Below are 122,953 nucleotides of genomic sequence, written 5' to 3'. Positions count from 1 at the left end.
TCATGTAAATAGCTTGAACAACATAGAATGCTAAACAATTATAATATTTCTTTATTCTCAAGACTCAATATTTCAAGAAATGGAGAGAACAAATATTTAAAGTTGAATATGACAATTTGTAACCATGGAAATGTGAAAATAATGGAGACAAGATTGAGGGTTAAAGATAGGAACCACCTTCCACACCCCCCCCCCCCCCCCCCCCCCCCCCCGCGGCCCCCGCAAGTAGAAGGAATGTATTTTTGATTAAACCAAGCCCTTATGGAAAGAGATCGGTTCGTAGTTCTCACTCTCACAAGTTCATGTAAAGATGTACATACACACACACATAATTTACTATGCAATAAAAATAACCATTTCCTTTACAAGATAAGAATAAAAGAGGAAAAATTAAGTTTTCTCCATTGATGAATAGCAATAAATTGATATGGCTTGCTTCTTGTTCTTAAAATGGAAGAATAGCTTGAGAAGAAGGGTTGTAATGAATGCATGTCTATTGTTCTATAAAATAGTAGTGAAAGAAGAGAGGATATGGATGTATTCAATGATGAAGTGGAGGATGTAGATGGAGGAGTGGAGGATGATGATGTACATGGATGGGGCCAATTTAAAGCTATCTCCAACTATAGAGAAGATTTTACAACCAAGAATTGTAGAACAAGGAAAAACAAGCTCTCTTTATAGGGAAACAGAAAATCTAATACAAAAAATGGAGTAGCACAAGACAAGGGACACCTTTTTGAGCTAAGTACTATCAAGAATAGAAATAACCAAATTTAGTAAGCACTGCCAAAATATTTAACTTACTATTTTCAGAATATCATCCCTATCTTTTAGCACACACTTTTAGACCACTATAAGTGTCCTAAAATTTATGGATCTCCTAAAATTTAGGGATCCCCCCAATATGAATACCATGTGAAAGCTCATTATTACGAGTACATAAAAAAATAGTGTTGAAATATTTATATGATTTTTTAATGTAAAGATACGTGCATTTAAAGCTTTTAGCCTATACATGCACATTGTACAAAAATTTCTCAATCATGCCCAATTGGATCATATAGATGGAAGTGTATACTACCCTTTTTTTAACCCATGGTGTGGGTCAACCATGACCTCTAATCACTCATTACTAGCCAGCTCTAATGCACTTTTCTTTATATCTAGTAAGTGCAAAGGAAACAAATTTAATAAACATTTAAATATACAAAACAATAGAAAGGATATCAATTCTTTTTTTGTTTTGTTATGAGATACCATGGCTAATGTGTCAAAAACATTGAATCGGGATCGAAAAAATGATTGTACTTTTGATGCTAGATTGGGATTTTAAAATATCCTTACCTAAACCTTTAATTACTTTATCCTACACCTAAATGTAATATTCTAATATAAAATGAATATATCCATGTAAATAGTGTGACGTGAGCATATAGAACGATGAGAATAAATGATCCACTCTTGTAACAAATTCATACTAGGCTACTATTGGTGAATTGTAGTGAAGATTTTGGATTGTTTGGGTTGACCAAAGTAAGAAGCCAAAGAGTCGTTCAGATTGCTACATGCTTCATGATATTTTTTTCTTTATTTCATATCATAATCAATGTGTTTATGTTTCACTCATGTCACATAAACAAGCTATCTTGCTACTCTCTCTCATTGTTACTATTAACCACATGTAAAATTTGGTGCTATTTTGTATCAGTGCCTCAATAGATGCTAGCTTTTCTTTCTCTTTGCTAAAGTGGCCAACTACTTTGAAAATAGATTCTTCCTTAATGGAGCTTGCTCAGGTCTTAAATGCTCTGCCAAGATGAACCTAGACATGATTGTACCATGAAAATCCATCTAAAAAGCTATAAGCTACTTGCCATGCTACCATCTCGATCATATGATCAACATCGTATGCCATAGGGAATAGTGAACTTGCATTGTTGCTACATTCAGTTTTTTTAAAGTTAATGCGTACTCGAATCTTGCCATTTTTCTTGAGCACAACAACAATGGGAGAGACCCATTTAGTATGTTCAATCTCATAAATGAATCTTGCTTTCTGGAGTTTTTCAATTTCCTCCTTCACATGATGTGCATAACAAGGATTCATAAGATATGGCCTCTGTTTCATAGGTTTGGCATTTGATTTGAGTGGAATTGTGTGAGTAAGGACTTGCGGTGGAACTCCTTTTAGGTCTGAGTGTAGTTCCATGCAAACAAATTTACTAATGTATATATTAACACTGAGAAGAGAGAGAGAGAGAGAGAGAGAGAGAGAGAGAGAGAGAGAGAGAGAGAGAGAGAGAGAGAGAGAGAGAGAGAGAGAGGCACAAAGAGAGAGCGATATGTGTATTTTTTTCCACCGAGAAGAGATTGTAGACAGCCCCTTCTTCAGTGAAGAATGATTCCACAAGTTGCCTCTCCCAAATGAAGGAGGTTATATGGAATTATTTTTCACCCAACAAGGAGCTATCAACAGCCTCTTCTCGATTGAAAAAAATCCAATGGTTCCTTCGAGAGCAAAAGTATGGGGCTTCTGAGAGATGAAGAATTGGCATGGCGGATTTCTTTTTGCAAACAAGTGGTTGCTGCTTGATAGTCCCTTCTTGGACAAAGGAAAAGGTCACAAGTCTACTTGTGACCTCTTTTTCGGCCTGAGAAGGGATTGCCAATGACCCCTTCTTAGTGAGAATAATAGTACATATCACATACTCTCTCTCTCCCCCCTCTCTCTCATCATTCTTTAACTCTCGCTTCCCCCCATCTTCTCTATTCTCAGACGTGAAAAAAAGGTCACAAGTCCACTTGTGACCTTTTCTTCGATTCGAGAAGGGGCTATCATGGTGACCCCTTCTTGGTGAGAAAAAATAGTACATATCACATACTCTCTCTCTCTCTCCCCCCCTCTCTCGTCACTCTTTTACTCTCTCTTCCCCCCATCTTCTCTATTCTCAGACTTGTACTTTTTTTTTCACATGAGCATGGCTACTAGTGACCCCATTTCAAGCAATGAACTTGTAGCTTTATTTTTTACTATGCCGGTGACCATTTCTTATCGATAGAAAATAATATATATCTCATGATCTCTCTCTATCTCTCTCTCTCTCTAAGAAGGGGTTGACAATAGTGATGTGATGAGAGAGAGAGAGAGCATGTGAAATATACAATTTACTCTCGCCAAGAAGGGGTCGTCACTCGGAAGCCCCTTATCAGGCTTGGGACTTGTGACTTAATTTTTGCCCAATAAGAGGCTGTTGGCGATCCCTTCTTGGCAAGAAAAAATTACACATATCACATTCTCTCTCTCTCTCTCTCTCTCTCTCTCTCCCTCTGTCTCATCATTCTCTCTCTCTCTTCTCTTCCTATTTTCTCTCTCCTTTGCCTACAAAGGGACCCCTCCCCCCTTATCCACATTGCGAATCGTTTTCATGATTCTCAGTATGTGGCTCTCTCTCTCTCTGCCCCTTTCTCTCTCCTTTGTTTATAACGAATCCCTTCCCTCCCCCCTTGCAATTCAAGTTCATGATTTCTGACTCCTACCCTTGGTATGGTTCTCTCTCTCTCTCTCTCTACACACACACACACACACACACACACACACATCGCCACCTTCTTTTGTGTATGTGTGTGTAGGAGATTTTGTACTTGGATTTGTTCCTACATGGCTGTTGTGTTTATGTATATGACAATTAGTATTTGATAGTAAGAAATCAAGGAAGCAATATACCTGCAAGAAATAAATATAAACCCCTTCATCATGGCCATATCGGATCTCAAAAGGCAAGATCATGTCAACCTTTTCGAGGGTGATGAAAGTATAGGAGAAGTTTTAGTCTGTTCCCCTTGTTGAGCTTTCTCCCTAGATGAGTGGGAGTTCTTCTCACTATTGTGCATGGGAAAGGTGTGAAGGCCCGTGGCATAGGTAATGCCCACAACTCAGCGGATGTCAATGATCGCATTTGTGTTTCTCTCCCCCTCGCTTTTGGAGAGCAGCGTCTCCCTTGCAATTACATATTGTTGGTGACAACGACCTGTCCTAATCTAGGTTGTTGGAAAGGCAAGTTAAAGTCCTCGTGAAAGTCATCAAGTGGTCATTCTCTTTTCTGCAAACAATGATCCAAAATAAGGTAAGAGGGGGAGATAAAGTGACCATAAGAAAAATCAAGAGAGGGGTTTCTTACCGTCAATTCCATTGGACATTGTACAATTGCATTTTCCTCAAAGTCAATCTCTGCCAATAGTGATGAGAGAGAGAGAGAGAGAGAGAGAGAGAGAGAGAGAGAGAGAGAGAGAGAGAGAGAGAGAGAGAGAGAGAGAGAGAGAGCATACGATATATACAATTTACTCTTGTTAAGAAGGGGTCATCACTCGGAAGCCCCTTATCAGGCTTGGGACTTGTGACTTAAATTTTCCCCAATAAGAGACAGTTGGCGATCCCTTCATGGCAAGAAAAAATTGCACATATCACATGCTATCTTCTCTCTCTCTCCCTCTCATCATTCTCTCTCTCTCTTCTCCCCCTATTTTCTCTCTCCTTTGCCTATAAAAGGACCCCTCCCCCCTTATCCACAATGCAAATAGTTTTCATAATTCTCAGTACGTGGCTCTCTCTCTCCCCCTTTCTCTCTCCTTTGTCTATAAAGGATCCCTTCCCTCCCCCCTTGCAATTCAAGTTTGTGATTTCTGACTCCTACCCTTGGTATGGTTCTCTCTCTCTCTCTCTCTCTCTATATATATATATATATATATATATATATATATATATATATCCCCACCTTCCTTTGTGTGTGTGTAGGAGAGTCTGTACTTGGATTTGTTCCTGTGTGGCTATTGTGTTTACATATATGACAATTAGTATTTGATAGTAAGAAATCAAGGAAGAAATATATCTGCAAGAAATAAATATAAACCCCTTCATCATGGCCATATCGGATCTCAGAAGGCTAAATCATGTCAACCTTTTCAAGGGTGATGAAGGTATAGGAGAAGGTTTAGTCTGTCAAAAGTTTCCTTGCTGAGCTTTCTCCCTAGATGAGTGGGTGTTCTTCTCACTATTATGCATGGGAAAGGTGTGAAGGCATGTGGCATAGATAATACTGAGATTGACTTTGAGGAAAATGTAATTGTACAATGTCCAATGGAATTGATGGTAAGAAACCCCTCTCTTGATTTTTCTTATGATCACTTTATCTCCCCCTCTTACCTTATTTTGAATCGTTGTTTGCAGGAAAGAGAGCGACCACCCGATGACTCTCCCGAGGACTCTAACTTGCCTTCCCGACAACCTAGATTAGGATAGGATGTTGGCATCAACAATATGTAATTGCAAGGGAGACGCCGCTCTCCAAAAATGAGGGGGAGAGAAACACAAATGTGATCATTGACATCCACTGAGTTGCGGGCAGCCACTGCACTTGCATGTGGAGAAGGACTGACATTACGAGAAGGTGGACATGGTTTGATGACACAGATGAGGAAGGGCGAGAGAAAGCTCGTAGTATTAGAGAGTGATACCGAGGCGAGGAGAGCGACGACCATCAAAGCATCGAGTCCATTAGTGCACAAGGGCATGGCTGCATTTAAAGTAAGAGGAGCAAAGAATAGAAAAGGAGTGCATGCCAGAGACTGGGGGTACAATTGGTGAGATTGTTCTCATAGTCACTTGTGATAAATGTATTGTGCAAGCTTGTATTGAGAACCAGTATTAACAATGAGTGGTTATAAGAGATGGTGATGTGATATTGGTTATAGTTTTATTTCTTTACATTGATGTGGATATTACTTCATCATTTCATACAAATGCAGACATCCACCCCTTTGCCACCCATCCCATTATGTCGTTTAGTTTTCATGCCTATGATAAGAAAAGTGACATCAAGGTACAAGCAACTCTCAAAGACCTTTTTCAACAATGGGTATGTTGAAGGGACGGGTATATTCATAATATCATTGGAGACTCCAAGGCACCAGTGCTAGGAGATTGATGATACAATTAGAAATGAGTAGGACCCCTATTAGCTAAAGAAGTACGAGGAGTTTGAGGCAGAAAGAAGCGGCACCAATTGGGCTTTTTTGTCAAATTGCATGTTTTATGTTTGGAATGGTAACCATCAGCTCACAGCATGGATGAATGAGATACACATATGTAAGTGGACCTAAAGTATAGGCCCTTAACATTTTCCAATGTATTTGTTGTCTACATCGTCGCTAATATATTTAATTATTTGCAGTAGCCTTTTTTGATAATGGAGTCAATATGCGTGTGTTAAGTGTCATCTTGTAAAAATGACAAGCATGGTAGAGGAGGAGATTTTTTCAGCTATATCATGTACAAATAGGTATGCAATGGACCATTTTCTCATATGTTTGGAATGCCTTTGTGCATTGAACATCACATGGATGAATAAATATGCATGAGATCTTGATGTAGAATGTATATAGGCTGGCACAAAAGGGGATGATGTTGTCCTTAATTACCAAGTGCAAGACGAGTATGATATAGCATTGCAGCCAATCAAATAGAAGCAGACACAGCTCTCTGACTTTGAGTTTAGTACCAAGTGGGGTGAGGCATACTATAGTATCAATGAAAAGCTCGTTAAGAAAACTCGACATTTGCTAAGAGTTGTAGACCCTAGTTGGTCGAGGTTGACAATGAAGAAACCACAAACACAGCATGTGATATCTTGGTGGTTCATCTCCCTAAAGATAGTGTCATGCATGGATATTAGGGAATGGAATTCTATCATGGAACTCCTATACTGAGGCAGAGTTAGTCAATGCCATGCATCTAGCTAATCCTGTGCTCAAGGACACAAGGATGTTATTTTTCCTTGCCACAAGATATACTCCATGATAGGGCTTATCGCGAGTAGGTTATGGAGGATGGATGCTGATGGATGGAGTTAGGGAAAAAGTGTTGGACCTTATGCATGGCAACATATTGTTCATTGCGAGACACCTATCTGTGTCATTAGAAAGAGAGGAGAGAGTTTTAAAGTCATAATATGGTCATGCTGGATACTGTTTATGATATTACATTTGTTGGCTCTATTCAGTGAGTTCAATGGCTAAAATTAGTATTGCATGCTTTAAATGTAGGTACATGTGATATATATTCTAATGTATATGCATTCTAACGTGAATGAGTGGGTGTGAGATACATTGGGATCCCCAGTGAGAGATCAATATGAGATCCAACATTGTTAAGCCACTGCAGAGATGTTTTGTAGGCATTTAGTAGATTCGTAATCCTTTATATAAATACCACATACTATAGGTGGCATGCAACATGGCAGGGCTTTTTGAAGCCCATTTTTGCAAATGTACACAAAAGAAGGGGACACCATTTTAGATTGCAATGCAGGATGTGGTGATCTCGCATAAGTAGTAGTAGCACTAAATTCTAACATATAAATTGCATGTCTGTATCACTTTGTTGAATATGAAAGATTTCTAAGAGCAAAGGTAACATTACATAAACTTGTACAATATTTAATTGTAATGTAGTACTATTTTTTATCATAACAATACATGGGTGATCACCTTTCCACATGCGCATGTATAGCTACCTCCCACAGCTAAAAAATTAATTGTCTTCTATGTGAATGGGGTGGTTCTACATAGGCGGCCAAAGCAGAAGGGATCATTACTAGTGAAGCCCCTAGAAGTGGGCAGGTATTGGGTGATTTTGTGGCCAGGGCTTGCAAAGTTTTTGAAGGAAATATCCATATTGTTTAACATTGCCATTTGGAGCTCAATGAAGGAAAACAACTTAAGCAAGCTACTCCAATTGGCTAGAAGTGAATGTGTGAAGTCGTCAAAGCAAATAACAACCTTTCTATTTTAATATGGACAAGTCAAGTGCAAAGAAACTCCCACAACCACTTCTTTCGGAAGGAGTTACACAAACCCCATTTTCTTGAAATGTTTTGACGACATTGATTGGTCATACTTCAAATAACGATACTATTTATGGATGATAGTATGGAAAAGATGCAGATGAACCCACCGAATGTCTTTATAGGCCCACTCTCATTTGAGGAAAACCCCATGAACACTGTCCTCCTGGAGCACATGCTTCCCTATTTGACTGAGCTAGAATCCTTCCATGGTTCAGTCTTAGACTTTGTTAGGGATCACCCATTCCACCCTCCAACAATGGAACTTGATTGATATTTGATATGCATAATAAATATGTACTTTCATAATTATTTGATTATATTGATTTTGAAGTGTGATGAAATGAGGATGAGAGAGAATAGGAGAAAGAGAGAGAAATGTGCAAGTGAAGAAGATTGTGTACATGCCTTTGCTCAATTGTAGTACTATAAGATGTGTAAATAATGCATGTGTAAAATATCTAAGGAAGGGTGGAGCGTAGATTCATGTATGCATGTGAATGTACATGTGCACGGTGGATTGAGTAGCAATGAGGCAATATTGTTGTCCCGATATTAACTATCTGAACAATTTGAAAAACAATAGATATTGCATGTTATTGTAGTAAATGTAACAAAATATTTGATATCGTATCATGTTGTAGTAAGTTCACACAATAATGCTGAATTGAATGTAGTGAAAACATGTGCGATGTAGTTTCACTTATGTGTGTCCTAGAGTTACAAAACTGAGATTTCAAAGAGGGAAGAAACTTCCAACCAAGAATAACCTCATCCAAAACATGACACGGGAGTGGGTGATCTATATAGAAGAAAAACTCCTTGAAACACTTTTTAGGGAACACTTTTTCAAGTAGGGCATTACAAAATGTAAGATGGATGATAAGCTGATGTAGGGAGTTGGTCGTTATATCCAGCAACCTTAAGTGACCATGTGTTTGAGCTATAGGTACCTGCAATCAATTGAATAATAGTTTTTTAATTAAGGAGATGCAATAATCCAAAAGCACACCTTTTCTTTTTAGATTGTTTGAAGTAGGCTTGCTTGAAGCTTGCACAGAGTAAGTAGTAGAAGGAGAGCAACTGCCAATTTATTTTTGTCTATAATGCCCCTACGATCGTCTACTTCCTCTAGTAGGGCCATTTGAGTTCCTAGTAGAGGGGATAGTAGTATTACTACCACTGTTACTAGATTTTGCTTGATTAAAGATTTTTTCAATCATTCATACTGCATCACCTTTCTTGTTGTTCAAAAGATTTGTTCCATTTTTGGAGATCATGAGATTTTTTGTCGCAGTAATGACCAATTCCTTGTAGTAAGCAAACATAAACGAGGCTTTAATGAATTCATGTGCTTCATTTGCAATCCATTTGAAGAATTGCAACATGAATTCCCTTAATGTTTTGGTTGGAAAGAAAGTATCAATGTTATGCATCATGTACTAGAGTACATGACCGTGGACCAAAGGATTGTACTATTTCTACATTCAGAGTAGTCACTTGCAATGTCACAACAACACTTGACAAAGGGTTTGAGGAAGTTAAATACCCCATAGAGTGACTTCACCTCTGGTTTTCCATCATGAGGCCTAGCAACCTTGGTGGTTACACAAACACCATGAGGTGATGCACATTTACTAGCCTCAAATGAAGCCATCATGATAGGGCTACTTAAGATCATTGTTTTGGAAAGAGAGGATGTAGCACCCAAAGCTAGGGCAAAAAATTCTTTTTCTAAAGAAGCCACATCATCCTTAGCAAGTAAGAGAAGCCAAATATGTATGGGCATAGGTATTGTTAAAGTAAAAACATCATAAGACAAAGCTTGGCGATAAGAGGCTTGGAGGTAAATTTCCAACAATTTGTATGGTATAAAGGCATCAACATTAGACCCTTCGTCTTGTTTTCTGACCCACTTATGAGGTTCCCAAGTGGTATTTAAAACTTCAACTTCATTCTTTGTGAAATCAACAGCCAAGAACCTCCGGGGGGGGGGGGGGGGGGGGAGGGAGGGGGGAGGTCACTCATAAATATATGTATATATAATGTGAGTTTAAAATAAGGAATTTTTAAAACACCATTTTTATATATTTTTTACATGTAGAAGGGTGTCATATAAAGGGATTACTTACACATTAAATAGAAAAGGTTGTGTTTTATTCAAGAAAAATTCGCAGACTAGGATATTTATAAATAGGCCATGAACGCATGTTATATAGAGGATATATATACAGTGAACCCCTCGAGCCAGGAACCAATGACTTTCTTTCCGTCATATCCAAGGGTGTGAGAGTTTCCACTTCTAGTGATTTTTTAGGCCTAGGATTCTTCTCCTAGAGGGCCACCCCTATATGATTAAAGATGTTGCACAACATAGCTTTCTTGATAGCTTTGGAGGAGTCAATCCAGTTGCTTGGATTCCTCTCATCCTCATGGACAAGGTTATCTAAGTTTTCAACCATTGTCACTTAGCTTAGGAATGGCTAGCTTAATATTGTTGAGTGTGAAGTGGTAAAATTTGACCCATCAAGCCATGTCAAGTTGAACTTAGAAGCAGATTTTTAGAATTCGGATTATTGTTAATTGTGGCTTTATCAATATCAATAAGTGTGCGATGGAACTCCATGGATCCAATGTATGTCAGTAGTCCTTGTATAAAAGTGAAGGGTGCAAGGAGTTGCTCTATGCACCCTAAAGCCATAAGATTCGAATGCTAGGAAATATGGTGCTCTGATAGTATCGTGATAGTATTTGCATGTGAGTTTAATGTTGACAAAAATAGCTACTTTCCGTACTACTTTCCCTATCAATGTTACAATTAAGCATAAAGATGCTACCAATTTTCATAAACTTTAGACAATCGCCATGCACAAGCATTGTAGACACTTGGAATATGAAAACAGGTACCTACGAACTGAATGTTAAGGTAGTTAGTAAGGACTAAAATACACAATCTTTGGTCATAGGCGGCATAAGTCAAACCTAGTTACTATCCTTGTTGCTTGACGTAGAACAAGGCTGCCTTGTTTGTTGTCAGGGCTGTCTATAGTAGCTTGAGATGCACCACACATTGCTGAGGAGTTTTAGAGAGTGAGATAATCTAAGGAAAGGAGGATGTGAGAAGGGTGTACCCTTGGCTATAAATATAGTGTTGGTGTGTATGATCTAAAAGAAGATCAAAACACACTTGCACTAGTTGTAAGGCTCCTTTTAGTATGAAATCTGTAGAGTAGAGAAACTTTTTAAAGATATTTTCCAATAACCAGCAACTAAGATTTGTGTAAGACGTGTTGTCAGGAGATCTAAATTAGCTTTGCCTAAGGGCTCCTAATATGCATACTCATCAATGCTCTTGAATATAATTCATTCATAGTTAGCTTTCGCTTTGGGCACGGGAGTAGGCGTAACAATCTGCGTAGCCTATGATATCCCCTACTAGATGGTATTATCTTGTGTGTATGTGCCTGTGGTAGTAAGATGTCGTTTACTAAATGTCAGGAGATGTATGCCGAAGTGCTGCACGTAACCAGACCATTTTGTTAATCATGTTGCAGTAAGCACGTAGATGGAGAAGCCCCAGTAAGATCTGTGTGATGGCAAGGCGCTGTGGCGTGTAGTATACAGCTTATACCTAGGGGTGATACATTCGGCTGTGAGGCAAGTTGTGCGCCCATGTATGCATGTGGCCTATCCCATATTTTATGCAGTGGCTATTGTTAGGCAAGAGTAGAGCTCCTCAGAGCTGATATAGGGACCTGCACTGCCACTTTGATGACTGTTAGCTAGCTAAGCAGTCGAAGGAGAGATAGATCGAGTCAGGGTGACATCAATGGATTGTGATGGGCGCTGAGTAAGGTGGAGGGTGGCACGCAAAGTTCAGGAATTTTCTTTTTGTCAACCGCATTTGCCAAGTTTGAAACATATACTATTGCAACACATCAATTTCTTCCTCTAACATGTCCTTTTGAATTGGTTAGGGTCATATAATTGCCTTGAATTTGCACTTGATGATGTGCCTACCACTTGGAAGCTTTTCTTTCCCATCATCACATATTGAACTTGATTGTAAGGTACCATGAATAACTTGGTTTGTAACTTTTGATGCAACTTGTTTAACATTTTATAATGAATTAGGATAGCTTCCATTATTGTCCCTTGTTGTGCATTGGTCTTGTGCACTTATGAATAGTCATTAAAACGATTTAATAATGAATGCTAACAACCTCATTGTGAAGGATGCACAAGTCCTTGTGTGTGTGTGTTACTAACTTATGTTATAGCAATGTCTTACAAAGAAATGAAAAGAGTGAAAACATAGGATAAACAAACCTAACATGTAAATGGAGCATTTGGTAGTACTGTTTAGTTATTACCCACCCTTAATTTCCACAATATTGAATTCGATTTCAAAAAAGAGCTTTAGTTTTGGTTTCAAGACCGTTTTTGTTGAAAGCATACAAAGCATTTGATGGAGTTGCAATTACCAAGCCAAGGATGAAATATTGAACAAGAAAGGATATTTGTGAAATAAAGAATGGGATGCTAAAATGTTAGCATCTATCTAAAGCTAACAAAGAGCGTGAAGGAACTAAAGCAAGCAAGAAGTTGGTCAGCATCTCAAAACCTATTTTTGGAAGGTAATATAAGAATGGTCCCTTGCAATGTACACTTCAGCTTAGAGTCCTATGCTAGAGTGAATCTCCACAAATCAACAGCAATATCAACCTCTTGCTTCTTGTGGAACTTGTATAATGCAGGTAAATCATATCGAAGCTGCACAACCCAAAAAAAAAAAGAGAGAGTAATTATCGCAGCTGCACAACAAAAAAAAGAGACTAGTTATCATTAGCACGAAAACCATATTGCATACCTTAATTGAATTAGTAGCAATTTTTTCTTTCAAAGAACAGAACATGCATCTTGGACGAAGGCCAAGTATAAAAATCAAAAAGAAGGAATCTTAAGCAACCACCCTTGTAGAAGAAATCACAATCTCACATACATAATACAAGTTTCTAGGCCTATCAATTTCAGGACATTTTCACATGCCATGCACGAAATAGTGAGTAACAAAGCAAGAAACATGACAAGAAGAGAAGGGATACTAGAATTGGAATGCTCTGTCTCCTTATTTGTCCTAAAGATATCGTTACTGACTGAAGGCAAAGCCAATGTCATAGATTGAAACATCATTGGAAGCATGAACAAAGGGTGTGATATAAGCTAATTTACAGTTTTAATAGTGTTCCTTTTCACAATTGAAGCTCATGTGACACCCCATTTTGACCCTGCAATATTTCACCATGCCGGTTATTGATTCTCTCCTATCATGCTTGCTGAGCACACCTTCAAGGCTGGATTCCCATCACTGGCTGCAAAACAGAATATTTGGCTAGATTGTGTGGAGCTATGCGTGACAATGCAGTTACAAGTAGTTTGTGTGGATTTCTGTATGATTATAGGGTTGCAGTAAATCAGTTGCATTATTTTTTTGTAGTTGATAAATTGCCAATACTCCTCACACAATACGTGAAGTTTTATCTTGTCATTATTGAGAAGCCTGATAATTAACCAGAAAGCATGGATGTTTAGGATGAAGAGCTTCTTAATGGGTGAAGGATTATGTGAATTATGCATTGGATGAAAATAAGAAACTTGAGGTCTCTGATGAGACCCTGCATCAAATCAAACAAAGCCATGAAAGGCCTACAATAAAAAGGCCAGCAGAGTCATGTACTGTCTTTTGGTTGGGCCTCTACTTTGAGTCTCCTTTGTTTCCCTTACATGAACCCTCTGACAAAACAGATAGGAACATCATGGAGTCATTTACCAAGTGATGACACTGATATGCCATGCAAACCTTCGCAAGCTTATTAGTCTGGCAACAGGCATAGTAGTAATTTTAATTCCAAAAGCTAAACAAACAAAGTGTTTTTGTGATTGTGAAAGTATACCTCACATACTACTTCTGCACTTTTGGCTCCAAAGTCTCGGAGGGCCGCACGCTTTACATGCTATGCAATGGAAAAACATATCAAATTTGTCATCTTACTGGAAATTGATTCATACATACAAGCAGGCAGTCAAAGACGAGAACTTAAGCCCCTCAGTGCTGATATTTGAAGCCCACTGCTCACATAAACAGCATTGATGTTGATGATTTAAGGAACTGAGAAGGCATCAAACTTACATCTCGAGTGCTAGTTTTATGCAAAGAATAGACGGTTGATTCAGCAATCTGTCAATATAGGAAGCTAGTAAGAAATTCAGACAAACATTGAAAAAGAAGGCAATCATACTAAATCAAGGAGGTACTGGGGCCATTCTGAGTTGAATTGATGGGTTTAAACTGACTTTTTTTCTTTAAACAAAGATTGCTATTGCAAATAACCTGAAAAGACTTCTACCAATCTGGACAGAGACAAGAACAAACACTTCTAGTTCTGTTATGCATATAAAAAAATCCAAGCAAAAGATGGATGAACCAAAACAGGAACTCCTTAAGCCCCAATCCTTATTTGCAGTAGAGTACTCCAACACTTAAAAATAGTCCTACAACTGTCAACTTAGGGAATCCATATGCTCAGATGTTCAGCTTTCATCTTTATTGGTGAGTATCAACCTGGCATGCAGCAGAGAGGAATGCCATGTCAGCACCTTTTTTTCTTGTGCCAAATGGTGGATTCATCACAACAGTGTCAACCCTCCAACCTGAATGAAACATCGACAGACCATGTAAAAATAAAAGCATTATTTTTCCCACTTGATTTTCCACAATTTAGACTTGACAGTGTAGAAACACCGAAATATAATTGGAAGCAAGGATTATCAAGGACCACAGTCATACTTCTGTGGTTATTAGGACAATGTAGAAACACCAGAATATAAATGGAAGCAAGGCTTATCAAGGACTACAGTCATAATTCCATGGTTATTAACACAGGAGCCTCAGCAGTTGGTACTTGGTTTGGTTACAGTGGAGATCCAGTCACTTGTGCTAGATATGGAAAGCCAAAGGAGATAAGAGACTGTATAAGGAACTGCCCTGGGGCTCAAGAGATATGGAGGAGAGCCCTCAGTATGGTGTTTCATGGCACACTAAACTCTATCATTGTGAGATGGGGGACAATTGTGTTGGTCATGGACAGAGGCCTAGCCTATGGATACAACAATGTTCAGGGGAGTCGTGCCAATCTCATTTTGGGTTACCTCTCCACAAGATTCAAACAAAGATTGTCCGCACTCTCTGCAGGAGATGGAAAAAGATACATGGTTATTTGGAGATTAAAAAGGAGGGGGAGAGATGGTAATCTTAGGACATGGGATTCTGGCACTTTCTTTCACCATAAGCCACATGTGATTTGGCACCATAGACCTCCCGATGGGTTATTCACTCAAGCTTGTTAATAGACTTCCTCTTTATTGTAAAGTATTTTTTGGTTTTGGAAGTCTCTTACAGGGCTGCTTTTGTAGTTTGCCTTGGGATACTTTGTCCTGAGGGGGGATGTTAAGAATCATTCTAAAGTGCTACAGTCATAAAGAGAGCCTTCAAGACAGCGAACAGGTCTATAAACAAACTGTCATCATTTGAATCAACTATCCTTTTGTTACAAGCTGTTCAGATGGTCCAAAAAGCTCAAAATGTTATGCTATCCAAGAGAGAGTGTTTTCATTGATCTTGTAGTATGTTTATGCAAGATGTCTCCAGGGTCCCATTAGCTTCTTTAGCCACATCACCAGGCAGTTGCCTGCATTTTCCAGCAGTCCCTGCACAAATTAAGTCAAACAAGCTAGCATGGCTCAAAGAAGTAGGTAGAATTGAGCAGATATATGGAAAGCCATCCCCTCATGTCCAGCTCCTTAGGATCTTCTTGAGATGAGCTGGATACTAGTCTTCAACAGATGAATGATTTTGCTCATACTCTTCTTGCAGTAGGAACACAACAATGCTGATATGATGGGCAGCTTCACAGAAGGACTTTGATATCGAAGTCTCAAAGGGAGAATGAACATTGTTGCAAACCAGAACCATTGGCTTGTAGATCCCAATCTAAGGTCGGTACTGCACAAGAGTCCCCGCAAGTTAAGGCATTTGAGGAGATTGTCTTGTGTACTTCAAGGAGCTCCAGGAAGTGGGGTTTCACAAGCACCTTCCTTCCACTTGATCCATTCTCAAAAGGAGGGTTTAAATAAAAAAGAGAAACAGTCGTCCAGTTATTGAAAAGCATCCAAGAAGAGACAGGACCCCTTCAGGGTCTCTAAAATTTTGAGATGTACTTTGGCATAATTTAGCCTCAAAGAACATGATCATCTCTCTAGCTAAAAAAACATGTGGCTAAAAAACAATATGAGCTGGCTACATGCAAAAACAAGTTGTGCTTTAGTGTAACCATGAAACATTTCAGCCCGAAACACCATGTCTCAAGGCAAAACATTTCAAAAGTGAACATTGGCTAACTTGTTGGGTATGGAGCTCATATGTGACCAGCAAGCTATGGTGGATGGAACTCCTTGGAGAGAGAGAGAGAGAGAGAGAGAGAGAGAGAGAGAGAGAGAGAGCGAGCTTTTTCCAAATATCTCTGCTCCCTGGTTGGCGATTGTTCGCTCTACTCCAGTTGTTCCTTCGGTGTGATCTATTAGTACTGTTCTTGTAATAGGTTCTTCTGGTTGTTCTGAGAGCCTGCAGGCCTCATGTAAATATTAGTTACTTAGAGAGAGAGAGAGAGAGAGTATGCTGACCTGATGGTCTCATGTAATAGAAAGTAAGAGATACAGAGAGAATGTTGACCTGATGGTCTTGACGTAATTATTCACTATCTAATTCAATTATCTTCACGAAAAAAAGAAGAAGAGAAAGAGCTTGCACGTGCACTGATTGAAAGATATATTAATAATGATAGGTGAGATATGTATTATGAAAGTATAAGTGATAGAGCCTCAATATATGGGCTAAGCTATATAGCTAACCCTTTGATCCTTATTTAATGCTAAGTGGTGTAAAAGGTGTTCACACCTAAACATGCACTTTTACACACAATAATGTGTGTTCACACACGAGGATAAATAAATCTAGCGAACCCCCCTTCGGGTCATGGGTGACTGAATCGGTAATATGAAATATATGAAAAAGGAAAAGGGAAGGTCTTACCTCGAAGAGATAGTGTCTAATCCCATATAATGATTCTGGAAAAGAAGATACATAAATGAGAGAGGTGTAACATGAGGATGACATGGTCTACCGAGAAGCTTAAGGACCTGAAGTAAGACATAGTTCAAAGGTGCGTGTGCATAGCTCAAAGGCTGATCAAAAACCAATGTGGCTCAAAGGCACTGGGCACATGACCAAAGGCCAAATATGTGGATATAGCTTTCGAGATCAACTAAGAGGTTCTGCAAGAAGTGGTTACAATCCCCCTTTGAAATATAGTTCCTTTGTGAATTAGAAGGAAAGAAAATAAAAAGAAATACAACTCATTTTGGATTAAAATCTGGGTAGAGGATCCCACACAATTATTTAATAAGTGATGGAAAGGCCTTACCACAGGCATGAGCATGGCTAGTGTGTAATTCCAACCAGACGTTTTTATGTTTTAATACCTTTTAAGTTTTTTATTTTTATTTTTAGTTTTATAAATTTCTATCAAGATAAAAAATCACCCCTAGATGTTAAGGTTGAGAACATCGCGATCAATGTTGATCGCTTGTAATAGCATTGCCAAACATTGGATGATTGGCGAGTCACTTTTTGCCCGATGTTGAAGGCGCAAGCACTCAAACTGTCTTTAACATATTGTCAAAGGCCCCAATTTGATGTAGATAGGCGCCAATGTGAAAAGCCCCAAAGTTCAAAGAAGAAATTTTGAGAATTCACGGTTAAATTGAAAAAGCTTCAAATCTTATTCATGAAATTTCAAGAAATTCCAAGCGAATTGCAAAGTTCCAATTTCGTATGAAATGTCCCTAAAAAAGAAATGAGATCTTTTGAATAAGGCTTAATTAAAGACCTTATTTTAGTGCCAAAACATGTCGAGATAGATCTGATGGTCGGAGTGGATGTGACGTCTGCTAGTCAACGATCAAGGACAAGCAGCGAGTTGAGTGTCGACAGGCAAGACATGAATGCGCATGAGACGGGCTGCAGGTCAAGGCGGCGCTCAACAGATCAGAGTCCAGAGAAGTGGCAGGTTATAGTGCCTTAAAGTGGTGGATACACAGGCAACTAATGCAGCAAAGTCATGACAGTACATTTGAATATCAACCTAAGCAGACTTGGGATGCCACATGCAGTTGCACAGGTGGGTGGGGCAATGTCGACAATCAAGGCAGCTCCTCCTCCTCCTCCTCCTACAGTAGCTGAAGCACCCCGAACAGCAGGTCAGAGATTGTGGCAAGTCTGCTCAGATACCACTGTTGGGTATGGAGCTCGCATGTGACCAGCAGGCTATGGCAAATGAAACTCCTTGGAGAGAGAGAGAGAGAGATATATTAACATCTACAAAAGGCCAATGTGGCCTATGAGACAAAACCAAAGTACATCTTTGTCCAATGTCATCTCATCACGAAAGTAAAAGAATGCATCCTAGTATAAGGCTAACATCTAAAGATCTCTATGTCTAAAAAACAGAATGTATAAAATATCGAGCTATAGTAGCTCCTCTCCGAATGCCAAGATCAACACATGATCCAAACCATGATGTGATCCAGGGCCATCTTGCTAATGTATCGAGGGATGAGTCTCTTGTCTCTCTTAATGATGGCTTTGATCTGACTGTAGTATGGGCTCCTCAATCTCATCGGCCACGCGATCCAGGTCGTCGTGCTTGACAAAGTGCAATGGCCCTCTCTAGTGTGACTCCACAATGTGGAGTAGGGGGTAGTCTAGTGAGATGGATCTGTGTTTGCCAAGCTAGTAGTGCCTATGGGGTCTGATCTATGAAAGAAATCTATCACTGCTCTCTGCATGGGTCCCTTTGGATGAGCTGGTCTCTTGTCTCATAGTAGTGGTGTGCGATGCCTTTGCAGCTCTAGGAGGGAAAGCCCTAGACATCTCTAGTCCTCATACTCCATGACATGATGAAGAGGTCCAAAGCCCTCACGGAAAAGGCAATGATACCTTCCCCGTATGTCATAGTACACTACATTTGCATATATAGTGCTCCTCCGTCTTAGGCTCTCTGTCATCACAGAGCTGGCATATCCTATCATCCACTAGAATATCTGTCCATCTACCTGTCTCTATCCTCAACTAATGGCAGGAGGCGCACATCTATCCAATAACAGTCCACATACTACGAGAGAGGTGCGTATCCATATACTGTGGTCGAACAATAGATCTATCCTCAGAAAGGTATAGGAAGTGGCTCCGCTAAAACTTTATCTTTGGTCTTAGAGGGAGCAGCTGCTAGATCCAAGTCCTCCCTATCTCAACTCTCAGGACATCGGCCCTAATGACTGAATTTAGCTCAGATCAACTGAGGAGGAGTGTAGGACAGTCCAAGCTATAGTTAAAGGGCGATGTCCAGCCCATGTAAGCTCATCCAAGTGGCTATTTGTTAGTACCAACACTCCCTCTCACCTGCCTTTGCTAGTTGTCTGAAGGAACTCAATGCCAATTTGGGATATTTGTGGCATGGGAGCTCCCATATCCTGTGTAAGAAAGTCATTGCTATAAAGAGTGCCTCCACAACCATAGGTACTGTCCCTAACTCTGCTTTGATGATAGGGAGTGGGTTGGAGGGCTTACTCTTGATCATGCATGATACACAAACTGAAAGATAGATTGATACTGATGAGAGAGAGAGAGAGAGAGAGAGAACGTGTCCTGTCCTTTGCCCTCGCCTGAGCCTAGCGGGAGATGGTTTCTGATCTACGCGTCCTGCCCTTTGCCCTCGCCCTCGCCTGCAGGCCTGTCACGCTGCCTGCCTGTGGGTCACACAGCCCACCCTGAAGCTTGCGTTGCAGCCCAGCGGGGCACGTGGCCTGACTGTGCTGCCCTTACCCTGTGCACAGTCTGACGACTGTTCTCCAGATCTACACCTGCCCGTCCCTGCTGCACTACCCCTGCGTTTTCAATATGAGTGCAACCCTCTAGTCGCCTTTCGTCATACGCTATGCTGTCCATGGCGCACAGTATACCTGCGGGCCTGTGAGGCGCCTTTGACATACAGCGCGGAGAGGAGCTGCGCTCTGTCCCATCGCAAGCTCTAGAAGGAGACGGCACAGAGCTGAGAACACTGCTCACTGCGTCTGCTGTCCGTGGGTGTCTGCCCTGTGCATCTTGCTGTGCCAAGTCAGAGAAAGAGAGACATAACCTGGCAGCACGCGACTGCAACCATGCACAGATCAGAGAGCTGATCTGCTCCTGTACACAGAGAGAGAGAGAGAGAGAGAGAGAGAGAGAGAGAGAGAGTGTGTGAGTTACAGAGGTGCAGATTTCTATCACAGCAGTCAGAGATCTGTGACACAGCAGGCATACAGTGAGAGAAACAGAGAGCGAGAGAGGCCTGTGCTGTTTCTGGCTTCTGTGAGCTTTTGGTGCAGCATCCAACCTGCACAAGTGTTGATACAATATGGCTGGTTTGGATATGGCCTTTCTCGACCAAACGGTGGCAGCCCTTGGTCCGGATTCTGATACAGAGGAACCAGAGGATATGGTTCCGTGCACGGAGGAGATGCCCCTTGGTCCTGACTTCCAGCCTGCGGGCAAACGCACCAAGCATACTTCGGAAGAGACAATGGATCATCAGGAATGTTCTTATGCGCAAGTTGCTTCTGATTCTGTGGATTCTCGAGATGTTGATTGGGAGCATTTGTTGGAGTTTACCAACACCCTGCTTGGTGATTATGTTCAACATAATCATGAAGCGTTTTCCGACTCTGGAAGTGAAGATGTTCTGGAAGCTACTGTGGACCCAAAAAATGTCCTGCGCTCCTTGGTGTTTTATGAACGTGCTGTTATACTCTTCTTCACTGGCAGGATTCCAGTGCTGGCTCATATTCGCCAGTGGCTGCACAGTCTACTACAAGGAGAGTGTGTTGAAGAGATTTTTGTAGGGCCCTGTGGCTTTTATGAGGTGCTGTTGAAATCCGAGAAGCACCATGCTGATCTGCTGTCTAAACTGCCACTGTTCTTTGATCGCCGTTTGGTCCATGTTGTGCCATGGCGCCCAATGGCAGACTTTCAGCGCTTGCTTCAACATGAATGCCTGGTGTGGGTTGAGGTGGAAAACTGTCCGGCTGTCTATTGGCCACAGTTAAAGGATGCCATGGCCGTTGTGGGCACTGTTTTGGTCCCCCCGAGCCTGAGGTCTACGAATCGTAATTGTTTGTGTATGTTATGGGACACTGCTCGGAAAAGGCCTGCTTGGTTATGTCTTAACTGCTCTGGTATGCATCCTTTGCACTTTCGACTGAAATGGGGTAACTTTACAGGCCATTGTTTTTTGTGTGGTAAATTGGGGCATTTTATGGCTGAATGTCCAGAAAAGCAACCGACTTCAGATGGGGAGCATGTTTTGCCTCCCAGGGAAGATATGGTGCTTGATGCTCCGTCGCAGGATGCGACCCAGGCCCCTAAAGTTTTGGATAAAGGCAAACAACATGTTTCGGGCTTGGATTCCCGTGATAATGATTGGGTGGATGTACGTGCCAAAAAAGATAAAAGGTTTGATGCTGGCATGGTGGATACTATGCCTAATGCTTCTCAAGATTCCTTGCGTACTAATACATGCAGGAAAGACATGTTGTCGTCAAAGCCCCCTTCTCATGCTAGGGTTTCTTCTGTTCCTCGCAATCCGCCCACGAGGAAAGTATATTCGGATGGTCCGAAGGGCCCACCTGCTAAGTTGGCTTTCGATGCTAGAGGTAATGTGATTACCTCATGGGATCGGCGTTATCCCCGTTCCATCCCCAAGTCAGTGGATATACCGTCTACCTCTAAATCTGCCCGTCGGAACTCTTTTGCTGTGTTGGCTGATTTCTTGGACGAGGGATTCCTTGACATTCTTGTAGAGAAGGTTAAATCGAGGCAAGTGTTGCCTCATTCTTGGTCTTCATTTTGAATATACATGAAGATAGCCATGTGGAATGTGAGAGGCATTTGTTCTCGCAATAAGCAACATGCCATGTGGAGTTTATGGCATGAGAATCAGTGGGATGTCTTGTGTGCTGTTGAGCACAAGAGTCACGGCAAAGCAGGAAAAGTTGTGGATTGCCATGGCTTTCGCTTGTTTTATGCAGGGACTCATGCCATGCATTATTCTGGTGTGCTTGTGATTGTCCATGAGACATATCAACCTGTTCTTATAAAAAATGATGTACATGGTCGTTTTGTGGTGATTGAAGTTTTATTTGAAGGAGAGATCTTATGGTTACTTGAGCTCTATGCTCCAAATGACCCTTTATCCCGCCGGGGTCTTTGGAATACTTTGAAGACCTCCTTGTCACTTGGCAGACGGGTTTCCCTGATGGGGGACTTTAATATGTATCTTGATCCTTCGCAGTCCACATCAGAGCATTCGGTGATGGATACTCCGAAAAGCCGTGTGTGGAATGCATTTGCTCTTGCCGCACTTCAACAAGATCTTTGGTCATGGCTACACCCTTCTTCTACAGGATTTACTTTTCATTCTGCGCAGTATACATCTACATGGTCGCGGTTGGACCGCATGTATATCATGCAAGATGATGCTTTTCTCCCTGAGATTCTGGAAATGAAAGTGTTGCAGCAATACGCCCTATCAGACCATTTTCCTCTATAGCTTGAAATGCTTGCACAACCCATTGCACCTTTTAAGCAATTTTTGGATAGACTCCCTCTGCATTTCAACTCGTTTTATTTGAAGCATTCAATCTTTCAGGGTTATATGCAGCAATTGATTGATAGATTTTATTGGACTTTCCGTCTGAGGGCAATGCTTCTTTTGAACGATTGCTCTCTAATGTGCAGCGGGTTGCACGGCAGTATGGGATCCATCATGCCTCTCTTTGTCGGCGGCGTCGACACACCGCGGAGGAATTACTGGTTTTGGTTCGTTCTCTATTGGTGGAGAATCCAGATGATGTATTTCTGCTGCCATTGGCGATGCGTTTGGCTGATCTTCTTCAAGAGTTTCAGTTGAAATCTTACCAACAGGCTAAATTGCAAAATTTGATAGAGAATTTGCAAAATAGTGCTTGTCAAACTCATAAGTTCTTTCGTGCTCTTCATGCATCTCCCGCTCGAGAGAATATGGCTAGACTCCAGGAGGCAGAGGGTCATATGGTCACTGATCCTCAGACTATCGTGAATATGTGTAGGACTTATTTTCTAGACCTTCTTGGTTCTACTCCTTCACCTTCGGACCAAACTACTCATGCTCGCTCAATCTTCTATGATTTGGTCCGCAATCAGGTTCCACATGACATGCAAACTACTTTGGAGATAGATATTTATGAGGCAGAGGTTATGGATGTTTTGTTACACTTGCCCAAGGATAAAAGTCCCGGCTGGGATGGTCTCACCAATGAATTCTTTGAGGTCTTTGCTACTAGTCTGGTGAAACCGTTGACGGCTATGTTTCAGCAGGTTTGGGAAACGGGATTCATGCCTTCCTCATAGAAAAAAGGACTTATCAAACTGCTTCCAAAACTTCCTTCGTCGTCGATGTTGACACATTGGCGACCAATTTCCTTGATGGGTTCTCTCTATAAAATCTTTTCCAAAGTAATGGCGAATCGGCTCCATAAGCATCTTCCTGCCATTGTGCATCCTCTTCAATATGGTTTTATTAAGGGCTGAAATATTTTGCATAATGTCTTGAATGTGCAACTGGCTATTGACTATGCGAGGCACTCTAATCAGGAGGTGGTATTGATTCAACTGGACCTGGAAAACGCGTTTGGTTATTTAGACTGGTCCTTCATTGCAGACCTTATGTCTACTATGGGCTTTGGTACTTGGATGGCTCGTTTGATTTACACCATTAGTGTTGCAGCTTCTTCGCGAGTTATGCTGAATGGTGGTGTTACCGAGCCTTTTGTCCTTGCATGCTCTGTGATACAGGGTTGCCCTTTGAGTCCTCTCTTTTTTGCCCTTGTGACTCATCCGGTGCTTTCAATGTTATCTCATACGGCAGCTTCTACTCAGTTGGCTGGATTGTCTCTTCCTTTTGGACAGCACTTTATTAGTCAATCCCTAGCTGATGACAGCTTTATGATTTTGCGTGCGGATAAGGATAATATTCGCAAAGCATTAGATGTTTGGACTCTCTTTGGGCATGCTTCTGGTCTTCGTATCAATGCTTTGAAATCAGCCATTCTCAGTTGCACCGAGTCAGATTTGCAGTCACTGGACTGGCAGGGAATGGTTGTTCCCCATGGTTCCATTGTCAGGCATCTTGGGTACCCTTTGGGTGTTGATGTTCGGCCGAAGCAACTACTAGAGTGGATTTCGCAGAAACTGACAGCTAAGTTTCTGTATTGGAAGTCACAGGCTTGGCCTTTCCATGTTCGCCTCAAAGTGGCTCAAACAATTATGTTGCCAATGCTCACATATTTCTTGCCATTGCTGCCTTGGACTACTACTACATTGAACGCTCTTACTCAGTGCATTCGTTTCATGTTATGGAAGGACTTCTTACATGCAGGTATTTCATGGATCTCTTGGTCGCATGCATGTATCCCGAAATGCATGGGTGGTGGGGCTATTTTGGATGCCGAAACTTACATGTTGGCACTCCGTTGGTCTCTTTTTCGTGCCATGTGCTTGGATCATCACCCGTGGGTCTTGATAGCCCGTTATTTTCTTGAGAATCATGGACTTGTGCATGGTAATACTCAAATTCGGAGCTCCTGGTGGCATGTGCTTAATGCAGACTCTCGGTTTTCTAGTCCTTCATCATCCCTGCTTACTCACTTGGTATGTTCCTGGAAATTGGTTCTCTAGAAGGCTCAATGGCATCTAGCCGAGGATCGATTAGCTGCTAACTCTTTTCAACAGGAACTGTTGGTAGCCTCGCGATTACTTTCTTGGGAAGGCAAACATGAGCTCAGACCAAAATTTAATCGTATGGCATGTTTGGGCTTGACTTCAGTTGTAGATGCCACCCTTGCTAGTCGCAATGTCTTGATATCGTTTCGTACAGTCAGAAGGCGTTTCAGGATCCCTCATGGATACCGTGATTTATGGGGACAGCTTCTGATGGTGCTCCAGAGCAGACAACCCTTTCCTGCCCTTGCTTCGGATCATCCCTGGCAAGACTGGAACCTTGCAGGTCGCCTGAATTTGAAAAAGGCCTCAGCTAACCAGGTGTATCATCTGCTGATTACAGATCATCCATGGCTGGTTACTAAAGCCAATATTGTATGGGGATTGCGTAAATCTCGGTCTTGGTGAAAGGCAACTGTGATGGAGGGCTCGATGAACAAGACACCTTTCAAATGCAAGGTCTTTCTTTGGAGGATGAGGGTCGGTGGTCTTCCTCTTGCTTCAGCCCTTTCCAAGCGTCGAATCTCCAATGGCAATTGTTTCTTTTGCACCACCAATGTGGAATCGGCCCGTCATCGATTTATTTCTTGCCCTCTTGCTAAGAAAATCTGGTCACTCTTGTCGGCAGTTTGGAGAGCAGTGGTTGGTTTCTCGCTAAGCCCTTTTGACTGGGCTTTTGTGTGGCCCAAATACCCCACACCGGCTCCGTCACATATGAAGATCTTGTTTCACTTTCTTAGATACTGGGGCTGTTGGCACAATTGGACCATTCGGAATGCTTTTCTTTTTGATCCAGCCTACAATGTTCAGGGACATATTGCTAGGCTTAAAGGCCTCTTGCATTGGCAGATAGATCTCATTCGGCACTCTAACTTACTTCCTCGGGAGGACTTGCTTCCCTGGCATATGGCAATTTCCTCTACGTCGTTGCCATGACTTTTTGTAACTCTTTTGGAGTTTAGGGCTTTAGAGAGCCAGAGAGATTGCATGTGATGGCTTAGAGCCATCGTGTATCTTGTAATCATGTAAACTTGTACCTTTTTTCGTAATTAATACAATTACCTTTTACGAAAAAGAGAGAGAGAGAGAGAGAGAGAGAGAGAGAGAGAGAGCTCTTGCACGTACACAAACTCAAAGATAGATTGATAATGATAGGTGAGATATGCATTATGAAAGTACAAGTGATAGGGCCTGAATATGTATGCTAAGCTGTGTAGCTAACCCTTTGACCCTTATTTAATGCTAAGTGGTGTAGAAGGTGTTCACACCTAAAGACACAGTTTTACACATAATAATGTGTGTTCACACACGAGGATAAATAAATCTAATATAACTGAAGCGCAGACCGAAATGCCTGTTACATAAATCATATAAACATAAATTTATACTACATCTTAATTTCATCTAGTCACAAAAAGTGTAGAAAGTGATTTACTCGAATGTAATGGATGATATATCCTACAACAAGATTTATGAGTAGGACATATAATAAGTAACTTGCATCCTATGTGAAGAACAAAGCCATTGAAATAAATTGATGGGTTGTGACATCTCACATGAGAGCTTACTAGTAGTTGAATAACTTATGGCATATTGTTTGTTAATATTCTATATGTGATCTATGACAAAGAGTTCCTCAAGAATTGGCTATGTCAACCATCTGACAGAGCAAGAAAGCTAAACCAAAACCAAGAAAGCTAACTGAAACTGTGGCAATAGGATATTCTCACAGAGTCGTCATCTAGATTCTTATGTCTATGTGCCTTATTTTTCTCTTGCACATGTTTGTCCAATTTTCATTGGGACTCATTTCAATCGCTCAAGCCCTAGAGTTGGCCCCTATGATCAAACCACAAACGAAGGCACTATAGAATGGAGTAGTTGACCAATTTGATCAATATATCAACATGGTTGTTAGAAGATGACACAAACTCTAGGCAAATCAGCACGTGTCCTTGCAAGCAAGAGATCATCAACATAAAGACAAATGATCAACATGGATCCCCCCTCTTTACATATGTAAAGGGTAGACTCAGATGAGCTGTTTATGAATCCTTGGCTAAGCAAGAAAGCATCTATCTTTGCATACCAAGCTCTAGGAGCTTGTTTCAAACCATATAAGGCTTTTTTCAGCTTGCAAACCAAGTGTTTCAAGCCCTCAACTGCAAAACCAATGGAATGCTATACATATACTTCCTCATGAAGTTCCCCATGTAAAAATGCAGTTCTAATATCCAATTGATGTACAGTCCATCCATAATGAGCAGCCAAAGCAACCATAGACCTGATGGTCATCATGCGGGAAGTAGGAGCAAATGTCTCCTCATAGTCAATGCCTTTCTTCTGTGCATAGCCTTTGGCTACAAGCCTTGCCTTGTATTTGCCAATGGATCCATCTGCATTCCATTTCAGCTTGTAGACCCATTTTGTTCCAATGGCTTTCTTCCCAAATGGCAAAGACACCAAATCCCATGTTTGATACTTAGTGATAAAATCCAATTCAGCTTTCATTGCTGCAATCCAATGCACTCTCTGTTGTGCATCCTCAAAACATTTAGACTCCTCATCATCAAGGGTGCTTGTTGCCATAACGAACTCCATGGTATGTGCAGTATTATGCATACGAGCTTGCCTTCTAGTACGACCAGTCATGGGTGCATCCAAATGACTATCTTTCATAGTCTGTAAATACCATCTAGGCATCTGTCTTGCCTCCTGACTGTGCATAAGCTCTTGCTGAATTTCAGTTTCAGCACTTTGCTGAATATCCAGATCAGCCAATGGTTGATTTTCTGCATTTTCCAAAGGAGCAGCTGGCTGAACATTGAGTTCACTTGCTGAAACTCCAGCTGAATCACCAAATGTAATGGGCAGCAGCCCTTCAAATACATCACGGGCAGCCTGATATGTGTCTAAACCAACCACAGACAATTCTGATTTTTCATCAAATAGTACATTCCTACTAACAAACACCTTTTTAGAAACAAGATCATAGAGTCTGTAGCCTTTGCTCTCACTACTATATCCCACAAAAATGCATTTAACAACCTTGTTATCCAACTTTTTTCTGAGTACCTTGGGAATATGTGCATATGCAAGGCACCCAAATGTACAAAAGTGTCCAATAGAAGGTTTTTGACTGTTCCAAGCCTCAAAAGGTGTAATTTTCTTCAAAGCTTTGCTGGGGCATCTGTTTAGAACATGGCAAGCACACATGACGGTTTCCATCCAAAAACTGTGTGGCAAGCTCTTTGCTTTTAGCATACATCTAGCCATCTCCATGAGTGACCGATTGTTCCTCTCTGCAACCCCATTCTGCTGTGGAGTATAAGTAGTAGTGTACTGATGGACAATGCCCTTCTACTTCAAAAAAGAATTCAGCATAGAGGACATGTATTCCCTCCGTCCATCCGAATGAAGAGTCTTAATTTTACAACCAGATTGGTTTTCAACAGTGCAATAAAAGTCAAGAATGCATCATACACTTCTGACTTTTTGACCAAAGAGTAGACCCAGCAAAATCGAGTAAAGTCATCAATAAAAGTCACAAAATAGTAACATCCTCCCAATGACTTGTCTTCATAGGCCCGCATACATCTGAATGCACTAATTGCAACCTGGCTGTTGCTCTAAAAGCAACATCACGGGGAAACGAAAAGTGATGCATTTTTCCCAAAATACATTCTTCGCATAAGTGCTCAGGAGGTCTCTCCAGTAGAGGTAATCTATCTAGCATCTGCGTATGTTGTAAGAGCATCAAGCTACCAAAGTTCACATGCCCCATCCTAACATACCATAACTCTGCCTATATCATAGCAGGAGTAAAAATGGATGTCAAATACGTTGACTGATCAACTAAAAGAGCATCCAACTCATATAACCCATGACATAAAGTGTCTGTCAAGACCAAAGTCATGTGTTCTTTATCTCTCACCATGCAACTGTCATCATCAAATGTGACCTGCAATCCACAACGTGCCAAAGAAGAAATAGAGAGCAAATTCTTCTTTATGCCTGGCACAAATAAAGCATCTTGTAGACGGAGAATAGAGCCATCAATGGCTGTGAGCACAATCTCCCCAATACCTCGAACAGGGTATGATGCATTGTTGGCACACTGGACAGACTTGCCAACTAGAGCTGCATGAACAGATGCAAATAAATCTCTGCAAGATGTAATATGCCTAGAAGCACCACTGTCAAAAAACCAAGTCCCTGCATTCTCAGTAGAGCTAAATGCTTGATCTGCCCAAGGGGTATCATAACTTCATGTGTAAAAACAAGAGGTGTCATAACTTCATGTGCAAAAACAATAGTCCCTGTCTGCAACAAAAGACGCAGACTTGATAGCAATAGAGAAAGCATCAGAAATAAACATTCCTAACTCCTTTTTCTTCTCCTTGGCGATGCGCTTTCTACACTCAATAATGTAGTGGCCTGGCTACTTGCAATAATGGCATTTGTCCTTTTTTGCTTGCGTGCCCCCTTGTTTTTTGTTTACCCGTGATGTTCCAGAACTCTGCGGAGCATTCTTCACTTGGCTGCCTTTACCCTTTTGTCTTGCCATAAAAGCCTGCTTAGAGACTATAGTATCCACACCACTCTTTCTTCTTGTTTGCTCCTCCTCTAGAAGCAAACTGACTAAGTGAAGAAAAGTGATTGGCTGCGCGGCAATCCTCATGGTGAGGTTTAAGGCCATATGAAAAGCCAAAATGAAGGAGGTATTTGAGTTCAAAGTGATAGATATCATCTATGCATCCGAATAATACTCATCAACATTCATGAGTTGCTCTCGCAAGTCCTATTTTGTTCAAGTGATCCTGAAAAGAATCACATTTTTCCATTTTCAATGTCTCTAGCTCTTTCTTTAAGAAAGAGATGCAAGTCTCATTCTTGCCTACAAACATCTACTCCAAAGTTAGCCAAGCTTCTCGTGAAGAAGCTGCTGAATGAATGTGGGGGATCATTGACCGCTGAACTGCCAATGCAATCAGCGGCAAAGCCTGTGCATCCCGTCTATCCCATGCTTTTTGAGCTGCTCTTCTTTGGGGAAGTGGCCGAAGTGAAGTAGGTTGAGGTGCCCGTTGTGCATGTCCTCCTGGAGGAGGAGTAGTTGGAGCCACAACTCCAGGTCTAGCTTCTTCTCCACTGACATAATCCTAAAGATTTTTTGCCACAAGTACATTCTTCATCACGAAGGACCAAAGTGAATAGTTATTTCCATCCAATCTATCCTCCTTGGATACATAGGTGAAGACATCTCCTCCTTGATTTGCCATGATTATCAATTACCAAGAAAAAGCAAAAGAGCAATATCGAAGCAGGATCACACTGAAAATCTGAAAATTTTCAGAAATTGCAGAAAATAACTTTCTGCAATTAGTATACAGAGGTGCACCCTATCAAAACTGTCTTTAATACATGCAATTCAATGTGCAGTTAGTGTTCAGCAATACTGTACCAGCAAAATCCCCAAAATTTCCTGCCTTAAATTTGTTCAAAATAGTCTTTTTGTGACTATAACTGCAGTGTGTATGCCAATGTCTTCAAAATACATGAAAGTCCCAATATTTTTTATGAATGTGCCAAAAAAATTTGCATCCAATGTGTCCCAATCACGTTTCTGAATGCTGTGCTTGTTGCATAGGAACCTCTTCTTCTAGAAATTTATGTTGGAATTAAAATTTAAGAAAAAAACATTTACTAGAAAAAATTACGGATTGACTACTAATGCAAATTCATCGGCAAGTATCAGGCGGGATCAGTCAGGTACAGGCGGCGCTTTAGACGGGCCGAACTAGCGTAGGACTGATATTAAGAAAATGGACGAGTGGTGGGGCACGATAGGTGACGAACGGCACAAGGGCGCAGTCGACAAGCGAACATGAGGCATCAAGCGGGTACAGGTAAGCTTAGCGACTACAAGCAGGCATCGTTCACTGGTCAGGGGCGTGGCTGCAGGTACAGGCAGGCTATCCGGCGGGCTCCCAGGCTAGCGCACGAGCGCTACAGGCAGCACTTCTGACACTAGTTATTGCTGACAGAGCTAGCAGTCGGTTGACATACAGCAGTCTGGCGGGTTGCTCTCTCAAGAAGAGGCAGCGTGGAGGAACCAGACGAGCTGTCTGACGCAGCCTGACGAAGCTGGCTAGGTGCAGAGCAAGAACTTGAGACCTGAGCAAAAGCTCCCGAAGGTTGAGCAGAGCTCGGTAGAACCTGAGTAGAGCTGGACTAAGCTGAATTCAGCTGATCCGAGCCAAAGTTGCTCTGATACCAAATGTGAGAGAGAACGGCAGGATCGAAGCTCAGCACAGAAAATAGTAGACAGTCTGAGCACAACACCCAATGCAATAGCTAAAATAGTGTAAGATAAAAGTACAAGGTACAATCCTTAAACCTTAGGGTTGTAGGGGGTGTTCACACCCGAACACGATAAGTGCCCGTAAGTGTGTGTCATAAGCACATACAAAATAATACCATAAGTTTGGGGGGAAAAACCTCTCCTACCGAGAGTAAAAAGTGCCCTGGTGTCCTACTGATCACCGATACTCCTACGAGAGCGTAGGCATAAGTGAGGCTTGAGTGAAATACCCAACAAGAATAGTAACTTGTAAGTGCTTGTTGCTGAATTGGTGTGAAAGCATGGAACCTTGGAGGAGAGGAGCACCTTTTGCAGATGAGAGAAGGGTCAAAGTTCAAAGTTCAAACAGTCAAAGAGAGAAGGAATCCAAAGAGAGGACTGCCGCCTGCAAGCTGGAAAGAATCCAAAGAGGAGCACCTTTTGCATGGCTGGAATTTGGAAAAGAGGGTGGGGTGAGCTATCCAAGGCTTCCCACCACCCCAAAAAGCGCAACAGTGCACGAAACGCGGGAAATGTGGGACGCGGGGGCGTAGGGGCACAGGAAATGCGGAATGAGGACGTGCAGGCCAGGTGGCCCAAACAGGTCTATTTTAACATACGAATTCATACCATACGGTACCGTATGGATCGTACCGTACGGACTGTTTTGTATCATGTACGGAGGCAACTACGGTTATTTCCTACGCAAACCTGCCCAGCTACAAGGGCTCGGGTACGGAAGATGTTCTCTATAGGAGTCGTGATGTGTAGCTCCATTGTTGACAATCCAAAGAAGTGCTGATGTCGGAAGGCAACTCACAGAGATGGACAAGACTTGCATCGAATGTCTCTACGAAGACGATGTGGGTCTCTACAAACCAGTCAAACAAGCCCGCTGGAGTTGAGAACGTTGTCAACTGAGATGGTTGACCGTTGTAGTGTGGGTCTGACCTTTCCACCGCCCCTTGCCATTTGGCATCACTCTACCTCCCCTGAGGGGGATTGCCCGACTGAGGAACGGGGGGTTGTGACTTGGTTTTTGGTGTTATGTCTCTTGCATTTGATCAACACTTCTCGTCAAAATGGCCAACCTTTTGACAATGTTGACAATACTTATTCTTCTTAGGTACATTCTGCCATCCGGGTTTGAGTTGAAACTAGGAGTTTCCTTGTGATTCCCCTCCTTTTTTTAATTTTGATTTTGATTTTAAATTGAACTTCAATTTGGTTTATCCTTCTCTTGTTACCCCTTCTGAGAATGAGCAACAAGAGCCTCCTCAGAGGGATTATTCATATGAAACTAATCGAACAGCCATGCATAATGCAATAACTGACATTCAAATTCATAGAATGTCGATAAATTGGGCAGAGAAACCACTTGTTGCACAAAATTAAAGTATTTATACGGCAGCTTGTTAAGAAACAATGTGACCTCATCATCAGAGAACTTAAAGAGCCCCTAGTAGAGAATTCAGCAAGGAGACGCCGACACTCAGCCAGCTTAACTTTCAAGTCATCTTGGTCAGAGATTTGAAGTTCTGAAGCTCATGGTCAAGATTTATTCGACGGGCCCTATCCCGAGCCGCATAGAAGTCAGTCAAGTGTACCCATCGCTCTGACACTAAGTCAAAATGCTAAAGCTGAGAATGAAACTCAGGCAATAAGCCCTGCATCAACTCAACAATAGTGGAGACATTCCTACCCTTCCATGAGTGGATGACCTCGTATGGAACAAGTGCGGAATCGGGTTGGGATTTCAATACCTGCACAAGATCCCATAGGTTCTATGAGTCAAGGACATGTCTCATTAAGTTAGACCAAGTTATAAAGTTTTACCCATTGAAACGAGTCTTGTCATTGAATGCATGCTTGGCGGAAGATGAGGTAGAACCATGAGATGTCACGAATCTGGGGTAAGATGCATGTGGAGGATAAGATAGTGGTGGTGGTGGTAGTGGAGATATCTGATAAGGAGGTGGAGGAAGAGGTGGCTAGGCAGACATAGAATATGAGTATTCAATGAGTGTCAATTGATGCAGAGGCACTGGAACATGAATATTTCCATAAGGTGCCGGTAGAGTGGAGACATTCCTACCCTTCCATGAGTGGACGACCTCGTATGGAACAAGTGCGGAATCGGGTTGGGATTTCAATACCTGCACAAGATCCCATAGGTTCTATGAGTCAAGGACATGTCTCATTAAGTTAGACCAAGTTATAAAGTTTTACCCATTGAAACGAGTCTTGTCATTGAATGCATGCTTGGCGGAAGATGAGGTAGAACCATGAGATGTCACGAATCTGGGGTAAGATGCATGTGGAGGATAAGATAGTGGTGGTGGTGGTAGCGGAGATATCTAATAAGGAGGTGGAGGAAGAGGTGGCTAGGCAGACATAGAATATGAGTATTCAATGAGTGTCAATTGATGCAGAGGCACTGGAACATGAATATTTCCATAAGGTGCCGGTAGAGGTGGAGGCACTGAGACACATAAGCCCTGTCCAAATGTCGGCTGGGACACATCATAATGATCAAAAGGTCCACGAGGTAATGCCATGGAAGCAAACTGTGGCACCAAATTAATCCACACTTGGGAGAGATTGGGAGGAATACCTAGATTGCAATGATCTCGAAAGTGTGTGAGGAAAAGATGAAACACCACCCAGCTGAGGAAGACATGAGGTCTTAACAACTGTGTCTAAGTTTGAAGAACCCCCTGGTGTGGTGAATGAAAAACATGTGATCCTACATGACAGGCAACATGCGGTGCACTTAATGGAGGCTGAAAGAATATGGCAGCGGAATAAGAGAGTGGAATGGGAGGAAGATTAAAGGATTTGTGATAGATGTAGATGTGGGAAATAATATGTCCATTAAATACATTAAATTAAAATAATGATGATGAAGATGCACCTACTTCATTTTAACCTTTGAAAACAAAATTGTTTGAAGGAAAAGAAGGGGAAGGAGTACTCACAGTTTCTTGTTTTAATTGCTTACCTAGGCTTGAGTTCATAAAGAAATATCTGTCTTCCTCATTACTGATAAATCAGAAGTTGTTTTGCATACGTCCTTCATCATGAAAATCATCCATACCAATAGAAAAAGGGAAATCATCATTAACAAAATCTGAAATGGTAGACATACCTGGCACTGGAGAGAATAACTATGAAGGCAATGGAGCGTACTCTTTGCCAGTTTCCACTTGTGGATGGCCAGTCCTAAGTGGAGATTCTGCCCTTCTTGCATGGTCAGTAGATCGGTACACTGAACCCAAAAGGTGAAATTCATGCTTATCTTCTATCTGTTGCTGGGCTCCATGCATCAAAACGAGATCATACTCAGTTGTTGTGATCTCATAAGGTCATGGAACTCCATGGTAATCCAATGTCTGTCCGGCCATGTCAGGAGCTTGTGAAGCAAGCTGTGAGGCTCACTCCGACTCATTCCTCGAAGGATTTAGCTTGGATGTGAGAAGTGGTGAGGAAGTAGTGTTCGAATTCATCTGCCCTTCTATTGTTATTGCTTCTTATGTAGAGATTTTAGATCAAGGCCTAGGTTTCTCTCAAAAAACTCGGCTCTGATACCATGTGAAGAAATACCCTAACATAGAAACACAAATAACACCCTACGACAAAGCGCAGATTGATAGAAAAACACAGTTAGGGTTATGGTAACTTAAAGACAATGAACACAGAGAATAAATGATATGATATGACTATTGAATATACAATGCTTATGCAGCAAAAACACTATATAGTGAATAAATACTGTACCTCGAACTCCTATATCTCAAGGATCAAGGCAGGGGTAATGAGCTAGAGAGTGTGTCGTACTCCGAACAAATCCCGAATCACAACAAGACAGCCTCCGGATGTCGAATATCAACAAATGCAACCAAGGAAGGCTGAATCTGATGCAAACAGTAGTGCAAGAGAGAGAAAGACAAAAAACGTTGGCTACAGGAGAGAGAAAATAGCAAATACATACTGTAGGAGAGAAAGAGACTAAAAATGCAGGAAACACTAGTAGCAATAGTCAACATGCCGAAATCAGCTCCAAACACTGTGTGGTAGGCTGGAAACAAGTGCCAAACTATTCTAGACAACAAAGGCCAGCTTGGACCGCAATGTCCTCCGCATCCGAGGTATGGGCAGCGAGCTAAAATACCAAAAAATACCTGAAATCTACAAAAAAGAGATTAAGATTGAATGGAGGATAGCATACATATTTATAGAAAGTTTAGACCCTCCTAAGTGGGTTTGTGCTTATGGGATACAAACACTCTCTAGGAATGCACTTCTTTTTTAATAAACAAGGTTTCTTCCTTAATTAAGCATGTTTTGGGGCTGTTTAAGTGAACCTAATGCATTTTTAGCTCAACACCCCTAACAATTAGCTTAGCCAAAAAGGCTTTGCTCTAGCAATCTAGGTCTATGATCCCCAATCCTCCTCAAGATCTCGGTTATATGATGACATCCCAAGCCACCTTAGCTCCAACCAGGCTTCCATCTCCTCTTGACCCAATAAAGTTCCTCATAAGATGCTTCACCTAGCCAGCGCATGACCTGAAGAATGCCCAATAGGAAGTGATGTACCATACGGCACAAGAAGAACCTAGTTGGCGACCACCACTCTCCCTACAAGTGAAAGCTTTGCCGGGCTCCAATGAAGGAGCTTCTATCTAATGCTTGCTTATGTGATCCTGCTTTGATTAATAAAACCTGCTTGGGAGTCATAAAATCGTTGTTTGCAACTAATCTAGCCTTGGTGTAAGTACCCCTAGGTCACTCTATCTCTAATTTGGTTTAGCTTTAGAATTCCAACCAAGTTTATATATACTTTTACATATCTGCGTGCACATAACCTGTGAAACGAGTGATAAACACCCTCTGTCTTGTGACTTCAGCAGCTAATGAAATTCCTATTCCAGAAAAACGAACCCTGCTGATTATTGCGCACTCTGAAAAGCTTCAAATAAGTTCTAGAGTCTTTCAATGAATGCACTTGTAAATGCAACAAGCTACAATCAGCAAAAGATTGCAGTTCCATGCCAATCAGTTGCAGATCTGTAATATACTACTCTCAGGTGCAAAAAGTCACAGCAAAAGAAATATGTCACTTAAGAGTCTTAAACGCCCCTACTGGTGAGATTGGAGTAATAAAGACATAGAAAGAACCTTTTAGTCGCACATGTCAAGACAGCTCAATAACAATAACAGCACACTCAAGATTGATCACTGGTTGTCAATAACAACCAGTCAATTGGCATGGCAGACACCAACTTTCAGTTGCAGCAGGTCCAACCTCTCTCACACTCATATGTACACGTCCACAAGACCTCTCACCAAACATCCTTACTCCTCCCAAAAAAAGAGAGGAGGAAATCGGCAAAATCACTGTATCACTTTAATTGCTATTAAGTATGAAGTCATAAAAGTGAGAGACTTGACCGGGTGTAAGTACCTTTATATGAGAACTGTGCAATATTTCCTCGTATCAAATCCATCTCTGCCTACCATGAGCATTGCAGGTTTTATCAGCCTCGTAGATAAAACTTCCAGTACTTCCAGCTTAAATGAAAACATAGACAACAATCACCTCAAATTCTGCTGCATTCTCCCTTGCCAGATCAAGGGCTTCACTATCAACATCCACACCAACAACATGACTGCAAAAGAGCAAACACAACTTGGAAAACAGCCAATTTAACTCTCTTCTGGAAGATAGTAGAAAAGTGACTTCACAAATCAAATAAGTTCTTCACTAGAACCATCAGCATTCTATTCCTTACAAGGATTTTGCAATACAAAGTAGCAGACATTGACACAATTCTGTTTACAAGGCCCGACAATAGTCACACAGATCTGTAAATAGTTACTGCAGAATTGGTAAAAGCAATCACTTCAAAAAAACCCTATGCAAACCCTGTTCTAGAAAGAAGGTTTATCATATGTGGTAAAATCCCTACACATATCGCATTGATATTGATTTCTTCTTGAGTCTGATAATTCACACTCAACTTGTTTCTGCCAAAAGCTGTTGTAAATGCCCCGAACAACATATTATGCTTAACAATTATGATATCCGCTTGTTTTCGAGATTTAATATAAAAGAGAATGAACACTTAAAGCTGAAAATGAAAATTACTCACAAAATTACAGCCATGAAAATGTAAAAGTAATGGAGACAAGATTGAGGGTTGAAGATGGGCAACCCCCCCCCCCCGCCCCCCCCCCCCCTCCAAGGAATGTATTTCTGCTCATCCCAAGTCCCTTAGGGAAGAGCTCGGTTACAATCAACCTGAGAGTGAGGAGAAGTAATTCTCACTCTCACAAGATCATGCAAAGATGTACAAACACACATGCATTATCTATTATGCAATGATAAGAACTGATTTCTTTACAGTATGAGAGAAGAAAGAGGGGAAATCAGCCTTTCTCCATCGTTGATCAGCAGTACATGGATAGGGCTTGCTTCTTGTTGCTAAAATGGAAGAAAGAGCTCGAGAAGGAGGTGCTGTAATGAATTTACAGGCTTGCTGTCCTGTAAAACAGCAGTGATAGAAGAGGGAATATGGAGGAATTTGATAATGGAGAAGTGGGGGATGATGATGGGGATGGATGGGGCAATTTCTGGCTATCTGTGTATATGAGTTTACAACAAAGAAAAATGATGCTCAATGAAGAAAAACGAGCTCTTATTTATAGGAGAGGGAAGAGCTAGTACAAAAGGGGAAAGTGGAGTAGCACAAGACAAGTGTCCAGCCACATGTCATGAGATGTGACAAGTGGTGGGACACTTGGAAACTTGTGTGACAAGTGTCTTGACACTTGTCTTTTCTCTATGGCCTTCTTTTTTGGGCTGAATATTGTTAAGAATAGAAACAACCAAATTTAGTAAGCACAGTCAGAGTACAGAATTTACTATTTTTAGAATGACATTCCTATTTTTTAGGACTAGCATTTTTAGGTTAATTCGAGGCTCCTAAAATTTAGGGACCTCCTAAAATTTAGGGACCCCCCCAATATGGGTGTCATATGAAAGCTTTTTCTATATACATCGCAAAAACGGTATCAGAATCTTCATGTGACTTTCCTATGCAAAGAAATGTGTATTTCAAGCTTTCAGCCCACACATCCACATTGTACAAGCATTTCATGATCATGCCATCTTGTTGATTGTAACTGTCTGTTCTGGCGGATCTAGTCCACACTTCAATGCATCAATCCTTTTTGTGTGCGAGTCTAACACTGATATGCATGAGTTCTGGTCACAGGTGCCCAATCGGGCCATATAGGTGGAAGTGTAAACTATCTTTTCTCTAACGCACCGCGGGGGTCCACCATAACCTGTGACCACTCATCAGTGGCCAGCTCCAATGCACTTTTCTTTATATCTAATTAGTGCAAAGGAAACAAATTTAATAAATCATTATATAGACAAATTAATGAAAAAGGATACAAATTCTGTTTCTATAGAGTTGTGACAGCTGTTGAGACTCAGCACAAAGTGGTGGAAGACATCTATGAAGTACATTGTTACCTGGTATGGCATCTGGGTGTTACAGGAAATCTCTGATTGCAAATGTATCAATCATTACCCTCAAGAAACCAATTCTGAAATAATAAAACTACACAATGCATTGCATGGCACCTGAGTGTTGCAGGAAAACCCTACGTCCACATGCATCAATATCATTACTTGAGAAAAAAAGTAAATAATAGCAAATACATAGGCAAATTCTTTCATATTGGTGTTTCCCTATGAGTATACAAACTGTTGGGACCTCCGGGTCCTATAAAAGGACTTTTGCTGCAGGAACCTCCACAGAATTTTTGTGAATGGTAAAATATAATTCGCCAAGGTAATACAACCTTTTTGACAGCTGTTTGAGTGCCTTGTAGAAACTTCTTCCCAATGGCAAAAATAAGGCTTCTATTAAGTAAAACAAAGCCTTTACAAATGAATACAAACTATAGGAAAAAACATCCAAAAACACGGGAACTGCATGATGTCAACTAATCCGTGGGAGACGAAAAAAAACATGTTGCAGTTCTGAGCCTCAAAATAGAGCTATTGCTTTTACAACGCATTGTATGCAGGTTCATGTGGTATGGGGAAGATGAAAGATTGCCTTCCAAAAATTGGAGATGGTCAGCATGTATGCATTTGGAGTCGCATGGCATACAGATCCATACGACCTGGAGAAATATAATGGTCAGCATTTGATGAACCAGTGTAAAATCAAAGCCTCTTGAAATCTGGCTTTACACATGTTCCAAGTCATCGTAAGGTGCTCTTCTGGCTGCCCATACAAGATACTAGGAATCTGCTGTGAAGCCTAACCCTCATTAAAGCACCAGTAAGAAGTCATAACAAACAGAAACCAACATAGCTACAAAGAGCCTTGCAGGATAGATTGAACTTTTGAGAGCTTTAGAACAGCAGGTTTCCGGGGTATTCTTGAGAGGCATTGGTACTTCACTGCTGAAGCCTCACAAGGCTTTTCTGAACTGGTAGCATCCACAACCTCAGGTCTTTATGACTACTAATGCAAGGACAACCATGAAACGTTGACTCTACTAACAAGGCAGTGATCATAACTCCTACTATGACACATGGATAAGGGCAGCCCTGCCTAACTAAACTTGACAATACACTTGTACAGCTAGAGATCAAATATAAGATCAAATGGAAGCCACAAGTGCCAACTCATGTGCCAACCTTGCAAATCCATAAGCTCTACAAATTTGTAAACAAACTAAACTTATAGAGGAGAAACATTTATACCCCGGATATAAGTTGGACTTAGTTGAGGATATGTGTATGAAACCAGACTTGTTTCAATCCCTACAAATTTATAAACAAACTAAAATTAGAGAGGAGCAACATTTACAACCCTGATATAAGTTGGATGTCAGAAGATATGTATATGAAAGCAGACTTGTTTAAAGGCCTAGGCATAGATGTCAGTTAGAGCTTCAGATATCCATCAAAATGGCAAGAAACACAAGCACATTATCAGCTCAAAGATCAACAACAAAGTCTCCACAAAGCATCTATACCAGAGGAAAAAACATGAACGCATAAGAGAATCCTAGGCTCAAGCTAATGTGATTCAGTATATAACCAATCAAGGATTTGGTTGGTTAGCAACTAACTGTAAGTCCACATCCATGGACCGCCCAAGCCAAGTTTGAAATACCCTAAACCAATGAGCTGGAGACCCACGCCACAAGTTCTGATACCACTGAGGATGTGCCATGTGCTAACCCATGTATTCAATGAGGTTCAAATGATCTACCTTGATTTGGGTGCTAACTATGCATCCATGAGTTGATGCTGTCCTGGTAGAGATATAGCCACTTTGTGACCAACTTAATGGATCCCCTAATTTTTATGGCATTATGGTTGAGAATTCATTAGGTTCTGATTCACACACGATGTTCAGTTTAAGCAATTCACACACGAGTCCAGGACTCCATTGCTATAATTCCATCTAACAATCAAATAGCACCTGGTCCAGTGTTGTCCACATACCCTCTTGTGCTAAAACACTACTAAACCATAACAAGAATTAATCTTTTACTGAACCATATCCTAAGGACTAGAAGATCCATTAACCTAGCCTGCAACAGCTATACTTATATTGACATGGATATTTATGCTTAGCCTCTTTACACTCAAACTTTGCCAATTTGAACCTCATTGAGCTAAAACTTCCTCCAAAATCCTCCTTGCAAGTACTGATATTATGCACAGCCAAACCATCTCTTCCCAAGTTCTATTTAGCAGATACTATTATACTATCATACATTAATTGAGAGAAACGGCAAGATAAAATCTTGTTCGGATCTGTTCAATAGTCCTACAATCAGTTGGTAAGGTCTAGTCTTGAAAATGAGGCATGTAAGTCTGGATTTCTCAAATGGGCAATCAGGTAGTCCATGCTTCAATTTCCGCATAATGTCAGCCATCCAATAGGGTATTAGATCATCTCTAAAATCGCATTTCTTCTTGTGCAATGAATAAGTGAGAGTTAGGAAGGTTGGCATCAATTCCAATGGCCTTTTCTCCACTTGTTCCACAGGACCTGTGAATACCATCATCTGATGTCTACCAAATGCTACTTTGGATTTGGAAACCAGAGCCTTGTGTACTCAGAGCTGGACAAGTTCATGCCTTCGCATCTTTAGAATACTACACTTACAGAAATCTCAATTGCAAATGAGAACCAATGACATAAAGAAGGAATGAACAGCAGCTTTCAAACATTACATTTACAGAAGTTCCAATTATAAATGAGAAATCCATGAAACAAACAAGGAATAAGGAATAAATGAGAAATATGTTAAACAAGCTGTATGAAGCCCTAAGGCCTATGAATGAACAAAAAACAGAAGGAAGGGGGTGGTTGGTTATATTTTGAATTTTGTCTGTGTGTGTGTGTGTGTCTGTGTGTGTGTGTTTTTGTGCATGGGGTTGTGTGTGTGTGTGCTGTGTTTTTTTTAGTTTTGGCAAGGGGCGAGAGAGAGAGAGAGAGAGAGAGAGAGAGAGAGACCATGCTGATAACAATGATGCTGCCACTCCCAAGGTACCACAGCCACAACCAAGATCAGCTACCACTTTGCCACTAATATCATCAAAAGAATTTTCTGCCTGCAACCAGGTAAGCTTTCCTTCCACTAAGGCATTTTTGCCAAGCTCAATACCAGAAGAATGGAAACTATAATGATCTTACCATATACAGCATTCTTGACGCAATGTGGGCACCAGTTGAATACTGTTCAAGTTCAATCTGAAATGAAAAACTAGTCCAACGTAAGAATCAGGTTAAACATTTCAAGTAGACTTTTTTAAATTAAATTGAACGGCAGCTGTTAAATAACGAGCAGTTTCCCAAATTGCTAAAAGACAGCCGAACACTTTATCTTGGGATGGGACATATGTTGGAAAACTTCAAGCTAGTCAATGATGAGATAGCCAGAATGTTGATTTCAGCAACACTGACCAGGGAATGGATTGTTCTTCGTTTGGAGAGATCATCAAGCAAGCAAAACAAACACAGAACCTTGCTGCACAGAATCTTAGCAAAGCAAAATCAATTGAGTTCAAGAAATTAAAATGTTCTGCTATAACTGGAGCTAACTGAAGTGGCATTCTCATCTTTTGTGCAATTTGCCTGGTGCAAAGTTCTCCTAGTAGCATAGTGTAATGAATGCAAGCTCAAAATCAAGCCAGAGCATTAACATCATGCATGTTCTGAATATTTCTTCCATGGAAGGGTTCACCATTCTATTCTGAGGGAAGCTGAGTAGCAAAAATACTACTTGTATCCTTTGCCTAAAACTGGATATTTATAGATTTATTTCATTTTGTTTCCATTGAAATCAGAAAGTTATAGACCAATCACGAGTCACGGTGAACCTGTGCAGTGGAACCAAGATGGTGCCCTTGAAACATTCGCATAGACCCAACTGCATACACAACATGACACAAATCATACTAGCATGGAATGAAAAAGCTGAAACTCAAGGGCATGGACATCAAGCTCACCACCCAGCCATAAAGCCAAACAAGCTCATCTTGGCTCATCTTGAGCCTAGGACCAACAGCATAACAGGCCATGTTCTCATTACAAGTGCTGGCATCCCATACCACCAACACATACTATCCTAGTTTGTAGATAAGCTGGCTAAATGGACCTAGTTCAAAGTGCGAAGGGTTCTTTGCCGGAGCCAGAGCATTCTAGTTATTCACACGCAATTGAATGGGTCCTACCTCTATGGAAATACAATCTCTACAAACAACTAGTGAAGCCAAACAGCCTCCTATGTGATAAAACAAAAGGCTCAATACTATCCCTCTGTAGAAGATAATGCCATGGTAGGCTGCTTCTTATTGATCCATGAGATAGCTCCTGATCCAAGAGAGAAAGCAAAACCTATAGTGGAGCATCTACACTCCAGATCACCTACCCAAATCTGAGTCACTCCATCTAGCAAGAGTGGCCCCCCCATACATGACCCCATAGGATCTAGCCTCTTGTAAATAGCGCAAAATGCGTAAAGCGGCTCTCTAGTGAGCCTAACTAGGAGCCTTCTTGAAAGAAGACAACAAAACCACCACAAAAGAAATGTCTGGCCAAGCATGAATAAGCCAAATCAAGAAGCCAACAAGGCACCGATATGATATGAGGAAAGCCACTATCTAGAAAAAACTAATCATTCTGCTAGTACTAAGTCCTAGAAGCTTGCTTCAAGCCATAAAGGGCCTTCCACAGCCGATACGCACAACGTTGAGCTAAAAACTCGTTACATAGTAATTAGCTCGGTCCTTCCTAGGCTAGAGACATGGGATGTATGCCATTCTTTCATAGTTTCATTTTCCTAAGAGATTTTCTCTTCTACCACCATGGAGGCTTTCCCTGTCAAAGTGGATTGTGCAACATCTCTCTTGATGCAATCATGGCAATGACTTCTATCTTGCTCTTCAAGTTGGGGTGCTTCATTCTCATCTTCATCTATCTTCATGGTTCTTGGCACCACATGACGACCGACATCAAGCTCCTCTTCCTCCTTCGGCCTTGACATCCAAGGTTGAGAGAGGGTTCCTTCTTGGTATTCTACAGGATTTGACATTTATCTTCGACATCATCCTCCCTTCCCAATGGTACCTTTCCTTTGCATTGCATGATTATCATCATCTTTGTACAAGGGCACTTGGGTAAGTGAACAATTTTCCCCACAAGGGACATTGTCCAAGTGACACTTGTTGCATGCATATTCTCATCATGTAGCACACTAAGCATCTCATTATGCAAAGCATCCCTAAGCAGATCTTGAGTTCTCTCCACTAGTGATTCTTCACCACCTTCATTACCCTTTTCCTTGTCCTCAACACCCTGGAGTGGTCAAGTTAGGCTTGTTTGTTTTGTGATATGTTGGATCTAACCATCCCTTTTCATTCTCCCCACAGGGCAATATTACTTGAAAGGTCGCAAACCATATCTCTCTCTCCAAAAAGAAAAACAAAAGGTTCAATATGGTTTCATCCACCTTTGCACGACGTGGTAGGCCACTAAGTAGCCAACAAGCAGCCTTTGTCTGATACATTAGCCATATCTACTTCCTTTACAGGCTCCACGGACTTATTGGTCTTGGTCGCTGTTGAAGAAGCAATCCTTAGTCCCCGTCTTCTTGTCAATATGCTTTTGAATTTCTTGTGGCAACTGGGAGATAGCATTAGTAAATGCCAGAATGTTAGGTTTGGTTTAAAGGTGTCTAGATCTTTGACCAAGTCATAATCTTTGATAGGATCCACAGGCTTCTCCAGCCTGTTGGGGAATGGGGCTACACCCATTTTCATATTTTCTTTTTCTTCTAGTAATTGCAGCATCAACACTTCCTCTGTTTCTGGAAGTGCTTCTGTCTCATCTATCTCCTAGACCTCTGGTCCTGTTTGTGGTACTGTCTCTGTGACTCCTCTCTAGGGTGACTACTTGGACTCCCTTAGTAAGATAACGATTGCCTCTAAAAATGTTGGTAGGCCATTAGGCAGCCAACATGCACCCTTTGTCCAATGCCTTGGCTAATTTGGGGTGCGATGCCTTGGGGTAAACAAAATGGACTTGAGCTTTTCCTCCAGTCTTTTCTTAATTCCAATTTTGGGCCTAAGAGAGGGCGTTGAGATAAAAATTCATTATATACTAATTAGTTCTTTAAAACAGCCTCAAAACAATAAAATACCAAAATTTTCATTAAATGGGGAGCAGTTCTAAAGAGTTTGTGTCCCACATGTAAAACCTTAATTCGCAGGAATTCTTTTGAATCTATAAATAGGCAAGCTGCCCACTATTCAGCCCAATCCTTGTCTTGCAGGTTTCAACTATCAGCCCTCTTTCACCACCTGTCTTGCCCCCCGCAACTGCTGCTACGTGTTCTACAGCTATCGCCAAATCTCCCACTAGTGCCGGTGATCAACTTCCATCATCTACATAGGTTGTTTTTGTATTTTTAGCACTTTTCTTTATTAGCATCTGCTCTGTCGGACTAGTGGTTATTGCACTCGAGATTTGTCTCCAATGGACAACAAACATCAAGACCTCCTTCAACCCACTCCCGTGAGAGTCATCGGTTGTTCGACAACTCTACCCTTTTAAGCATCTTGTACATTCTTTCCTTCATTTACAATGTTGATTCATTCACTTTAGAGTTCTCTTTCTTCTCTCTTTGTGTTTGTGTTTTTGCGCTGTGTAAGATCGAAGTATAGGGATGCAGCAGAAAGAAGTGAACATGACTGATAGAGAGAGAGTAATTGGTCACAGCATGATTGTTTGCATAATAGAATGTGAAGTGCAAAGTACAAAGTACAAAGTACAACCCTTAGACTTTAGGAACTGCAAACTGAATATCTGGCCTTGTGTTGCATAAATAAATGAGGCAGCCAACTACTAGAGCATATGTATGGATGTCAAACATATCACTGTCATCATGCAAAGACAACTTAAGTCCAATCTTCATCGCTGTGCTTATTGGCTTGCAATCTTGGAAGCCAAATCTCTCAAGGAGTTTACCAATATATCTAGACTGTGACAATTCAATGCCTCTAGCATCATGAATAAACCGAATGCCCAAATAGTAATGCAAAGGCCTCAAATCTAACATATCAAAAGTTTTGCTGTAAATTTTTCTAAAATGCTGAAATTTGATCAACATGCGTCCCTGTGAGCAAAAGATCGTCCACATAAAGATAGATGACCAGCAAGGATTCCCCCTCTTTGCATACATAAAGAGGAGACTCTGACGCGTTGTTTATGAACCCTTGGTTGCACACTCTATTGTGCATTCTCAAAAGAATCAGGCTCATCATCATCATGTGTGTTTGCTGCCATAACAAACTCCATAGCATTAGCACAATCATGCAGACGTGTTCGTCTTCGAGTAGGACCAGCAAAAGGAGCATTCAAATGACTGCAAATATCATCTAGGTATGTGCCTAGCTTCCTAATTATATACATGCTCGTGTTGAACCTGTTGTTCAACATCTTGCTAAATATTCTGATTAGCCATAGGCTGAATTTCTGCATTATTTAATGGAGCAGCTGGCTGAACACTTTATTCATTTAATGGAGCTCCAGTTGTATCATCAAAAGAAATGGGCAGCTGTCATGAGGGCATGTATTTTTGAAACCTCACTTAGCATGTGGGTTAATTTTTAATCACATGATTAAGTAAATGTTGCACATGTGAGGTACAACTGGGATTAGAGTAAATTTACAAGCCCGAGACCCGAGAAAATCATGGGATGTCAAAGGCAAAAGTTGCTATAAGTTATGTTGCACAGGTACTTGGCGGTATATGGTGTCAATTGTTGGCCTAGATCATTCATTTGGCCATAAGTGTCAGTTGGTGACACTAGAGATGTGGTGTTTACTGGTACCTAACGCTGATCTAATGATCAAAGATGACACAGAGAGACTCGGGAGTGAAAGATGCCTAGCCAATTTAATTATTGGTCTGTCACATTATTTTTCTAGGCAACGAAATAATTATTAGATTAATTTTCAGTAATTAAAGACTGAAAATTAATATTTAATGATGGATAATGTTGGAAAAACCATTTGGGAAGGCTGCCACTTGACAAACTTACCGATACATGCTGGTAAAAGGCTGAAGAAGAGGGAAAACGAGAGAATTCTTGATGTAGCAAATGTGGGAGAGTTGTGAGCAACCATGACCAGCCTATTTTCAGCTATTGTAGCCAGCCACAAGTGAGTTTTGAGGAGGCGATTGCAGATTTGAACCCTCCATAGCTGGGTAATTGCATCCAGGAATAAGGTGATAGCTGATTTGGATGTCTCAGCTATAGGCAACAACATTTAATGCTATTGTGGCTGGGCAGCAGCTGCATTTGACTAATTTTCAGTCATTCTTCGCGACAAAACTCTGAATTCTCTCTCTCTATAGCTTTCTCTCTCATCTCCCAGCCCTTTCATAGGACCCTTGGAGGTTGAGAAATTGCTAATTTATCTACTATTAACCCTAATTTACAACAAAAATTAGGATTTAGTAGTAGCCTTGGGAAGCATAGTAGAAATTGGAAGCTCCAAATTTTCAAGGCTGAAGGTGAATTTCAGCTAAATTCAGGTGGAGGACTAGCCAACCATTAAATTTGGGGCATTTCCATCATCTATGAAGTGGATGAAGGCCAATTAAGTGCCCAAATCAAGGGGCAAATCAAATTGAAGACTTGTTAGTCACTTTGGACAGCAAGGGGAGTTTGGATTGCGAAGGGGATTGGGAGAATCCCATTGTAAATCAACTTCTTCTTTAAAAAAGCTAAAGAAATACCGAAAGGGGCGCCAATTTTGGGGCCAATCAGGTGTTCATTGTCCAAGATCAGTAGGTAAATTTGAATTTTCAGATTTGCATTTATTGTTTGCTGTTGTAATTAAGTTGTAATCAAGGATTTACCATCCATCCACGGAAGGAAGGCTGGTTTCAGCAGCACCCCTTCAAACACATCTTTTGCAGCCTAATATGTGTCATAACTAACAAGAGATAGTTTTGATTTTTCATCAAAAATGACATCTCTACTGACAAAAGCTTTCTTGGAAATAAGATCGCACAATCTGTACTCTTTGCTTTTACTACCATACCCCACAAATATACATTTGTCAGCCTCTTGTCCAACTTTTTTCTCAACGCTTTGGGAATATGAGCATATGCCAAACACCCAAAGTTACGAAAGTGACCAACTAAAGGTTTGCAGTCGTTCCAAGCCTCAAAAGGTATAATATTTTTTAATGTTTTAGTAGGGCACCTATTCAAAACATGACAAGCACACATAACTACTTCCATCCAAAAAACATGTGGCAATTTCATAGCTTTCAACATATATCTGGCCATCTCCATGAGTGAAGGATTCTTCCTTTTTGCAACCCCATTTTGCTGTGGAGTATATGTAGTAGTAAACTGATATGCAATGCCTTTTTGCTTTAGAAAGGAATTCAGCAATGAAGACATATATTCCCCCCCTTGGTCCGAACAGAGAGTCTTAATCTTACAGCCAGATTAATTTTCCACAAGTGCAGTAAAAGCCAAAAAATGCATCATACACTTCTGACTTTTAATGAAAGAAAAAAGCCAACAAAAATGTGTAAAGCCATCAATGACGGTAACGAAGTAAAAACATCCATCCAATGATTTTTTCTACATGGGTTCACATATATCTGAATGCACAACCTGCAATCTGGCCTTAGCTCTGAAAGCAATATCACAAGGGAAAGAAAACCAATGCATTTCTCCCAAAATGCATCCCTCACAAATGTGCTCAAGAGGTCTCTCCAAGAGAGATAAGCCTTCCAACATCTGAGTACATTGCTTAAGCATCAAACTGTCGTAATTCACATGCCCCATGTGAACATGCCATAACTGTGCATGTGACATAGCAGGAGTAAGAGTAGATGCCAAATAAACTGACTAATTAACAAAGTGAGCATCTAACTCATTAAGTCCATAACATAATGTGTCAGTGAGCACCAAAGTTAAAATTCCTTATCCTTGACTATACATTTGTCATCATCAAAAGTAACCTACATTGCATATTTTGCTAAAGAAAAAATGGACAACAAATTCTTCTTTATCCCTGGCATATATAAAGCATTGTGCAAACGGAGAGTAGAGCCATCAATGGCTTTCAAAACAGTTTCTCCAACACCTCTAACAAGATAAGATACATCGTTGGCATAATGTACTGATTTACCAATAGGAGTTGCAACAACAGAAATGAACAAATCTTTACAGGATGTAATGTACTTAGAAGCACAACTGTCAAAAAACCAAGTACTAGCATCCTCGATAGAGCTGAATGCTCTATCTGCCCAAGAAGAATCATAACTACAAGTATAAAAACAATAGTCACAGTCAAGGACAAAAGACACGGACTCTATGGCAGTAGAAGTAGAAGGTGCATTTGAAACTGATATCCTAGACTCTTTTTTCTCCTCGGCAATGCATTTTCTACATTCTGTGATATAATGACCTAGCTTTTTACAATGATGCCACTTGCCCTTCTTAACTTGTGTGCCCCCTGCTTCTTGTTGTTCTGTGAAGTTCCAAAAATTCCAAAACTCTGCAGAGCATTCTTAGACCGATTGCCCTTATCTTTTTGCTTTGCCACAAAAGCTTGTTCAGAAGCTACTATATCTGCACCACTAATCTTCTTTGTTTACTCTTCTTTCAACAATAAGCTAACCAATTGAAGAGAAGTAAGTGGTTGTGGAGAACTCCCCATTGTAAGGTTCAATGCAGTGTGGAAGGCCAAATAAGACGGTGGCAAAGAGTTCAAAGTAGCAGAAATCATCTAAGCATCAAAATAATACTCATCAACATTGATCAATTGCTCGCACAAGTCCTAAATTTTATTGAGGTGATCTTCCATAGCATCACCTTCTTCCATCTTCACATTTTCAATCTCCTTCTTCAGAAAAGAATACCTCATTCTTGCCAGCAAACATGTGCTCATGTGTAAGCCATGCTACTCATAAAGTAGTAGCAAAATGAATATGCAGGATTATTGATCGTTAAATTGCCAATGAAATAAGTGACAATGCTTGGGCCTCCCTAGTGTCCCAAGCCCTCTGAGCAATTGTTCTTTGGGGTGGTGGCTGTGCGGCAACTTCTTGCCTTTGTCCACATCCTACTAGTTTGCTGATGTCATCCTCTTGTCCATGACCTCCTGCTTGTGGAGGGTTTGCAAGCGCCAAATCATTAGGACGTACTTCTTCCTCATTGACATAATCCCAAAGACCTTTTGCAACAAGCACATCTACCCGTTAGGTGCTGTTTTAATACATAGGTGTTGCGTTTCTCCTCAACAATCAATCAAGTCAATAAAATATTTGAATTTAGCCACATAAAATAGCTCCTCTTCACACAAGCCCCCATCCAAGCACAAAATTTTGGGGATTTCCTTCAAAAATTTTGGGGCTTTTGCTTGAAAACCCCAAATCTCACCAAAGGCATTCTACATTCGGTGCTAAAAAATTGCTCAATTATGCTTCAAATTTACATTGAGGCTAGTTACACCTTCTACATCGATATTTGTGCATATCGGAGCCATTTCAGCTGCTAATTCTTCATCGCCATCATCAATTTTGCAAAAAATTACACATTTCTGGCCTTTTCTTTGCTTTATTTTTGTGCTGCCCCTACATTTATACTTTGAACAGCTGCTGGTCACAAATACCAACAATTTGCAGTGAGGTATGCCCCTGAGCAAAACAATTTGCTCAATATATTTGAGAACTCTGACAAATTGGATGGCACTAATTACCCCATATGGGTATACATGATGAAAAATGTTTTTGTTTCCAAGAAGCTTTGGGGTTGTATGTGGTTCAAAAGTTAGGCCTACAAGCCCGCTATAAAGAATGCTACAGGTTCTTCTAGCTCATCCATTGTCACCAACAGATCTTCCGCTCCAAGCCCTCCTGCACCTCCCCTAGGATGGGCATGATGCCCAATCTCATTCTTTGATTGCACTCTCATGTAAATGATAGGCTATCCTGCATATTTCCTCATGCACAACGGCCAAGGATACTTGGGATAAGCTTGCTTCATTGTATTAGGTGCATAATGAGGCTCGTGTAGACTATTTGCATAAGCAGCTTGAGATGGAGCACATGACAGGGGGTGATTCTATGGATGCATACATTACGATTGTAAAGGATATCACGGAGCAGCTTCCTAATATTGATGAAATAATTTCCAATGCTCCCTTGTATCTATAGTCTTCGCTAGTCCACCTGATACTTATCAAAGTTTGCTACTAGACTTCACTTACTTGCAAAAGAAGATACCAATGCATTACACATTTGATGCATCTCTATCATTGTTATTGCAAGAAGAGCAGTCAAGGGTGAACTGTTGTAACATAAGTATGGATAATCAAGCATTTGCACCAGCCATCGAAACAAAGGGAAGTCATGGCAGTCCTCAAACTCAAAGAATAAAGGCAAAGCAACCTCTTCGATAGACTCTTCAAGCACAAGGATGACGGTGCTAAGAAAAGAGATGCAATTATTGCAAAAAAAAGGCACATTATTGAAGAATGCAGAAAGAGGATGGCAAGTGTAAAGAAAAAACAGTTGGGCATGAGTGTTGCTGAAAATTCAGAAAATACAAATGATGCAACCGCACATTTAGTAAGCTTGGACATTGTTTAGTCTTATGCTTTTATTGTGCATTGCTCGTATAATCCTTCCTCACATAAACATGGTCTTTCAATGGCTGAAAATTGTAGCACATGGTTTTTTGATAGTAAAGCTTCCAAGCACATAGCGTCCTTTCGTGACTTGTTTGTATCATATACAAATGTACAAAAGGGGGGATCCATTCAATATGCAAATAATGCTTCGTATGCAATTCAAGGCATTGGTCAAATTCCCATTATTGCACTAGATGGGAAAACTATCATGCTTGAAAAGGTCTTGTAGGTACCAGGATAAAGAAAAATTTGCTTTCAATTTCAACCATTGTATGTATTGGTTTTGTGGTTAAATACCACATGGATCGATGCAATGTCTATGATTGCAATGATGGGATGCCTTCATTGTCACTAATACATTGTACAATGGACACTTATCAACTTGATTTATACAAGAGGAGAGCATCAGAGGATGCATTTCAAGTTGATCCCACCATTCTGGATAACACAAAGTTATAGCATGCTCAGTTTGGTCATCTTAATACCTACTCACACCATATTTGAAAGTTGTGTACTTGGCAAAATGCATTGTACTTTGTTTTCCAAAGGTGGATCTATGCGTGATTATCAGAAATTACAGCTGGATAGTGATGTTAGTGGACCAATGCGTGTCAAATCTATCCAAGGATACTTGTACTTTGTTACCTTCATTGATGACATGAATCATCATTGTTGGGCATATGCTTTGAGGCAAAAATTAGAAGTATTTCCATGCTTTAAATTTTAAAACCTTCTTAGCCTTGGCTGAAAATGGCAATGGATGCAAGTTGATTACACTATGTACTGATTGAGGGAGGGAATACATATCACAAGAGTTCTGTCAAAAGATGACGTACAAGTGAGATAGTAGGGTTTGCAGGAAGGAACACGGAGTGAACTCGGCAAACATGGAGGACAGAAGAGAAGAGAGAAGAAACTCTAACGAATAGAATGATGAAGTTCTAAATCATGGAGTGAATGTGATACAAGGAAACAAGGGTGCCATAGCACAAGGAAGATGATGAAGATAGCCACGAACCACAATGTCCTCTTGAAGGGGTATGAGGGCAGTGGAGAGGCTAGAGAGAAGAGGTAACGGACTGAATGAATCAGCCGTAAGGAATGAATGAGAGTGGCCTATAAATACACATAGTCAGTCTAGGATGGCGCCCCTTTTTGGGGCTGCAAACCCTAAACGCAAAACACAGAAACGCAAACTGCAAGTGAAGTGTGAAGGGTTTCTCAATACCCCCTCTCACGCCCAAAAAGGGGAACAAGAGAAGAGTGAGGTGGAGATGCAATGCTACATGCTGAAGAATGCTCATGCAGCAAGTGCCACTTGGACAGTGTCCCTCGTGGGAAATTTGTTCACTTGCCCAAGCGCCCTAGTACAAAGATGATGAAAATATGCAATGCATAGGAGGAATGTTGAACTTTGTGTGGTGCCGAGAACCATAAGGATATGCCTATACTCCCATCTCGGAAGATGGCTCCATGCTGACCAAGTGACCAAGCCAAGAAGATCCACCCTATAATTTGAGAATACCACCTGAAAGGAGACCTTTGAAGATAGCCAGGAGACTGGATGAGCTATAGAACCCGAAACTCAACCTCGGAAGAGAAGCCACTAGCTCTGTGACTCCGTGCTGGAAGGAATATGAAGGCCTAGCCACCAAGTCGCTACTAAAGACCCAAGGGCCCCGATCTAGGTAAATCCTCTAGATCCTGGGTATGAGTAGAGGAAATGACTGCTCAAAGGAGAGTCACTCCTCCAAAGTGAAAGGTGGTGGTGTATGAAGAACTTCATGGCACATTGGGTCCCTCTCTGAATCTGAAGGACTAAAAGTAGGATCCCCCTCTTGTCAGAGTGCAGCGGTACGGAAGCGTAGGACTGAGAGAGAGAGAACGCAGAGAGAGAAGAGAGAGAAAGAGACAGTGGAAGATGAAGATCTGCTGTATAAAGTGTGCTGTATACAAAGATATGCACATATGTACACGGGCGCAGTGCGCTGGACTGCATGTCTCCACCTCGACGATGCAACCTGCTGTTCACCTCGAAGTCCGTTGCAGTCTGCACTGTCTCTTGTCAGAAATCTGCGAACAGAGACGGAATCTGCGTGTGCCACCAGTCTATAATCTGCGAGTAGAAAAGTGCGGAAGACTGCTGAAAAACTCGGCTATAAATAGCCAGGAAACAGGCGCCAAAAATAGACCTGTCGGCTATGCAGCCGACTGACAGGACAGGTCGGACTGCCACGTGTGCAGTCCAACTGCACCTGGACAAATCTGTCCGACAAGATCTGATCTGACTGCTAACACCTCTGAGGCCAAAGAAGAACTGAAAGTCCCTCTCTGAGGGCGAAGTAAGAAAATCCCCCTTTGAATCCCAATCTGAGAGAGAAAGGGAATCCAACCACTCACGGCTCACGAACTACGAAGCATTTGATGACAAAGGAAGTGCCATCAATCGTGCCAAAGAAGGTATCTGGGGCTCGGAAGAAAAAGCCGGAAAGCACCCAGAAGTGGCCTCTCGAACGTGAGTGGAAGAGGAAGGGAAAGAAGGACGCTCAGGATGAGCCAAGGGTGGGGAATAGTCACGAGCTCTCAAGAGAGTTGACTCTAGAGGAGATGTGGGCCGTGGAAGCCACTGTACCCGAAAGTGGGTTGAGGAAACCTACACACAGTGGGGTGGTCTCCAGGAGGGCTTATCACCTTGGAAGATCTTAGAGCCTCCGTGTGCTCGAAAGGACTTAGTGCGCGTTGGTTGCGGCTTATTGCCTTGAGCATAATACTCTGACAGCCAATCTAGAACGATCTCTGTGGCCCAAAAAGGAGAGGTGGCACAAGGAGTGCTTGGTGGAAGATGCATATACTTCGGAGGGATGGGGAGCAAAGGTCGAAGTCGACAGTCTTCGGTGGGATGACCATTTGGGCCATAGTAGTAGCACCCAGTAGAAGGACGATCTGTTGGTGGAGATGCCATGGTACTGGTGTGGCAAACTGGAGAAGGAAGGATGGGAGGGAGAAAAAGAATCTCCCAATGCGCAGTAGGAATGACAAAGAAATCAAATGTTGATGCCGAACTCGCCACCGGTCTTTGTCTTCTCTGATGAGGAGGATCTTTGTGGGAAAATGTAGCCAAGGAAGGCTGGATCTGATGTCGACGACAGTGCAAGAGAGAGAAAGACTAAAAACCCAGGAAAAACCAACAGTAGCAATCAATATGCTGAAATCAGCTCCGAACAATGTGTGGTAGGCTAGAAACATGCACCAGACTGTTATAGACAACAATGGCCAGCTTGGACCACGATGTCCTCTGCATCCGGGGTGTGCGCAACAAGCTGAAATACTTAAAATCTGCAAAAACGAGATTACTTTCTAAATGGAGTGTGATTAGCAACAGTCGCTCTATTGTGAGCACCTGCAAACTATGGGTGGAAGGTTGAAAACAGGCGCTAGACTATAGATGACAATAAGGGACAGCTGAGACTGCGATATCCTCCACGAAAAGGGTGTAGGCAGCAAGTTGAAAACACCTGAAACCTACAAAAACGAGATTTTAATGCAATGGAAGAAGAAGAGAAGTGGATGCCAAACCCGCCACCAATCTTTGCCTTCACTGGAGTGGAGGATCTTTACCATTGTTTGAGCAAATCCAGCTTTGATATGATGTCAAAAGATGACGTACCAGCGAGACAGTAGGGTTTGCGGGGAGGAACACGGAGTAAACTCAACAAACATGGAGAAGAGAAGAAAAGAGAAAAGAAACTCTGATGAATGGAATGATGAAGTTCTGAATCATAGAGTGAATGTGATACAAGGAAACAAGGGTGCCATAGCACAAGGAAGATGATGAAGATAGCTATGAACCACGAATCATAATGTCCTCCTGAAGGGGTGTGAGGGCAGTGGAGAGGCTAGAGAGAAGAGGTGACGGACTGAATGAATCAACCGTAAGGAATGAACGAGAGAGTGGCCTATAAATAGGCACATTCAGCCTAGAATGGCGCCCCTTTTTGGGGCTGCAAACCCTAAACGCAAAACACAGAAACGCAAACTACGAGTGAAGGGTGAAGGGTTTTTCAACAAGTTCAACTCCTTTTTGACTGAAAGGGGCATTATACATCAATGTACTATGTCTAGTACACCTCAACAAAAGTGTCTAAAAGAAAAAATCGTACTTTGTTGAAAATGGCGCATTGTATGTTGTCACACAATAAGCTATCCCCAAAGTTTTGGCTTGATGTTATTATGTGTGCAGTGTATATACTGAATTGCAGCCCCACTAAAGCATTGGCTAAATGTATGCCTTATGAGGCTTGGAATGGTCAAAAACCAATGGTGTCACATATTTGTGTCTTTGGTTGTTTAGCATATGCTTTGGTGTCATACCCACAAAAACATGAATTGCAAAACAAGGCTATCAAATGCATTTTTATTGGTTACAATATAGAAAGTAAATAGTATCACTTGTACTAACCCTCCACCAACATTTTTTTTTTTAATGGAGATGTGGTATTCGCTGGGCATGCTAGTCAGCCCTTCATGGACTCCAAAAATCAGCCCAATGTGGGGCCTATGGATATGTTTAATAGTTTGTTGTCATTGTTTCAACAAAGTGCACCTAATTTTGGTCAATTTCAGCAACCTATCAAAGGATTACAACAGCAAAACCTGCAGCAAACACATGTTGAACAGTAGCCTTATTTTCATCCCATTGATTCAAGACATTGCTGATGATGAAGTGGCCAATGAGAGGGCTACTATTCAGGAAGCTAAAACAATCACTAGATGGCTATTAGATACATTGCAAGACAACAAACTGTCTATTCCACTTTCCGGTAGAACTAGAGCAGTCACTCGTTATCCACAAGGTAACTTGGTCGTGCACGCACTCGTAGCTACTACATGCAATGAGGAACTTGTTTCTTTACATTATACTTTACAAAATGAACATTGGATGGAAGCTATGCAATTAAAAATAGACTCTTTTTATAAAAATTTATAAATTAAAATGTAGATCTAATGGTAGCATTGATCACTACAAGGCACATCTTGTTGCCAAAGGGTGTGTCCAATAGCATGGGATTGACTATCATGAGACGTTTGCACCCACTTCACGTATGACCACCATTCCCAATGTCATCTCTTTGGCTGCTCATTTTGATTGGCATGTGCATCAATTGGATGTGAAGACTACTTTTTTGAATGGTGATCTTCATGAGGAGGTTTATGTGACTTTGTTTGGAAAGGGTTAGAAAGCAAGGTGTGCCATTTGCAAAAGGGGCTCTATGGTTTGAAACAAGAACCTAGAGCATGGTATGAAAAGATACATGGATACTTGATTGCTCTTGGCTTCAGTAACTCACACATTGAAAGCAAACTTTATGTCCGCAAAAATGGAGATAACCTTTTTATTCTCATTCTTTATGTGGATGACATACTGTAGTTTGGACGGCATGAGACACACATTTCAACCTTAAAAGCTAAATTGCAACATGCTTTTGAGGTGACTGATCTTTGCCATTTGCACTACTATCTTGGTATACAATTTACTACAAGTACATTGGGCAACTTTCAGATGCCAGATTGCAAGCCTATCTCTACTCCCATTGAGACTGGCCAGAGGTTTATACTTGAGAATGCAGCAAAAACATTTAATGTTTCTCTTTAACAGCAAGATGTTGGTTGTTTATTGTATTTGTGTAATACACGATAGAATATTTAGTTTGGGGTCTCTCAATTGGTATGCTTTATGTACAACCTTGGAACTACACATTGGCAAGTAATTAAACGTATCTTTTGTTATCTCAAAGGTACTCAAACTTTGGGCCTTTTTTTATCCTAAAGGCACTTCTCTTTGCTTGCATGCATTCACAAACAATGATTGAGTTGGTGGTTTTGACATGAGGGTATCCACTAGTGGTAATTGTTTCATGCTTGGTGATTCATGCATTTCCTGGTTGAGCAAGAAGCAGTTTGGCCACATCTAGCTGTGAATCTGAATATAGGGCAACATTTACAACTACATTGAAATGTGTATGGCTCAGACACCTTTTGGTTGATCTTGGTATGGGATTCACTTTTTTTATGCTTGCACTAAGTACATTGAGGTGCATTAGCTCTCTCTAGAGAGTAGTTTGAAGCCTTTCGCAAGGCTCTAGGCTTGATACCATTTGGGGAATGATTTGCCTATTCCCTTGATACATTCACATCGTTCACTAGAGGGGGCTTTGTTACACTTATCATGTTCCTCCTAAGTTTTGATGTGAACACTTCCTTATCCACGAGTACTTTTAACCTTCTAGCTGGAGAAGGGTTTTTTCCTTGTGTGAATACCTGTCAGTGGGTGTGGTACTTAGTACCTTAGGCATTTTCTTTCATATCATTCTCACATAGTGGATGTGACATTCTAGCACTCTTCTCTCTTGCTGGTCACATCCCCCTACTACCATTTAGCGCCCACACTAATGCATAGAGTTATGTGTTGGGGCTGACTGTTGCAGCCTTGTACATTCAGCCACTGTAATCACATTGTTCCTTCTCTCTCCTGCATTTCCTCTATCTCCTCCTCTCCATGTTCACTTTCCTCTTTCCATTGCGCACTCTCACATGGTATCAAAGCCATGCGTGGGAGCCAAAGATCTTGAAGAGGAGAGTGCTATCTGCCACAAAACTTGTTGGGCACCTGCCACACATGCTGCAGACCTTGCATTTGGAGTCTGCATAGGGCAGCCTGTTTCCAGCCCTTTACTGCTGCATTTACCAAGGCAGATTTAAATTGTTGACCTCGGGCAGCTTCTGACAAGCTGGGTGGCATTATTCCTGCACCTAGGCAGTTTCTGTAGATTGGGCAGCTTCAATCTGCACCTAGATGGCACCATTTTTCAGGATCAGACCTGCATTTACTACATGCAAATCTGCATTTTGCTGCAAGGCAGCTTCCTTCCTGTTGGGTGGCAGCTTTTAAAGCTGGGTGACACCTTTGTGAGCTGGGTGGCAGCTTTTCAAGCTCAGTGGCATTTAATCAGCCAGTCTGCAGTCCTTTTAGTGCTGTTTTCCTGCAGGTTATACAGGTGGACAGATCTATTTCTTGATGCATTATCACTGGGCTGGGTCTCTTAACTTTCACAACCACTTACCTATGCTGGGCAGCATGAGACGAGTTTTGTTGCTCTCTTCTTGTATGGATATTTGTGTTTACAGCAGCCAGCCCTCTTCACCTAGCATTGTGTGTTCCTTTTGGCATCAAATACTTCCCGTCTACCGTGCCTCCATCCCTGTCTTCTACTGTACAATGGCCTGACGGACCCCAATTATCCCGAGGACACCTCTTACTGGTTGTTTTCTTTCCCGTGGCAGCATCTTCTTTGTAGGTACTTTATTGAAGGACATAGCTATGAGGGATCGTGTGGTTCAGGATGATTTAGACTGACCACCATCCTATCTCTCTTTCCTGCTATATTCTTCCAAGGCTTCCAGTCCCCAATTGCCATTGATGGCATCTCCTAAGGTGCTAGTCCCACCCTCTCTATCCACATTCGACAAGCTAGATGGGACGAACTACCCACTATGGTCGTGCCACATGGAGTGTCTCCTCGATGACTGTGACCTTTGGGATTTTGTAACTGTCCCTATACCCCAACCTACCCTAGATCCTCATGATGGTATAACCACGAATTTGGTAGCTTTATGAGATCAGTTGAATGCCAAAGCCCGCTTTTTTCTCCTTTTGAGTTGTGCAGATTCTATGCTTGTGCATGTTAGACATATCCGCACTACTATAGAGGTTTGGTAGAGATTGGTATCTGTCTTCCAAATCCAGACATTTGGGCATCAATTATCTCTTGAGTTGAAGCTATGACCACTTTCTATTGTCGCACATTCCCCTACGATGAGGGATCACATCCACAAGATGGACGAGTTGTGTGATGAACTTGCATCCCTTGGTACGGTTGGTCATTTTTTCGAAGGACCTAGTTGTCACACTTCTCTCACATCTTCCATCACCGACGTATCATGTGTTCTACACTGGTCTTTTCACTTCTCGCAGCCAAGAGACTCACTTAGGAGGAGCTAATCCCATTGGTGCTTGAACAGGATGCACGTCACAATGAGACAAATTCTTGCGGAGCTTGTGCACATGATCGTTCTTATGCGGCTTTGTCTCCAGGTATATGACAAGCCAAGCAGAAGAAAGGGAAGAGGAAGAAGTTGGAGTCATCTTTGGACTCTGATACAGATTTTGTAGGGAAGCGTCCAAGATATCCCATGTGTCCTCATTGTGGGAAGACCTCACACCCCGAGGAGAAGTGCTTGAGGATATACCCTTACCTTTGTCCAAGAGCAAAGGGTGGATCTACATCAGAGCCTACATCTACCTCTTCTTCATCACCCACTATTATCCCAAAGTCCATGTTTCTACAAATTTATTGGGTGGAGGAGCCTTCTTCGACTGTCTCATCTTTTGAGCAGCCTTGGCTCATTAAAAATGGTGCATGGAGTCCTATGACTCCCAGAGGTGGTTTGTTACAACATCTCCGCTTGTTAGAGGATATCACCACTGCTAATGACATTTCTACAATGCTTATTAGTGGTATTGACACCTTGCCTCCATTGTCTAACTGTCCATCAAAATCCCTTTTTGAGACCCTGCATGTTCCAAACTTGGGCTTTTCTCTTCTCTTAGTAGTTCATGGCCTTCCTAGCCCTAGGACCCGTGTTGTCTTCATCGAGCCAACCGTCTTTGTTGAAGATTCTTCTCCAGGAGCCACTTTTGTGACAAGTTGGTACAAGAGAGGGCTATCTATGCTCCATTCCCCTTCCATTGTGCAGCGCCTTCCAAGCCAACTTTCTATCACTGCACCCATTCTCAATTGGGCACCCTTTATCCCACAGGTTCCATCCCATCCCCCACCATCTCCTCTACTGGTTCCCTCGTATCTCCCATCCCTTTTAGAGGGGGGTGATCTCAGTGATGCGGTTATGGACTTCTTGGCCTTTTGTGTTTCAAAGAGGACTTTCCAAGGTCATGAGGAGTTTCTTTAGGGTTTCCAATCTACTTCAAGCATTTCTGTCATGTAGCAATCTCTTTTTTTCATCACATCAATCCACCATCCCCTGCTGCTTGATCCTTGGTCCTTGTTGTTTCTATGTAGCTTATGGCAACTTCAATAGTTCCTTGCTATCATCTCATAGTTGGATCACAGGCTTGGCTCACCCATCAAGACTGGAGTTTTCACGAGTGATCTGTTCAAGGCCTCTCCATTTCCCTTGTTCTTTAATGGCCTTCCGCTTGTTCAGATTTTTATATGGAGAGAGGGATCTTGCTCCTTGGCTCGCTTTCTTCACCGGCAGACTTCATCGGCATTAGCATCCTTCTTGCCACCCTCGAATCCACATCTCCTTTGGCCATTCACCACATCCAAGATCTGAGAGGACATGTTAGCAATCATGTGTGCCTTGTGTGGTCATCTCCTACCTGTGAGCCTTAATTTGAGTAAGACAAGAACATTAGGAGATCTGAGATTGTCTTTGTCTGTCATTTTATGTGTTTTAGACACTTTCGATGGAGGACACATTAGTACATTTCTTTTTAGGCACTTGTGTCCATTTTTAGGGTTTTGTCACTTTTTGCCTATATATAGGCGGCCTGGCCTTCCACTTTCATTATCCATCATTGATCCTTCCTAATCAACCAACCCTCCCCATTCTCTCATTCCCCTACTACCATCTAGCATCCACATTGACGTGTAGGGCTGTGTGTTGGGATTGACTATTGCAACCTTGTACCTTCAGCCATTGCAATCACATTGTTCCTTCTTCCCCTATGTTCTCTCTATCTCCTTCTCTCTGTGTTCACTTTCCTCTTTTCATTGCATACACTCACAATTTCTTGTTATTAGCCTTCTTGTTTTCCTCTCTAATACCCACTATAAAAGCCTTTGTGGAGCCACATTCACTTGCCCCTCTCTCTTTAAATCTCTCATCTACAAAGAAATGCTCGTCTATGGAATACAAACACAATTGTACAACAAACACAAGAACCGATAAAGAAACACAATTAGGGTTAGGGTTAACACAAAGACAATGAGCACAAAAGATAATGAAATCAATAAGTAGTGGTTCAAGTGGCTTGTAAACATATGTGAGGCGGCCACTAAGAGCTCTCATCCCATGCCTAATGATAGCATCCCCTCTTGCCTACATAGCCATTGCCTAGGGAGCCATCATTTGATGATGAGGTTGTGAGCATGAGTATGAGAGTGTCTCATCATCCAACGCTAAGGAGTCATCTTTAGACTCACTTGATGGACACTTAGATGGTTCTCATGATAATGATGATGATAGTGATGCCTTATCATAGGCCTCTCTCTTTTTTGTATCATTGTATCCACTATGATCCATGTACGTATTATTATGTATGTTGTTGTATCACATGTTGCGCATGAGATCACAAGGGCCTAGCATATACCAATTTTGGCTTTTAACCTCATGTTTTCATTTTATCTTATAATGGCCCAGTTTAAACACGTACTCTATCATTTATAGTTTTTTTTTAATCAAGTTAATTTTCTTTTTTGTACTAATATCATACCGCATCTTATAAAATCTTAAGGTACCATTTAGTACCATAATTTATCGTACCATATTGTATCACACCTTTCATACCTGACAACTACATGCTAACATCAACAGCCTAGGCGGTAGCCATGCAAGCTAGGCGGCGATATCTAGAGGTGGGTGTATAATAAACGCAAGCTCTGACAACCTCTTACAACAATCGCTAGCTGATCTAGATGCTCAACAAGCTAAGAATCCTCTGTAATCAGCAACAAGGGGCTAGACAATAGGTACAAAATGGCAAACAATGGTGGACAGCTCTAACTGAGAGTCTTCCGCAAACAAAGTGTGGACAACAAAGAGTGTTAGGTTAGGATTCAACAACACGCGCACACGCACACACTTGCAGTGAACAAGGAATGGCAAGAGAGGAGAGTGTTGGAAAGTCATATCCACTATGTAAAAATGATGATGAAAGTACAATCCCTAAGATGCTAAGTACCACAACCACTAACTGGTGTTTACATGGGGAAGAAACCCTCCAACTAGAAGGTAAAGAAGTACCCGTGGATAGGGAAGTGTTCACGGCAGAACTATGGAGGAATATGATAAATGTAACTAACCCCCCTTGAGTGAATGATTTGAACATCCACAAGAAATCAACAGATCAATACCCAAATGTGGACACCTGCGTGTCAAAACAACCAACCCAATCATTGTCTATAAATGTATGCAAGCAAAGAGAAGTACCTTCAGGATAGAAAAGGCCCACTATCTGAGTGCCTTTAAGATAGCAAAAGACACATTTGATTGCTTGCCAATGTATAGTACCATGGCTATGCATAGAGCATGTCAACTAAGAGACCCCAAACTGAATATCTGGCCGCATATTATACAAGTTAGACAACCAACAACTTCCTGATCAAGAGAAGCATCAAGGGGATCTCCTACATCCTCAAGTGTAACCTTGTGGCATGTCTCAATTGGAGTAGAGATATGCTTGCAGTCTTGCATCTGAAAACACTCAAGGACCTATCCATTGTACTTAGACTATCACAAAATAATGCCCTCTCAACTACGATAAATTGTATGCCAAGATAGTAATACAAGTGGCCAATATCCATGAAATCAAAAGCATGCTACAATTCAGCCTTTGAAGCTGCAATCTGTGTCTCAAGAAGTCCACTCAACAACATATCATCCACATAAAGGATGAGAATCAAGAGGTTATATCCATCTTTGGGTACATAAAGCATGATTTTAGTATATGAATTACTAAAACCAAGAGCAATCAAATATGCACATATTTTTTCATACCTACCCTAGGTGTCTACTTCAAACTATAAAGGGCCTTATCCAACCAGCACACTTTGCTTTCAAAGCCTTTCTGAACAAAGCCAGGAGGTTGTGTGACATAAACCTCCTCATGAAGATCACCATTCAGAAAAGCAATCTTTATATCCAACTAATGCACATGCCAATCAAAATGGGAAATCAAAGCAATGATACTACAAAATGGTGGTCATACATACACTAGGTACAAACATTTCCTCATAGTTAATACCATGTTGTTGGACATACACTTTGGCAACAAGATGCATCTTATAGGGATCAATAATACCATCAAATCTGCATTTCAATTTGTAAGCCCACTTTGTGCCTATAGCATGCTTAGCATCAGGCAAGTCACATAACTCCCATGTGCCATATTTATGAATAGAGTTTATTTCTAACTGCATAAATGCCATCCAAGGCTCATCCTCTAAAGCATCATGTAAAGAAACAAGCTCCTTGTTGCATGCAATAGCTCAAAGTGCATCCGCAACCAAGTTACCTTGTGCATGCCAAGTGGCTGCTCTAGTTCTATCAGGAAGTGGAATGGATTATTTGCTATCGCATAGTGTATCCAACAGCCATCTAGGGACTATTTTAGCTTCCCAAATAGCAGTCCTCTCATTGGCTATTTCGTCATCAGCAATGCCTTGATCAATGCACTGAAAATCAAGCTATTGTTCAATGTGTGTTTGCTACCGATTTTGCTTCTGTAAACCCTCAATAGGTTACTGAAATTGGCCAAAATCGAGTACACTTTGCTGAAACAATGGTAACAAATTGCCAAGCATATCCACAAGTCCCACATTGGGCTGATTTTTGCAGTCGATGAAGGACTAACCAGCATGTTCAATAAATACCATATCTCTACTGACAAAAATCTTGTTCATGGAAGGTTGATGCAAGCAATACCCTTAACTTTCTGCATTGTAACCGATGAAAATGCATTTAGAAACCTTGTCTTGCAATTTATGTCTTAATGGTTGTGGCATCAAAGCATATGCCAAATATCCAAAGACACAAACGTGTGACAGCATTGGTTTCCTTGTAAACACTTCTGATTCGTGCAACAAAGCATATGCCCAATAATAACAAGTCATGTCATCAATGAAGGCAACAAAGTACAAGTATTCTTTGATGGATTTGACATGCATGGGTCCACAAACATCATTTATATACAAGCTGTAATTTCTGATCAACACGCATAGATCCACCTTTGGGAAATGAAGCACAATGCATTTTGCGAAGTACACAACTCTTTGAACCAGATACATAACCCCAAAGTTGTTTGGCGACCAAAACATGTCTCATCATTTATGCCCACATCGAATAATTTGTGCCATTCAATTTATTAGAATCCACAAACATGTTTAGCAACCGATTTGTCACAACAACTACTACCAAATTGTAGGTGCAGCCAAATGAAAAAGCAAAGAAAGGACCCAAAAACTTACAAGTTTGCGTATTATAGATGATATTGAAGAAAAATCTATAGTTGAGAAGGCTCCAATGTTCGCAAATGTCGGTGTAGAAGATGATGAATTTGGACAAATTTCACAAAAGCTCCAAATTTACTTGCTTAAATTTGGTGAAACTTGGGCTCGAAGATGAAAAGCCCGAGATTTTTGGCATGAAATTGGGAAATTTTTTTGCACCAAACACAAAATCCCCAAACAAAGGACTGTGGGACTCAAAGCCTTATTAAAGATTAATATTTAATAATATTTTTCAACCTATACTGTCAAAGCTGAAAGAGATTAACGAGCCATGATGTGGTAGAGACCAATCGGCTGTCTGTCAGGCAATTTGACATGTCTAGACCCCATGAACACGCAGGCAACGAATTTGCACGCTAGTTGAGGAAGACCAAATGGTTGGGCTGAAACAAGCGAGAATGTGCAAGCTGTAGACCAGGCAGATTTGATGCGGTGCAACAGGCAGGACAGGAATGGATCAGTAATCTACACATGCTAATCATGGGACAGGTCGCTACGCAATTTTGGAACTATCACAAGCAGGCTGTAATCATGGGTGGCACCTAAAAAGAGGTATGGCTATGATACCACAGTTAGGTTAGGATTCAGCAACATGCATACACTCACCCACTCACAATGAACAAGAGAACAACAAGACATGAGTCTTGGAAAGTCACATCCACTATGTGAGAATGATAATGAAAGTACAATCCTTAAGGTACTAAGTACCACACACCCCTAACGAGTGTTCACATGAGGAAAAAACCTTCTCTAACTAGAAGGCCAAAAGTATTCATGGATAAGGGAGCCTTCACACCAAAACTACAAAGGAACACGATAAGTGTAACAAAGAGATAGCATCTACAAGCTACAAAAATGAGATTGAGCCTAAGTGGTGGGCAACCTATCTATTTATAAATGGCTGAATCGTCCCAAATTAGGGTTTGGCTTATAGGACACAAACACTATCTAGGAACACTTTTTTTTTAATGAAAGTTTTCATAATCTTATTCATTAAGCTTGTTTTGGGACCGTTTTAAGTGGCTAATCAACATGTAATCCATTTTTTGCTCAACAACATCATGCTCCAAGACAAGCAAAAGTAGCTCTTTCCAAAGAAGTGTGTCATAAACCTTGGTTGTAAGCATGCTGGTGTAGAAAACATCATCCTTTGGAGATGGCAACTAGATAAGAAGAATCATCGCCATGTCCTCCGATAAGATAGTCCAACCAAGGGATGCAAGCTCATCCACATATCCTCCAACTTATTGATGTGATTCTTTATAGGGGGAGTATCTATTAGAAGTGGATCCAGCAATGGAAGCATAAACAGATGCTATAATAAATTATTGAACAAAGGACAGAAGAGAAAAACACAGAAGAACACCACAAAGAAGAGAACTCAAAAGAATGCTTGGAAAATGGAATCCATATACCAAACACAAGAGTGTCACATATAACAGTGAGACACTAGCTCGCAAGCAATGGCACCGGCTTCCTCTCTCCAAATAACCTATAGGTGATAATGATTGACTAAGGAGGGAGCCCGAAATAAATAGAAGAAAAATATACCATAAATGGCAACGGATTGGCCAGCAATAAATGCACAAATACACATCATAATGACCGTAATAAAATGCCTAAAATACCTATTAATGTCAAGCGTGACCTAGACTCACGCACGACCTGACCAAAATGCTAACATCGTCTCTCAAATCATGGGTAATTTGATACAATACAATGATACAATAATTATAACTCATCATAATCTATACAACAAAGAACCACCAAAATAGGACCATGGATACCCAAGCAATGGGTGATCAAGCCACCACCAAGGTGCCTTGGAGAGAACCTTATGTTGATGTCGATCGCACTAGCTTCTAAAACATAGAGAGGAGTCATAATAGATCTTTGTGTTTGTCAACAATGTCTCATAGTAGCATACAAGACCATACTATCAAAAACGCCTCTGAACATATGTGACTATGGATTTCCCCGCCTCTAGCCAAACCACCAAAGTTTCCCCTCATGTGAGCTCGAACTAAGAGTCAATCTCGCTCTCTATGAAGTAACAACCCATCATGAACCTGGAGGTCAATCCCAACCCCAATATTTGAACTTGCCAGACTTCAATTGATGCGTCAACGAAGTCCCTCTCTGGAACATGTGCACCAATATACCTATATAGATGAGGCTCACCTACCCCACCTCACCACCCTCTCACACTCCCTCGCTGGAACTGGAGAGTTGTAAGGGATGACCACATCACCTACACTAGAAAGCGAAAGGAGGGACTACCAAGCCCTTCCCCAGATCTCTGAAGAAGATAACCATGTCTAAACCTTGGCCTTGGCCTTGGTTGAAGGATTCAAGTCGGAGTCAGAGGAGGCGGAGGAGTTCATGTCATGCTTTTGGCTCTTCTCCTCTTCGTCCTCAAAGCCACTAACTCTTTGAAATCCTTGCCCAAATGTCCCTTCTTACCACATTGATAACACTAGACCTTCAACTTCTCCTTCCTGACACCCCTCTCTGAATCTGTGAATGCTTCACTAGAACCACTAGATTGCGATGGAAGCCTCCTCTGTAACCACAAAGTCATCTCATGCTCAAGCAGCATCAAGGACATCTGTAGAAAACTGACGAGTATAGATGACATTTGAGCCCTCAAAGCATTGGCCACTCCATAAAACTTTGGAGGGAGCTTGTAGAGCACAATCCCCACAAGATGTGCCTCTGGAAGGGTGGACTACATGTGATGAAGCTAGTCCTATATCTGTGTGACGTGAAATAAGAAAGACTGAATCGTATCCTTTGGCTCCAACTTCTTCTACCGGAGCTATCCATAAAGAGTGATGGCAAACATAAGTGAAGGAGCCTTGTACATCCAAAGCTTCGCTCGAATCTCTAGAGCAGTTCTACAGGAGGTGACCGTCAAAAGGACTTCTTTAGAGATATAGTGAAGAAGAGCAGAATATGCACAGACATCATCGTTATCCCATGTGAGCACAGCTTCTGCATAGTTATCCTCATTGAAATCAATTGGAAGAGGAGTAGGACGTTCAAGACGCTCAAAGACTCCAAACACAACGTATCATAACCGCTTTTGCACAACCCATGCTCTCATAACAGCACTCCATGTTAGGTAATCAAGGCCATGTAATTTGTCATCAATGGAACAATAGGGGGGGCCATCTGGAGAGGATAGGGAGAGAATAAAGGAAAGAAGAGGAGGACAAAGAGAAAGTATAGCCAAATCAACAACAGAGACTGCACTACAAAGTTCACACATGGTGGATAATAGCTTATCACAAAAATCACAAAGCTGAAATCAGAAAAATCTGTAGAGACTGAGCTAGAAGATGCTGCCCAAACTGTACCGACAGCAAAGGCTGAAAACGCATGTATGCTGAGCAGTCGGCAACAGTTAAGGAGCCGCCTAATGCAGCACAGAGAACACACTGAAAACACAGATTGGGAAGTACAAAATGCAGGTTCACGGCGCAATAAATGCAGGAAATGCATATCTGCACGGGTCTCAACAGCACGATTTGCAGCAGAAAACAGTTGCCTGATCAGCAAATGGAATAGGAAGACCTGAAATCAGTAGAAAAGTGTAGCAAGGGCATAGATCCTAAAATCTAATACCATGTCAAAAGCGGATGTAGCAATGGAAGCATAAACAGATGCTATAATAAACTGTTGAACACAAGGACAGAAGAGAAAAACATAGAAGAACGCTGCAAAGAAGAGAACTTAGAACAATGCTTGGGAAATGGAATCCATATACCAAACACGAGAATATTGCATATAACAATGAGTCATTGGCTCACAAGCAATGGCACTATCGCCCTCTTTCCACAGAACCTATAGGTGATAATGATTGACTAAGGAGGGAGCCCAAAATAAATAGGACAAAAATATGCCATAAATGGCAGCAAATCGGCCAGCAATAAATGCCCACATACACATCATAATGACCATAACAAAATCCCTAGAATGCCTAGTAATGTCAGGCATAAATTAGACTCACACGAGCTGACCAAACTGCTAACAATATCATCAATAGAGAGCATCCTGAGTATAACCAGCCTTCCTCCTCGAATATGGTAAATAACATGATTAAGCACTATTTACATCAATTAACAAATTCACAAAACTAAAATGCACACTTTACCATGTAATCTTGAACATTGGACACCCTGTTGGCCCCAAAACTGGTGTCCCTTTCGATATTTATTTAACTTAATTGAAGAAAAAGTTGATGCACAATGGGATTCTCCCAATCCCTTTCCATATTCCAACTTCCCATGCTCTACAAAATGACCAGCAAGTCTCCAATCTGATTTGTCCTTTAATTCAAGCAATCAATTGGCATTCACCCACATGGAAAATGCCCCAAATTCAATGATTTGCTAGTCCCTCCACTTGAATAGGCTAAAAATAGCTTCAGCCCTGTTGAATCCAAGTCTTGGAGCTTCCGATTTCTTGCATGCTTCCTGAGGCTGTTGCTGCTGCTAAACCCTAATTTTTGTTGTAGATTAGGGTTTACAGTAGAGAAATTTGAAATTTCTCAGTCTCTGGTGATCTCAATGCTATAATCTTCGAAGCAAGGCTGTAGAAAAGCCAGGAGATGAGAGAGAATATTGAGGAGAGAGAAATTTCAGACTTTCTTCGCGAAGAACTGAAGAAAATCTGTCATTTACTACTACTGCCATGTCTCAACAGCTTGTAGATGCAAAGAACTAAAGAAAATCAGTCATTTGCTACTACTACCCTGTCTCAACAACCTATAGATGTTGTCACCTACTATTGATTGGTCTTCTCCTACCTCTGGTTGCCTCAGAAGGTCCTCCAATGGCTGCAAATCAAATCAGCAGCATCTCCCCCCTCTCTCTTGCAAGCTGAATACACTAAAAATACCTCTCTTCAACCTCTAAATACATTTTTCAATCTTATATGGATATTTTTGACAAGTGACAACCTTTCCATTTGGTTTTTCTAGCATTATCCATAATTAAATATTAATTTTCAATCTTTAAATACTAAAAATTTATCTAATAATTATTTCGGTGCCCTAAAAAATAATCTAACTGGCCAATAATTAAATTGGCTAGGCAATTTCCATTCCGGAGTGTCTTTGCGCCATCTTTGACCATCAGATTCGCATTAGGTACCATTAAACGTCACTTCCCTAGTGTCACCAACTAGCACTAGATACCACCAAGTATCTATGCGGCATAACTTATAGTAACTTTTGTCTTTGACATCCCGTGATTTCCTCCAGTCCCGGGCTCGTAAATTTACGCTAATCCCAGTTACATCTCACATGTGCAACATTTACTTTAACCATGTGATTAAAAATTAATCCACATGTTAAGTGAGGTTTTCAAAATACATGTCCTCATGACAGCCCTCCCCCTTAAAATCCTTGCAATTGTCCTCGATCGCACTACCAAATGCATCAAAAGCAAAATAGTGAATTGGAATTTCCAAAAGGCATCATAGTTAACACAACATTGTGCATTGTTGCTTGACCATTCCATATGTCCAACACATGCTGAAAACTACCAACCAATAGCATAATATAAGACTCACAAAGAATCTCAAAAACATTGCCAGATTATCATGTGATATGTATATTTCTCATGAGCTCAACTCATCCGGCAAAACAAAACCATAACATAGCATAACCAAGCATAAACCATGGCTAAAATATCAATGACATCATAATATATGTTGTTGTCCATGGAACCAAATGTAAACCATTGAAAACTGAGCATAATCTTATCATAAACTGATCACTTGCTGATCTGAGAACTTATCACAAACTACTGCAAATGTGACCCCAAACTGATCACAAACTCATTGTAAAAACTAACCAACAATCAACGCAAAAACTGATGCAAAACTAATCCCAAAAGTAACTATAAATGGTTTAGTTGATCAAAAACTGAGCTGAAACGGATCAAAATTTGTCTCAAAATTGAGACAAAATTCATGCTAAATTGATCATAAGCTGATGCAAAAATATAGTTCCAGTGTCCGGGTGAAACTCATACTCATTTGCATACATCTCACAATGACTAGTACATTAAGTAGTGACCTCATGGCAAACATACTGTCAGCGCAGTACCTTGGATGCATGTTGAATACATTCGAGATCCACTACATATAAGAGCTATCCATAACCGAAGGAGTGGAAGTGCTACCTTTCCCTTGAGCATTAGGCAATACTCTGGACCCTTGCTCTGCTGAACCTGACGGAGCCCGAACTAAAGTCAGCTCTAACTGAAAGGCATCTAGATAAAGCTACAACAATTGAGGATGGTCTGCCAAGTCATCCTCTTCCATCCATTTGACATCCGTTGGTGAATAATTCTGAAATTTCACCAAGTATCTCCTGGAAACTTTACCTTTGACTTTTTTTCCTTATATACCAAAATCTGCTCAGATACCAAAATCTCATCCAACTCTTGAACCTCATGTTGAATTTCAACAAACATATCCTCTAGCACATCACCATGAAAAGGCCTCAACAAATTGACATGAAAGGCATTGTGTATCCGCCAATGTGGACGTAATTTCAGCCGATATGCCACGTCACTGATCTTCTCCAACACTTGGAAGGGTCTGTAGTATCTCATACTCAACTTTAGATACAATCTTTCTCTTCCTTTCATCTTTTTCAACCTTGCATTTTCAAAACGCAGCAATACATAATCACCCTCTACAAACTGAAAAGTACGTCTGTGGCTATCAAATGCCCTCTTTTGTTTTTCTTGTGATCTCTAAAGTGCATATTTTATCTTTGCATAGGCCTTGACCATGAGCTCCAAGAATTCAAGATATCCAATCGGAATGATCTTAAGAATAAGATGGCTAAGTATTGGCATTTCCTCATTGAGTTTGCCACAACTAGAGCCTAAAAGTCGATGATGACCAAGTCGCCCTGTTCCTTGACATGTTGCCTAAAAAATATTTTAAATTCATGCAACATATAATATCACAATCTACCTTATTAATCTTTACAAATGTGAGTGTCAATTGTTGCATTACGCACAAATGTTTGACCAAGTTCATAAGAGACTCACTTTGCCATCTTTAGAGGGGAACCTTGTTTTCACTCCCCAAAAAGGAAAGCAAGGAAAAGACAAGAACAATGCTCAATCTAGAAACACTAGTGATAAGAAGGGAACTCTCTACCTTTCCTAAAATCAAGATGGCAAAATGTCCCGAAGAAAAATAGGTTTTGCTAACATTGCCAAAAGACAAGTCAATTCAAAGATAAGGATCAATCTAAGGCCAAGGGCACCCAAGCAAATCCCCTGCCCCCTCCCCCTCCCCCAAAAAAAAACAACTCAAACCTCAACCCTATGAAGATAGATAGGTTTTGTACGGAGAAAACATAAAATGTACAAACACGATTAAAATACAATAACTTAGACAAAAATGCAAGGACACAAATAAAGAAGAAAGATAGCTCTAAAGTAAATGAATGAATTATGTAAATGAATGAACATGTGTACGAAATGCTCAAAGGGATAGCGATCCAATAATCAATGGCTCTCATGGGAGTGGGCTGAGGGATTAGTGGGAGTGTGAGGTCTATCACTTTGTTTGCAAATAAAGAGATTCCAATTCTTCTTAATTTGTCTTGCATTGTTTGTTCTTTGCTCGAATTCTATTCACTGCACCATGTAACTTTACACACCCATGGTGCGTAAAGTTGTAAGGCCTCCATTATAAGAAGCCATATGTAAGCCCAAACATGGTTGGGTCTAGACTTCTGTCAAATAAGCTCAATGTGACTAAATGGTGAATGGTGACTTTGGATCTAGCCTCCATAGAGTGGTTAAGTTGATAGCTATATATAAAAAGCACAATGCATCAAGCTGTAGGGTCTGGAAGTTATTAGGGACCCCTCTTTTGGGTCCAAGGACTGCAAAGACAACCCCTGATTAGGGGGTCACAAGGAGACCTTCATGGTCAGGGTTTGGGGCCAATGTGATAAAGGGAATTTCCTTGGTCAACTATCAAAAGTTAATAATAGGGTATGTCGAGCAACTAACATTAGGATTTGCACCTAGTCGTAATTATAGCACATAAACCACTAATTTATTCTTCTTAAAACAATTCCAAATGGTAATTAATGCTAAAATCACCAAAAACAAATGGCTTCATTTTTGACAATAGAACAAATACACCCCCAATCCTCCGTAAATAGGAATCTTGTGTTTATGTATCCTCATTCCAACCAGCCACACTATCAACTCTCTCATCACCCACTCTTACCCACACCACTTCTAAAAACATCGTCAATTCATAGAGTTCGTTCACGTGTTACCCTTGCTATATCAAAGAGTTACCAATAGTCTAGCGACTAGTTTTCACTACTCGTAAAGCTATATTTGTTGCTCCATCGTACCAACTATATTTGCTAACAACAAGCCTATTTCACCTCATGCATCTACATTTGGGCTGCACATAGGCCACCTTGCCAATCCCCTCCATGTGGAGCCATAAAAAGGTGACTCCAAGAACCTTGATCATTCATTCACCCGATGAAAGATCATCTAGTAAGTTTTAAGCTCTTACACTTAGAATTTTGTCTAGATTGACATATAAGCTTCACAATGGATGTCCATGGGTGGACAAAGACTTAATTGTATCAATTTACTTGCAAATAAAGAAATCTCAGTTCTTCTCTAGTTTGTTGTGTACTCTCTATTTTTTCCTCAAGTTACTTTTATTACACCATGTAATTTTATATAGATGTGATAGACAGCTGTCCGTTTTGTCAACTTATCAAAGTGACCTCCCTATTTAGATCCTTCTATTTTACATGTCCCACTTCCCCAACGGACATGGCACATAAACGCATGTATAACTACATCTAAATAAACTAACTCATTACCCTAATCAGGACAAAACACGCTCAATTGTCCCATCTTGTCAGCAAGCTACCCTACTATAGCACGTGTAGATGACATTTATACGCATCCTGCACAATGCGAATCATGCAAAACGGAATATAGACAAGCTTGCTTAATGCCTTCGAGCTGCATGCTTCAATGTGAGCAAGACTCTGAGCTTCAAGGTGCTAGGTACACAATCTCAGACATAGGATAGTCGTATCGCAACAAATTGTTGGCAACGGCCATCGGAACATGAACAGGCTAAATGTGTACTGGTGGTTCAGACTGTGACAGCAATACTCCCAAGTTTCATATCTTTCAAGCAAGATAACTCAATTCATATCAGACTGGCAGGACCAGCCACCACTAATGAAGCTCTTACAGAAATGGTGAGTAGGGTTTAGGGTTCAGGGCTTTTCTATGCATACCAATACGGTATCCTATTGCGCCAAAGGTAGGCTAGGCTACGCAATCATAAGCAGGCCAATCTGCGTACTAGCAATTTAGACTGCGATGGCCGCATTCTTGTTATCACATCTTCCAATCAATAAGACTCAGTGCATATCAGGCTGGCGTCAGCAACCATGACCGTGGGAGTTCGTTCAAAACCGACCAGATGAAACACATGCGCGTGCCATTAGCGGTCAACTGCCACGCTGATATTCACTCCACTTCATGCGTACATCGCCTGGACAGATGCAAGCAGCTTCTATATTGTCCGAAGATCCATTGCCAAGAACAGAGCAGTAGGACAGGCCTATTGCGGGACCATTGCATCTTAGATAGACTAGCAGGACGGTTTCCAGGAGTACCTTGGGGTTCTGGAACTGCGTGAGACGAGACAAGCTTGCTTCGAGCTGTTTTAGCTTCATCTCTTTTTCCCCTTTCCTGTGCAGGATGATCCCAGATGCCAGTTTTTAACTGTTCACACATCCAGCTACTCTTTTGTACTTGTAAGTTGTAGCATCATCCCTGAGGGCTAGTTACAGCATCGTGCCTAATAAGGGCGGTTCACACCATGCAAACAGCCATTTAAAAAAAATTTGGCACGTGGCGAACCCTGATTGAGTAGCAGCATGTCCAGCATGTCCACTCTCAGCCATTCTTCATGCACCCACATAAACCACCTAGTTATCAAGAACTAGGCGTTCCGCGCCTAGACTCGCCCCGGCACTTCGTGCGGGGACGGGTGCGATTTTTGCGGGGGGGCGGGTGCCAGGTGGGGGGCTCCCACGTGGCACCCACCCCCACCTCTCCTTAACTAATAGTATAGATGTCATACTTGGTATGACTTTTACGTCCAATCATGTATTCACCCTAATGATGAGGAGCACAATGACAATGGGATGAATGGATTTCATGATGTCGAGAGTTAAAGTAAATGCTTAGGATTGTGTCGCACCCTTTGTGTAGAGGGTTACAAGAGCTATTGCGTAAACGTCTTGCCTTTAGTGTTGCACCTAGCACTAAAAGGGTTAAGGTATGAGTCGTTTTGTTAGAGACAATGTAACGGTTGCCAAAGTGAAGCTTTTGATTTGTTTGGACAAGAAGATTCATGTGATGTGGTTCAAGTTGATCAATCATTTGCAAATAACTTTATGTAAATATATTAAATAAGAGTATTTTTCAAGGCACACTTTAGAAAAACTTACAAGTGTTTAATTTGTATTGAAAATAGGTGTGTGAAATTATCATATTTATATTGTGGATTTTATTGTTATTATTCATTGCACAATAATGACTCATTGCACATGTATACGTGTAGCACTAATTGCAATGTGTTGGGTAAATGGCTAAGAATTTAATTGCACGTATTAATATTATACAAAACTATTGATTACATGCACCAAAGTGCTCCCATGGTAAATATAAAAGATCAAGATATCTTGTTTCTCTAACCACTAATTATTTGCTCACCATAAACATGAAACACATTAAATTCTTAGTCATTTGCCTATCATAATGTGACTGATGCCACACATATACATGTGCAACAAGTCACTGTTATCTAATGAATTGCTCCCTTGGTAACCCTTTCCTTCCTTGAACTTGGAACACCTCTACCAAGACTAGAAATCAATTTATCTTAAAGCAAGCATTTATAGATCAAAACATATCACTTGCTTATCAAGGATCGTGTATGGTTAATAAATAAGAGAAATTCCTTGTGGATTCTCTCCAAGGGCAGAGCAGGGTGGAAATGTATACTAATTGTGGGATTGCACAATGCAACACTTTTTAAGTACAAAATATTCAATTAGAGAATGTTGGGTGTGCGATGTCCCACTTGCTATAGCCCTCTCACAACACACCATTTCAAATGGATCCTACCTTTTTTATACTATAGCTAAGGAGACCTCTTATTGTAGGTTTTTAGCTGTCTCAATTGCTCAACAGATATGGTCTCTCCTATGTTGAGTTTGGTGTTCAATTTGCCAAAAGCTCCATGCATTTGTAAGGACCAAGTTTTTGAAAATCCCTAATTTGTAGGTTCCATGTAGGCACATGTACTAGTGGTTTTCCACTTTGTACACTTTTGGGGGTGTTGGATAATTGGGCCATCCATAATGCTTTCATTTTTAATTCTTGTTCTAGCATGCATAGCCATGTTGATCACTTGTGAGGCCTCCTTCAATGGTAGTTGAGCACCATCAAGTATGTGGGTATTGTGATTATACTTAGGAGTTGCATGACTCTTGTACATTCTTCATAATTAATTACTTACTATGAGAGGGGGGGAGGGTGTGTGTGTGTATTGTACATGTGCATCCACATGTTACTAAGGTTATGGCTCCAACATGAGATAGGGGATGAAGCCATATAACATAATAGTGTCATAACACCTCTTTTAACTACATTGAAGGAAGGAAGGCACGAAATGAGGCACACCCCCCCCAAAAAAAAAAAAAGCTTGAAAAAACTAATGAAAAGGTTCAACCTAGTTAGGTGAACATGACTCCCTCGCCCACTATTAATGAGAGTACACACTCATGTGTACAATACCATGTCACTACCTTTGTATGATTATTTTGCATTCATCTTGTATAATTGTATATACAATCTTAATGCACTTCCCACATACAAAAACACACACACTCACAAGCTCACATGAAACACGCTACCTCACACTTCATGGTCACACCCCACCTTGTGTGAAAATCACCTTGCACATTAATGCCATAAGAATAGAGATTGATATGTAGTATACTAACAATTTAATGTCTTGCCTTTATGGTGGGTAATCCAAGTAAGTTAGATCAAGCAAAGCAATATATAATGCACAACATGTGATACTTTGTCTCGCATGTTTTATTTTACATGTGCATTGCACAATAAGGTAGATACAACCCCTTAGGAAGTGCATGTCCCACACTTGAGGATCTAGTTCGTGTAAATGGAGGTGTTCTGCATGACTTAGGGAGACACACCTATCGATCATGTCTTGCCCTTGATATGCCCTAAGTTGTGATGTGGGGGAGGGCTAGGGTGGTCCCTAGGTGAGTGATCGTGACGCTCTTAGAGTACAAACGGGCTGATTTCATTGTTGTGTTCCTTTTTTTGTCCACTTATTTTCTTTTTCCTTCCTCTTTTCTTTTCTCTTTCTTTCTTTTGGCTTTTCTTTTTCCTTCTCTTTTCTTTACATTTTCCTTTTTCTCTTTTCTTTTTTCTTTCTTTTTTTTGGAGTTGTAAAGAAAGCACACTAAGAGGCATCCCGTTTATGAGAAGGGGCCAAGTTGCATGGAGGCTTAAGGGCTTTGCTTGGGAAGGCCCTACTTTGCATATACTCCTTCAAGTTAGCTCTTACATTGAGTGGAGTAGATGACAAAAATGGGTGGTTACACCCAATGAATCTACTATCACTCATGTCTTCTAATAGGTTCATACAAAATGATGGCAAGAGGATGGCTTTGATCATGAGGTGCACCATTGCACAACTATCTATTCCGGCATTGATATAGAAAAAAAAGAGGGGCAGTAACCACTCTTCCTCTACAATAGGTTTTTGTTTTAATAATATTCACAACAACAGACGAAGATAGTTATAGGTAGTGATGATAAATGCAGGATCGGGGCATGAGGAGAAGTCTTTGAGAAAACTTGCTATGGATGGGTAGAGGTCCCTTTTAGTGAAGATCAAGCTTTCTTTAGGGGTCAAGGCTTGCCACCTCGCGGGGTGTTTCATTCATTCCTCTAGCTATCTCCTTTCTAGCCTCTCGTCGCTAAGAGCTTTATGACATCCTTCACCACCCTTGGAGATAGTATCCTATCCAATGTATGAGGGAAGGTGAAGGAGAACTCAATGGGGTGGTCGTAGTTCTCCCATTGCTCCCACACTGCAAGTTCCTAGCCCCAATTTATAGGGTCAAAATCATCGCTTTGAGGGATGGCCACTTGGGGAACTTGCAGTGGCTTGGCTTGGAGCTTTCTACAAGCTAGTTCCACCTCTATGTTTGTGCCTCATCTCCACCATCCTTTCATGTGGTATAGCTTCCTCCCCTTACTCTTCTCATTGTGCTTGTAGTTGCACATCGGGGCTCGATTCATGCACTTATTCTTTCTGTTGTTTGGTCTTGTTCAAAATCCGAGCCTTCTTCTTGGATGGCTCCATTGGCTCTTGTGGAGGCGGCTGCACTTGGTGATCAGGCTCCCCAAACCCTAGCAAGGTAAGTTACTGTGAGGTTAAGCCAATTGAGATTAGATGGGCTTATTGCTCCTCTACTCCCAAGTTGATGCTAGGCTTGGGTGCCTTGGCACGGAGTCCATGTTGTAGCGCTCTCCTTGTCAGTTATATTTTCCTTTCTACTTCCTCCAGCATTTCTTCTTGTCTTGGCTACTTGACATTCAGCAGCGTGCTTAAAAAAGCTCCAACATTCTTGTCTTAATAGCTGTGCCTTTGCTCTCCACCACAAGATGTTCTACGATAAGCCAAGTCTTTGACCCTATCTCAATTCTTAGTTGCCCATTCCTCTGCTTTCTCTTTCATCTACTCTAGCCCTTGATTTTGGTACTGGGCTAGAGTAGCGATCACCTACTCCTATTCTCGCCACAATGTGTGCATTTGTTGTTGCTCTTGGTTTTTGTGTTCTACTTGTTCCCTTAGTATAGCTTGTTCGTGGAGAGCTACTTGAAGTTGGTTATGCAACTTTGCTAGCTACTTCGTGGTCTCCTCATCTCTTTGAGTCTTTGACACATGCAGCTCTTTCCTTGCCTTCTCTTTGTGCCTCTTCAACTCTTCAATTTCCAGCTCTAGGTACCTATTTTCCCTGGAGTTGAAGGCACACATATTTTCTAGGGCAATACAGTTGTCTCTTTCTTCATTATACAAATCCTTTAAGCTCTCTTCTCCTTCCTTTACCTTTAAGGCCTCTTTCAGTGCAATTGTCTCCTTGTTTAAGATGGTCATTACCCTTGTTCTTTCTACCCTATAGACTACAAAGGCAATATTATCCTCTTCCAGCTCTACAAGCATGGCCTTTTTCTCCTCAGTCATCTTGTTGAGTTGGCTTTGAAGCTCTTTTACCAATTCATCACGATCTTCTGCATTGTGTATGGCTGAAGGCACCGAAGTAGTTTGACACTTCCAAACGAGGTACCTTTGGCCCTTGGTGTGATTCTGCATCGGTTGTGCTAGCCTCTTTGTTCCTATAAGGGGGGCTCCTTTGTTAGGGGCAAATGCAGTTTCTTACACTTTGCTTACTAAATATTGCACCCAAGTCATGATGTTGCTTTCATTGATCACCCCTTCAGTAGTTCCTTTTGTGTTGGGGTGATTGTAGGGGTGGCCATGATTGGTGGGATTGCATGTAGAGGGGCTTTACTATTGCCTTCCACCACTAGTCTTGGTCCTACCTCTTCTACTGTTGTGCTTGTGCTTAGCATGTTGTCTCGTACTAGGCTCATCATTGTTGATTCCTGAGATTGAAAGGGTTGCTCCAATGATCTCCGAATGGCCAATGCTATCTACTCCTCCTCCTATTTGTTGGGGGTAAAGGCGCCTCCGCCTAGCCGCCCATGTATTACTACACTGATAATCACCACCACTGCACACTGCATGTGGCGGGCGCCCGTCATCACCGTCACTTTATTCTTTATTCTTTTAGTGACAGTTTAAATAAAGGAAGGCCTGGTCACACATTGTGACTGTTGGAGTTCCCATTTCTTGTCTCTCTCTTTCTTGCTCTTGCTCTCCCGCCATAGCTCTCAAGTGCAAGCTTCGATCCTTCTCACCTTTCAACTGGTATCAGAGCACGGCTTCCCGACTCTTGAGCTTGGCTCGTGGCATTCTCAGCTTTCCATTGACTCCCCACTCGCATTGGCTCTCCTTCCCGGCAGCCATAGCTCATTCTCTTGAGCTCCCGTCACTCCCCAGCTTCCCGAGCTTCTTCACGACCTATTGAGGCACCATAGGGCATTGACATTGAGGTATTGCTTCATTATTTCAGAGTTTTATTTTAGTCCACAGGTCTAGATAAACAGGGCAGCCACCATTGAAGCTTCCAACCTTCATATCTCTTTGCCCCTGGTTGTGGGCTGCTAAAGGCTTGTTCCCATGCCCCTTTGGCTCATGTTTGAGCCCTCCAACCACTCCAGAGTTGCCACGTGGACCAGCAGGAGAAGTAGCAACATCACGCAATCTGCGCCTGTTTTTTGGGCAGCCACACAGTCAACCACTTAGCTCCAGCTCCAGCTTGGCATTGATCACTTGTTCAGGCTCCATTTCAGGCCTTTTTGTACATGTATTGTACTTGGCATATATCCTTTGAGATTAGGCATTGGTTGGTGGCTGAAAACGGTGTTTCAGGACTGTTATAAACCGTCCACATACATTTGATACTAGTGCTACATTCACTGTTTATGCCTATGCTTGTTTGGGCATGACTACATAACCAGTTTGATGCCTATTGCATCCCGATTGATTGGGGGATTGAAGCTACATGTAATGTTATGATTTTGGCCTGATTGTAGGGCTAGAAATACTCAGTTTATAATAGTAAATGCATGCTGAATACTCTTGGGTTGAAGCTATCTTTCCTGCTTTGACATATGCCTATTGGTTCCGAGTGTATGTGTTGGGTTATGCTATGATGTATTGATCATCGAGGGACGACTTCGAGCTTGTCATTGGATCTGAATGCTTTTGGAAGCTTGAGCTTATTTTAGCCCACACTTATTGACATCGGTTTATGCTTGACAATGGTCAGTGCTTTGACAGTTATATGCTCTTTGGGTACATGCTTACCCGGACGCCTACGGCTTGATGCATTTGTCTTGGCACAGTGTACCATGTATTTGTTGAGCTTTAGTGCTCTCTGAAGTCTTGGCTTGGATTCTCATTTGCTATTCTGAAATTTTGTATTGGATGTCATTTTGGTTGTCAGAGATATTTATTGGGATGTATGTCTTGCTCATGGATGCTACCTGCAGTTGCTTTGTAGCCGACATGCTCTTGGGATGCTATTAAGGCATTGTCTTGGTCACCTGCTTTGGTACTCTGACTTGGTTTGATTGAGCTGTTGAGCTCGTTTATCCACCTTTTGTGCCAGTGGGAGCATCTTGTATGTTTGACCGACATTGAAAAGGAGGTTTATGCTATTTTGAGCATTTTGCAGATACTTGAGACTTTGGGATCTCTTACACTTAAATGTTGCATGATTCATGCACTGATATCTTGGAGTTGCTTTTGACCTGAGTTTGGGCTTTGCACTCTTGTGAGCATACACCTACTGGTGTCAGGTCTTGCCAGTGTTATGTATACTTTGCCCTATTGTCCAGTGGGTATGCCTACTCTCACTGACGAATGCTTTGGTGACATGTTTGGGTGTTTGCTCAGGGTCTTGATGACTGTTTGGTGCTAATTTATGCCTGTTTATGGCTGGTCATGTCTTGGCTGTCATTTCTTTACTTGGTGCAGTGATTTGGTCAACAATTGCCTCTCACAGTACCCTGATGTCATTTATTACAGCAAGCATATAACTCTAGACTGACATGGATATTTCATGCTAAAATATTCTGAAATGATGTACTTTCACTAGTACTTGGTGGGCAATAGCTTTGGTTACACTTTTCTTGCCATTTTCTCTCGATTTTGGTGATGTTTGGGTCATTTTCTACAGTAAACAAGCAGTTTTGAACTGTCTATAGTCTTCCAGCCTGCATTATGGCGAGTTCGTCCACTAATCATGCTATTTTCAACATCACTAAGCTTGATGGTATGAATCACTCTTATTGGAAGAGCCAGATTTGGCAGGTGTTGGTGTAGAAATCGCAGATCAAACCATTGAGATTGAGCGGACATCCGCTTGCAACTATGCTAGATGAGGAATGGCTTGAGCTTGATGAGTTATGCAAGTCCACTATTGTATTATCTCTCACAGAACAGGTTCATTACAATGTATTTGAGGAAGAACAGAGTGCATGGCAATTGTGGGATAAAATCAAGAATCTCTATGACAAGAAAAGTCAAGCGAGTCAGATGTATTGGCTGAAGGAGCTTATGGATCGGCGCGCATGAAGGAGAATGTGACTATGTCTGCTCACTTGAGCTAGTTCCATGCTATACTCAAGAACTTGACTTCGCAAGACATCACTTTTGCAGAGGATGTCACTCCTCTTTTCTTGCTTGGTACTCTTAATGAGTCATGGGATGTATTCCACACTACATTATGTGCCTCTACTGCTACCTTGAAATTATCCGATGTTGAGAGTGCTCTTTTGCAGGAAGAGGTTAACTGTAAGAATTTGGATGCCTCTCGTGTGTCGCGTGCTATGACAGTTAGAGGCAGGAATGATGGATATGGAAAGCATGGCGGTGGCAGTGGCCGTGGACGGGATTCTCAGAAATCTTGATCCAAGTCTTGTGGGAAGTCACGTAGCAAATCCCGTGGCAGGAATGCAAATGTTACTTGTCACCATTGCAGGAAAAAGGGCCATATTAGGCCACAATGCTATGAACTGTGCAATGAAAGGCGCAAAGATAAGGGGAAAGACAAAGTGCAGGATAAGTCTTCTGATTGCAGCATAGTGCTTGCAAAGTCCAGTATTAAAATTGAAGAGATCAATGTTATGCAACCTAAGGATGTTGATGATGATGATTATATCCTTGCAGCTTCTTCTAGTGCTTCGCAGATGACAGAGATACACTCTATGTATGCACAGTGTTGGCTCTTGGACTCAGGTGTGTCCTTTCATGTGACACCTTGCCGAGAGTGGTTTCATTCATACCATACTGTTTCAGGTTCTGTGCACTTGGGCGATGATAGCTCTCTTGACATTGTGGGCATTGGTGATGTTAGGCTGCAGTTTCCTTCTGGCAGCAGTTTTGTTATGCAGGATGTACGTCATGTACCTGCTTTGACACGCAGTCTCATGTCAGCTAGACAGCTTGATGACGCAGGTTATCATGTATCTTTTGGAGACTCTGCATGGAAGATCACTCATGGCAGACTTGTGATTGGGAGAGGTGCCAAGGCTAGTAGCCTCTATCCCTTGATTGTATCCGTTTCTTCCCTTGATCGCGTTTTGTCTGTGGGTTTTATCCCACATGTATCTCTTTTGTATGCCCGTTTGGGACATATGTCTTTGAAGGGAATGAAAATGCTTTTTGGTTTGCAGTACTTACCACCCCTTGATTAGGCATGTTTTGATTCATGTGAGCATTGTCTTTATGGCAGGCATACTAGGTCTACGCATAAGAAGTCTGGTAGGCCACGCATGAGTGAGCCCTTGGCATTGGTACATTCGGATGTTTGTGGGCCCATACCTTGTCGGTCTATGGGTGGTGCAAAGTATTTTGTTACTTTCATAGATGATTTTTCACGGAAAGTTTGGGCTTATCCCATTAAGCTGAAATCCGATGTCTTGGCTTGTACCACTCCTAAAGCACTAGGGGTTTTAGGTCTATCTAACCTAGATTTAGTACTTAATAAGATGGCAACTAAATGGATAGCTTGGGGAGGAGGATTGGATCTATGTATCCAAATCCAAGTCAATGCCTACACAAAATGGAAAACTTTGGACCCATTAATAGTAATCATTAGCCTTGTAAAAGTTAAAAGGTATATGAGACCCTAATACAAAGACTTGGCTAATTGCTTGTCAACTAAGAGAAGCTTTAAATCTAAACCAAGATGAATTGTAGTTAATTAGATTCAAGATAGAGTTGTGGGCCCCTTATCTCTTAGTTGTCATCAACCTAATCTATCCATTTGATCAAAAGGGGTTTTGCTACTTGGTGAAAAACCTTTACTACCCCTCCTAGACTCACATAAAAACATGTTTGCTTTATGTAAAGAACTAAATGAAAGATGGCCATCAACTAGATTTATGACTAGTGGAGCTAGAGATTTCAGTACTTGCAAGATCAGGTAATACAACCTAAAATGTCATGTTTAATGTGGCTCATAACATGCAAAGACGTTTGGACTAATGAGAGAGTCTAAAAGATTAGAGTAGGTAATGGAATGTGTCCAAGATATAAGACTTAGGTAGAAACTATCCTGCACTAGCTCTTGAGTTGTATTCACAATACTGATATTTTGTGTTTGTTGAAAGAGATGACCTTATCCTACCATCCCTCCAAGTTGACTTAGAAAGAAGTATTATTGGGGGAAATTTATGAACCCCCCCAAAAGTACCATCCCTCCAAGGTGCCCTATGAAGAAGTATTACTAGGGGAAACCTATGAGTGTCCCCCCTTCCCCTCCCCCCAACTTTAGAAAGTTATTGGCCAAATATATAAAGTGCCCCATGTTGAGATAATCAAATGAGTTGGCTAAAAAGTCAAACTTGAGTGGCACATGGCCATAGATAGTAAAGATATTTGGGGCACTTTGGTTAGAAAAGATTGTGGGGTTGGGCACATTGATAAGCAACAAATCATTGTAAAAACCGAAGGTAATAGTGAAGAGTTTAAGTATGCCAAACCTATTAAGTAGTGCTAGCCATTCGCAAATATCTTACTCAAAAAAGAGCAAGCACAGGTTACACCATAACAGTGTGAACAACCAAAGCCCATAGGGATGCCTTGACATTGTCTCTTGGTTTGCCTGGAAAGAGTGATGAAGGTGTTGTCAATCACCCAAGAGTTGAGGTCAATGGATTCCTTCAAGGAGAAGAGGTCATACCCTTTTTTTGCATGATTGGTCCAATTTGTGCACATTTTTTCATAGGCCATGGATAAGTGAATAGATTTAGTATGTGTGAAGGCAAGGCATATGATTTGTTTAATAACTTGGATAAGTCCATTATCTCCATGATGAGGTATGTTTTCATATCACTTAGAAATATTTGTTGAGCAACAATTGAAAATGTTATCATGGAGATTGATGATTTTTTAATTGCTTAATCCACCATCTAGTATGATTATATGTGAATGTCTAAGACTAGATAAACTTTATTGTTAAGTTGGGCAGTAAGATTGATCATGGCAGTTTTGCATGTGCCAATAATGGCTACGATTAGAAGTGTGCACTTGAAATATATGCAATTAGATGCATTTGTTATCCATTTGACATCAAACTTATGTGCATAGAAAATTCCCATGAGAAATGGGAGCCTTCTAGAATGACCACTTTTAAGGACGCAAACTTAGATAGTCTTTGAATATGGTTTTCAAGATATTCAATGTTAAGTTGAGTTTCCACAAAATCTACTCCATTAAATCTATCCATGGCTAGTTGTAAAAGTAGGTTTTTTGCAAAAGATGCATGGTTTGTTAAATGCCTTGCTATCCTAGAAATATAGAAATATTTAAGAAGGATCAAGGCATCATTAGCGTAGTGATCAAGAGTAGCAACTTTTTGTTCTTTAAAAGTGATACTTAGTAATTTTCGAGTTATATATAGCTCTCAAATCATTGCTTTTATTTAAGCTCATTGATTCTTATCCATGTAAGGATGTCCATGAACCCTTAGGTCCTAGACTTAGTAGCCTCCAATATGTCGTAGGGGTTAGAGGGGATATGTTTAGGTCCCTTGGTTAATTGCCCTCTACGGAATTCATTCCTCACAATATTCAAATCTGAAGTACCCACATGTTCATAGTTACGAAAATAGTACTTGCTAGAGTATTGGATACAATTGCATGATTGCCATTGGGATGTGAAAGTCTCGCAATGGTTGCAAAATCGAGATTTTAAAGAGGAAAGAAACTTCCAACCAAAAATAGCCTCGTCCAAGACATGGCATGGGAGTGATTGATCTATAAGGAAGAAAAACTCCTTGAAATACTATCTGGGGCACAATTTTTCAAGTCAATCCTTTTTTTGTTGGGGGGAGAGGGGTGTATGTGTGTGTGCGCACATGTGTGTAGACATACACCTTCCACTAGTGTTGTTTTGATTTAGCCAAAATAGTTTGTTTATTATATGGCTAATCCATCGTGATTCTCTAAGAGGAAGGGAGTTGACAATATATATTTCCAAGCCAGCCATGGATGAAGTGTCAAGTCTACAACAATTATGTCAGTAGCAACCTATTAGGAAAATAGCTATACATAGTCCGAGTGTGTGGACAATATCACAGTCCTTATCATAAATTCAATTGGACTATATCACAGTCCTTCCCCTAATCATGGGATTGATTCAAAGTGCAACAATGCATTGGGTTGTTGCTCAAATGGATAGCTTGGGCACTAATCATAATAATTGGAAAATGATGCTTTGCACCATCACTAAGGAAGCTTCACTGCAAAGCAATAATGTACAAGTAATCCATCATTATCTGCTGCATGTATCTACATATCAACAATCCATATCACGAGGTGTAGGATAACCTAGAAGTGGAGGATACATTGTCCACATGCATATTTATCAACATACTTGAGTACTCAGCAAACATGAGTGAAGCAGCCAAAAATATATACAGCTCAACAAACCAAACGAAATGCTACATCTACTACAAACTAAACAATGGGTAAATGCTATGCTAAGCACAATGGGTAAAGGTTATGCTATTGCTTAAGTTCATAAAGCTAATTAATAGGATCCATGCATCAACTCCTGCATGAAATGAGGACCTTTGAGAAAATTGAAGCTAGTGTTTGCACTATGGTATTGGAACCAATATAGCATTAGAAACAAGGAATGCTTGTAACAACCACCAACACATAACCACATGAACCTCATTGTAGTAGCCATTGAAGAAAGGTGTAAGTATTCATACCCTTATACCATCCGTTTTATTTCATCAATATGACAGATCTAATGGACTATACAAAATATTGACCAAGCATCTAATAATACATGCTTTGATGGAATTATGAATCAAGTCTATGCTAAAGACAACAAAATATTAAAGACCATTAAAGATGTTGTGGCACAATGCTTCAATCCTATGACTAGCCATTCCTCCCCTGTGAGTCAATGCCTTCAATTCACACAAGTTGAATGTCTCATACACAGGTCTATCTTGTAGCGTCATACAAGAGTATATGAAAGGCTAGTCCTTATTAGAGTGCTCTCATACACTTAGTTTCTATGCACATTCAAAACCAAAAGTGACTATGAATTTAGAAAGAGAGGAAAAAGGTATGCCACACCTAGCAAACTTGACTTATCTGACATGTAAAAGGTCTATTAGGTCTGTGCATGACCCCACTCTTAGTGTATTGATGCAACTCTTCTGGAGGGAATATCTCAATTGGGGGCAACCACCAGAGAGGCAAATCTTCCATTTGATTTTCCCCTAAAAGGGGGGGCCAAGGATATATTTAGCTTCTCACCTACCTACGTGAGGCACTGTGTCTAATGTGGTTAGTCATAACTCATATTAATGTGCTATCATATTAAGAACTCAATGTATCCATTGTAGTCATTTACCCATACATATTCAAAAATCCCATATTAGCAATGGGTCTCTATCATTTGTCTTAGCTCTTACTTACTGAGGGGTGTAGAAGCTAAAAGCATAACCTTGATCATAGATAGCATGTATGCATGTGTGTGTGTGTGTGTGTGTGTGTGTGTGTGTGTGTGTGTGTGTGTGTGTGTGTGTGTGTGTGTGTGTGTGTGTGTGTGTGTGTGTGTGTGTGTGTGTGTGTGTGTGTGTGTGTGTGTGTGTGTGTGTGTGTGTGTGTGTGTGTGTGTGTGTGTGTGTGTGTGTGTGTGTGTGTGTGTGTGTGTGTGTGTGTGTGTGTGTGTGTGTGTGTGTGTGTGTGTGTGTGTGTGTGTGTGTGTGTGTGTGTGTGTGTGTGTGTGTGTGTGTGTGTGTGTGTGTGTGTGTGTGTGTGTGTGTGTGTGTGTGTGTGTGTGTGTGTGTGTGTGTGTGTGTGTGTGTGGCCTTATAGATATTTATGTAGCATATTGTTTGTGTTGCAATTTACTAAAGGCTACCAATGTAACAAAATTGTATGTAGTATGTAAGTGGAGAAGAGAGGTGAGAACCTTGGCTTCTAATGTGTATAGCAAGTGTCATCACTCATGAGACCCAATTATCATCTTGATCACATATACAAAGATGCTTAAAAAACTAAACCATAAAGACACATATAAAGTGTTAGACACATTTCAGACCCCAAGGATACAAGCATTTTAGGACAACCAAAGACCCCTTATCTAGGGAAAGATAGGCTCAAGCTTAACTAAACAAGAGATGATTTAGTTCACAATCTTCAATGGTAATCATGGTAATGGTACATCAACAAGTTCTCTAACACACTAAAATGTTCTCTCTCAATTTGAAAGTGTCACATCTCAAAACACATCACTTTAATTTTAGCCCTGTTTAGCTCATGTAAGGGTTATTCTTTTAACCAATGGAGTAATCCTAAGTAAAAACCTCAAAAAGTAGCTATGACAATTCTCCTAAATAGATTCTAACACCCATATAGATAGCACCACATATACAGGAGTTTTTTAAGGATGCTCTTTTAGTAGATCAAAAGTAACATTTTATGCACTAGCATCATCAACATACCATCCATTTTCATACTAAATGTTATTCATTTTAAGAAAAATTTAAAAATTTGAAACACCAAAACTAATTCCTAATTCAATAAGGATACTCTACCTCTCAAATCGTTAGGCAAGCATATGAACAAGTATCCAATATTTCTTAAAATTTCCATATGTGAAAAATGTAAAGTATATAGTACCTTTCAATTGGGAAACATCTATCTAACTAGTGTCTCCCATATTTATAGTCCATAGTAGAACCATGTTATCACGAGATGGGATATCCAACCACCCTTTGTGTCTTTTGGAAATACCAAATAGTAAGTCCAATGGTGATTCAAGCAAGAAGTAAAAGAGTTAGGATATTATGATGGTGTTTCAAGATGATCTAAGTTAACTTGATGCGGCATCTAAAACCTAGGAATTTAGTAGTTAGACAAATCCTTTTTTTTGCATAGAACCTTCTAAATGTGAAAGCATGTCTAGAATTGAGCAATGTATATCCTCGCAATTGTACAATGTATGTAGGATAGTGCCTATTGTGATACATACACTATCAAGGAGTGCTATTGATCTTGTTAGTTCCCTTGGACCACCCTATTTTTCCAAGAAATATAAAGGGAATACTATGCACTGAATAAAAAGAAGTTTTTATAAGTAAAAATTTCATGGCAAACCAAACCTTTAAAAACATTAGAATAACCTTACTATTACTTTCCAAGGGTATACAAGATTTATATTACCCAATAATGTACATACATTTATGAAATATGAATATATTGCCAAAAACTACCATAACTAAGATTATTGATGCATAGGTTAGAATAATACTAGTCATAGCATGTGCTTTTGCTACAAAAAGCTACTAGTCCATTTACTAGCCAAGATGATACTTCTAAGTAACCATGTTGTTGAAGCACCAAGATACCATAATAGATAAGTAAGGTAAGAAGCTATATCCTCATGCTAGATTTCATAGTCACGTATGTAGGCAATGCTAACTCACATTTGTGTCCATATGAGATGTATCAATCAGCTAGCATGGTCCTGTTACCATACTTAACAAGCATGATAGAATGTGCCTTCATGGCAGACAACAATATATCAAAATTATACATCCAAATTAATTAGTACAATTTAAAAAATAGATATTCCTATTCAGTGACATATCCATTATCATAGAAAGCACAACACATCAGTTGAGGTAGTCTTGTAAAACTTATTAAATCTTGATCATTATAGCCCACACAATACACTAGGATTATACTAGGTTGGAAGGCATAGCAAAACACTATGCTCTAGTCTATAATACAAATTGCAATATATGTTGTCAAAAAATGGCTATTATTTCTCGAGGAAAAGGCAACATAATAGTGCAAACAAATCAAACCAACAACATAGGAAACAAGTCTACTCAAGCCATATAAGGGAGCTTGCATACTCACAAACCTTGAGTACTCATTGACGTAGCCTTATGTATCATAGATATCATTCATAGGGACCAAAAAACTTGTATGATTTTTATAATCCTCAATTTTGAGGACACATAGACAGTTTCACAAGTAAGCAAGGTAAAGACATATAGATGCTACTTGTCTAGAACAATAGCCATCAACTTATACTTAGACTCAATACAATCAAATGTTATGCTACCTAAATAAGAGTATAATATCATTTGGCTATGGAATCTGATACAATATTGGCTTATCAATCCCTAATAGACCAGTTCTCATCATCCATTAGCTATAGTGACCATCTCTTTCATTTGTGTTATGGAGCCTTCATCAGCAACACAAACATGTAGCCATACTCATAAACCATTGAAGAGGGGATATGAGGGATTGGAACCCATATAGAGTCCAATAGTTAAAAGAATGGATCATAATACCTAGGATGCTCCCTATTTTAGATAGGTCAAGTGCATTGCCAGCCCAAAAAAACTCACATTCAAAATCTCCCTCCATCTAAGGCCTCATTATGATATTCCAGCTTGTCTACAATGAAAGCTTCCTTTTAGATACTATCCACCATGGTAGTTTATGAGCTTCCATATACCTTAGAATTTGGTCAACACTCATGCATTCCATTTCAAATTTTAAGTACATAAGGCATGTTAGGGGTTACCCTTTTTAAAGAAAGTAATAGAGATATTTGGTTTGGTTACTCTGAAGGTAAAGGGAAATTGACCATGGAATATATCCTCTTGATAGTCAAGGGGGAAGCCTTTATGTCATCCTAAGACCTAGGATACTTAGGATAATAGGCGGTAGTTCACATACAAGTGTGAGTGAAAATGTGGGTGTCTATTTATTTTAAGATACATACAACAGTGGTAGTTACATGTGTGGGCTTGTCCATAAGCAAATGCATTGGTATAGTAATTAGCCACCTTCTAATGATTACATTGGGATATGTCTAATATCAAACAAACTTGTCTAAGAGTCTAAATAAACGATACTTAAAACTTAATGTATGGAGTAAAGAAAGGTGAATATGATTGGGGAAAAATCTAATTTCTTGGCCTATAGGAAAAAGTATTTTTTGAAAGAGCTTAAATGATGTGTATGGGTTGTATGTCAATTGTGTGTATTAGGGAGAATTTATGGTCAAGTGTGTGTGTGTGTGTGTGTGTGTGTGTGTGTGTGTATATATATATATATCTATATATATATATATATATATATGTATATATATGTACATATATATATGTGTGTATATATGTATGTATATATGTATACACCCCTCCCCCCACTAGAACATTCCTTTTTGATTTTATACTTCTTAACTCATGTCTCTCTCTCTCTCTCTCTCTCTCTATATATATATATATATATATATATATATATATGTATATATGTATATATGTATACACCCCTCCCCCCACATAGAGAGAGAGAGAGAGAGAGAGAGAGAGTGAGACATGAGTTAAGAAGTATAAAATCAAAAAGGAATATTCTAGTGGGTGGAGGGGTGTGCGTGTGTGTGTGGCATGAAGGTAATAAGATTTTGCAAACATGCTTAACCAAGGCTATGAGTGTACTTGTGAGAGACTAAGAGTGTATCTAAAAGTTTATATATGTGGAGATAAAGAGTAAGGAATGATAGTAAGTGTGTGTATGACTGGTATATGTATAAGTGTGTAAGAAGAAGAGAAGGAAGAAAAAGGGGAAGATCTTATCAATGTAACACACACACACACACACACACACACACACACACACACACACACACACACACACACACACACACACACACACACACACACACACACACACACACACACACACACACACACACACACACACACACACACACACACACACACACACACACACACACACACACACACACATGTATGTATGTATGTATGTAATTCATAAGTGGATAGGTGAACCAAGTACAACTTGTGTGTGTGTGTGTGTGTGTGTGTGATGGAATCAAGAAATATGATGAGTGGCCATTACTAGTACTTTGTAAATATAGAGTACCAACAAACACTTTGGATGAATTAATAAGATACGGGTAGTAAATGCATCGACAAACACTTAGACATGTCCTAATTATATAATGTACTTGTCTAAACCCAAATGGCATTGCAACATATAGGTAAGGGACAATTCTTTTGCCTATCTTTAGGCCTATGCCTCATATCTACCAAGTTGTCAAAAACATAGACATGAAATACCAAGTGAAAGCTAGCCAGATTTAAACTCATATAGCTCAATCCTCAATAAAAATGAAAGCCAATAATATATGTTCCTATAAAAAAGATGGCTCATCATGTAAGGATAGAGATGAAGTACTAGTTCCACAATTAGCTCATGATGATCAAAAAGGTAGAGGAGCTTAAGTGATCTTGAAGCTGACAAAGCTACATAACAACGATTTTGAATACATGTGTTTTGTGTGATAACCTAAATGTGTGTCATTATAAGAAAGGGCTAAGTAGAAATGTGTGTGCATTTGGATGTGAGGATGTGTGTGTGCGCGTGTGTGTGTGTGTGCGCGCGCGCATGCATGCATGCATATGTATATGTGTACATGTGTGTGTGTGTGTGCATATAAGTGTGTGGAGGAAAATTAAGTATAAGTAATAAGTGTGTGTGTGTGGGCATGCAGACACACACACATTTGCATGTGTGTGCATATGCATATGTACGTGCACACACTCACACAAAAATGTGTGTATAAGCTAGCCTTCGGACCTATCCTAGGATGATTTTGAGGGAGGGAAAAAGGCTCTTTATATAGTGGGGGAAAGGTTGTATTATTATTTTGTGTACACACGTCTATATTTTGAAAAATGAAAAGTCAAGGGTGTTGGGGTAAAAGGCCCTTGGGCCTGCCCGTGTACAGTGATAGCCCATATTCTTTATTCATATATATATGATAGTGCAATAAGGCTAACATATCATTCTTGATAGCACCTACATTGTGTGTGCTCTTCTCTCCCGCATCTTCCTCTTCTCCTTCTCCACTGCCATTGCATCCCTTCAACTAGTATTAGAGCGGGTCCTTCGCGAGCGCTTCCCGGCCTCTTCACGGCATCAACACGAGGTATGGGAGTTCTTCTCTCACTCAGTTTTTAGCTCATAGGCACAACAAGGTTTGGAAGAGCAGGGGTAGCCATAGCTTCACTCTTTGGAGCTTGTTTCTACTTCCCCTTGACTTGAGCCTTCGTAGGCTTGTTTAGGCATACTCTAGCCCTCCATTGGGACTTGTCTTGCCTCCCCCCACACTGATTTTGTACAAAAATGTGATGCTAGAATGATTCAGCATTTTGCACCATTTTTCAGACCTATCTACAACTCACAACCATCATTTGAAGCAACCCCTCATCAATAGGGCACTTGGGCATGGCTTCTTGAGACCCCTGGCACTTGATTTCAACCTTGCCCTTGGTCTTCAAGCTTGGCATTGCGAATTGATGAGATTGACTTCAGAATTGGGACTATTAGACATAGTTTATAGGCAACCCACAACAGTTCTACATTAGCATTTTATGTTTGGACCACTTTGGCATTGACATTGGTTGCCTGGTTGGTCCTGAATGCTCCTCTCGAATGCTCAGGGAATGTATGCCTATGATGTGAGATGCTTTTGGGGCTGAATTTACTCAGTCATTGACTATTTTACATAGTCCACAAGCAGCCCAAATTAGGGCAACCCCCTGTCATTACATTTTATGCTTATGCTACATGGTCATTTGATGCTCGAATATGGTGCCTATACATATGGGAATGTATGCCTATGGTTTGCCTATCGATTTGAGCTTGGTTTGAGCACTGATTTGCTTAGTTTACAGAGGTTATTTGTTGCTGGAATATTCAAAGCTGAAGCTATTTATGCTACATTTGGGTTATGCCTATTGGTCACGGGGTGCTCCTGGCTATTTGGGGTTATGTACTGATGTATTTGAATGATGCCACATGGTTCTTTTTGCTCTCGGAATGCTTTTGAGCAAGAATTAGAGCTCAATTTTATGGTTCACTATCATTTTTTATTTGCAGCTGGCATTCCACTTATGACTGCTTATACCTAGGCTACCCATGTGGATTTATGTCTTAGTGAATGCTTTTGGGTTCAACTACAATATGGCAAATGTTTTGGCTTGACAAGACTTGCATTTGAGGACTTTTGTGGAGCATTTGGACATTGATTTGGCTTTTTCCGTTATGACCTTGGATGCTACTTGGCCTTATGCTTCGATGTTACGGATCCCTTGATGTTTGGTTGATGCAGACATGTATTGAGTAGAGTTGCTTCATTGTCTTGGCAAAGTTTTATTAAGCTTTGTATGCTCATTGGTTCTTGGATTTATTGCATGTTATTTGGTCAATTAGTGGACTTTATAGTGCTTGGGTTGCAGTTATGGCTTTCTTGCTCCTCTCTTGTCTAACTTCTATGCTAGTTGGGCTATTGTTGCCCGTCCATGTTAGAGGGCACATGCTATGTATGCTTACCCGTCTATGCACATGGTCTACTGTTGTATACCTTACAGAGCCACTTGTGTGGATGATGTTGTACAAGTATTTGGCCTTCTCCTAGAGCTTGACTCTTGCAAGATGCTTTTCCACTTGTTGATCTTTACTTGACTTGGATGTTCCTAGGTGGCATGATGTACTGCAGAACTATGCTTATGCGTATGATTATGGGCCGATTTCATGGCTGAATACCATATGCTCTTACGACAAATGTCTTATGCTTTACCGTACTGTGGTTAGTTATGTCATGTAGTTGGCTAATACTCTTCTTCATCTGGGAGCTTTTGCATCCTTGGTTGATGCCTTTATGTCCTCCCATCCGTTGAGGTCTCATGAGCCTTTGCAGCATGCTTCTACCACATATGTACTTGCAGATGATTGTCTTTATGAGCACGTTCCCTTTGTTGGGATAGCCCTCGACTCCTTGAGCTCTGTGGATGTTATGGATAGCCCTATTCATGATGACTTGGATTCCTTGTCGTCTAATACAGGTTCTTCAGTTTACAGATGTTGTATGTTTCCATTGTGGAAAGCTTGGGCATGTTAAAAGAAAATATATTAGATGGATTAGAGAGTAGCAGAGACAGAGACGGACTCGACATGAGCAGAGAGTTAGCGATGTAGCAGGTGTTACCACTCTTTCTAGTGGTGAGGTACATACAGTTACCCATGATGATGCAGTTGAGAATGTCCTCCTATCATCTAGTTTCCCTACAGCTTACTTGCTCAATGATCAGGCCTATGTCTTTGATTGGCTGTTGGATTCTTCAACCTCTTGTCATGTTACCCCTTATAGAGTATGGTTCTCTACTTACAAGGAGGTTGACAGATGTATTGATTTGGACCTTGAGAAATCTTATGCTATTGTTGGTACAGGGGACATATACCTAGCTTTGCCTAATGGGACTTCTCTTATGCTCAGGGATGTTCTACATGTTCCCATGCTCAGTAAGAGCTTGATTTCTGTCAGTCGATGTATGATGCAGGTTAATTTGTTTCTCTTGAAGATAGGTCATGGAAGATCTATCGTGGTTGCTTGGTTTTGGCTAGAGGTTCTAGAGTTGGTTATCTTTACCCAGTGCATGTCTATCATGTGGGAGATTCTATGGTTGCAGTTATCAAAATACCACATGCATTGTTGTGGCATTATCATCTAGGCCATATGCACCACAGAGAGATGGAGATCTTGTCTCGTTCAGACTCATTGTTGCCTCCTATGTCACATGCAGATCTTGACGCTTGCCGTGATTGTACTTATGGTCCTTGCAAAGCCCCTTTGGCTCATGGAGATTGTGAGAGGCATGATCCTCTAGATCTTGTCCATTGTGCAATATATGGACCTATGCCTTTCCAGTCACTTGGTGGAGCATCATACTCTATGACCTTCGTGGATCATGCTACCCATCGTGTTTGGGATTTTCCCTTGGTATGGATTAAGGATGCAGCAGTTATGCTTGACAGGTTTATGGATTCTGTTAGTTGCAGGCCTAGGTGCTTGCAAATGGATTATGAGATTCATGCTGTCTCTCCTAGCTTTCAGTCCTATTGTTAGCAGTCTGGCATTGATTTCCTCTACCCACGGTATTATGGGATTGCTCATGGCATGTGCTTGACTCTACAAGAAAAGGTTTCTTCTATGCTTACCCTAGCTAGGTTATCTTATGGATTTTGAGTTGAGGCCCTTATGACGATAGTCTACTTGCTTAATAGGATGCCATGTTTGACTTTGGATGGTATTACACCACATGAGGCATGGAGTGGCATGAGACCCTCCTATGATTACTTGAGGATGTTTGGCTGCCATGCATTTGTATGTATGCGAGATATGCCTATTTCACACAGATGTATCCTCCTTGCTTATGGAGATGGTGACTTTCAAGCTTATAGGTTATGGGATTTGGATGCCCAGTAGATTATAGGCATCCATCATACTATCTTTTATGAGACGCAGACATCTCTCAAGCCTCTTGATGCGCATTCAGTGTGCTTTATGGTTGATGCTACAGCTGTACGTTAGTCTTTCGCTTCGCTAAGGCCGCATACTATCTTGAGACCCCGTTTGACATGTGTCTGAGATGCTAGCCCTTCTTCTATGATTGAATTTGGAGAGTCTATGCGCTCTCAACTATCTCCTATGCGCCACGCTGATGCTATGCGCTACTCTGATGCTTATGCATTACAAGCTTGCACTCATGAGTTGTGCTTGCTTTGTGAGAAGCATTCTTGGATTGCTCCGTTGTATGGAGCTGCAAGATCGCTCGTCTCTTGGATGTCATGGAATTGGGGGTGCTTGACTCTTCTTTTGCAAAGGTTCTCGCTTATTGCACAACTCACTTTCCGATTGGGCATTGGGTGAGATGTCATGATTCCTCACCTTTGCCCTTGGGCCTGCCCGTGTACAGTGACCACCCATATTCTTTATTCATATATATGTGATAGTGCAATAAAGTTGTCATATAATTCTTGACAACACCTACATTGTGTGTGCTCTTCTCTCCCACATATTCCTCTTCTCCTTCTCCATTGCCATTGCATCCCCTTCAAAGGGGGGAGGGGGATATGAGATGTCCTGTGTGTAGTAGGGTAAGAAAGGAGGAGTAAGAGGGTGCTTATAATGATAGCGATAAGAAAAGCGTATAGTTGGCATGTTTTAGGGCATTGCTTTGGCAAGGGATTTGATTTTGGGTTTTTGGGTGGAGGAGGGGGGAAACACATGTGCCATTATGGCTGCCATTGTGAATGATAATGTGATGGCACATAGGAAGGGGGTCACCATCCTTGATGGCCCTATAATGATCACTATCCCCCCTTATAAGTAAATTTTTAGATTTTTTTCTTTTTCTAGAACTAATTGATTATCAACCTATTTTAAATATACTAAATAAACTAGCCAAACTAATCTACTAACTATATTAACCTATTATGCTACTAACTAATGCCTTATTTAACTAAGATTATTGACATTGTAACTAATATTAACTTACTTGAAAATTAAAATTCATATTAATATTATTGTTTTATTTCTTCCTTTTTGTTTATGCATGAGGCATTGGCATGTGCACTCACAAGGAGGAGGTATATTACATTCTCTTCTTCTTAGAAAAATTTAGATGTCCTTGTCTCAATAAGCACAAGGTCATCAACTTTCAAGCATGATTTATCAACACAATTTTCTTCATATTAGCCAAGTCATCAATAGTTTTTCCTTTGATGCCATGTCTGATATATCAACCCCTTGCAAAGCCATGGTAGAAGACATTTGGTAGTCATTATGCTTCCTTTCCTAAAAGTAGCACCATCCAAATTCCTTGAGACTTAGCTAGTCAATTTCTTGCCGTACATCTCTTTAGTGCCATTGTCTCATGGGAACGAAGAGATGGATAAGAAAGAGGAGTGTAATAGGTCATAGTTCCCCATAGGACCCACATTTGGTCATAACTCACTTCCACATAGACCTAGATTTGGGTGTAGCTCACTCTCACGTGAATGCCACTTTCTTCTTTTTCTTCTGTGTGTGTGTGTGTGTGTGTGAACTAGCAACTTGACATGTCACAAGAGGATTTTGAAGGGGGGGGAGAGCTCTTTCTATAGTGGGAAAATGCTTATATTGTTATTTTATGCATATATTTTTTGAAATTTTAAGGGGGTGGGGGGAGGAAGTCATGACATGTGTGCTTGCCTCTACTAGGACGTGACTTGGTACGGATTTGATCATGGGAAAAGAGGTGAAGGATGATGTGATAAGGAGCGATAGAAGGGTACAAGGGGGGGCTTTATGGCCTACATGCCATTTTGAGTTGTAGTAGCAAGGTGATGTGAGAGTACACGATGGAAAGGAATAGAAACATAAAGACAAAGGAACAAAGAGAGACTCCAAGAAAAGAAGAATGAAATCTGCACGCATTGAACAAGAAAGAATGCCTATACAAATGGGAAAGCAAAAGGAGATTGATAAGTCTTTGCATGTAGTCCACAACATTAGTGAGGGCACCAAATCACAGTGATGATGATGGCAACATCAAAGATGAAGGAAGATGACAGAGTTAGAGTGTGCACCTACCACAAAAGGAGGAAGATGAATGAATGAATGTGCCAACTATGTACTAAAATCTGGGGCCAAAAATGACCAACATTTGGTAATATGCTAGAAATGCTTAGAAAAAATCTTGAAAGGGTGTCGGGCAACTGTAGGCAGACTATGGAAAGTAGTAACTATCTAGGAAATTCACAAAAAGTTGAGCACTCTAGATGACCTTATAGACATTTTAAAGTGAGGGATTCATGTAAATATCTATTTACACAAGCTATAGTGAGGGCACCAGTGGAAAGAGCACTTACCATACCTAGAAAACCAACCCAAATCCCACATTCTATCAGGTAAGGAGTGAAACCCCAATTGATTTTATCATAAGTCTCCTCAAGGTCAAGTTTCAACATGAGAAAAATACTTAATCAACTCTAGAGTGTGATGTGGTTTAAAAAATAAACATTTAGAATAACATCATGCTATATTGAACAATGTCAGCAAGAACATGCTGAATTATCAAAGCAAGAAATTTTGCAAGGACTTTGAGGTAGACATTTAACATAGTTAAGGATCACCATTTTTTATATTGGTTTCTTATGATACTATAGTGTGTGTTCAATGATGCTAACACTCAAAGAAGTAGACACGCAACCCCCTAATTCTAATCTAGTCAAAAGCCTATCTAACCACAAATATCCCACATTTCAAAAAAACAATTCCATAGGATTTGTCACACCCTAAAGTCTTATCCATCACATAGAAAACTATAGCCCCATCTTCTTCAAATAAGAAGTCCCTATCAAACATTAAGGCCACATTGCTTCCTATAATCATAAACATAAGTTCAAGAGAAGTAAAAGACTCTGGAAGATATTCTCAATTATTTATACATTAGAGCCCATGATACCAACTGAAAAGGTGCAAAATACATTTACTATTTTGTACTATGATATGTGCTTGACCCAAAATTGTTTCTGAGCTCAAAGGTCATGCCTCAAAGTATTTTCCTTTTTTGTAGAGCTAAAAAGAAGGTATTGGGGAGTCGTTGACCTCACAACTAAGGTGTTCTAAATTATATTCTAACACCTTGAGTTTGAATACTTCTTACTTTTTAAGAGATTTTCAATATTGCTAAAGTGAGTGTAGCAAGATTTTTATTAGTACGATTGAGACGCAAGTTATCAAATAGATGATTACAAATAGAGCTATCAACATCCTCAAATTTTCTTCTTATGAGAGGTTGCCTAGTTCTGTACTCTTTCAAGCAATGATAGGTACTTGAGCTTTATAATCCCACTAATTAACAATTTTGAGATGGGAATTGACATTCCATACATCCTTAATCACATGTTTAAAATCATCATGTTTAAGAAATGAGTTAGTTAACTTGAAAGGTAGAAGCCTTAACCTAAGTTTGAACATTGATATAAAAAATGGAAACTGGGCCTTTGCTTCTTCTAGGATCTCCCACATGGGAGGAGGTTAGATTCTGTCTTTAAGTCCTAGTTCACGTCTAGCACCACCTGTTAAAGCACTTGGATTTACTCCTCTACCTCTATGTTATGTTGTCCGGCACTTGGCAATGTTAAGCCATCATTTGTGTGTGTGTGCGTGTGTGTGTGTGAAAATGATAGGTGAGATGAAAGTACAAGTGATAGGGTTTGATTATATAGTAATGGGAGAGTGATTGGATGCATAGTAGTCATACAAAATACCAAAGGAAGGGGAGAGAGAGATCCAATCTAGTAAGTGACATGTGGGGTTTTGATTCATGGTTAACTTGCAACTATAAAACAACATGCTAGGTTCTTATTAAAGTCTAGTGACAAGCAGGATGGTGATGATAGTTGCTTACTCACATGTGTGATCTAGTAATCCTCAATTGTAAATGTATAGGTATCTTCAATATCTACACTATAGTTACTTATTTGTAGCACATCTATTGTGTAGGTGAGATGAAAGTATAAGTGATAGGGTTTGAATATATAGTAATGGCAGAATGATTGGATGCATAGTAGTCATACAAAATACCAAAAGAAGGGGAGACAGAGATCCAATCCAGTAAGTGACATGTGGGGTTTTGATTCATGGTTAACTTGCAACTATAATACAACATGCTAGGTTCTTATTAAAGTCTAGTGACAAGCAAGACGGTGATGACCGTTGCTTACTCACATGTGTGATCTAGTAATCCTTGATTGTAGTATAGGTATCTTCAATATCTACACTATAGTTGCTTATTTATAGCACATCTATTGTTTTCATGACATCACCATCATCTCCACTTCATGTAGGCATAATCTAAAATTACTAAAGTCAATAGAAAAATGCATTGTACTTAACCTTTTGTTTAAATCAATTTAGGCTACTTCATGCTCAACATGCTTACATAGGGTTGATTGTACTTGCATATTCTATACATAGTTTAAATTGTATCTACATTCCTGCATCTCAAGCTACCATGCATATTATGATTGTCTTAATATATAAAATGTGTGTATGCAACACTAAATTATCTTTTGTTGACATGCCAAAGGAAAGCCATAACATTTGTTTTAATAGTTGGTGAATTTTTCTTTAACTTGAAAGTTTCTTAGCCTATCTTTGAAAGGCCTTGATGTTTAAGTTATTTTGGCCTACCTATTTTTGAAAGCTTGAGTGAATTTGCAAATGATTTTCAAGTTGGATATTCATTTTTAGGTCTTCTTGTATGTTGAGTTAATGAGTATCTCATAAAAATGAGACATTCCATCTCTCCATCCTCTTGACCTCTTATGATGTCATTCTGGTTCAATTCTTCTTGGCCTACCTTTTCAAGGCTTTAATTTCTACTTTGTTTTAGGTTACAATTGTGTGATAATTTGAGTGCATTTTGAAATTACTTTTCAATCGGATATTTGATTTTAGAGATTTATGTTTTTAATTCATCTTGTGCTAGGAATGTTCAAAAAGTTGAATGGTTTCCTTAATTATCTATAGCTAAAATCATCACACTGTGTTACATTTAATTCTTGTAAGTTTTCATAAATTTTACCTCCCTCCCTCCTTCCCTCCCCCCCCTCTCTCTCTCTCTCTCTCTCTAAAATGGTGAGCATTTTCTATGTAGCTAGACATGCTTGAGGCTACAACAAGTTCTTGCTTCATACATGCATGCCATTTCCTCTTCTACCCTACACTCTCTAACTAGAAGCTACACAATACTTGCTTATCATTACCAAGCTTCTATTCTTTCAAAATAATATGATTGATGAGCTTAGCCACTAGCATGAAATGAAGCCAAAAAAACCAAATATATTGTGGATACCCTTTTATGCCTACTAAAGTATGGAATTGGTGAAGGTGAGTATGCTTCTCGCCTTTGCTTTTAGCAACCTCCATCAATTCTCATTTCTACAAGTTCATGCAAGCTTTTGCTCATGTCTAGGTATGTCATTTGTCTCAATCCAACATGTTTGCAAGAGCTTGATTCATCCATAACATGCTTTAGGATATAAAGGGGCTAAAGTGCAACAAGCTAATCTTACTCAAAAAATTACATGCCCTAGCCTCATCTAAGCTTATGCAAGTTGAAATACTTTGTCTAGAAGAGATACGAACATAAGAAATCATGCCATAGTGTAGCATCAACTAAAGGTGTGCTAGACTTAGACAAATGAATATGTATTGCCCCATGCACTCTCCATACTTTGATCATAACTATGCTAGACTTAGAACTCACCAAATCAAAGAAGCTACTCTCCTGTTAAGCTCATTATCAAAACAACAAAAAAAGAAGATCGTGGGCAATGGAAACTCATCCTACTGTAGTCGAGAAGTCATTGTTGAGATTTGAAGCTCCACTAATTCTAGTTCTCACTCCTCTTCATAACTCCATGCTTCTTGGTACCACATTCCTTGCACACAAGAAATTGATCCCCTCCACTTTCTCCTTCAAGTCAGAATGAGCTTGTTCTCTCTCCCTCTCCCTTCCTCTCTATTCTATCTCTCTATTAACACCTCTCTCTTCCTTTCTATCAGTCTCACTACTCACAAGAGGCATCAAAAGGAAGGAAGATGAATGAGCTTTCTAACAAATGAATAAATGGCTACTCTATCCTCTCAATCAATCCAAGAGATATTGGTAACCTCTTTTCTCGATGGAGAGTTCATAGTTGAAGCATAGAGAAGGAGGAAGAAGGAGATGGATAATTCATGTTCAAGTTTGCAACCATTAGATTGATTTCATTTCAATTAAGGTTGGGTTTTTGCCCTATTGGTTTTTCTCTTACCCTAACTCACATAGTTCGTCTCTTACCTTGACTCACACACATACAACACATTTACATGTATAATTTTTGCATTACACATCACATAAGAATGAGCTTGGAACTCCAAAATGATTTCACAATAAATATTCAAGTTTTCTAGGTATTGAATTGAATTCCATATTTTGTCATGGGGCACCTAACGCCTTCGTTTCATTTTTGGATTTTTTGTTTTCATTTTGAGATATGCTTTCACTCTTGGCTTTGATTTTTACAACTTTGATGTGATCTGTGTGCTTTTGGGCAGTCACTTTTAATTTTAACTAACTTTAAACTCTAGCCTTTGCACATCCATCTCTTTTTTATTTTTTTGTCACCCATTGCCCATTACTTCTTGGTTTTTTCTCTTGTAGTAGAGTTGACCTTATGAAAAAGGGTTAGCATTACTCCCTTCTAGACAAGTGCTAGTCTCTTGGCATTCAATGTCAAAGGTAGCATGCTTTATCTTGCACCATTGATGGGGAGTATTGGGGAAGGTTGAAAAGAATCAGTTGTTGTCATTGATGTTGCTAACTATGTGGTAGTTGCTGGTTAGAGTTGTTTTTGGTGACAAGGCTAGTAGGAGATCACTAAATTGATTGGGATTTCCATCTATTGCATATGGCTTTGATTGGGATAGGGGATGTTCAAAGATTGTAGTTGGTGGAAATTTCATCTTGGAGTAGAAGTGATGGTTGTGATTCTCCACATACTTTTGTACCTACAAAGGAAGACCTTGTGAGCATTCTCTTTCCTAGGGGAGTGCTAGTTTGCTTTTGTGTGCATATGACACTTTGCTAGATTGGGAGATGAGTCAAAATCCAAGCAAACATAGAGTGTTGTCCCACACTCAGGACCCAATCCATGTATCAATTACTATGTGAGTGGTTGACTCACATACGCTATTACATAGTCACAATATGGTTCCATGGTTTCTTCTTATCACCAATTGAATGAAGCAAGGCACATATTGTGGACCTTGAAGAGAACTATAAGATTTAGTGGACATTGTCTCTATAGATTTTGACAGCCGTATTCTCAATGAAGTAGTAGCTAATGAAAGCTGAAGCACTAAGTAACTCTATGTGGATATGTCTTGTTGATCTTGCATTCATGATGGTTGTATTGGCACTAATAAAGCGGAAGGGAAAGAAGGGGACGGTGCAAGTGTCTCAAGGAGGAGACATGTTTAACCATAGGCAAATTGAGACTCCTAGGTGTGTCCTACCCATGATGGGCCTTGAGAAAATGTGAGGAAGGTATGAAGAGGGGCTAGGGGTTAGAGAAATCCGATTGACCAAGGTCACTAGGGGTACCTAATTTTAGGACCCCTAGGTGTGATGCAATGCTCATGGGTGCATATTCTTTTTCTTTTCTAAATTTTATTTGAAAAATAATTATACTACCATACTTTAGACTTTTAATCTCACATTGAGTGATTTAGAAGCAGAGGATCTTAGAAGGCTATTTGAAGAGAATAACCTTGGTTGATATAATTGGTACACTTAGATATGACTAATGAATATTTAGCTAGGGCATTTGAAGCTCAAAGCTTGGTTATTGACATAACTATTGTAAGAGAAAACCCATTGTTGTTGATGAAGGCCAATCTTTACATTGGAGTGCATTGCACCCCCTTGAGGAAGACAATAGTTGGTCGATATGGATGTTCAATGCATATTTGCTTGAAGAAGATGGGTTTTCGTAGCTAGTTGTCTTGGATGTCTGACGCTTGGTGTGGTATTTTGATAGATTGTGTTATAGCTTGTGTCCTTTAGGAGAAGTTGTCTTCTTCAAGTGTTGATTCATCAATCTTGTGCATTCACTTGATGGAGATTTGAGAGCACTATATAGTTGCTTCTAACTCAAAGATTGGAAAAATTTGATGATAGCTCAAGTTTCATTTTGCATCGAAAATAGTATTTAGTCTTTATGGATAATAACATAGTGCCTTAATGGATGGCTAAATATAGCCAAATCACCTAAGCCATTGGTGTTATGATTTTACATGCCAAGTTATTGATTTTGCATTAAGGTTGTTTTTAATTAATAAATGAATCTGTGCACATATGTGGAAGGACATGGCTAGTTCTTCTTCTTGTCTTTGGTCAAGTGTGTTAGATATCAGATTCCTAATAGATATAGTGCATATTGGGATGATGGTAGCTCCATACTTGAGATGTGTGACTAGGCGCCAAAACTTAAGCAAAAATAAAGTATTTGTGGTAAAAATAAAGAGGCATTGGAGTTTCCTAAGCAACAGTGGGTGACTTGGAACATGTTGGAAGTGTATGTTCATCGATCGGAGTTCATTAAATAGCCCATTTAAAGAGGCATAACTTTCACATTACAAAGTAGCTACTTGATCCAAAATCTATAAACATCGTCTAGGAGGCCAAGTCATTAGAAAACAATGTCAAGAATGCAATTGTGTTTTTAGATCTCAAATTCGAGTTCATTTGGGCCTTTGATTTTAGTCAAACCACTTGCTGATAGTGTGATCACAAAGTAGATGAACTAGTTATTTTGTAATTAGTGATTAAAGAGGCTTAATAGCAAAAAAAACTCATGATTTGGGGGGAGGGGGTGTAATAGTTCCACACAATAAAAGTTAGTTGGTTAGTTTGAAAGTTAGTTAGTCAATTAATAAGTTAGTAAGATTACTAACTAAAGACTAACTAAAGAAAAAAAATACTAACGTTAATAATTAAGGATTTTTATTTAATTAAAAATATATGAGTCATAAATCTGATATTTTTCTCGGATTGACAAGGACTGTAGCCACCCTTCACGGAAATTACAATGTGAACGAGACTTATGAGCTATATTAATCATCAGTATTAATGTGTATAGTTTGGATGGTCCAAAAATATTAGATTTTGGGCAAAACTAGTATATTTTAGATATTATCCTGAAAAAGATATGGAGATTTCTAGAACTGGATGTCATTTAAAAGAAAAGATAAGTGATTTTTTAGTTAGTTTCAGAGATTTTATAAAAAAATAATAAAGAAAAGTGACTGGCGAAATCGTGCGTGCCGCGATCGCAGTTTATAGACAGAAAACAACACTTCGAATAGAGAAAAGAAGGAGTGACCTAAGAGCTTTCTTAGCAAGTGTCTTTAAGTTTTACCCCCCTTTCGGAGCCAATGGAACCATCAAATTTATGATCTAAACATCAGATCACTGATTTTTCCAAGATCCCCCTCCATAAAGAGCTCTTCTTCTCAACCACAAGCCTGTTCTCTAATTCACTATAAATATGAGGCATGGGGAGGCACAAGAAATATAAGGAGACCCCGAGAGGCTGCGAGAGAGAGGTAGAGAGAGGGATACCCCTCCAAGAGATTGTGAGGGAGAGCTTGAAAGAGAGAGAAAGAGAGAAAGAGAGAGAGAGAGAGAGAGAGAGAGAGAGAGAGAGAGAGAGAGAGAGAGAGAGAGAGAGAGAGAGAGAGAGAGAGAGAGAGAGAGAGAGAGAGAGAGAGAGAGAGAGAGAGAGAGAGAGAAAGGAGTTATCTCGAGAGGCTGTGAGGGAGAGAGTTAGTTCAAATTTTCCCTATCTCGGTGTTCGACTAAGCCATCTTCTCTTACACTCTCCTATGTCGAATCTACTTTGCCTTCTTTATCTCTTGAATCTACATGCAGACGATGGCCTCCAAGCGAAGAATGTTGCATGCGGATGGCAATCCCACAACCAGAAACGAAGCTTCAGGCAAAGGCATTGCTGTCAATCCAACTATCGTTCTGGTCATAAGTAATGTATTTCCAAATTGATAGATGCTTGTTTTGATTCTCGTATGAGATACGTTAGGCCCCATACTATGATGCACGAGTATAGGTCATCGGAAGGGATAAATTTCATCTCACGTATTCAAAAGATCAAGCTTGCAAAGTGCATAGCACCTAGTTGCATATGGCTTGTTTGTTGATAGAGCAATTACAAGAAGGAATCGGTCAAGGGTTATGAATGGCATAATCATGACATTAAAAATTGTGCATACAAGTGTTAAGTAAATTTTACACAGAATTGCTCTTTGATCCCAAGGGGAGGAGCAGATATGCGGTGGAAATATTATCTCTACTATTCTTGCATTGTTTGGCAAGAATACAATTGGTTTTTGTTGGTTAATCGAACAACATCCTAAATGCTTTTACATTCAACTGGTTGTTAGTTTGTTGTTTGGATGATTGTTCCAAGTGCTTGAGATTTAGGGTAAATGCATGGCAAGGGTCTGTAATGACAAGTTGCCATGGGGATAAAGGAATGTTTTTCTAGAAACTGATATTAGGGTTGAATGCCTTGTTGTGTTGGATTCCTAAAGGATTTAATTAAGGAAGGATATGTTGCACGAGTGGATCACCTCCATGATCGCACCACAGATTAACCCGAGAGGGCACTGCTCGATGCATGGGTCGAAGGTCGAGTGGTGAAAAGGCCAACTATGGGAATGATGTTTTGCTCCTAGACAGCTTGCGGGTTAGGTGAAGCTCCCCTTGCTAGGTCCAGAATGGAGTTGAAGACCTCCGTGGCCCCCAACATCTGGGCATGTTGGGAGATCCTATTCTAGATAAAGGATTGAATTTGTGGTGCCATGTGATTTGGACCAGGTACTTCTATTGGACAGAAGGGATACATAATTCTCTTGCATGGGTGGGAGATAAAGATTAACTTGAAGATAAGTTAAGGAAATTGTTTGAACTTGTTTGTGAATAGATTGCTTGCTCTGTTTTCGTGTCTGTGCTATAAGTTATGCGAACGAACCATGTTCCCTAAAAGGCTTAATTAATGAAGCTGACTTTAAGTGTCACACATAAATGTGGTAGGACCCAATTAGAAAACTAAAGCTATTGAGGGAAGCGGGTGGGCGGAACCCCCGACTGGTCCATCCTACGGCAGGGTGGTCCTAGAGAACTAGGAGGCTTCTCACAAGGATTTATCATCGGTTGACTTTAGGTATTGGTAGGTTAGAATCCAATTTATGCTACTTTAGGGGACCGGAATGGGACTATGCCCTATGGACAGAGAGGTTGAGCAGCACATCCCTCTCGTTTCCCATTCTCTTTGAACCAAGTGCGGCATGGGTCTACTTCGGCTTGGGTATCTCTACATAAAGTAGGATGTCCATGATTCGACGCTAGAATGTTGTTAGGAGACGTTGGCCTCTAGCAGCCCAAATTTCAGGTTTATCCTAGTTGGTTCGGCCGTGAATGTTCCGTTGCGAGGCGGATTCTGGAAACCCTAGGCGACAAAACTCAAAATATTCCATGGGAGTGCCAGACAACAACGCTTAGATTCGTTTCTCGATAGACCACTAGAAGTGTGCATGGACAGCCGATGGGCGGGCACCTTACAGGGGGGCACATTTTTTCAGTGCACCCTCTCAATCCCCAAAAAATGGCATTTTGCAATTGTCTAAATTAAGAGGAGCAGCGTGGGCTTTGGATTCCTCAAATTATTTGATTTCAATCGTTGCAAAAATCAATGAGAATAATGGATTCTATCAAAAATTCAATTTTTAGTCTTTCTCTCTCGTCATAATTTCTATTCATGTGGGCTGAGAGAATGAGGGGAAGTGGGTGTTGGAACATGATATGATGTGAGCAATGGAGAGAAGGAGCATAAAAGTGGTTGTTACTGGATGTGTGGAGTATCAATGGGCTGCCTAAGCGACTCCAAAATCATAAAGAATTAAGCGGTTTTATAGAATATTGCAAGGTAAGTCTCAGTTTCAAAGAAAATTTGATTCTATTTATGTTTTCAGCATGAAATCGAGTGCAAATGGGGTAAAATTTGATATGGAACTAATAAGTATTGTGTTCAAAAGCTAAAATTTTAACATTTTAAAGTTATGGTTATTATAATTTAGAAATTAATTATTGAAGTTGTCATGCAAAACCCATAAAACTAAGAAATATGATGATACTTGATAAAATTGAGAAAAGTAATGGTGCATATGGGGCAAAATAATGCATAGTAATTACCATGATTGTGTTTCATTGTTTTATGATTAGAAATTGCATAATTATTAGTAATTATGATAATAGCAATTAAGAAAAATAATGAAAAATTAGAGAAAAATAGATTTTTAAGCCTTTAAAATATAAAAAATTAAGAAAACATTGACAAATGTGTAGTGAGTGCAGTAGAGCATGGGGTTTAGCCTTGGTCTATGTTTGCTTTTATATTAAAGTGGCTAGGTAACGGTAGGTTCTATGGAAAATGATACATAAAATATGAAAGTTGATATATACAACGCATACACATGAAATAAATGCTGAAATTTTACGTCTTTGCAATGAAGAACCAAATGTTTGTGCATCATAGGAAGGAATTTAGGGTTTCAATGAATATTTAAAGAGGTGGAAGCAAGGGTTAGCTCAATTTATTTCATCTCTTCAATGCCACACTATGCTAGAATAAATCATGAAAATAATAGTTTCTCACATTAGGTGGTTGTTTTATTAGTTAGAATTGCTTGAGCACCATGTGGTACGACATGTTGCACATGCATATAAGCATGATATCAAAACAAATCCCAAAGATGCATAGCAACTCTTTGCAAACCCATTGGCCTACATGGAGTAGAAGAGGATCCCTAGCTATAGCTTAGAGCATTTATTTCTTGGGGAATGATTATATGAGGTTATAAACAATCTCTTGGAATGATAAATATCAAGAGAGGAGCATGTTACGAGAGGAAACTCCTTCGCTTAGATTCATGATGGGTAATTAGTTGGGACTACAATTCGAAATGGTATTTATAAATGCAATAGTTTAGAACAATTATTTATAATACTTAGACGTTTCTGGCTGTGGAATTGTTAGGGGTTGTTTGGTATTTAAGAGCCTAGGTAGAGCCATTAGAGCCAGTGTCGGTGGGCCTATTTTAGGACCTGACATGTGGTGCATTTTCTAGGAGTATTTAGGATTCCCATAAGGGCCTAAGACTCAGTTCTTGAGTGTATGACTCTTCACTCAAAAGTGGAGAAATAGCTATTAAGGCAAAATCTCTAACACGAGAGCAGGTTAGAGATCTCTCAAATTCGATGAGAGCAACATGAAGAACGGTTAAGGAAACACACATAATTTTTTTGCAAATAATCCTTAGTGGAGAAATAGCTATTAAGGCAAGATCTCTAACACGAGAGCAGGTTAGAGATCTCTCAAATTCGACGAGAGCAACATGAAGAACAGTTAAGGAAACACACATAATTTTTTTGCAAATAATCCTTAGTCTGTACTAGTCCAGTATCTCTTAAAGTTAGGGGCCTTATAGTCCCTTGTAGTAAGAGCAGTTCCAGCACACTAGAAGCTTACTTTTAACAGCTAAACTTGGGCAGTCAAATAGACAAGTCAAAGTGGTGGATCAACACCACCATCTAGTGGTACCATTATCAGTACCATAATTATCCCTCCGAAGCCTATTTCTATACCTGTAGGGATGGCACAACCACCCTTAATACTCCCTCAAGTAATACGAATCCCAGGAGCCATGTTGGATCTACATGCTTTAAGGTATTTGTTGCCTATCTTTCATGGAAGTCCAAATGAAGATGCATAATTCCATATCAAAGACTTTCAAAAACTTATGTTTAGCTGTCAAGTTGATGAGGAAGAACATAATATGATGTTTCTCAGCATGCCTTTGAAGGAAAATGCAGCCCAATGGTGCTATCAACTTATGGCACATTCAATTGCCACTATGCAAGCATTCTACATTGTGTTTTGTAGAGAGTTCTCTCCTGAAAAGGGGAGCCAATATTGACTATGTGTCCTAAATGAGACTTGGGAAGAATTTAATAAGAGTATAAAGGTATATACTCAAAAACTATGCAAAGTCTTTCGGTGTTTGGATAATACTATCCAATTATCTCTTAAGAGGGTTGGATTTCATGATCCAACTACACTTGAGTAACACTGCACTAAACTATCTAGATGCGGCTATAATAGCCGCACATGAAGTTGAGTCAAGAATTCAAGTTGCCTATGCAACAAGAGGGCAAGCCCTCTCAATGAGTGGGATGGTGCCAAAAATGTAGTACTCACCAGATATAACTCAATACCACCACTACCCAATAATATCATGGGTCAAAGTCCAGGGACTTTGAGTCAAGGGTTGCTTCAATTATCATCACCTATAGGGACAGATGTTGCCCAACCAAGATCCATAACGTCTATGAGTAGCAAGCAAGGTCCCCTTGTAAACCAAGGGTATGTGCATCCACCAATTCCTTTAGAGATTATAAAACCTAGTGTGGGGTGGCTCCCAATGCCAATGGTTTTGAATCCTATATATCCAATATTATAGAGAAAGTCAAGGATATGATGAAGCATTATACAAATATGATTATGAAACAATACTGACAGATCGTTGTGGATAGTAATGTCCTGAAGTGTCAATAGAATCTAATGGGTACTAGGAAACCCAATGATGCAATTCCATCAAGATTTAGTTGCAAGTGGTGTGCTGGTTAACACTTCCCTCGAAACTATCCCAATGTTAAATGTGATATATGCGGGAAGTTTAGCCACTTAGCCAACACTTACTAGAGCAGAGATTAGTGGCCTTTAGCAAGGAAGTAGATAGCTAGGTCATATTAATCACCAAGAACAAGGAAACAATCTTCAACAAGATAAGGGATAGAAGCAAATTTTGCATAGAGGAAAGGCTGTTATGGAAGAACTACCCAATGGGGTAGTGATGTAAGTTTGATTGAAGTAGTGTGTGTTAATGCCACTGATGCTTTTAATTTATGAGCAATTACAAGAGGCTAGAAGGCCAAAGAGGGAGATAAAGATAATGTAAAACATGTTGAGGAAACCCCTAAAGAGGATGATAAGGGTAAGCGAATCCTTAGCCTTGATGTACAAGGTGGTCCCTTGAAGGTTGTTGATGGTAAAGTAGACCTAAATAAGGAGAAAATGAAGAAGAAGATGAAGGCCAAGAAAGAGGCACCTAAGCCTATGAAGTGACCAAGAGAGGAGATGTTTAGGTGGGAGAAGAGATATGTTGCTAACTTTCAAGAATTTGATCTAGCAAGTTCTCTTTGTGAGGTTGAAGGCTGATGTTAACCTCATATAGCTAATTAAAATATCCCCGAGAGTGCATAAGGATTTTAAGAATATCCTTCGCACTAGATATATTGTTGAATCCTTGGGTCTAGCTTGTGTTGTTCATAACTAGTTTGAGCATACTAAAAAACATTACCCAAGGGTGTCAGCTTATATTGATGGTATATTGGTGAACTATCCCATTGTGGATACATGATCCTCTATTAATATTATGAGCTTGAAAATGATGGAGAGGTTGGGATTAGAGATCCAAAAAGATACCTCCACAAATTTAAGGATGGCTAATGATAGTTTGAGACTACCAAAAGGTTGTATTACTAAAGTCCATGTAATTGTTGCTAATGTTGAATGGACTTTAGGGCCATTAGATTTGCATGGTAGCCAAGCTACCAAGTGCTATTAGGAAGGTAGTGGATCTTACAATTTGAATGTCAAGTTGATGTACTGGTTGGTCATTTGATCTTTGGCAGAGGTGCCAAATAAGTTATAATTAATGCTCACCTAGGTTCACCTCAAATCAAGAGAGGAACCATGTCCTCAATAGAATTAGATGCACTAGAGGGGCCTTTTGGTAGTGAGATTTAATCTAGTGATGAATTAAGAGAATAGTTTACTATGGAAGTTGTTTACAAGTAGCTCTAAATGAGCCTATATAAGCTCAATATAGAATCAGAGATGTAGATGCGATAGGGATAGGCCTTGGTTCATTGAATGATTCGTGATTGATCAAATTAGGGTCTATACTCAACATGGAAGAAAGGAAGGACTATATGTCCTTAATGTTGGGGTAAAGGCATTGTACTGCCTAGTCGCCCGTGTATTACTATATTGATAGTACTCACACACCTGTATAGTGCAAGTGGCCGGTGCTCTCCCAATGCCCATCACTGTCACTTTATTCTTTATTCTTTCAGTGACATTTGAATAAAGAAAAGCCAACCACACATTGTGACTATTGGAATTTACACGTCTCTTCTCTCTCTCTCTCTCTCTCTCTCTCTCTCTCTCTCTCTCTCTCTCTCCACCATAGCTCTTGCTTTCGCTCATGCACTTCCACTTTGGGCTCACTTTCTTCAACTAGTATTAGAGCCAACAATTTGAGGAGCTTCTTCATCCTTTGCTTCAACCCAAATTCAAAGCTTTAACTCAAGGTTTCATGGCAGACATTGTTTCTTTCTCTCGAGGTATGCATTGAGTCATTCCTTCTTTTGACTTGTTCTAGCTTACTCTACACTTGTTGAGGAGCTTTCCAAGGCTTAGCTAAGCCTTATTGAGTGCTTATTGAGCTAAGGAGCAACCATTTTATCCATTTTGAGTGGATATAAAGCATGTTGTAGAAGTCATGGACAACTATATGGTAGCTTGATAGTATTGTTGTAGAAGTCATGGATAGTTATGGCAACTTGACAATATTGTTATATTTTGGCCATAACTTTTGCATATGGTATCGGATTTAGGTGTTTTATAGGCTAGAAACAAAGAGCATGACAAGAGATACAAATCCAGATACTCATAGAGTTGATTCTGTGTAGTTCTCTATTCTTTGTTTCACATAGAACAAAAATATTCTAGTTTGGATAGCCAACAATAAATTCCATAATGCATGTTTGATGCTTTGAGGATGCTATCTCGGTGCCAATTGGTATGGTTATCCCTTTGGGACTTATTTGAGCTTGAAATAACTCAAATTTCATTATATTTTTAGTGCTATAATAATGGTGCGACAAGAATTTATCAGTGAAAAGCTTATGCCTAATTCTCATTGATGCTTTATGGGATACTCAGGTGGATGTACCACTAGTTCGATTATTATGTATACTTTTCGATATACCATGGCATAATTTTGAGCTGAGATTTGAGCTCTATTACATTGATATTGGTTGTGGTTATATGCCTTGGTTGCTTTGATCGCTTATGCAGTTACAGACCAAAAGAATCTGTTGGGTTTTAGGCTCTCGAAAAATGCTTCATATATCTTGGATACTCAAATGTCATTCACATCATGTTTTGAGCTTTGCTTGTTCATTTGGCATTTGACTTTTGCTTTAGTGGGAGCTACTTAGCTTTATGTATTGAGCCACATCGGCACTTGGATGTACTACAGGGCATTTGGTTTATGTAGTTGAGCTTGAGCTTATCATAGTGAGATAGTGGGATTGATTGTAACATGTACATGCTTGCTTAAAATTTATTGGATGTAGTTACCCCATCGTGGGTTGATTTGATCTCTTGGCTTGGACCCGGTACTTATGTGTGTTAGGGTATTATTAGTGGTATTTATATGCTTCTGGGTTATCTATTGAGCTTTTGCTTCAGTGGGTTATGGATCTGGCAGTTCTCTTTATTTATCCTTGAGACCTACCTTGTGCATGGCATCTATGCCTATTGCATGTATGGTTTCTGACACACTACAACTGTGACAACCTTCAGTGCTAGTTATTCCTAACTTCTTCCTTCTTGGTTGCTCATAGCTGGTTGTTGGCATATTACTACAATTTATTACAGTAGCTTGTCATTTTAGTTTTATGTATTCTATTTGAGGGCAATCACTTGGACTAGATAGTGTTTTTCTTATAGGTTGTGGACAACTCATTACTTTGCCGCCCAATATCTCATGCCTTCCACTTGATTTAGCATTGGTTTTGGGGCTAATTTGCAAGGTATTACAATGGAAGTTTTGCTTTTCTTTGTACTTGCTTGGTGTCAATATGGCTAGTGGTTCTCACAATAGTGCTATCTTCAATATTGAGAAACTCGATTAGACCAATTATAGCTATTAGAAGACCTAGATATTGCAAGTTTTAGTGCAAAAATTACAAGTTAGGCCACTCAGAAATGGAGTGCCAAACCCAAAAACTTTGCAACTAAGGATTGGGATGAACTAGATGAGCTATGCAAGTCCACAATCCTTTTATCACTCTCTAAGTAGGTTTACTACAATGTTGTAATTGGAAATGAGACTGCATATGAGATTTGGACACAAATTAAGAATCTTTATGAAAAGTAGAGTCCCGCATCTTAAATGTATTGGCTAAAACAGTTGATGAACCTTCACATGAAGGAAGGTACTTTTATGTTTGGAGACTTTAATGAGATTCACTCCATCATCAGCCATTTAGCTTTGTAGGAGATTGAGTTCACTGATACTTTGCATCCTTTATTTCTATTTGTACTCTACTTGAGTCATGGGACATTTTTTGTATGGCTCTCTATGCTAAGGATGGGCTAAAATTGCAGGATGTTGAGAGTGCCCTCTTGACAAAAGAGGCGAACAGAAAAAGTGTGGATGATTTCCTATATCCCATGCATTGATTGTGTGAGGTCTCTGTTTTGGCACCTTAGATTATGCACCTTGGAATCTTATTATTGCACGTGGTGCTAAGTCTAGTACCCTCTATCCTTTACTTGTATCCCGGTTAGTTGACCATGTTTTAGTTATGACTGCAATTCCACATGTATCTCTTTGGCATCGTCGCCTTGGGCACATGTCTTTGAAAGGAATGAAAATGCTCACCACTTTGTAGCATCTTTCATACCTAGACTATAAATATTTTGAGTCTTGTAATCGTTTTTTAGATGGCAGGCAGACGTGTAGTATGCATAAGAAGTCTGGCATGAAGTGTATGGGTGAGCCTTTGACTCTTGTTCATTTGAATGTATGTAGTCCCATGCCCTATCAGTCACACTAGGTGGTATAAAGTACTTTGTCACAGACATTGATGATTACTCACATAGGTCAGGGCTTTCCCTATTAAGCAAAAATCGGATGTCTTGTCTATCTTTTCAGCTTTGCTTACTCTTGTTGAGAACCAGTCTGGATATAGGCTGAAATGCCTATGGTTAATCAATAGGGGTGAGTATGTCTCAAAATCTTTTTTGCAGTTTTGCAATGAGTGGGGTATTAAGCATCAATTGACTACTCCTTACATCCTTTCCCAGAATGGTATTACCAAATGCATGAATAAGACGATTTATGAGAGGGTCCATAGTATGCTTAGCTAGGCAAGCTTATCATAGTACTTTTGGGTTGAGGCAATCACTACAGTCATACACTTGATTAACTGGTCCCCTTGCATTGCTATTGATTGCCAGGTTGCAAAGGAGGTCTGGACTAGGAAACCTTCATCATATGCTCATTTGCGCGTCTTTGGTTATGAGACATTCTGCCATGTTCCGAAGGACAAGCACGATAACCTAAATCCTAAGTCCATGAAATGCATCTTTCTTGGTTATTGGGATGCAAGTGAGATGGACTATCGCCTATGGGATCTGCAAACTCACAAGGTTATCCATAGCCATGATGTCTTTTTATGAGGAAAATATGCATAAGCAGCATGAGTATGTGGTTGAGGTATGGAGGGTGATATTTCAAAGGAGCATCCTTCTCCCATACAGCCAACTACTAGACAGCCTACAACAGCAACAATCGATGCTCCAATGGCCCAAGCCTTGCTTATTGTGCAAGATCAATCTACTTTGAGACGCTTTACTAGAAGCTAGTGCTTTACACCCTCCATGGATTATGTTATGGTGACATATGTAGGTGAGTCTCTCTCTTATGGTGAGGCTATGCACAGAGATGATACTCACTCATGGGATGTGACTATGTAGTTAAATTTTAACTCCTTTCAGACTAACCATACATGGGATTTGGTTCCTTTGTCTAGTGGCATGAAGGCTTTGCCATGAAAGTGGGTAAAAAAGGTTGAAAAGTATCTATAAATGTCCCAAGCTTGCTTATAAGACTAGACTAGTAGCTAAGGGTTTCAAGCAAGAATATGGTGTTGACTTCAATGAAGTCTTTTCTCCTATAATAAAAAATGACAACCCTACACTTGGTACTAGCATTAGATCTAGAACTTTATTAGATGGATATAAAGATGACTCTTTTACATGGGGACTCACATGATGAGATCTATATATAGCAACCTAAGGGTTTTGAAGAAAAAGGCACGAAACACCTAGTGTGCAACTTGAGAAATAGCCTTTATGGCCTTAATCAAGCATCTAGGGAATGGTATCACAAGTTTGATGTTTTTATGCATTCACAGGGATATAATAGTAGTGCTATGGATCTGTGTTTATACATGAAGAAGGCTCATGATGGCAGCCTTATGATTTTTGTACTCTATGTCGATGATAAGTTCACTCTATGTCGATGATAAGTTTACTATTGGAAACACTCACAATGAGTTGGGTGCCTTGAAAAATCAACTCAAGAAGAGATTTGAGATAAAGGACATGGGACATGCCTTGCATATTCTTAGGATGTGGATCACTTGTGATCGCTCTAAGGACTTCTTTATCTCTCATAGAAGGAGTATATCTAGAAAGTCCTTGAGTGGTTTCATATGCAAGATGGCATGCCTATTGGCTGTCCTCTACCTTCTTATGTGAAGGTTAGTTTGGCCGATTGTTTGAAATTTGATGAGTCAAAGGTTGAGGTGACCAAGATCCCTTGTGCATCTACCATGGGTAGTTTGATCTATTCCATGATAGACACTTGTCCAGACATAGCATTTATAGTGGGAGTTATAGCATGCTATATGGCTACACCTGGAAGATGGTATTGGGATGTCTTCAAACTTATTCTTCTTTTTGATTGAGGAAGCATTTGAATTACTTGGTCTAGGTGCCCACTTGCTTTGGTTCAAGTCTAGTCATAATATTGATTGAGATTGGTGCTACTTCTCCATCTAAGTTTTCAAATCCAAAGAGACCTAAAGGCACAAATGGAATGCTTGTCTTGCTAGGGAAAGCTTCTTGTGTCGAGAAATTAGTGGATAGGTGCATGATGCTACATCCAAGGCATCTTTGTTCCACCTTCTATCAAATTTCTTACTCTTTTTTTAGACACTGAGATGAGATGTGCATAAACTAGCCACAATTTCAATAAGGCAGTGGTGGATCTTGAGGTTGCATGCCTCCAAACACTTGGCTTCTTTCCCTATACAACAACATCACTGGAACTAGTCAATAGTCCATCGCTCTTTGTCTAGAGGTTCCTCCACATAGTGAATAGTAGCATCACTTTGTGAAAACACTATGAATGGTACAGGGGGTCCTTTGTCTAGGTATCCCAGTTAGATTAATGTTCACCCTAGGTGCAACTTGTTTCTAATTGTTCGATGCAGGAAGTGCTAGTGGAGCTCCTATACCATAGTGAAATTACATGTTCATTGGATAGGGGCTTTGCTACCTATTCATTAGATAGAGGCTTTGTTGCCTATTCATTTGTTGATAGGGGCTTTGCTAATAAGGTTAAGGATATAGTAATCTTCTCAACACTCAGAGCACGATTACATCATGCCCAAATCTCCCACAATTCGTCCATGATCTTTGTCAAGGCTTAGGGCATTGTGTCAAAAGGTTGATATAAATTTGCATTTCTTACTTAATGACATGTTCTGACATGGATCGCATATATCAATCAATGTATGCCATTTCCAAAGGACATGCATTGATTCTCCCCCTCTTTGGAAATAGAAGTCTAGACTATTTTTCAAATTGACATGCCTCGCATAAATTCTCATAAGTCACATATCCAAATTGTGAAAGACTAGACACTATTAATCTAAACTACATTTTCTTCGACCTTTGTGAACTTACATGTCCAATCCATCTATGCCAAAGTTCCACATCTTTATCTTATCCACGTCCTGCCTCTACATACATAGAACTCTATACAATAGAAGTGCCAACATCCAATGTGAAAAATATTACTTTCTTTTGTCCATTTGCAATTAATGTACTTGGTTTACCATTTTTGAATATGCTATCTAGTATATGCTCCATAGCAAACAAGTGTCCTCTAGTTGGTTCACCTCTAGAGGTAGCTTCTACCTCCATAACCACTTGCATAATGTCCATATTGAGTCATGCCTCTTCCTCTTACCATGGAATTTTCCTTTTGATAGCAATCATTTTCATAATGACCAAGCTATCCACAATAGTGACATGCACCATCTCTATGCAGACTACACCATGCTCTTCCTCTTGGGAAAGCTTTCCCCCTATCTTTAGTGATAAAATCTCCACATTCATAAAAGCCATGACCATGAGTAAAAGCATCTTCTTGACCATAAGAAGATCCTCTATCTCTCAAAGGACTAGCCATCCTCTTTGATGATAAAATACATTGTCATCACTAGTGTTTTTGCCACTAATAGATGCATTAAGACCAAGCTTTATCTCTTCGTATAAGTAAGAGAGTAAACTGCTCCTCAAAGTCAGGCATAGTAGTATCCAAGGACTTGTATGCAAGCTCAAGTCCATTTAGTGATGACAAAAACTAAGTCATCATCCTTAATTGGTGCATTAATGGAAGCTATAACTCCTACAATATGCTTAATCTATGCAACATAATCCCTATTAGTTAGATTCGCATGATATGCATCATGCAATATTTGTTTCAACTCTATCTTCCTTGGCTTTGTACAAGTGCCATACATCATTTCTATGAACTCCATGTATCCTTACAAGTTCTTTCTTTTTTTATCTATGAAATCAAAGTCTCCAAAATACATATGAGAATCCAATGTAGCACATTCCTATTTTTTCATGTCCAATCCTTGTAGGCATTTTTCTTTTCTCCCATTGGCTCGTTAACTCTCAAGATATACATCCTTACCTATTATGAGGTCCCAAATTCCTTTTGCACCATGAGAAAGTTTTCCATATGATAAAACCAAACAATGAAGTTATCATTTGTCAATTTATCCCCCAAAATATAAGAGGGAAGTAATAGTGGATGTGAGATAGAAGCTATGGAATGCAAAAGGGTTGAGAGAGAGAAAAACACAAGAGAATGAATGGTATGCTTATTCTTTGTTATCTTCACTTATATATGATTGTAAATTGTGTCTATCAGCCATTTGCTTTATTGTTAATAACCTCTCAACAATTAAAGGCCAATTTGCCTTTATGGGAACGTAAGAAGAAAGGAAAGATAGTATCCATGCCCATTAGCACTTTGTGATGTGCAAAGTGCTCAAAAGATAAAATCTTTGTGAGAAGATATGCAAGATTATCATCTATATGGATCTTAACAAGCTCAATGCACTTGTCCTCAAACACCTCCCTAATAAAGTGATACTTCACCTCAATGTCCTTTGTCTTTGCATGAAAGACAAGATTCCATGTCAACTTAATGGTACTCTAACTATCACAATGCAATGTAGATGCATCTCATATAATACCCAAGTCTCACACTAGAGAAGTAAGCCATAAAGCTTCATTGCAAGCCTAAGTAGCTACAACATACTCTACGTTAGTGGTAGATAAAGCTATAGATGGCTGCGATTGAGGGATCCAAAAGATTGCACAACTTGTAAAAGTGAAAAAAAAATCAATAGTAGATCTTTGAGAGTCTACACTCCTTGCAAAATTAGCATCTACCTTTCTAAGAACAAATGCATTCTTCCTTTCGAAGCATATGCACATAGACCTAGTGCAGTTCAAGTATCTCATGCTACTCTTTACTACCTCCCAATTCTTCTTGCTAGGTTTGCCATACACTTGCTAATTACTCCCATTGCATAGATAATGTCTAGATATGTAGCAACCATAGCATACATCAAGCTACCAGCTATGGAATCTTGGCCATTTCAACCTTCTACTCATCCAAATTGGGGCTATTCTCTTGGCTAAGTTTCAAATATCGAGATAGTGGAATACTAATAGCCTTCCCCTTCTACATATTGAAACACTCCAATACCTTGCCAATGTATTTATTTTGAGGCAAATAGAGTATCTTTTTGTCTTAATCTTGTATAATGTACATGTCAAGAATGTGACTAGCATTCCCTAAGTCCTTCATATCAAAGATTTCATGTAACATTTTCTTTAAAGCATCCACATCCATAATGGAATTTCTAGCAATTGGCATTTCATCCTCATATAGAATCAAGATCATAAGGCTACCATCCCTAGCCTTCATTGTATATAGGCAGTAATCAATCTCACTCCTAGTGTACCCCTAAAATTGCATAAAGGCATCAAACATTATACCATTCCCTGGGAGGCTGTTTAAAACTATATAAGCTCTTGTGTAGTATACACACTAACTACTCCTTGCCTTCCACAGCAAACCCCTCACGCTACTACATGTAAATATCCTAATGCAAGTTTTCATGTAGTAAAGCAATATTTATATCCATTTGAACCAATCCTATATCCTCCCTAGCAACCAAAACAAGAGCAATATGAAGGGTGTTATTTTGACTACTGGTGAGAACAAGTTAGTTCCTTGTACTTAGGCAATGCATTAGATGGGGATGATACCTTTGACTTGTAGATCCACTTACATGTCAATGTATGTTTGCCCTTAGGCAAAGGAACTAACTCTCAGATAGCATTCTTTTCCAAAGAATCCATCTCTAACTATATAGCCCTCTTCCACTTATGACTAACATCTCTAATCATAGCATCTACATAACAAGAAAGCTCACCACAATCCATGACCATGACATAGTCTAGAGATGGAATCTATCTATCTAGCAGTCTAGAAACCCTCATAGACCTACATAAAATTGGGTCAATAAGAGCCTTTGGTTGTCCCGCCTATCTATCCTGTAAGACATGAGACTATTCACCCTTTTGTGCACTCCTACCTTAGCATTAGTAGGCTATCCAAGCCCTACATCATGTGGAACATGTCATACAATTTGCTCGTGTTGGTTACCCATCCGGCTGAAATAACACTTTGCATATCTCAATTATTTTCATAGGCTTCTTATGCATCATATCCCCATTAAAGATGACATCATGGCTGTGTACCACCTTCTTTGATTTAGAATCCCACAAGTGATAGCCCATTTCACATGCTTGTTCATAGCCAAGAAAAATCCATTTCTTAGAATTAGGATCAAAGTTACTCCGCTTGTCCCTATGCATATCCATAGATGCCTCACAGCAAAAAACATAAGTGATCATAACTAGGTCTCTTACTAGGCCATAACTCCTTTGGTATCTTGCCATCCAATGGCTTGCTATTAGGAGACCTATTGATCAAAATTGCTACTGCCTTTACAACTTCAACTCAAAATCCATTTAGTGAGACCAATATTAGAGAGCATACTAAGAATCCTTTCCTGAATAGTTCAATTCATCTTCTCAACCACACCATTTTGAGTAGGATTCTTAGGAGCTATCTAATGTCTCTTGATACTATGGCTTGCACAAAAGTTTGTAAATGTATACAAGGTGTACTCTCTACCATTATCAATCCTCAAGCACTTAAGATTTTTGCATGATTGATTATTTATAAAATGACAAGAACTTTTGAAATGCATCCAACACATCACTTTTCTTGCAAAGAGGATAAGACCAAACCTTTTTCGTGGCATCATCTACTATAAAAGTAATAAAGCACAATGCTCCACCTAATGAAATTGTGGATATTAGCCCACACAAATCGTTGTGAATCAAATCAATACATTTAGATCTTCTACTCCCACTACCTCTATTATGCGACATTTACATTTTTTTCAAAGAGACAATGCTCACAAAGACCAATATCATAAAAATTTAGACAACGAAGATAGTTAAAATGGCACAAAGCTTTCATTCGTTACTAACATATGCCCCAAATGGGGATTCCATAAAGAAACAAATGATTGTTCATTGGACACATACAATATGGTGTTTAATGCCAAAAACATGCAAATGATACACATTACCAAATTTCCATCCTTTGGCCACAATGAGGGATCCCTTGTAAAGTATCCACACATGATCACCAAAGATCACTCTATAACCACCATTATCAAGCTATCCTATATCGATTAAGCTCTTTATCAAGTCCGGAACATGTTGTACATTTTCTAAGATAAAAGAAGAACAATTTGGCAATGAAAAGTGTATATCCCTAGTGCCAACAATGCTATATATATAGTTGTTTCCAAGATGGAGGCATCCTCTTTTTCCAACATCATAAGCATAAAACCAC

The 122,953-nt window shown here is 40.2% G+C and overlaps 1 protein-coding gene across 6 annotated transcripts; it reads right to left on the bottom strand.

Annotated features, from left to right (window-relative positions):
- Positions 1 to 12,258: 12,258 nt before the first annotated feature.
- Positions 12,259 to 74,708, bottom strand: LOC148026778 (S-adenosyl-L-methionine-dependent methyltransferases superfamily protein). Of its 6 annotated transcripts, XR_015692896.1 has the most exons (11): positions 74,562 to 74,708; positions 41,953 to 42,009; positions 41,773 to 41,885; positions 36,810 to 36,879; positions 36,675 to 36,723; positions 14,524 to 14,612; positions 14,092 to 14,139; positions 13,856 to 13,915; positions 13,612 to 13,694; positions 13,134 to 13,273; positions 12,259 to 12,674 (listed from the first exon to the last, which is right to left on the bottom strand). XR_015692896.1 is itself a non-coding variant. In XM_087691279.1 (10 exons), exons 1-10 carry the CDS (start codon positions 74,619 to 74,621, stop codon positions 12,590 to 12,592), a joined length of 714 nt encoding a protein of 237 aa, XP_087547405.1. In that variant the 5' UTR covers positions 74,622 to 74,708; the 3' UTR covers positions 12,262 to 12,589. The 6 variants fall into 6 exon arrangements, 5 of the variants coding, with proteins under 5 accessions (XP_087547405.1, XP_087547407.1, XP_087547408.1 ...); XM_087691279.1 differs by lacking the exon at positions 13,134 to 13,273 and having other exon boundaries at positions 12,262 to 12,674; XM_087691281.1 differs by lacking the exon at positions 13,134 to 13,273 and having other exon boundaries at positions 12,262 to 12,674; positions 13,639 to 13,694.
- Positions 74,709 to 122,953: the final 48,245 nt, after the last annotated feature.

This window comes from Lygodium microphyllum, chromosome 13 (genome assembly GCF_053477565.2).
Source record: "Lygodium microphyllum isolate KBCC chromosome 13, Lygodium_microphyllum_v1.1.10, whole genome shotgun sequence".
Classification (NCBI taxonomy): domain Eukaryota; kingdom Viridiplantae; phylum Streptophyta; class Polypodiopsida; order Schizaeales; family Lygodiaceae; genus Lygodium; species Lygodium microphyllum.
This window is presented reverse-complemented; position numbering and strand designations above follow the sequence as displayed.

Coding starts and splice junctions, on each gene's coding strand:
- LOC148026778 (XM_087691279.1), bottom strand. CDS start 74,621: ATGAAGCTAAAACAGCTCGAAGCAAGCTTGTCTCGTCTCACGCAGTTC. Junction 14,613..36,674: donor TGCACAGTTCTCATATAAAG/GTACTTACACCC, acceptor TGTTTCATTCAG/GTTGGAGGGTTGACACTGTT. Junction 12,675..13,611: donor ACTCTGCTGGCCTTTTTATT/GTAGGCCTTTCA, acceptor TGGGTTGTGCAG/CTTCGATATGATTTACCTGC.